This window comes from Pezoporus occidentalis, unplaced genomic scaffold, assembly GCF_034315485.1.
Source record: "Pezoporus occidentalis ecotype Australia unplaced genomic scaffold, CSIRO_AGI_Poc_V1 ctg395, whole genome shotgun sequence".
NCBI lineage: Eukaryota > Metazoa > Chordata > Aves > Psittaciformes > Psittacidae > Pezoporus > Pezoporus occidentalis.
In genome coordinates, this window is record NW_026915719.1 from 2,758 (window position 1) to 142,142 (window position 139,385).

General features: G+C 49.9%; 4 protein-coding genes and 4 long non-coding RNA genes across 18 annotated transcripts in view; 3 read left to right on the top strand and 5 right to left on the bottom strand.

Annotated features, from left to right (window-relative positions):
* The window catches only part of BAP1 (BRCA1 associated protein 1), a 10,865-nt gene extending 820 nt beyond the window's left edge, over window positions 1-10,045 (top strand). Inside the window, exons 2-17 of one of the 4 annotated variants that reach the window (XM_062632718.1) lie at window positions 1,899-1,928; window positions 2,024-2,078; window positions 2,274-2,406; window positions 2,733-2,852; window positions 3,325-3,386; window positions 3,469-3,611; window positions 4,438-4,516; window positions 5,173-5,296; window positions 5,604-5,721; window positions 6,089-6,276; window positions 6,621-6,754; window positions 7,328-7,800; window positions 7,927-8,087; window positions 8,680-8,772; window positions 9,300-9,372; window positions 9,676-10,045. In XM_062632718.1, the coding sequence (XP_062488702.1) occupies window positions 1,899-1,928; window positions 2,024-2,078; window positions 2,274-2,406; window positions 2,733-2,852; window positions 3,325-3,386; window positions 3,469-3,611; window positions 4,438-4,516; window positions 5,173-5,296; window positions 5,604-5,721; window positions 6,089-6,276; window positions 6,621-6,754; window positions 7,328-7,800; window positions 7,927-8,087; window positions 8,680-8,772; window positions 9,300-9,372; window positions 9,676-9,809 (2,120 nt within the window). In that variant the 3' untranslated portion in view covers window positions 9,810-10,045. Of the gene's footprint in view, window positions 1-1,898; window positions 1,929-2,023; window positions 2,079-2,267; window positions 2,407-2,642; window positions 2,853-3,324; window positions 3,387-3,468; window positions 3,612-4,437; window positions 4,517-5,172; window positions 5,297-5,603; window positions 5,722-6,088; window positions 6,277-6,620; window positions 6,755-7,327; window positions 7,801-7,926; window positions 8,773-9,299; window positions 9,373-9,675 lie in introns of those variants that run through there. The other 3 variants (XM_062632719.1, XM_062632717.1, XM_062632720.1) reach the window with 3 other exon arrangements.
* A 2,416-nt stretch (window positions 10,046-12,461) lies between these two features.
* On the bottom strand, window positions 12,462-67,908 carry DNAH1 (dynein axonemal heavy chain 1). Its single transcript, XM_062632732.1, is given in 60 exon segments — window positions 12,462-12,823; window positions 13,920-14,043; window positions 14,549-14,740; window positions 15,045-15,112; window positions 15,115-15,217; window positions 16,017-16,223; window positions 16,714-16,717; window positions 17,376-17,507; window positions 18,342-18,538; window positions 19,900-19,927; window positions 19,929-20,128; window positions 20,967-21,145; window positions 22,240-22,277; window positions 22,647-22,821; window positions 23,398-23,555; window positions 24,190-24,312; window positions 24,314-24,347; window positions 24,813-24,957; window positions 26,298-26,393; window positions 26,677-26,752; window positions 26,754-26,833; window positions 27,481-27,600; window positions 28,272-28,466; window positions 28,729-28,814; window positions 28,817-28,905; window positions 30,517-30,671; window positions 31,138-31,229; window positions 31,332-31,427; window positions 31,430-31,517; window positions 31,623-31,659; window positions 31,661-31,701; window positions 32,189-32,338; window positions 32,666-32,800; window positions 33,826-33,931; window positions 34,994-35,182; window positions 35,743-35,856; window positions 37,745-37,866; window positions 38,568-38,732; window positions 40,303-40,509; window positions 41,362-41,615; window positions 43,442-43,640; window positions 44,611-44,766; window positions 45,876-46,017; window positions 47,464-47,546; window positions 48,343-48,462; window positions 49,114-49,339; window positions 50,651-50,844; window positions 51,405-51,555; window positions 52,560-52,858; window positions 53,980-54,191; window positions 54,996-55,153; window positions 56,407-56,662; window positions 57,185-57,343; window positions 58,782-58,914; window positions 59,457-59,613; window positions 60,108-60,282; window positions 62,663-62,735; window positions 63,295-63,570; window positions 65,408-65,545; window positions 67,891-67,908. Coding segments are annotated over 60 exon segments (8,487 nt in total).
* A 1,690-nt stretch (window positions 67,909-69,598) lies between these two features.
* On the bottom strand, window positions 69,599-77,725 carry LOC134170927 (uncharacterized). The gene is made up of 3 exons (XR_009967414.1): window positions 76,496-77,725; window positions 76,093-76,208; window positions 69,599-72,090 (listed from the first exon to the last, which is right to left on the bottom strand). It is a non-coding gene; the product is annotated as an uncharacterized LOC134170927 (long non-coding RNA).
* On the bottom strand, window positions 73,155-76,034 carry LOC134170926 (uncharacterized). Its single transcript, XR_009967413.1, has 2 exons — window positions 74,679-76,034; window positions 73,155-74,546 (listed from the first exon to the last, which is right to left on the bottom strand). It is a non-coding gene; the product is annotated as an uncharacterized LOC134170926 (long non-coding RNA).
* A 21,350-nt stretch (window positions 77,726-99,075) lies between the features above and the next one.
* On the bottom strand, window positions 99,076-101,263 carry LOC134170932 (uncharacterized). Its single transcript, XR_009967415.1, has 3 exons — window positions 100,160-101,263; window positions 99,970-100,032; window positions 99,076-99,187 (listed from the first exon to the last, which is right to left on the bottom strand). It is a non-coding gene; the product is annotated as an uncharacterized LOC134170932 (long non-coding RNA).
* A 4,640-nt stretch (window positions 101,264-105,903) lies between these two features.
* LOC134170933 (uncharacterized) lies at window positions 105,904-106,559 on the top strand. The gene is made up of 2 exons (XR_009967416.1): window positions 105,904-106,016; window positions 106,392-106,559. It is a non-coding gene; the product is annotated as an uncharacterized LOC134170933 (long non-coding RNA).
* A 5,964-nt stretch (window positions 106,560-112,523) lies between these two features.
* Window positions 112,524-125,538, bottom strand: GLYCTK (glycerate kinase). 8 transcript variants are annotated; one of them, XM_062632721.1, is made up of 8 exons: window positions 125,098-125,538; window positions 124,551-124,647; window positions 122,993-123,039; window positions 119,972-121,866; window positions 117,634-118,033; window positions 117,123-117,274; window positions 115,447-115,622; window positions 112,524-114,832 (listed from the first exon to the last, which is right to left on the bottom strand). In XM_062632721.1, exons 4-8 carry the CDS (start codon window positions 120,174-120,176, stop codon window positions 113,933-113,935), a joined length of 1,833 nt encoding a protein of 610 aa, XP_062488705.1. In that variant the 5' UTR covers window positions 120,177-121,866; window positions 122,993-123,039; window positions 124,551-124,647; window positions 125,098-125,538; the 3' UTR covers window positions 112,524-113,932. The 8 variants fall into 8 exon arrangements, with proteins under 8 accessions (XP_062488705.1, XP_062488711.1, XP_062488712.1 ...); XM_062632727.1 differs by lacking the exon at window positions 119,972-121,866 and having other exon boundaries at window positions 125,098-125,527; XM_062632728.1 differs by lacking the exons at window positions 119,972-121,866; window positions 122,993-123,039 and having other exon boundaries at window positions 125,098-125,527.
* A 1,170-nt stretch (window positions 125,539-126,708) lies between these two features.
* WDR82 (WD repeat domain 82) overlaps window positions 126,709-139,385 on the top strand; it is an 18,497-nt gene continuing 5,820 nt past the window's right edge. The window contains exons 1-6 of the mRNA XM_062632731.1: window positions 126,709-127,141; window positions 132,197-132,294; window positions 135,504-135,570; window positions 135,766-135,865; window positions 138,310-138,426; window positions 139,185-139,340. Coding sequence (XP_062488715.1) covers window positions 126,981-127,141; window positions 132,197-132,294; window positions 135,504-135,570; window positions 135,766-135,865; window positions 138,310-138,426; window positions 139,185-139,340 — 699 coding nt within the window. The 5' untranslated portion in view covers window positions 126,709-126,980. The remainder of the gene's footprint in view (window positions 127,142-132,196; window positions 132,295-135,503; window positions 135,571-135,765; window positions 135,866-138,309; window positions 138,427-139,184; window positions 139,341-139,385) is intronic.

The following is a 139,385-nucleotide window of genomic DNA, read 5'->3' on the forward strand; positions in this document are numbered from 1 at the left end:
CTCCAGGCTGCTGGTGTAGTGCTGCTTGTGCTGGCGAACACCAGAATGTTTCCTCCAGGCAGTCCAGATACTTTGGGATGGGGATTCCGAGTGTTCCAGGAGGGATGGCAGCAGGAGTATGCCTTTTGGGATGCTGAGGTAATACAAAATACTGAAATGAACTGGAGAGAAAACATGGTTGGAAGGGACCCCTGAAGTCTTTGGCCCAAAGCAGAGCTGACTTCAGAGGTAGTTCAGGTGGCTCATGGCTGTGTCTGGTTGGATACACCCAAGAAGATTTCTGCACCGTGGTCTCAGGGCTGACCATGCTGGTGGTGAAGAATTGGGTTTTTCTGGGTGTACGGTGAGAATTTCTCTTGCTGCAGCATGTTCCCATCACTTCTGGTCCCTTCATGGTGCGCTCAGGGAAGTTTGGCTCCCTCCTCTCTGCCCAGTGATGTTGCTCACACTGGAGCGAAACACACAACAGCTGAGTTCCCATACCCTTCGGTGCAGTCCTGCTGGTCAGACACAGTCCTAGAGGACTGCTGTAGAGGTATAGGAGTGCTCCAGGCCACGGTGAGCTTGGAAGTCATGCTTGGTCATCTCCTTCTGGTGGTACCTGCAGGAGCAGCGCTGCTTTTGGCATGTGGTGTTGTTTGTGTCCACAAGGCCTTGGTCTGGTGCAGATCTTCACTGGCTGCGAGGCAGAGCTTGAGGTGTGGTTCACATCTCACATCACACATGTTTTGCTGTCATCAACTGACTGTAACTGTTGGAACTGGAGAGTGACTGAGGCCTTTGACCTTTGCAGAAGCTTTTACACTTGAAAGACTCTTATCTGTAAACAGCTGTGACTCCTGCTTCCAGCTAAAGAGGGAACAAAAGCCGTGGCTGCAGTGAGCATCTGAAGACCCTTGTGGAATGCAAGGACCACTTGCCTGAAGTAGGTTGCTGCACAGAAGGCAGCGGTGCTGCCTGAAGTCTCTGTAGATGTCACCTGTACAACACAGCCTTCCATGGTATCATGAGAGCAAGGAGGCTCTCATCAGTTTGAAGCATGTCATTTCTACAGGGTATTTCTTCCCACTGTCAGTTCTGGTTTTTTGCTCCCAGAAGTGTCCTCCCTGTTTTAGTCATTTTAACTTTGGTGTGGAAGCTCCTCTGGCTCTTCCCTTCTTGGCTGAGCAACTTCCAACAGGTTCCTTAAATCCGTTGCTTACAAGGATGTTTTTCAGGATTGAATCCTTCTTATTGATAATTCCTTAGACTTTCTCCCAGGCTTTCAGCAGCCTTTGTATGGCAGCAAAAGAAGCAGATTTATTATTCCAGTCTTAAGCTCACTAACAGGGGAACTGCCTGGAAACTAGGCTGACTGCCTTTGCATGGCAGTGGAAGCTGCTGCTCAGTTCCTGATGTCTGATCATCCTTCGGTCTCTTTGCTGTTGTGTGTGTATCCTGGTTATGTCCTTTTGTAATGGGAATTTTGTCGTTGCTGGAGGCAGGCTTTTGGTCCCCTGGGAGACGGGGAGATGAGTTAGAACTGTGTGTGTCATTTAGGTGCTCCCTGCTGCTGTTCGTGGTGGGGGGTTATTTCTTGGCAGGTCATCAGTGGGTCAGATGCTGAAGGTGGGTCCAGCTTCCTTGGCCTCTGGCAGGAGAGGGTTTGTTCAGGTCCCCTCGAGGAAGTGGATGATGCATGGGATGGAGGGTTGAAGTGAGCCAGAGCAGCTCTGTGGTGAGCCAGGACTGTGGTGAGTCTGCTCCTGGGGGTTAGCATGATCCTGGTGTTGCTCTGCTGCGTTCTTCTGACTGTACCTTGGCCTGGCACCACATGGGACCTTTGTGGACCAGTAGCAGCAGGTTTCCTTTCTGCTCTCTTCCGTCAGAAGTAACCTATTGGGTTTGTTCCTTTCCAGGTCTCTTCACACTCCTGGTTGAAGATTTTGGTGAGTGCAAGAAACGTTCCTGGGAAGTCAGTTTTGTGTTTAACGGTGTGTCCATTCTGGTGGGTTTTACACTAGCTTCTGCTCTTTGTTTGCAGGGGTCAAGGGAGTGCAGGTTGAAGAGATTTATGATCTGCAGAGCAAATGCCAAGGGTAAGTCACAGGTGTGAAAGCGTGAGTTTTATTAAGCAGAATGTGTCACTGCAGAAAGATGGGGCTGGTGGTTCTCTTTTCCTCTCTGTCTTTGCTCTGCTGTAGTTTGACATCGAAGGTTGCTGGTGCTGGGCAGTGCAGCCCCACTGGTTGTGGTTCATCCAAAACGATACAGCTGCTGACTTCTCTCCACAGCCCTGTCTATGGGTTCATCTTCCTGTTCAAGTGGATTGAGGAGCGCAGGTCACGCCGGAAGGTCTCTACCCTGGTGGATGAGACATCGGTGATCGACGATGACATCGTTAATAACATGTTCTTTGCTCACCAGGTAGGCTGGAGCCAAGGGGAAGCATGTGGGTGTCTCATGCGACACCTCAGGGAAGCGATGTGGTGCTGAGGGCAGCTCCTCTTTCCTGAGAGTCTCTGCCCTGAGCTCTAGGTTGGAGGGACTCCAGGGAGGGCTGCGAGCTCATGGGGCATGGTGAACCCTCTAAACAAGACTACCCTCCTGTCCTTTGAGAGCCCAGGTCAGGTCACTGCTCTCACAAGTGGTACTTGTGCCAGTACTTTTCAGTTGATTATTGTCAACACGGGGGGTTGTTGAAGAGTTGCCTTGTTCCTGCTGGTTAAGAAGGTCCTTGTGTCACCCTCCAGCTGATCCCCAATTCCTGTGCCACCCATGCCCTGCTGAGTGTCCTCCTGAACTGCAACAATGTTGACCTGGGCCCCACGCTGAGCCGCATGAAGGATTTCACCAAAGGATTTAGCCCTGAGGTAGGGGCAGGGATGTGCACGAGGAGCACATGGGAATCTGCCTCTTGCTCCCCTTGGGTTGATGCTCTAATGGACTGGCTCCTTTCCAGCCCTTTGGCTCCTCACTACATCACTATTGCCTCTTCTCTCCCATCTTCCTGCTTTGCCTTGTGCAGGGCCTTGGTCCCCTCACACTGGGCCCAGCTCTGAGCTTTGTGTTGTGTTCTTCCCTAGCCTAGGTGCATTCTCTAAGTCTGGGATCGAAGTTCCTCTCTCCTACCTTCAGACATATCTTGAAGTCTGTGTTTCTGACTCTCATTCCTTTAGCAGAAATTGTCTGTTCTTTTTATCTTGGGTTTCACCTCAGCAGAGCAGAGGGAGTGCCTGAAAGCTGCTCTCCCAGTCCTGGGAGGGAGGGACTGGGGAGCCACTGGGTGAAGCATTTTGTTCATTTCCTATTACTTCTCAGTTGTTTTCCTTGCTGTCGCTGCAGAGCAAAGGCTATGCCATCGGCAATGCCCCAGAGCTGGCCAAGGCCCACAACAGCCATGCCAGGTGAGTGAGGGGGGATCTCCAGCTGACTGCTGCTGAAGGAAGCAGGCTCCCCGCTCACCTCTTGCCTCTCGTGCCCTCGCAGGCCGGAGCCACGGCACTTGCCAGAGAAGCAGAATGGAATCAGCGCTGTGCGAACCATGGAGGCTTTTCACTTTGTCAGTTATGTCCCCATCAAGGGACGGCTGTTTGAGCTGGATGGGCTGAAGGTCTATCCCATTGACCACGGTAAGAGCCTGCCTGTCCCTACAGTTGAACAGACACCCTGGTTTGTCCAGATGTATGTGTTATGGTGTTTGTGGAGAATCACTCCAATGGCTTTGTCCTGAGTTTCTGCAGCTCACTTTGGAGCCTCTGTGCTGGGGACTGTGTCCGGAAAGCAACAATTTCTAAATGCATTGCATTGCGTTTTCCAGCCTTGCCATTATCCTCCCCAGTGGCTCAGGGTCACAGGGTCCTTCTGCAGCTCTGACATAACTCTGTATTGCAAGAATCTGTCTCCTCCTTGTTCGCTTCATGTGCCAAATAACTGCTGTGTGTTGAGGCACAAGGTCCCACTGCAGATCCCAGCAGGCTGCTCTGGATACTTTGTTTATTTACGACTTGGCTACTCAGATCTGTCTTCCAGACACAACTTGTTACTGCTAGGAATTTACTTCTGTCTGTCAGGCCCTTTGGTAAGGTACCCACTTGATGTGCTTGGATTACTTAATCATAGCACCAGATCCAGTGGCAGGTGGATCCCAGCAGGAGCTGGGATCTCCTTGGACTTTGGGAGCCCAAGCATGTGAGCCAGTTGTGGTCGGCAGGGTTCAGAATTTGCTTTTCTGCCCTGCAGATAGCTCGTGTTTCCATTTGGAAGGCAGAGGCAGGAGGTTCCACATATGGGCTGAGAGCGTGGTGCTTCTGCCACCCAGGCTCCTCTTGACTTGCTTGCTGGTACATAAGGGAGCTGTTGGATTGCCTGTGGTGTGGATGGCAAGATCTGCTCTGCGTGTTGGCAGCAGGAGCCTGGCTCTGCCTTGTTGAGTCCAGCTCTTTCTTGTTCTCACAGGGCCGTGGGCTGATGATGAGGAATGGACGGACAAAGCCAGGAGAGTAATCATGGAGCGCATCGGCCTGGCCACTGCAGGGTAAGGTCCCGGGCCATGGTGCACGCACTGGCCCATTTTTCCCTGGATTGTTTCTACTGTGGTCTCTGTGCAACAAGTTGTGCAAATGGGGGTGGAGAGTTTTGCCTGGGAGAGGTGCAGGTGTACTGCCTCTTTGCCTTCTCTTGCTTGCAATTTGACTGCCTTCAGAGTATGTGGAGAAGCTATACGCTTCGTGTGATGCAGAGTCCATGCAAATGGATGCGAGTGGTCAGATGAGGTCCCTGTAAACTAAAGTCTGTAGGAGAAGGAATGGTGCTACTGGTGCTGAGCTGTACCTCTTGGATGCTTGGTCTTGAGGGTAGCCAGGGAGGTTCTAGAGTCTCTGTCCTTGGAGATACTCAAAGGCCATGTGGATGTGGTCATGGACAACCAGCTCCAGCTGGAGCAGGGGTTGGAGCAGATGAATTCCACACGCCACTTCCAACCTGTGAAGGGTGCTTTGTGTTATGGCTGAAGCAACCTTGCTCTGCTTCTTCAGTCAGAGTGAGGTTAACTTAACTTTGGGGGAAAAGCCTCCTGTGTGATGGCATTAGAGGCCAGGGCAGGGGAGGTGCTGCCTGGAAGGAGGTGGCAGGAGCTCTGCAGGGCATCTCCTTGCTGGTAGCCAGACTGATGTCTACTGTCCCTTCCTGCAGGGAGCCCTACCACGACATCCGCTTCAACCTGATGGCCGTGGTGCCTGATCGGAGGATGAAGTACGAGTCCAAACTCCACATCCTGAAGATGAACCGCCAGACTGTGCTGGAGGCCTTGCAGCAGGTAGGACAGCCCAAACCCTAAGGGAGTGTGAGCCTGAGGTGGGAATAGGTTCTGTTTCCAGGGCATCTCCACGTGCTGTGGGGGCCCCTAGATTTTGGTTTGGTTTTTGTCCTTGGGAAATGTCTTCTGGGAAGAGGAGATAGCCAGCCTCAATGCCTGGCCTTTGGCTGCTCACCTGGGAGATTATCCATGGCATTGTCCATCGGTAGTGCACACCCTCATGAGTTCTGCAGAGCTTGAATGGGAGGGATGTGGCTTGGGTCACCCCCGGCCAGTGCTCAGTTTCCATCTGTCATTTGCCTTCAAGCTTATCCGAGTAACTCAGCCTGAGCTGATCCAGACTCAGAAGTCTCAGGACTCTCAGCCTCCTGAAGAGGTGAAGCCAGCCAGCAGCAAGACTGTGACCCTAGAGAGCACCCATACAGGTACAACCCCCGTCAGTGTTGTTGCCAGCCAGCCTGGCCTGCTGTGGTGTGACAGTGGCTGTCTTGACCTGGAGCTTGAGGCAGTTTTATGGTCAGCTTTGCTTTCTTTTCTCCATGCCCAGCTCCATGCACACGGTGCTGGGGTGTGGTAGATGCCTCTGTGCTTGGTAGGAGAATTGTAGGGACGTGGAGTTTGGAAATGGGAGGGCTTAAGATTGGGGACACAGGTGACAGCTGGAAGTGGAATGGGAAGTGGGTCTGATGGAGTATAAGAGCTCTTCTTTGCAGTGGGCAAGGGGTGGCAGAGGACATGGAGTAAAAGGTGATGGTGCTGGTCATGAAAGGCTGTGCTGTGTTTGTGTGGCAGATGGCACCGATGAGCCTGCCACCCAGGGCCACCTTGCGGCCATGCAGAGCCCACCCACCAAATCCAAACCAGTGGCAAAGACATCAGCAAGCAGCATCAATGGGGCACCTCCAGGAAACCCCAACCCCATCGTGCAGAGGTTGCCAGCCTTCCTGGACAACCACAACTATGCCAAGTCCCCCATGCAGGTAGGCTGCAGCTCCAGGCCAATAGCGCCTGACTTGAGCTGAACTTTTTGCTCCCAGTCCCTCACCTCTGGGGGGCTGTGGCTCTTGACTGGTTTAAGCCCTTCCCCTGCCTTGCAGCCTGCCTGCCCTTGCACTAACCCAGACTGGGAAGTGAGAGGGCAAATAAGGACTGACCTGACAGAAGATGTTAATATAAGTGGGGGTCAGCTGAGAAGCAAGGGAAGAGTCCCCTGTCTCCTCTTGAAAAGGGCACGCTCTGGTGTTTGGCTGGACCAAGGACATGTCTGCTGGGCTCTTCCCCCTTCCCCCGCTGCCAGCAGGCCATCAGCAATGGTGTTTTGCAGGAGGAGGAGGACCTTGCAGCAGGAGTGGGTCGCAGCCGGGTCCCAGTCCGACAGCACCAGCAGTACTCTGACGATGAGGATGACTACGATGATGATGACGAGGAGGAAGTTCGTAACACCAACTCAGCCATCAGGTGACTGAGCTGAGGGCAGGGAGCTGACCTTAGCAGAACTGCCAGTGGTGACTCCCAGATCTCTGAGAGCTGATAGTTGTGTAGAGCCTGTGCCTGTGTGTGCAACTGGGGCTGTTCTTTCCACCTGCTGTGTTACTGCTGGATTTTGTGAACCTCTTCTGCAGTTCTTCACTATCAACAGTGAATTTTGGCTGCTCTATCTATAGCTGTTTATTGGCAGCAGGCTTTGAGGAACCTCTGTTCCCCAGTCCAGACTGCCAGATTTGTTCCTGGTGAGTGTTGGTGTGCTTGAACTGCTGTGAAGGTCAGGAAATGGGGTCACAGCGAGGGTGCTTTTGGGGCTTTTGGAGGAAGAGTAGAGGTGTGTTCCAGCTGTGTAGGGGTGCCCACAGCAGAGGGGTTCAGTTTTGAAGTGCTGCCAGAGAAGCAAGCGGCAGTGGGGGCAACCAAGAAATATTTCCTGCCTTGCTTCATGCCAGGAGACAGCGAATACTGATGAGTGTGAAGCTGACAGTGGCTGTGCGGGGCCTCCTTCCACCAGGTACTCACCTTCCCTCCTGTGTTCGTGGGCAGGTACAAAAGGAAAGGGCAGGTGAAGCAGGAGCACATGGCAGGGGCTGTGGATGGCCAGCTCTCCGTCCTCCAGCCCAACACCATCAACGTCCTGGCTGAGAAGCTGAAAGAGTCTCAGAAGGATCTTTCCATTCCCCTGTCCATCAAGACGACCGGCGGGGGTACTGCTGTGGCGGTGGTCACCCACTCCCAGCCCTCTCCGACCCCCAGCAACGAGAGCACAGACACGGCCTCCGAGATCGGCAGCGCCTTCAACTCCCCGCTGCGGTCCCCCATCCGCTCGGCCAACCCCACGCGCCCCTCCAGCCCCGTCACCTCCCACATCTCCAAGGTGCTCTTTGGCGAGGAGGATGGGCTGCTGCGGGTCGACTGCATGCGCTACAACCGCGCCGTCAGAGACCTGGGGCCTGTCATCAGCACTGGGCTGCTGCACCTCACGGAGGACGGCGTGTTCTGCCCGCTGGCTGTCGCAGGTAGGTGCCCGCCAGCTTTGGGGGTGGTGGCATCTCCCCTGGGGTGACTGGACGCTGTCCTTTGACTTCAGGAGTGGATACCGGTCCTTTGCCGTAGCTCCTAACGCTTCCTTCCCCTGTGTGCAGACGGGGGGAAAAGCTCCCCACCTTCCATCAAACCTGGTGATGAGGCCCCGATCACAATCAAACTGGACGAGAAGGAGGGCAGTGAGGCCAGTGACAGCAAAGAGAAGGTGGGACTTGGCAGGACCAGTGATCACCCTGGGGGGGAAAAGTATTCTCCCAAGGTGAGTTTTGTGCTGCGGCAGCCCTGGGGACATGGAGCCGCAGCAACGCTGGCAGTGACTGAACCGCATGTGCACGCTGTCCCGCTCGCGTCGCCGCAGCCGCGCCTCGAGGTGCAGGGCAGAGCAGGTTCTGTGCCTTGTGTCACCATGGGGATGTTTCCCTCAGCAAGTGGGCAGAGCCGCTGCCTCCTGCAGCCGAGATGTCCGGGGTGCTGTGCTCTCCTTCGGGCCAGAGGGACCCTGCACCCCCAGGCCCCAGCCTGCTGGGAACTTCGCTGCTTGTCTGTGCCCTCCAGCTCAGAGCTCGGGTAGCACAAGTGCACCAGGGGCACCCTGGAGGAGAGCTGGCGAGAAACTTTTACTCAAAAGGGAAGTTTGCAGCCTCAGTGCAGGCTGATTGAGCACCCTGACTCAGAAACTCACTACAATGAGCTGGTCTGTGGTTTCTTCCCCTTCCCTCGCAAGTATTTTTTGGTTTTGATGAATTCTCCCTTTCCCAGTGCAGAGAGGAACATCTGCCAGCTCACCCCGCTGGCTCCTGGGCTGCAGCAGGGCTCTGGCTGCTGACATTTGCTCTGCTTGGTCCTGGCAGGAGCTGCTGGCACTGCTGAAGTGTGTGGAGGCAGAGATTGCGAACTATGAGGCCTGCCTGAAGGAAGAGGTGGAGAAGAGGAAGAAGTTCAAGGTGTGTGTCAATGGCCTGTTTGTGTTGCCAGTTTAGCTCCCTGAAGGCTCAATCTGGGTTGTTAAGCCAAAGTGGAAGCAGAGTGTTCAGCTGAGAATGGCCCTGGGGAGCATGTGGGACCCTTTCCTATTACCAAGCCACCCTATGGGGCAGAGCTCCTGCCAGGACAGACTGAAGGCCCTGGTCAGCACTGATGAGCTTGAGGTAGGTGGAGCACTGCAGCTGGGCCACAGCTTGACACAGCATTGGCAGGAGGAAGCAGGGATTGTGCTTCAGGGCCTGGCAGGATTCCTCCCCTGCCCATGGTCACCTCTTCCCAGCTGTCCTTTGTGGAAAATGCTGGCACCTGAACTGGGATGGACACAGTCCCAGCTGTGCATTGGCCTGACCTGGTGGGGAGGTGGTCATCCTCTTCTGGTGTCTTTGGCCTGGGAGGTGGGTCCTGTCACATCCATTCTTTGTCCCCGTTAGCCTTGAGCTCTTCTTCCTCCCTGACACCCATGTGTGGATTTGTCATCTCTTTGTAGATTGATGACCAGAGGAGAACCCACAACTACGATGAGTTCATCTGTACCTTCATCTCCATGCTGGCCCAGGAAGGTGAGCTGTGCTCTGTGCCTGAGGGGATGGAGCATGGGGCTTGCATTCAGCTGAGGGAGCCGTACTGAGCATGGCAAAGTGGCACCTGGGAGCCTGGGGAGCTCATCCTGCCCCGCTCCCTGTTTCTGCCAGGTCTGGGGCATGCGGGAGAGCTCAGTCTGTGGAGCCACGTTTCTCTGCTCAGTGTCCTTTGGTTTGATAGTCCCAGGAGGAGCCTACTGATGGGGCCCGGGTAGGACAGGGAGGGCTGTGCTCCAGCGTGGGCAGTACCGACATGGGCATGTGTGTGCTTATCCCCTGCAGGCATGCTGGCAAGCCTGGTGGAGCAGAACATCTCCGTGCGCCGGCGGCAGGGGGTCAGCATCGGCCGCCTGCACAAGCAGAGGAAGCCGGACCGACGGAAACGCTCTCGCCCCTATAAAGCCAAGCGCCAGTAGCTGGGGAGCCAGGACTGGGAGAAGCAGCAGCTGGGCCTTGTGTCTTTGGGCAGTGGCACTTGGATCTACGTTCCCTCTGCCCAAGGAATGGGACCACAGCGACAAGCCCTCAGCCGAGGTGGAGCCTGGGGCCAGAGAGAAATCGGGTTTTCCTCTGAGCCCGAGTTGTGAAGGGCAGGAAAACACAGTCCTGAGGGGAGGCCCTGCAGCCACCAGCCAGCCAGAGCACGCAGCTCCCACACCCTGGGCCTGCGTCTCGGCACTGTGGCTGAGGTCTGGCAGGAGGGGAAGTGGCTGGTCTGGCATTGTGGGAATGCCAGCAATGCCACTGCTGGCCTGAGCTGGCCACAGGGGCTGTGGCTTGTGTCCTCAGTCCAGGCCTTCAGCTCCCTGCTTCCCCAGGACATTTGTGTCTCTGTTTTCTGACCCTCTCCCTCCCTTCCCCAAAGTTTTGATTCTGACCCCCACTTTTGGCCGTTGCTGAGCAAGGTGGCTCCTGGACAGAGCCCATTCTCCTGCCCCATTCCCAGAGCTGGCCCATGTGCAGCCAGGCTGGTCCTGCTTTGCCCTGTTCCCTCAGCACTCTGGGTACACAGCCCCCCTGCCACTGCAGCCTGGCTCCTTGCGCCCTGGGCAGCTCTGGTGGCAGGTGAGGTGGGGTGGGCTCATCCCTGGAGCTGGGCCTTGGCCCCAGCACTCTGTGTGGCTCTGCTGCCATTGCTGCTCTCCTGGCAACCAGTTCTGTGGGTCACCCAGGATTGCTCCAGGCCCTGTCCTCAGAGAAACCCTGTGAATTATAAACAAACCAAGTTCATGGGGTGGCTTTGGTACTGCTGGGCACAGCGCTGGGGCAGGTGCTGCATGTGGAGTCCCTTGGTGGCCTTGGCAAAGCCTTTGAGCATGGGGAGAGGCAGCTGGTTACTGCAATGCAGAGATTGTGCCAGCCAGAGGTCAGCACCTCTGGAGGTGTCCTGAGGTACAGCTGGGCTGAGGGGAGCTGCCACAGAGAGGACTTAATTTTACAAGTACAGATCTTGACTCTGGAATGAAACAGTTCTTTTGGTATTTGTTGAAGGGAAGAAAATCCTTCTGTCTCTTGCTGTGTCTAATATCGAGTGCTGTAAAAAAAAGGATCTGTCTGAAAGAATAAAGCTATCCTGTAACAGCCACCCAAGGGAGAGGTGCGTCTGTGGCTGGGGGCACTGCTCTTCTGTGTGCTAGAACCTTGAGGTAGTTGTGGGGATTGCAACACTACCAGGTGAATGTGATGCTGATGGAGCTGAGCTCCATTTATTGACAGCTCAGAGGGCAGGAGAGGGGCTGCTGCCTGGCTGTGCTGCCTCCTCTGTGCCGGACAGCGGAGGCCATGACTCAGCCTGAGGTGGTTTCCTGCCTAGAAGTCCAGGGCACAGGTCATTTGATCCAGTGCTTCTGTGGCTTGTCTGTAGGGATCTCCACAGCAGTCGTAGTTGGTGGAGTGGCCTGTTGTTGACAGCGTGCTTGTAATGGGGGAAGCAAGGGTGAGAAGGTGGCACTGCAGCCCTCATGCTGCACATGCACTGGGGAGTCCTGTCCAATTGACCCTCTCTGAGATCCCCTGTCCCATTCCTGTGCTAGGGGGCAGGCGGAGTGGGGCTTCAGGAGCTGAAGAACTAATGCTGTCAGCACAGCAAGCTTGCAGGTTTGGGCAATCAGCCTGCAGTGCAAGCTGAGGTATTTGGACGAGGAGGAGAAAGCAGTGAAGGAAGACATAAGGAAGGCTTAGATGGACCTGGAAGCAGAGATCTTCCAAATCCACGCTATCCTTAGCCAGATCAGGAAGGCTGCAAAGCACCTGGCACAGTGGCATGGGGACATGGGGAAAGGCCTGATGCTGGCACTGCTCTGCGAGGTGAATCTTGCTCCTTATATGAATCTAGAACAACAGGCCACTGACATGTCTGAGAGGTTCATGCAGCAGGTCCTACCAGGGAGTGTCCAGGCTCCAGATGCTCACGGAGCGAGTGCACAGGGAGAGCAGCCTGAAGGAAACACGCTGGAGGCTGGGACACGGATGGACTTAGACTGGGAAACACTGGAAAAAGAGTAAGCCCCTTATCAAGAGTGTGCAAAGACACCATGGGCGGTGCCACCAGCAAGCTGGGGAATACTGGTCCAAGGCTCGAGGGCAGAGCTGCTAGTGGAGGGGAGGAATGGGAGAGAGGTGTTCTGTATGTTTTGTGGGGAATAAAAAGGTCTGTAATTCACAGTTGCAGAGCAATACATAAGCTTGTCCCTGTGTGGTGAACTGTTGTACTTGATGAGTTTGCTCTCTATGCTATGAGCTATGACATTCGTCAGGCTCAGAATCAGCTTCTTTTCTCTATCCTATTCCAAGCCATTATTCCCTGAAGTCAGCCCATGAGCCATGGTCTCTTCCTCTTCTCTGCCTGTAGTTGATCTCCTTTCAAAAGAGCCTGTTGGTTCAGGCAGTCTGCTGCTAGATCTGGCCTTGTGCTCTGCCGCCAGTGTGCAGGGTTGCATTGTGGTACTGCCTGATGCCTGGCACCATGGGGTGAGCCCTCCTCAACAACTTCTCTGGCACAATTGAAATGACACCTAGGAACATCCAAGAGCCAGTTGCTCCCTCTCTGCCCTTCAAAACTCTTTGGTTCAGGAGTGAACCTGAGAAGCTGCACAGGCAGATGCCCACACTGTCAGCCCAGTGAGATGGATGGATGGATGGGTGAATGGATGGATGGATATGTTGGAAAAAGCTGGAGACGCTGCAAGCCTATAGAAGAGGAATAGTTTCAAAGGACCAGACGCAACTCTGCCACCCTCCCCCCTCAACCCACTTACCTCAGTAACATCACTTTTGTTGAGGCTCCTCAGGCTGGCAAGAGCAGTGTCCAGGGCTGGGAGGGCTTCATCCAAGTCCTTCTGAGCATCATCTGCAATGGCTTGGGCTGCCTGAGCTTTCGCTTTGGCCTCCATCTCCTCAGCCTGCACAGCACTCCTTGTCTCTTCCACTCCTTGCTGTGTCCACCTGCAACACCAGAGACAGCCTCAGCAGCATGCTGGAGCCAGAGCACCCTTTGGCTTGGCTCAGCACTGCTAGACAAGGATCGCAGCTACCCTGGTAGATCCCGTGTTGTTCAGCAGAGGCATGGTGGGGCCTAACTGCTGGAGGGGATCCCCTTCCCACATTAAACCAGCAGCAGGTATTTCCTCAGCCTGTAGAGACCATCCAGCAGCTGCAGCTCTAGCTGTGCCTGGTGTGGTGTTAGTCCTCCAGGAATTAGCTGTTCTACCCATTTTCCCTACTGGTGAGGGGAGAGGATGCATAGGGATGCAAATATGTAGGGACATGGAGGAATAAGAAGATATGCTGAGGGTTTTGTTTCTAAACTTGTCATTTCTACCTACCCACAGGGTTAAAACACTACCAAGTGGTGTAAACGGAATGTGGAATATAGCCAGATCTGTATCTGCTATGTGGGAGCATGGGAGATTGCAAGCTCCTTCCCCTTTGCATGCAGAGCTGTATGATGTTAGTGTCTCTGTTCCCTGTGTCTGGCCATCTCATAGTAGGACACAGGCAGGAGCACAAATAGGAGGGAAGGTATGGACAGCCAGCATAGGACATTCTGCAGTGGGATGAGTGACTGTGTGTGGTGACCCCTGAGGTTTGGGCTATCAGGGGCAGGCTGCAGCTGAATCAGCTCCCTGGTGATGGGATGTGGGGGAAGGATCCCTTTCAGCCACAACAATCTGAGCTTAGAGCTTCTCTGGCCACCTGAGGATCGTGTTAGTAGTGCTGCTACTCTGTGTGTGCAAGGATGTAAACCAGTGAGGAAAAGGAGCTGGTGGCTTGGCTGACTGACCCATGGGGAGTGATTTCAGAGAGGGGCACGTGAGCCACCACTTCTGCTAGCGACTGGCCGGTAGGTTGTGACTGGCCCCAGCACCACCAGAGCAGGGACTCCAGCAGAAGGCCGTTCCCACTGGCAGTGCAGCTCTGCTGTGCTGATCCAAGGCCTTTTTCCTGACAGCTCAAATGACCCCTGCAAGGCCGCCCCAGCTCCTGTGTCCGGTCCGAGCAGCCGCACTTGCAGAGCGCAGGGCGGCCCCGCAGCGGTACCTGCGCTGGAGCCACGGATGCCAGCGCGTCCTCGGCGGCCGGCGCCAGGAGGGGGCGGAAGGACTCCAGCTTCTGCTGCAGCTTCGCTACCGCGGCTGCCGCTCGCAGGAGCTCAGGGGGCAGCGAGAGCAAGAGCAGAGGCAGCAGCCCCGACGAGCGCCGGGGAAAGGCTGCGCTGTCCTGGGGGGGTCCTTGCCCAGGGCCACGTTGTACAAAGCAGGTCTGGCCCCGGTCCCTGCTTCAGTAGCAGTCTGTCGCTGTGGTGCACTTGCAAACAGTAGCGCCTAATGGCGCCTGCACACGATGGCCGTTACCTCGCAAGCTCAGGGCAATCAGTCAGCAGAACAATGTGCTGTTATAGGGCTTTAATGAGGAACATCCTGCGAGAAGATGAGCTACAGACAGGTCTGTGTCCCCGAAGAGCGGGGATCATCGCTCTTTTATGGCTGTTAGACCTTCAGAAAGACTGGCTGTGGCAGAAGGCATAGCTCTCATTTGATTTAGCATCAATGTTCTGTTGAACAGGAGATGCGTAGGGCGTATCTCTGCAACTACAAATACACTGCTTAGAGTAGGTAAGGGGGGTCCAAAGTTCCCCTGGGTGCAAGGGACAAACCTTGTCCAGGCTACCTTTCATCCTCTTCTTCGCTGTATTCAGTTCCTGTTTCTTCTTTCCAATCAGGGAAATGAAGATGATGAGGAACTCGAGGTAGCTCTTGGCAGTGACATAATTGTGTCTGGCCAGCTCTCCTAGGTACACCTGGCACTTCTTTGCCATGCTCTGATGAATTTCTACACGTACTTGACTCTACAAGGAGAAAGGAAAGAAACAATCTCATTCAGTACCGAACATGTGGTAGGCAAGTCTATGTGATGTCCATAGAGAGCACAAGGGGCTTACAAAGAGCTTGAATCACAGCATGGCTTATGTATGCGTGAGGCCTTCAGTGCCATGCGCACGTCAAGGCATACAAAAGCTAACCAGTTCTGTGTCTGCATTTCTGCTACAGGGTAGGGGCCTTTCCGCATGTGTGCCCTGCACCCATTGTCTGTGTGGATACAGAGGCATGGCACACTGAGCGCACAGGAGCTGTTTTGAGTGTGGCACCTACCATCCCATTGACATTTTCCATACTGGCACCAAGATGTGGGATCTCAAGCAAGAAGGAGGAGCCCACGACTGCAGGGTCTCAGCAGGCCACTTATTAAACCAGTTGATGGTGCAGCAGTTCACAAGAGAGGGGAACTGTCTCAAGCATGCACGGAAGACTTCTCCAGTAGGGCTGAGGGAAAGACACATGCAGAAATGAGCTGTTATAACTAGGTATACATACAAGGATAAAATAGCTTTTCTACTTCCCTAAAGTCACCCTGGACTCTTACAGAGTAAGAAGGAAGGGAATATACCCAAGGAAGAAGAAGGAGAGAGGCAAATAGGGAATGAAAGTTCAGGCAGTGAGCTGCATGTGCATGTCCAAAGGTGCATGTCATAGCTCACTCCTTGAAAGTCCTGGGTATATTCTGTGAACATTACGATAGTAGTGAGGTGTTGTTTTACAGGTCCTTCCCTAGGGAGTACACTTAAGGGGTAAGAAATACATGTGATCTGAAGTCTATTTCAAGCAGGTGAGCACAGAGATTGCACTGTCAGACCAAAATCATGGCCTTGATTCTTCCACCTGTGCTTGCACCAAGAAGACCACTGTACCTTCTGGCAGCCCTCCTGCAAGCAGGCAAGCTGCTCAGGGACTGTGCTCTAGATACACGAATAAACATGGTACAACTGAGCCCCAAATTCAAGCAAGATATCTTTGTAAGAAACAGCTCAATGGTGCATGAACAAAGAGGAATCTTGCATTTAGTCTGGATCATATGAAATCATACTCTTAAAGTTTTCAAACATCATCTTGAAACCAGCCAAGTGTAAAAAACCATATTCAGTATCCTATGGGAAGATAATACACAAATTGTAGTCCAGCAAAGTCAGGGGCCTGGAAACAAAGGTCCCATGACAAAGTGATGCAAGGCAAAGGACAAGAAAGGAGTAACATTGACAGCATAGAGTCCTCCCCCTGCGCTGTCCTCATGCACACGACTGTGTGGGTACTGCTGCGAACCCGTCCTGTGTATGCAGCCATCAGATTGGCCTTGGTGGGCTGCTGCCCTAGATCCCAAACAATGGGCTTCATCGCTGTCATGATCTGTTCTTTGTCATGGAGGCTGTAAATGCTGGGAATGTCACCCGAGTTGAGCAGGTTGTTGACATCCTCAAGGCAGGATTCATTTTTAATCTAAGTAGATGATAGAGGGAAAAAAAAGGAAAAAAAGCAGTTTCCTAGGACAATCCTGTCTCCACACACCATGGAGATGACTTCTGGATAAATACAGCCATGGGCCTCTGGTGAAAGAAATCCTTTCTGTGATCATCCAGCTCCAGTAAGGCATCCTCTGAGCTTTGTTTCCCATAGAAAGCCATGTTCAGCCACCTCAGGGGCGAGGGGTCTGAGAACAAACCTTCTACTTCCCCTTTAGTGTTTCTATACAGACAAACTGAGCTCAGGGCCTTGCCCCTTGCCTCGCCAGTGACTGCAATCAGACCCCAGGTCCCATGGTGCCCTGGATCTTTGCTCCTCCAGCAGAGAACACTTCACAGTTAGTGAAGCTATTGATGTGGGAGACAGTAATTGTAGGGATGTGTCACAGTCTGTGGGACTATCTTCCTCCAGAGCTACACTCACTTCTCCACTTTTGCTAAATCAGAAATACACAGCATCCTTCTACTTGACTAAATGCACCCTCTCGTGCCCTTCTTCTCCCATACATGCTTCTCACTGCAGGGAAAAGGATGCAAGAATAAGCAGCATTTGACAGATGCTCATCTATCTCGCTGTTTAGGGCACTGCCAGAAGGGACTTGGTTCCAATAACAATGAAGGCAGTAAAAAACCCTATGAGGAACATAACCATGAATTCCAGAACTTGGCCTAGTCATTAGCAAGTTACAGTTTACAGTAACAAGCTAATGTTATCCTGTGGAACCAGCAGGTTTAAGGCCCTGAATTTACTGCTATCTTTGAAAAGAAAGAGAATGATGTTACTTAGGACTTCTAGTATCAATGGTCAGAATAGTGCTTAGCTTCAGGCAGCTGGCTCTAAAATCTTTGATCCTATCAAACCCTTGGATGGAGCTGAAGGAAGCTTCCTTGAGCAACAGAAGAATCAGCCCGCTCCCACACAGCTCTGCAGTACCTCTAGCAACATATGCACCACCTTCAGTTTCCCTGGGGCTTTTCTGTAAGATGATGAAGGTGGGCTACTGAAGAAAAACAAGTTGTGCTTGGTTTGTATCAGGCTCCTCAATCCTTTTTAGGGGGATTTATTGAGCTTCAAGATGTGTTTCCGACTCCTGTTGAGGTGGAGTCCACCATGCTAATACTCCTGTACCTGTCTACGAACAGGAAGGGCTTGGGTAGATTCTCAGTGCCTGCCTTCATCATGATCTTCTTCACATCACCTCGCCATTCAGTCATGCCATCATTTTTGGTCAGTTCAATCTGGAAACACTCATAATCTGCCCTAAAGGAAAGAGAAGCCTGTGGAGTTACAGCAAATTAAAATCTCCTCTTGTCACTCTTGAGCATGCCTTGTGGATTCAGGGGGAGCAGACTCAAGCAAATTGTTCTCCTGCAACATCCTGAGCACACGCCTGTCCCTGTGCATGTTGAGCCACCAACTCGAGAGCATGTTTCACTCAAGCCAGAGATACCCAAGCTAGCTAGAAACCAGGAGAAGTACAACTCCATGACCTAAGAGTCACGCTGCTTCTTGTGCCCAGTGCCTCAGAGTAGAGAGGGCACAACTCAACATGGCTGGCTTTTTTGGGGGATGCTTCCCTCAGAGGCTGGTGCACCTGGGAACTGTGGTTGCATTCCTCTAGGATCACACCCTGTCTACAGAGCTGGAAGAATTTTCTTCCTCAGCCTCATTCCCTTTTCCACTTAAGGCCCCTTGACTCCCAAGACTCACCAGTCCTACTTGACAAGCTGCCAGTACCACTTGGTCACTAGTAGCTCCTGTCTTTGTCTTTCTACTGCTCAGCTCCCAGGAAGAAGCCCCTGTCTATCCCCCTGAGTGCTGCACAGACCAGTGAGCTGACATGGACCGTGCTGCTTTTGCTCATTCACTGCATGCCTGCAACAACAACCCAAGCTACTAGGAGGCAAAAGAGTCCAGTTTTTCTGTTGTGGATATGGCATGTTAACTGAGCCCTAGCTCTTAAGTGTTAAATCTGAAAAGTCAGCAACCAGAAAAATGTGTAACCGGTAGCAGGAAGGGCAGGAAAAAGAGATTCTCCAGAGGCAGCCCTGACAGAGCTGCTCCACATTATGTGCATAGGAACGCATTACTTACATGTGAGATGCCAGCCTGGTGAGAGACTGTCTCCCACTTCCTCCAAAACCCAGGAGGAGAGCATCCCCTGGAACCTGCTGCAGAATCCGGCTGATCTGGCAGATGTGCTGTATCGCATCCATGAAGAGCACAAGCTTCAGCTCTGGGGTGTTGACTTGATTGTACTCCTCCAGGTAAGCCTCAATCACAGCTTTCAGCTGTGGGCAGAAAGAGTCAATTGTGGCTACCAGATAAAACCAGTGGAGATGGGATGGGTGGTCGTGAGCACAGACAGGCCTCTGGGAGAGCGGATCCTGGTGCTCAGCAGGGTCTGTGAGTAGCTGCCTGTGGGGAGGTGATGGCTCTCTTTGCTTCATGCTCCTATAGCAACTGCCATTGGGCTGAGCTGAATTTAGCCAGAGGTGGTGGCAGCAGCTGCTGAAAGGTGACCTTAAACTAACTCAGGCAGGTGACTGAGGGCTGCTGTTCCCAACAGTGCCCTTTGCTTGGAGAAACAGCAAGGCAGAGTTCAAAATAAAATAGCTTATGGCTGCCTGACTCGTGCTGTTCCAGGGCCTCCCTATGGGAGAGCTTCCCCACTCGATAGCTGACCACTGCCTGCTGCTGCATCCTGTGGTTTGGATCCTAGATGGAAAGGGCAAGTGCTGGAAGAAAACACTACTGGGTACAGGTGAGTAGAGAAGCACACTCCTCTCCTGGTCCTGCCATTGCACAGAAATAGCTGCAGGATCAGTCTCTCCTGACCTTCCCAGGGCTCTCTTCAACAACAGCCTCAAGCCAGAACAGGCGATGAAGCATGAAGACATCTGGGATTTGGTCCTACCCCTTCAGCAGGCTCACTGTGAACCTGGGCAAGTGACATCAGCTGGAATTCAGACAGTGCTGAGATCCCTGCCTAGATGCCAGTCTTACACCTGTGAGTGGAATGTGCAGCAGCTTGGTAAGTCTGGCTGTCTCAGCTGCGCTCACCTCAGTGGGGGACAGACCTAGCTACTTTGCAAAAGAGATTGGAAAGCTCAGTTGATTACCAGTGCCTGTCACACAGCTATCACAAGAGCAGAGACAACAGGATAATCATGTTTCTGCTAATGAGTGCAAAACGCACTGCTCATTGCTTTTGCTTAATTATTATTACCAAAGTACTCACAGTATCTTCTCCAAGAGGGAATCTGGCAGTAACAGTAATTATTTGTAAAGGTCAATTGTGAAGTCTTTAATTGCAAAAGTAGTATTGTTTGGGAGTAATGTGCCATCTCTTTCCAGCAAATTTCACTTTTCAGTCCCAAGTGCAGGTCATTTGGGAGACCTGGCACAGCAGGCTGCCCCCAGGATGGCAATGCAGAGACAACTTGTTCCACCTCAAGTTCCCATCACACCAAATGCAGCCACTATACGTATCTGGGGTAGGATTTCACAGGAGAGCCCTGGGAGCCTTTGTGGTTCCAGACACCTCCAATTCAAGCAGCCCCGTGGTTACTATTAACTGTTTTCATTTGTTTGCAGAAGACATGGAAGATGCAAACATAGATCACATCATAATGATTCCCACGGTTCCTACCTTTTCCTGGCCATCAATTGCTTTGTAGTTTGATATGGGCATCTGGATCCATGAAGTCCCCAAACAGAACTGGCTGGGAGGGGATGACCTCCTCAAAAGTGGTGCCTAACTCCTCCATCATACTCTTCACCAGGTGGTTGAACCACGTGCGGTCCTCCTTGCTGACCTGGTGATCACAGAACACCAGGCAGCTCTCAGGGTACCACAGTTTCAGCAGCTGCAGTTTGTCCTGGTAGGAAACCCCAGCAAACAGCCCGATGGGAGAAGCAGAGAAGTATTAAGAGCCTCACTGTCAGGAAAGCTGGTTCCTGCTTGGCACGTGGCCATCTCCACTCCTGCTAGAAGGCAGCTGGAGTGGAGACAGAACTAGGCAGAGGAAGCTGCATTCCCTTCTCCTCTCAAAATCAGCTCTTGTCAAAACAGCTGCTTTGCAGGGAGCTCGTTACAGCTTCAGCTAATCCCCCCTCTATTTGTCCATGTCAGGCTTTCTCTCAGATTAAAATTTCATGTTGTTTGTCCTTATCTTTCCCTCAGTTTGATTTAATTTTTACTGTTTTCAGAAGTGCCTGTGGGGCTTTTTGGGTTTGGTTTTTTTTGGTTGGTTTTAAAGATCTTTTTTTCAGCTGTAGCACAGAACCAGGGTCCCAAGAACTTCCTGTCATAAGTCACCTCTACTGACCAGGCTGGAGCCAGAGCAAGGTCCTAGGAGAGCTGAAGGGGCAGAAGCCTCCATTGCTACGGGCTGGTAACAGGACAAACCTCTGCCCCTGTCTGGTCCGCTATGGCTCCATCCAGCCCTGAATGGCCAAGCTATATCATACCGACTCCCTGTGGCCACTCACCTGCTTCCATGCCAAGGAGGGGCTGCGGCGGTGGGGGGGATGTCTGTGTACTACTGGTGCTAGGCAATATAGCCAAAGGGAAGGTTACCACATTCGTTGAACAGTAACAAACACAGTTCCAGCAGGAAACTGAGGCCTCTTTGTAGGCTCACCAATGAGTTCCTTACACTGGAACATTTCTGGTATTCCCCTGGGTGGCATGACTACGCTGATGGGAGGGCTCACCTGGATGGTGCTGGGCTCAGCCATGAGCATGGCCTGGAACACCTTGGAGAGGTCTCTCAGGTTGAAAGTGTAAAGTGACTTGGCTGGTGTGGGCAGGAGCTGGGATGTGCCAGTCAAATACATGCCAGTAGTTGCATCAACCAAGGGCTTGTTCAGGTCTTTCACTGCAAGTGCTCCTGCTGCAGAGACGGATGAAGGTGGAGAGGATATAAAGGTGGTGACTATGGGTTGAGAAGGTCCTGGCAGTGCAGACAGGTGGGACTGGGTTGCAGAGGTGTTGCTGGGACTTTGCCAGGAGCACACTTTTCTGCTTTCTTATGCAGAGACTATGGGGGGACCTGACTAAGCACCTGCTCACGGCAGTGGACAGTTTGCCAATGAGTTTTCTGACCAAAAAGAATCAGATTTGGAGAGGGAAGAATGCATCACAACAGTTCTGTGGGGTTAAGACTTCATGCACCCCAGGGAGAGAGGAGGCACTGCCAGACCGGTAATTGGTGCTTACCTGAACCACTCCTGAGAGGTTTTCCTTCTCTCTCTTTATACTCCCAGAGTGGAGACTCAGCTACTTTTAAGCTAGAAGGGCTGAGTGCCCTCTTACTAAAGTGCCTGGCAATTTACTGAGATCAGCAAATGCAGAGCCACTGAGGAATAATTTCTTATGCAACGGTCTGGCAAGATTTAAGCACAGCTGCCAGTTTTAGTGCATAAAATACTGTTTTTTGCTTTTCTCTCCCAGTTAAGTTTATTACAAGCAGAGGGGGGAAGCAGAGGTCTGTGACACCCCAGCACTTTGCACTTTCCAACTCTTTCCAAAAGTCTTTAATTTATTTTTAAATCACAGTTAGGTGCTTCAGTGTGCCCCAAGCTCACAGTCAGGTACTGATGCTTGTAAATATTGCAAGCACACAGAAAGCCTTGCTTTGCTTCTTCCATAGCTCACTATTCTTGCTCCTTCCTATGGGCATATTTGCAGGTGAGGGCACATTTGCAAAGATGATCCTAAATTCCACCCTGTCAAATATACGAGGACTCGCTACGCTCCAAAGGAGCCCTTTTTTTTCTGGGTGGCTGTAGCACCATGCTTGGATCCACCCTGCCCAGCTCTCCGCAGGCTGCAGCAGATGGAAAGTAACAGAAGGCTCTGCTTCCACAGAGGGCTGTTGTCTGGGTGAGTGTCTGTCTGCTGAAAGCACAGGTAAGCTATGCCATGCTGTGCCCATCAGCTTGTTCTGTTCACAGTCTCCCTCTCTCTCTGTCTTCTCTTACTTATGCACTGGATCTTTGTAACTTTTTTCTCCTAGGAGTCCATCTAGAAAAAGACAGAATACACGAGTCACAGCTTTACCTGCTGAGGTGAAGGATATCTCCATCATCCATCACAGAATCCTAGCTGAAAGGCCTAGACCATAAGATTTCTTATGAACCTGCGAAAGACAAAGCCGAAGTTTGCTGATTGGCACCAGCAGAGTTTGACCCTGAGACTAAACTGTATGAGCTTCTCTGCTCGCTAAGATTCAAACACCACTTTCTCAAAAGCATCTTCAAGCAATGAATGCAAGTTCCAGCTTCCAACACTTTGATCAGATCACCAATACCAATTCCCCCCCTTCCAACCTCCATTATTATCAGACTGACTTGCAACATGAGGAGAAGGTGGCAGCTGCTGGCAGAACTTACCCAATCCAGCTGCCAAGGGTGGTGGAGAAGATGGCCTTCTTGCTGCTGTCCTCCATTCCAGTGAAGGAGAGGTAGCTGAAACGGGGAGTGAGGCGTGGAGTGACAGCATTCCTTCCACCTCCAGGAGGCCCCATGGCACAGACCAAATTAATATCTACCAGCTTCTTAAAAGCACCTTGAAGAGTGCAAAATTAGAAATGAATGTGAAGTTGTAGCCCAAAACCCTCACCACAAATCTCCAGAGTGGGTACGCACAGAATCATAGAATAGTTAGGGTTGGAAAGGACCTTTAGATCATCCAGTTCCAAGCCCCCTGCCATGGGCAGGGACACCTCACACTAAACCATCTCACCCAAGTCTCTGTCCAACCTGGCCTTGAACACTGCCAGGGATGGAGCATTCACAACCTCCCTGGGCAACCCATTCCAGTGCCTCACCACCCTTACAGTAAAGAATTTCCTCCTTATATGCAATCTAAACTTCCCCTGTTTCAGTTTGAACCCGTTACCCCTTGTCCTGTCACTACAGTCCCTAATGAAGAGTCCCTCCCCAGCATCCCTATAGGCCCCCTTCAGATACTGGAAGGCTGCTATGAGGTCTCCATGCAGCCTTCTCTTCTCCAGGCTGAGCAGCCCAACTTTCTCAGCCTGTCTTCATACAGGAGGTGCTCCAGTCCCCTGACCATCTTATCTATCAGCATATCCATCAACAGGCCAACTTCTGCCAAGATGGCAAAGGATCTGGGTCATACTGATCTGATTCCCGTCATACCAGCCCCGGTGCTCCTTCCACTGCCGCAGCAGCTCGATGGGTGCCTCAGCACCGTATGTGTCCAGCACGGCCATGTTCAAGTCATCAATAAAAAATATGAAGTACCGCCCAACTGGAGGCCCAAACACACCCTTGTGCCTGCAAGGACAAAACTGGGTAAGGACACAGGACTATTCCTATTGCAAAGGTACTTTTAGCTTGACCCAAAAGCAGTTTTTTCTTCAGAGGCTTCCTGGGGCAGTAGTTGCAGCTCTCTACACTTTCACTCCATATAACTCTTTATATGGGTGCATGCACAGAAAAGGTCTGGTGCAAGAGTTGGGGCATTGGCTTTTTTCCAAACATGAGTGAAATTTTGCCTGCTTATGCACAGTGTCAATGAATGTCAGTGCTGTTGGAAACTTCAAACCAGTGGCTGACCATGGAGGAAAAAGGGAAGCTGTTTGCCATGGGGAGTGGGATTGGGGTCAGCAACCAAGTGTTCTCATCTCATCAGTTCCTATAAATATCCCACACCAAGGTTTGCAAACACCTGTGCTGTGAAATGGAGTATTTCTGGAATACCCAGAATTGGAGCAATTTTTCCAGACCCTCACTAATCCTTCTCACTTCATTGCAAATGTATCGAGTTATTAGGGGCTCTCACAATCCCAGCTCAGATTTGCTGTGTGCTTGGGGCCCCTTCAGGTCTCAGGATGAAACTAAATGGCTAAGTTGATAGAAACACTGAGCTCAGGGATGCTGCCTTTGCAAACACAGGAAGGAAACCTGCCTTTTATCCAGTTTGCTGTCAATGAGATCTCGAGTTTGGTTAGCAGAGGTATGTGGCAAAAACATCGGGCAGTGGGTAATGTATCTGAGAGGCAAGTTCTTCAAAAGCTTGTCTGTAATTGTGAGTCTTCCCTGTGCCAGTGGGACCAATGCAGAGAACTTAGAAACACAATCAGCAGCATAACTACAGCTATACAGACTGTGTTTCTCAGCTCTCTGGCATTTGCTGGAGGAAACGCAGTTACTGCTCCCTTAGGCATTCAAAGGCTGGGAGAAGACAGAAGGCTTGCTCCTGACAGCTGTTCAACAGATCTCCTGGTGTGGAAGGAATCCAACCAGAGAAGTAGGAAATGGAACTCTAGGAAACAGGTAGAATTTGATGGGCTAGAATTTGATGGGGAGCAATCTAGCAATTGCTGCATTTTGATTGAACGCCTGAGTGTTGACATTCCTTTGCAGTGCTGGCATGGTGCCTGGGGGCTCAATGGAGAGCTCTTGTTGCTTAGGCACAGCTTTTGAGCAGAGAAACACAAATCCATGGGAGCGGGAAATAATCTCCAAAGTATGAGGTAGCTGTTGATGAGAACAAGGATAACTCTAAAAATCAAAGATAAGGCTGGGCACATACTGGCTTATAGTTGATGAGCAACAGCTCCAGCAGATGGGCCGTTCGGCCTGTGTTCGTTATGGGCACAATAATGTCACAGAAGTTGGTATCAGGAACCATGGTGAACTCTGCTGTTGGGTCCAGCCACTTCTCCCAGCACACCTGAAAGGTATGGGTGCGTTCAGAGGGGGCCATTGCATTTATCCTCTATAGGAAAACTGTATCTGCTGTGTTTTTCCTGTCACAGCTCCTTGCGTAGTAGCTCAGATTCTGATGAGGAATCCAGGCTTCCGGTCCCTCTGTCTAGTCTTGTCACCCTCACCTTTCTGTATGGCAGTGCTGTGAGGCTCTGACTCCTTTCATGTGGGAGGGAGGTAGCCCAAAGGTCAGAGGTTATTGCCCCAGCAATAATATACTTGCTCTCCCTTCTGAAAACTGGGATCAAAGGAGGACGGAGCACTTGCAGTACTTGCACAAATTGCAGTTCTGTCCTAAGCTGACCCACCCTGTAAGTGCCCCGTGGCAGAGTGCCACCGAGGGCTCAGCTGGGATCCCAGCTTCACATTCGGTGCCATCATCCATGTTGCATTCAAAGGCACATGGAAGTTTTGTACTTGCACAAGACATGTGCTAGAGTCGAGCCACAGGCAAACCAAGTGAGACAGAGGTTTTGTCAGGGATGTGCTGGAGAACACTGAGAAATCGCGCATTCCTGACACCCATGTGGCTTTCCACAGTGACGACACTGACAGCTTCTGCTACACATCTGATACTCATGTAAGGCTCTTTGCTTTGCTTTGATTTCAGGAGGGGGAAGCATTTTTCCTCCCTTATTTTTCCTGTGGGTTTTTTTTCCAGCCCAGAGGGTGGTGACTGTCACAGTATCACAGTATCACAGTATGCTGGAGATTGGAAGGGACCTCAAAAGATCATCTAGTCCAATCCCCCTGCCAGAGCAGGAACAGCTAGATAACGTTACACAGGAATGTGTCCAGGCGGGCTTTGAATGTCTCCAGGGAAGGAGACTCCACAACCTCCAATCAGATGGGCCCTGCATGCCCCGCTCCTCTGCTGCCTCCGGTCAAAAAGATGGCATGTGGGTCTGCCTTGCTCCTCCTCCAGACCCACCGCACACAGCTTTTCTGCTGTTGTGCACTGCTTTCTAACACCAACCAACCTCTTCATCTGAGCTTCTCCTTGTCCTCCTCCAGTGGCCACACTTGCAGAGCCCTCACGCTTTCCTGACCACTGGCAGAGACACTCAGGTCTGAACTGATCAGTGCTTGGCTCAAATCTCACAACCCTGAGGGCAAGAAATTGCCTTCTTCCTTTAATGAAAAGCTTGATTTAACTTTAAACACTCCCACTTGGTTCCTATAGGCCTTCCTTGTTTGCCCTTGATGAGCAATCCCACCAAATCCTGCAGGACTGTGTCACTTTCTAGTCCCTCCCTCACAATTTCTTGGTTTGAAGTTGTAAGTGAAATATTTGCCCTCCCTAACGACCTCCTCATCCAGATCATCTTCAGGACTGCTGAGCCCCGCATCGTTCAGTTTATAGTCGTAAACCAGTCCTTCTTCTGGGAAAAGTAACTGGATCTGTGAGAGTAAAGCTGCTGGTGAACGTGGCTGAGTTCAGAGAAGGATCTGCACTACTGCAAGGAACACTTTACTAATGGGATGCTGCCCAGACCAGTGTGGCTCAGGCCTCTCTCCCAGATCTTCAAGCTCCAAGGATCCCTTGAAGTTTGAGGCAGATGTGGTACACCAGATCCCAAGAGCAAGTCCATACAAAGCCTCTGGGCACTCAACAAGCTCTGACCCCCATTCCTCATGACCAGTTTCTCTATAATGAGAGAGGATCTGTTTTTCCTTTACTCACCTTTTCCTTTGCCATCTTCTCCCTCAGCCACAAGCTGAAGGCCATGTAACCTTGGGAATCTCCAGTAGCACCCACTCCAGATCAAGGCAAATAGAAACCAGGGTTCAATCAGCTCTTTGATATGAGCTGTCTTCTCCTGGGGAGTTGTCCTAAGTCCCTGAGGATCAGAGAAGAGCAAAAGTAAAATTCTCAGGCCCGGTTAAGTTACACAAACCCCAGCCTCCTCTTAAAGTGCTTGTAATTCTTCCAGCTTCTATGTAAGTTTTGCTAGCCAGTTTTTCACAGGCCTTGTTAATGTATTCTGTGGATTAGAACTTGCTGTTTCATTAGTGTACTTGAGAGACTCCCCTTGCTGAACTAATGTCACTCAACAGGAGCTAGGAGAAGAATTTAGTCTTTGGGTTTTAATTTGAAAATCATCCAGCCTTCTGCAATACTAATTCTCCAAAGATCTGCAGTCTGAAGTGCATCACTGCTTAGCTCTGATCTCTGCTTTCCACTCCTTCTCCAATTCCCTCTGCTATATATAAAAGTGAACGTCTTCCCTCCAGCCTGGTAGGCATGGAGCTTATCTTTTGCTCTTTCAGTGGACAAAGCATAATCCTTCCAGGTTTACCTGTGTTTTGCAGGATGTTGTATTACCTTCTGCCATGTACGTGAGCCACAGCATGACCTTTCTGCACCAACACCTCATTCTCTGGTGTAATAACCAACACTTCATTCTCTGGTGACTAACTCTGTGCATGGCACGATGCCCTGAAGACTGACAGGCATAATATGGTGATAGAGGTAGCAAAATCCTGCCTCAATGGGAATGAAAGGCTGAAAGAAACATTCCAAGAGCAGGAGGAGGCTCCTTGTGAGGTTACTGTCTGTTGAGGCAATTACCTCCTTCACAAACCTCCAGCCAAAGCCAATGCCTTCCTGTAAGGAGAAAGAGGAACAACTCGGTGTCACTATCCAACACGTTTGACTTCGTGTTTACCTCCTTAGGATGCTAGTTTCTCCTCATCTGCCTGCAGGCTATATTTAACAGAGAAGGTATGACTGAGAACGCTGCCATTTCCTACCGTGTCCCAGATGCCACCATTTTGACTGGAGAGAAGCGAGTCAAACCCCTTCAGTTCAGTCTTAACCCCAAGAAACCTCTGGGCCTGCCTGCTGGTTCTGTGCAACAATGATGTGCATCTTGTTCCATCACTGCTCTTAAATCATTTGCTCCCTTCAGAGCTTTCCTTTGCAGCTCCATGTTATTCAATAAAATAGGAGCAGAGTAGAAAGAACAAGACTTGTTCTTATAACTTTCTCACTGGAGTTCTCATAACTTATTCCACTGTAAGCAATGGTGCTGCACCACTGACAATTTTGTCCAGGAGATAATTTTACAATTAAATAAAACCATAATGACCAAAAAGACTAAGTCAAATCTATAGGGGTCAGCAAATAACCCATATTAAACCCAGGAAATTTACATATCAGTTTGTATACTGGTAGTATGAAGTGTTTAAATCCAGGCCTTGACAAGTCTGGGCTGATTGATAACTGAGCTGACAACCTCCAAGCCATGGAAAGGCTGGAACAGTAGCGTTGCTCACCTTGAGGAATCTCTTGAAGAGAGATGATAGCTGCTGTGAGAAGGGCTTCATGATGCCTGGAAGTTTTTGCAGCCAGCTCTCAATGAATGGCTCCAGCCCCAGGATGCTGGGTTCAAGGTAAACCATGCCTCAGTGAGACACTGTGGCAGGGGAAGCAACAGCCAGATCCTGCACTTCAAACATCATGGTCATACACTGGGAACTGCAAAAAGAAAGCAAGGAGGATAAGGACTTGATCGCTTCCAAGATATGTTTCAGCATAATTTGGCAAAGATGAAATCTTTTCCTTTGTTGCAGAGGCCCTTTTTGTTGTTTCTGGGCAGCTCAGGGCTACTACTGAGACACCAATTTCATACAAGTCCACCACAGACATCAAATGGAAAGTAAAAGGCAAACCTGTTCCAAGAGAGAGGAAGGAAAACAGACAACAGGCAGAAAAGCATAAGAGATGAGTTACCTCTGACAGCTTGATGATTTCCCCTGAGCTCAGGCACAACTTCTTATTGTCATCTAGCACTGTGTTCATGTGCTCAATCCACAAGCATCAACCGGGCCGTCAAACATGTACCACTTCTTGATGGTGTCAGTGGCCACAGCTCCCTGCTGGATGAGTGAGGAAAGGATCCCATCTGTCCTGAAAGGTGGGAGGAAGGCAGGGCTTGGCCCATTCTGGTTTTGCTGAAATCCGTGGCAAAGCTTTCACAACCTAAGGCAACAGAGCTAGAATCTTACCCTGGCTCCTGTGCCCAAGGATATCTGTGCCTCACTTGATGAGCTGCCTAAAGGTCCATTTTGTTATTTCTTTTACTGAGACATACATCTCAGTCTGAGTGACACCATGAAACAATTTCTATGGGCATTAGGATCTGTATTTCATGTCATCTAACTGTAAAATGTCAAGTTTCCCTTTAACATCTCCACCCTCAGTGAAAAACAAAGAGGCTTTGCTAGCATCCATTTCAGGTCATAGGTGGGTTATCAGCTCTCTGTGCCTCTTCTCCACCAGGTGTTTCCGTTGGGTAACTACAGGTTATGAGGATGAATCCAGGCTAAAGAGCATGACTCTACCCTCTCTACAACTGAAATTCCGCATCCTCAGCATCCATCACCAGGTGATGCTGGAGATGGTGAACAGGGGAGCAGACACAAGGAATGCTGGCTGTTTGCAGCAAGAACTTAATCTGTACATGGAAACCTGGAGTGCAATTTCCATTCAGGCCCTGGACTTTACTCCCATTATTAATTATTTGTTATTTTTATAGTGCTTGTCAGTTCTGGGGTATTGTTACTGAGATCAAGGGAAAACAGTCTGTTCAAAAGCTCAGCTGATCAAACCAGATGGATTTGTCTGTAAATATGTTTTACACGGCTGCTGTATTTTTCTTTTTGTCATGCTGACATGTCTGTGTGCTGCCCTTGGGTACAGTCACATCATAAATAAACTGTTGAGCTTAACTGGAACATCCTAGAGAATGCCCCTCAGTAAAGAAGCACCAGAGCCCAGGGTAGGAAGCTCTGAGTCTCAGCATCAGCAGTGCTTATTTACTTGCATTTTTCCTAGAGGTAGTTAGTTTCACATTTATTTAGTTTCCCGTTTCACAGACCAGAGTCTTTAGCTTTGCCCCTAAGCAAGTGGTGGGTAACAGGGCTAAAGGGAGATTCACACTGCTTCCCACACCTTAGTTTCTGGATAAAGCGAGCTGCAAATTCAACCCGAGGTCACACACGGAAACATAAGCAGTAAGACCTGGCTATCAAGAGGGCAAACAGGCTATTGGTTCTTGCTTCTAAAGTGTGTAAGCAAGCAGGAGCCCTGGTAACAGCAATGAAATGCCTCTTTATGTCTGAAAGTCATTCCTCCTCATTCAAGGCCACCAGTGTATTTATACAGAACAATTCAAGCGCTTTTTTCAGAAGTAAAGCAAGTGTTTTTAAGTTGCTGCATCTTAGAGCAGGGCTATGTGCTTCAGAGCAATTTAATTCTTCCTTGTTATGCAGTTAATGCTGCTTACTGAGCTGCAGTAACTGTCTGGGCATGTGCTGGCAGCCAAGCCAAGCACACAATAGAAGATGTCAGCTTAAATAGCTGTGACTGGCTATTGCAGCTTGGTGAGGATAAGGACTTGATTGCTTCTGGTTTCATGCCACTACCCTAAACAGTTCTCAGCCTTGAAGAGAAGATGCTCAAGACAAGAAGAAAACTGTTTCCAGTCTGGAAAGAAGGAAAGCAGGTTTTGTACTTTACCACTCATGCGTTAGCAAGCTGAACTCTCCATAAAGCTGGCCCATTGTGATGGATTTGGGATTCAGTACAAAGTATCTGACTGCCTCGTAATTCCCACCACTTGCTGCAGGTTGACCTTTCAGTGATGTCACTGCAGCTGCCAGGACTTGGTAACTCTGCAAAAGCAGGAGAGCAACAGATTTAACTGCCATGGCTCCTCTGGCTCTCACAGCAGTTGCATTCAAAAAGCAGTGAAAAAGGAGATACAGTGAAGGATAATATGACAGTAAGGAGATGCCTGGCTGTATTCACAGAAAGCAAGCATTCTAGATGAAGAGGGGAGGAAGTTAGATCTCCTGTCCAAAAGGCCTGAAGCATCTCAAGATGTCAAAGCATGTCTCAGCCTTAGAAATCTGCAGCAGAGCTAATAAGCCTCAGTCTAATCTCCCAACTTGAAAGAGTGAGCTAGTAATATACTTCCCCATGGCTATAAATCAGTACCAAAAGGCATCATCTTGGTGCCCTGACTTTTATCTGAGAGAAGCTGGAAATGTTGGAGAGTGAGTCTTCTGTGAAGCTTAACCCTCTGCATCCATAGCTAGGCGATGGTTTACTGGTGCCAGCAGAGTCTCACAACCATACCTTTGTCTTACCAGAACCCGTTGGTCCCACCAGCATAAGGCCATGTCAAACCATAGTAGCTTCATAGAGCTGGATGCACTTAGTCACAAAACCTGCAGAGGAAGACAATGTGGAGCGGGTCTGGAACCTGCTGTCTCTTTTCCTAGGGCAGAGGACTAAAAGCCCAGGCGCACAGGGAGCTTTTTTCCCCTCACCATCAGTATCCTCCAGGTTCTCTTTGATGCAGAATTTGTGAATGGCTTCTTCCAGGAGGCCGTAAGCAACAAGCTCTTCTTTGATCTTGGGAAATAATCTGAGACAATACCACTGAAGAGCATGAGGTCATCCTTCAGGAATTTGGGTACATTGGCATTCCTGATAGCCCGCAGGCAGATCAGCTCCTGCAAAGATTTAAGAACTCAGAACTTCAGAGATCTCACCTCTCTTAGGAGGCTGCAGAAAAGGCCTAATAGGTCTGTGACAACGTGAAGTCTTAGCACATTTACCTCATCCACAGTAGGATTCTCTCTTTTTAGGTTGCCAGATGACAGTTTTCACAGCTCTCATCCCAAAGTCATTGTGGTCCTGGGAAAGGTACAGAGAAAATGACATCAGATACAGGAGCACCACCTAAAATAGAGCGAACCTATGCATGCACTCAGTTAGCAGGTAAGAAAAGAAAAATGAGTTATGCCTTCAGAACAACTGCTTCCTATCACAGTTTGCCCTCAGTATCCTTCAAACAACTAACTAGTCCTGAGCTGTACAGACTACAGGTGAGGAAGACAAGAATATCTGGATGATAAAAAATCCTAGATGGAAGGAGAAGTAGGCAGGGCTGCTTAGCTCAACTGTCCTGCCATTGTAATTCTAACTAGCACTGCAGCTGAATGCAAGTCAAGCCACAGGAGGAAAAATGAAAACCAGAAAGGAGGGAGGTAGATGAAGAATGGGTACTGTGACCTTTTTGTGATATGCAGTTACAAGGCACTGGGAGAACCACCCAGGTACTTTGTGCCTAGGCTGAAAATCTCACATTTAAAAAGACATTTATGGGCATTAAGGCATCTACCTGGGAGTTGAGCTGCTCTGACAATAGTTTGAATGTTGTGGTGATCTTCTTTGCAAGGATTTTGGCTTCATCAAACCCAAAGGCGTAGAGTGACATCTCAGCAATCATGGAGTAATCTGGGACCATCATAGCCACAGGAAGAAAGAGAGCCTGAAACATATGATTCCAACACAAGATTAACACACTTGTTTCCTGCTTTTTCCAGCAAACTGAGAAGGCTGGGTATCTATCCCAGGCTGTTTAGAGGACACAGCCCGAGCGTGCCTGACACCTGTGAGGATAGCATCCCTGCAGACTGCTATCTGAGGAGCGTCATTTGCTTACAGATGTGATTCAAATCTCAAAATGATCCTAGAAACCTTCCAAAAGCATCACTTCCTAATCCTTGCCATGGACACACCAGTGGTCTGGGTAGCATCCAGCACTTCTACTGCCTGCTCTTCTTTTCTTTCTGTCTATGCAGTCTGTCCTCCTTACCTTCGGGTTATCGGGCAGTTCAGTACGCCCAGCATACCCTGGGTTCATTGTGATGAAGAGTGCACAGGATGGGACCAGTGGGATCTCTGCACCTTCAACATGAAGCAATTCACCTAGAAAATTAAAAATATCATCCTCCTTGAAGAGCAGAGCCTGACCTGAAAATCAAGTAATATAGCAGAATCTTCCAAGAGGAAAACAATGGCTTCCAGTAGTTAAATGATGAAGCACGGACACACAGAGGTGCCCACAACTGTAGTGACTCAATGTGGGCCCACTGCAGGAATCTAGTATTACCAGCAATATTTTTCACTGTTTAAGAAACTGGGCTCATGGAAGATTTACTGATAGGCTTTTTCTTTTTTTTTTTTCTCTTGAACAGACTTTTATCCCTCCAGCTGTAAACAAACATCTTTTCATTTATTCTGCAGTAGAGTTTGGACCTGAATTAATTTGTGGAAGAGAGGGTAAAGAGAAACGTAAATCCTTTTCAAAGCTGTGTAGGTAGTAATTTCAGATGGGGGATAAGGTAATGCAGAAGAATTCATGGAGAGCAAGTTTCTAATTCCAAGCCAAAGTAAAGGAGATTCAGGTCTTAACCCCTCTGAGCCCCCTGACAACAAAGCAGAGGATGGCTGTTAGACTGGCTGACAGCCGAGTCTCCATGGAAAGCCGAAAATTCACTTTACATTGCAACTCTGGGCATGCCCAAGTATGCATTTTCCTGAACACATTGGGTTTTGAGAATCCACTAAGGCTTTGGTAACTCATTTAGACAAATGTGGTGCTGAGCAATTCATGGCAGAACACGGACTGTCTTTATCTCAGCTCCAATTTGTACCAGTGGATCTGTATTGGAGTGTCTCCCACACCAAAGTCTGCTGGCACTGCAGCTCAGGCTGAGATGTACGTGAGCCTGTGCAAGCATGGGCAACTACGGTAGCACAGACTAGGGTGAAGTTACAAAACCCAGCCAAGGTACTAACTGTGTAATGGCCTGATGTGATGCTGCCAGCTAGGGCATTGCTCATGCTTCTCCAAGCTCAAGTTTGCCTGAGCTGCCCCTAAGCAGTGAAGCTAGTCTGAAGACAAGGACTTGCCTAGACTAGCTCAAGTCGAGATTTTTTGTCTGCCCTTGCATCTACCAGTTCATTACATACCCTCTGCTGCTGTGCTTTCTGAATGGTTGTAATCTGCTGCACCACCACAGACAGCACCTCGATACCAATGAGGTTGAACTCATCAAAGCAAGCCCATGTCTCAGAGCTAGGCGAGGAAGGAAAAACGAGGGGAGTCAGGAACATCTTACAGAAGAGGACTTGCAGTCAAATGTTCAGCTAGATCTAGAAATTGTAAATTCACATACTGGGGAGGCAGCACAGAGACAAGAAATGAACCTAAAAGGCCCCTAATGCCCCACAGCTACAGTGTACTGGCACAGTGGAAGGGCCTTTAGCCCTCACCCCAACTATGCATCCCAGGCCATGGGTGAGTAAGAAGGCGCATGGCCCCTGCAAGTCCATGGCAATGACTGCTCCTACAGCCTAGGACAAATTCTGCATGTTAGAGATTTGGGCTTGAAAGAGGTGTCATGTTGAATTCCTGTTTTATACCTGAGCTGTAAGTGTAGCAGACAATTTAGACATCTCTTAAGTCCATTTTTCAGAGCTTGGATCACTGGGTATAAAGCTGGAAGCATGTATATGAGGAAGATGATCTTTCCACAAGGCACAGTTTGAGAAAGAAGTTAAATTACTGGCAAAGAAAACATCTGAGAAGAGTATCAGCTTTTGTTGGAATAACATTCAGATTCACCAGTGTGCAACAGACTAATTGGACCAGCTCTGTTTGAAAGGTAGCGAAGAGAGAAACTTCTCTGAGAGGATCCCTCAGGGCTTAGAGCAGTCTCTCTTGGCTGCTCAATTTTGGATACACTCAGCAGATTCTCTCTTTCTTAAGATTAAGCAGCTTGTAGGCTGAATCCCAGTCCAACATGTATGATATTAAAACAAAGGCCAGAGCTGCAAACACTTGCACAGGTGGATTAGTGCGTAGTGGATTGGCACATTTTAAGGCATTTTAATTTTGCCTTAAATAAACAGGATCTCTTTTTATCCCCCTGCCCCCTTTTTGTTTTGTTTTAATTGGCTCAACTGTCACAAAATTCCTGCCAGAAGGAACTTTGCTCATTCTGGAACACAGTAACCCCCTTACTGCTGCTTTGCTTATTCTTCTGGGTTGCTGTGAATAATACCCACCACTTCCCAGTGGCCGGCACCCCTGTACCCGACCCACTCCTCAATAATGACACTCAGCATTTCATCCTACCTGGCTAGTCCCTTGAAAAACTTTCCCATTGCCAGAAAGTCAAGCTGGTCAGAGCAGTTGAACACTACAGCTGGGATTGCTAGTGCTTTGCCCAGGTCTTTTGTTGTTTCTGTTTTGCCTGGTCCTGCTGGTCCTGCAGGTGCTCCTCCAAATTTCAGGTGCAGAGCTCCTGTGTGTGTCAGGTAACACCTACGACAAAGAAGAGACCAGATGATGAAAAGCATTTCTGCTACTGGTTTCAGTAAGGGAGACACATGATCCATGCAGCTGGAGACAAGCAAGAATCCATCCTTTATTACTGGAACTGCTTAGATATACAGCATTCTGCAAAGCAGTTAGCTGCGTGGCCTCGATTAGTATTCATCTGGGTCTGAATGGATAAGTCCTTCTGCCACCAGCTACAGAGAAAAAGGACAGTTACAAACAGGTAAAACTGTTATTGCTGCTGCATATTCTAGGGTATGAGATGTCCATATCTACTGGTTTGTAGAAGAGCTCCTTGGCTACCAAGAAGACATTTTATGAGAGTCAGAGCACTACAATGAGGGGAATGAAAGCAATCAGTCTGAGCACTGATCATGAGGAATACAGCAGAACCAATGCCAGGGTGTTCCTGTGCCCTAATCTCAGTTAGTCCTTTACTGTACAAATGGTTTCTATTTACACGCATTAAGCATGGTCAGATTCCCAGTGAGGCTTGTTCATCCAGGAAAAAGATCTACTTATTACATAGAAAATAGTCTCCTTACCTGTCAGCAAGGGGTATAATAACCAGATGGCCAGTGTTCCCCAGGTGCTCGTAGCCATAGAGAAATTCAGCATTGACTGCTCTCATGTACAGGTCGCCCTTTGTCCAGTAGTATCTAATGATGAGTGAACATGACATCAGAAAGATAAAACACTGGCTGGCAGACAGTACAGCAGCTCTCAAGACTACAGCCTGTAGGTTTAGAGACCTCCTCTCAAGGAGGAAATCCCTTGATATGCAGAAAGGATAAAATAACACACTAAGATGGACAGGAGTTCTCACAGGACCTGAAATTAGGTATTTGTCCTGGGTTCAGCAGTAGCAGTCATTTTCCTCCTTCTCAGTAGCTGGTGCAGTGCTGTGTTTTTGACTTCCGGCTTGGGAACAGCGCTGATAACACCGATGGTTTTAGTTACTGCTCAACTGTTTGGTCTGACCAAGGACTTTGTGAGCCTCATGCTCTGTCAGGGAGGAGAGGAAGCCAGGAGGAAGCAGAGACAGGACACCTGACTCAAGCTAGCCAAAGAGGTATTCCATACCACAGCACGTCATGCCCACTATAGAAACTGGGGGCAGTTACCCAGAAGCGTTAGATCACTGCTCGGTCAGGCTGGGTATCGGTCGGCAGGTGGTGAGCGGTTGTGTTCTCTTCCCTTGTTATTTCCCTTCTCATTATTATCACTGGTGGCAGCAGCAGTGGTTTGTGTTATACCTCAGTTACTGGACTGCTCTTATCTCAACCCGTGGGAGGTACATTCTTTCAATTCTCCTCCCCATCCCTCTGGGAGCAGAGGGGAGGAAGTGGGGGGAGTGAGCGAGCGACTGCGTGGCTGAGTTGCCAACTGGGCTTAAACCACTACAGTATTATATCAAGCATCGCACTCCTTGGGCAAGAGCATGCCCTTTCACAGTGAGGCTGTGAAACACCGTGGTATAGATTAATCCATATTGCCAAAGTGGGTGCCATCAAAACCAGGTCTGTCTCAGATGCCTTACAACCAGCATCCTTAGCTGACCTGAATCCCACTCCTCACAGGGATGTTAGAGGTGACTCAGGAATACTGCTTACAGACCATGCAAACTCTTGTTTGCATTTGTCACGGACATGGCTGATAGGTAAGGAGAATGAAGACTGGTCAGGAAGGCCAGGTAAAGTTCAACAGCTATGCTCTTTACCTGAGTTGAGAGATCTAGTGCAGTTCTGGTGTCCTCAACATAAAAAGGACATGGAACTGTTGGAACAAGTCCAGAGGAGGCCACGAGGATGATCAGGGGCTGGAGCACTTTCTGTATGAAGACAGGCTGAGAAAGTTGGGGCTGCTCAGCCTGGAGAAGAGAAGGCTGCGTGGAGACCTCAGAGCAGCTTCCAGTATCTGAAGGGGGCCTGTAGGGATGCTGGGGAGAGACTCTTCATTAGGGACTGCAGTGATAGGACAAGGGGTAACGGGTTCAAACTTAAACAGGGGAAGTTTAGATTGGATCTAAGGAGGAAATTCTTTTCCTGTGAGGGTGGTGAGACACTGGAATGGGTTGCCCAGGGAGGTTGTGAATGCTCCATCCCTGGCGGTGTTCGAGGCCAGGTTGGACAGAGCCTTGGGTGAGATGGTTTAGTGTGAGGTGTCCCTGCCCATGGCAGGGGGCTTGGAACTGGATGATCTAAAGGTCCTTTCCAGCCCTAACTATTCTAATCATAGATTCTATGATTCTGAAGTGGGTTTAAATGCATATCAAAGAATAGCATTCCTTCATTTCACCCCATCCTTTCTAGACAAATCATGAGGCACAGATATGCAAAGAAGAAATGCCAACATTTGTGTCTCTCTGTTTTATCCCCATCAGATGGCAGCATTGAAAGGTACAGCCTTGCTTATGTTTACATTCTCATTACAATATCCTAAACTTAGATTGTTTTGCTCTTTCTTCAGAGAGAACTGGAGTGAGCCTCTCCTTTCCCATTTCCTGAACCAGGGAGTGTGATCCAGTCCACTGACATTTCAGGTTACTTAGGAAAAGCAAATCTCTTCGTCTCCAGATATTCACTTAGCCCTTTCTGAACCAGTTCCAGTAGCTGGTTACATTTTTGGAGCTTCTGTAGTAGCACAGGATCAGGGCACAGAGAAATCACCTACAGACAGAATGGAGAACAGAGGAAGCATCAGTATTCTGAGCAAGTGAGAGATAAGGAAATGGAGACAATTGGGCTGCCCAGTGATGTTACTGGTAGGATTTGAATGACTCATTCACAGGAGTACTTTCACAGGGATCTGGAGAGGTGTGAGCTTTGTGGGCAAGGAGGGGAAACAGCACTTATGGATGTGACAAGCACATTTCTGGGTTCCCCTAAATACCAACATTTGTAATATGGAATACAAGTGGTGGTGGAGACCTGGGAAGCGAAGCCTGGAGAACAGAAGAGTGCAGAGCACTGCTACCAGGACACAGAAATGGGTGAAAACAATGGCTCTAAATTTAAAGGATCAGGCCTGAGAAGGAATCAAATGAGACGTATCTTATGGGTTATGATTATAGCAGAGCTGGATACAAGAGCTGTAGGAGGTAGCGAGTGTGTGCTAAGGGGAAGATAACTGGTGTGGTGGACAACTTGGTGCAAGGCATCACAGGGAATTACTCTGTTTGGGCACCAGAAATAAAGGCCAAGTTCCAGGAGGAGAAACCTAGCACACAGCCCTGGACAAGGCCTCATGGTTTAAACAGTGCTGCTCAAGCCCACACCATTACTAAAACAACAATTCAAAGGCAGCCCTCGTATGAGCACAGCTCCAAGGAGTTTGTGATACCTGCACTGGCTTTCACCAAGGTACACACCTCAGGGTTTTCATTAGCACTCTTCATGATGTCCCTCCAGTCCTTATCCACTTCCTGGTAGAGCTGGCTTTCCAATGGGAGCTGTCTTTTGATGTCCTCTGAACTCAAGACTGGCTCCAAGTAGAGCCAAGAGAGCTGGCACTTCAGCCATTCCTCTAGGACAGCCTTGTGGGAAGCAAGAAGAGCAGCATAACAGGACACCATGCTAGGAACCTGCTGACAAAACCATGCAAACTGCACACCAGAACGGGTCTGGAAAAAACCACAACACCCACTACTTCAACGGGGGTAGCTGGGACACGTGTAAGCCAGTACGAACACTCAAAGGGACTTTTCGGTTCTAGATCAAAATTCTGTGGCTGGTGTTTCTGTATTTACAGAACATAGCACAGTGCAATCCTACAGTAAGATGGGGATTTTATTTTGTGAGAAGAGCTTTTTGGGGAAGAAGAATGACAATAAAATATGACACAATCGCAGATGCAGAATCCTCTCTCCTGCCTGATGTACCTCAGCCCCAGCCTTGCCTACAGAATAAACCAGGAAAAGTTCTCTAAACAACACTCCAAATGAGTGAGAGAACGAATGAAAAGCTGAACATTCAAGCTAGACATCAGGCAGGAAACCCTGTTTGTTAGCCAAGGAGCAAGAGAACTAGGTTGAAAAAACCACCTTCCTCCATTTTAAGGCACAGGAGATTGGAAGGTATGGGGAACCTGCCCAACACTGCAAAGCAGCTCAAGTGTTTGCCTCCCTTTCAGACTTCCTTAGTCACAGGGCACTACCTCCCACCCCCTGAACACAGGCAAGCTACCTGACTTAGCAACAGGTGGGGTTCTCCAGTAATACAGGCAATGGTGTTTGCTGTACTCCATCAGCTAACCCTGATAAGCCACTTCCCAGAAGCAGATTAGTGGGCCTTTAGTGACAGGAATGAATGCAATCAAAAGAAGGGGTAGGAAAAGCAGGGTGTAAACATGGACAACACCACAGCCAAAACCACACAGTAACTAACTGAATTTTCCCACATCATCTACTGCCTTAGGTCTTATAATAGCATTTCTGTATCTTCATGAGACAAAGCAGCTCATGGCCCAAGCACACCCAGATGGTAAGCAACAATAAACAAAATAAGATAGCTATGAGTAACAGGTAACAATGCTGCTATGCATCAAAGACCAGCATTTACACAGAGTTCTTCAGGCAGATCTGCACTGGCATTTTTCTCATGCAGCAAGATGCTATTTTGCTAGCTGAGTCCTGCTGGGTGCCGAGCATTCAGGTTCTGGTTTGATGAAGAAGTGCTGGCATGGTGTGACAGATCCTGCTCTAAGCAGCAGTCTTCCTTGTGATTTCCTACACTGAGATGTGAATGCTCAGCATGGATCTCACAGGGCCTACAAGAATCTGTAAGGTCCACTTACTGTAATATAGTGTAATAGTGTAAAATAGTGTAATAGAGATGCCAGTAGGACTATTCGCAGCAATGGAACAGTCCTGACCCCACCCAAAAGTGTTACAATAGGCAGAAAAAAAGCTGGAATTTCATCACTGCTGTTTGGAGAATAAGGCTGAGTTTATCCCCTCTTTTACTACAGTCCTCCCTTAAGACTGACTTTCTCCTGATGGTCTTCCTCCCAATTCCCTAGTAGCAACTGCAGTGCCCATGTTTAAGCACTGCAGCCCAGCCCAGCTGCCTGCCTCTCCCAAGTGTGTGCAGGTAAGAAAGCAATACCTGTGTAATCTTCAGCTTATTTTCCCATGCGTTCATCCTTTCCTCAAAAGGTTTCTTGAATGGTGAGAAGGACATGCTCTGAAGCAAGACAATGTGATCATCTAGGAGCCCAGAAACTTCCTCGGTGTTTTTCAGAATAAACGTTCCCGTGTAAGGGTCCACAGCAAAAAATACGGAGTTCCATTCACGCTCCATCTTGTTGAGTGCCTGAAACAGAGGGACATGCAATTGAATTTTCAGATACAATGTGCAGTGGTTATCCCAGCTTCTAGAACTCTCTTAATGCCCCTCTCTAGCAAGTGAGAGAATTTTGCTCTTGGATTCCACTGGAAACTGCAGCTGTGTATTTAATGCGTGACATACTCAGCAACAGCACACTTCATCTGCATTGCCCACGGACTCAACACTTCAGTGCTGTCCCAAAAGAAACACCTTGAGGGGAAAAAAGTGCAATTTCATCTCCAGGCCCACTTATGCTACTAGATGCAGAGAGGCAGCCAGCAAAGTGCCTATTAATGATTATGGTTAATGGTAGCTTTGTGAAAGGGGCAGCTATTCATTGGGAACTTGCCTGAGATTTCAGAGAACAAAAGCTGCCAGAAGGTAATGACTTTCAATCAAGACCTTAGGTCACATCAGAACTGGTGAACTGAAAGACTAACCTATGAATCTCTAGAGTCAGCAAGTCTTCCCTGGACATTTACTGTGTTAAAGGATTTGCCACCTCCATTTCCAGCCACAACTAATCTCCCTGATGTAATGTTTGACTGGCAGAATGGCATTCAATTTATTTTAACAGTCACTAATCTCATAGTGAGGCGTCAGACCCAACCAGCAGATCATCAGGCGGCGCCGTTATGCTACAACTGAAACTGTGCAAGGTGAACTCAACTGTGTGACCATTGCTCCCCTCTTGAAGCACAGCAGTCTTTTTACTGTTGCTGCAGAATGTGTCTCATGCTCTGGGACAACAAGAATATCACCCAAGACAACAACTACTTGCTCAACAGAAACGTATTTGAGAAGCCACCAAAGACTCAGCAGCCCCTCTCTCCTCACATTCTCAATGGCGTATTCCTTGCCAGCTGCCTCAGCTACTTTGCTGATGCTCTTGATATGGTCCAGCAGGTTCATTTCCAAGCAGCGAGAAACTGTCAGACTGGGATCTATCTTGATATCCATCTTAATAGATTCTGACAGCATATCCCAGTGCCGCTCTCTCATACCAGGATTGCAGAGCCCTTGAATTAAGGGGACGTATAGCTTGAATTCGTCAATCTTGTCTCGAAATTCCATTGCCACACCCTGGCAGGCTTTCAGGGAGAAAAACAGAACATCATCAGCAACAATCGTGTGTGAAGACGTTGCCTTAAGGAAGTTCCTAGAAGTTGTCTAAAGCCTGATGTGCTTGTAGATACACGGTAGGTAAGCAGCATGGGAGAACACTGAAAAATGCAGGTTGAAGTAACGAGGACACAAAGGTGCTCTCTAAGCACGGCTACTAAGCAAGGATTCAAGCCCACTCCCAGAAGCCAGAAGTCTGTTACAGACAAGTTCATGCTAAGCAGAACTGTTCCTTAGCCTAGAGCCTACCAGAAGATGAGAAGCAAACCAATTTAGTTCCTTAATATGGGCCCCAAGCATGACAGAGTCCCCTCTAACAACTGGTATTTCAGAAGCTCTGGTCATCATTCCAAAATCTTAACTCTCAACCCAAACTTGTTAATAAACTGATAGCACACTCCCCTAAGTAGAGGATGGACACTATGTCTCAGAGATAGAAGTAAACTAGGATCAGAGCCAGCTATGGACATGGAAAGCAGGCAGGAGAGGCTCTGCTACCCTATGGCCACGTTAAAGTCAAAGGTACTTCTGGCTCACAGAAAGGACACAGTCAAGGAAAAGGATTTGATCTCTGGGGGCATTCTGGAAGCCCACGTCTCTACACTGTTCACATCCTGCCCTTTTTCAGCTTGTGCTATTGTGAATAAAGCAACGGACAGGCAAAGAGCACAGGACTTGATTCCCTTCCAAAACCTGGCTACAGTATGTGCCTCCTTTTATTGCACCCTGTGTGGTTGCACCACACAAACACAGCAAGGATTTGAGCACCTCACAGTCCCCGCTGGGTGGTATGCAAAGAAAAGGCAGCCTCAAGGATGAAGCTCATATTTAACCAGGTGCCAGGGAATAATGAAATGAATATAAGCAGGTATTCTTAGTATTTCTGTTTACCATAATGATTCATAGTTACTCATGCATCCACTCATCACCTCCTCCATTGGGGCTGATTCATGGCATTGTTTAAGAGCAAGTTCAAGTTAAAAAGGATGAATCAAAACTCTCCCACTGCAAAATATATTTCAATCTAAGCCATCTGGCAGGAGATTTTAGAATTAGCTCTAGAGAATGACCAGCACATCTCTGAGAATCGTGGAATGGGAAGTTAAGCTACAACTGAAGTCTCCATTCCAGCTTTACTAAGAGGCATGATTAAAAGACCTTCACGTGAATAGCAAGGGCTGGATGTGATCATCTAAACTTCACACACATTCAGACAGGCAGGAAAACAGTTATTACATTCCAAAGATCATTTCCAGATTTTGCAGTCTCATTTTATTCATAACGAAATCAAGAGCTCCTCTGGCTTTCCTCTAAATTCATTGGCCAATAGAGAAAATAAGATTGGCCAAGAAGATGGCACCCAGAAGACCCAGAGTCAAGCTCCTTTGCTGCCTGACTTGCGTAAGGGCTTAAACCCACATGTCTAGCCAGTGGGCTACATAGTGATTCTCTATGACTAATCTGGATTCTTTTACTTCATATAAATAAGTAAATATTAACTGCAAAGTAAGAGGGTGGCTTTTATTTCAGTACTGTCTGGGGAATTGGGTATAAAAGGGATTTGCAGCCTGATTGTTTCCATGTCAAACTGGTACTTCAAGCAGCAAGCTAACATCTAGATGTGCATCACCATAGCTCCAGACAAAAAGTGGAAAATGACTGCTAGCATTTTCTCAACTGACTCTAATACACACAACACATCTATGCAACACCCTGACAATCCCTGTCCAGAACACTCTGTGACATGCCTCACAAAAAATGCTGATATGCCCCAACTTCCAGACCATTTGTCTACCTGGTGAATCCTTGAACTGCCTCACGCATCTCTGCATTGTCTTAAAAGAGTCATTGACAATCTTTTCTATCTGCTCAGAATCAATTTCCATGAGAGGATCACTCATCCATTTCTCATGCTGATGCATCCAGTCTGACACTGTTGTCCAGAGGTCATGGTATGGCTGGAAGTCCTTAACCATCCTGGACAGCCCACTGTACTTTGGAAAGAGAGAAAAAGCAAGCATAAGCGACAAGTGTATTCTGCTCAGGATGACAGCTTTTATGTCAAAAGGCAAAAAAAGGCACAATTGTTTTCTGGATCTCCAACAAGCAATGAGAAAATGTGCACTTCAAGAGACTGGCCTATACTACATTTTCCTGGGACCACAATGCAGATTCCAAGGGAGAGCAACTAGCAGAGCTGGGCTTCACAGTCAGGCCAAAATGTATGTGGTGGAACTGTGCCTGCACCATTTGTCAGGCATGACAAGCACTCTCTTGCTTCTGCACATGCTCTGCTGCCGAATGAGATTTTGATGGGCAGTTCACACACAATCAGTGACAGCACACATGCTTTCACTGCGCATCATATAGAAATCATATAGAAATCTGGCTCCTTACAGTGAGGAGAAGAAACCACAGACTGAAGGGTAGAGGAAAGGATCATGTGAACTATACTTCTACTCTGCAGCCAGCCTGGGCTGAAGGTAGATGATAATGATTCATTGGCAGCTGAACAGCTACTGGCAAAATGAGTGTTTGCAACTATGTGAACTGCTGCCTTAGGAGAACACTCCACACTGGGAGCCCAACCAGCTGCCTGCACCTCTATGTAACAGCAGTAATAGCCTCACAGAAATCGATGCATCTCAACCGCTGTTTCAAGACAACCCCAATGCAATTTCTCCTCATTAACATCACTCAGATCTAAGCATGGCCACACAAAGTCTCTCACGGTGGCAGTATCAGGCACATATGCAGCTTTCCACATTTGTCTGGCATCAGATCTTCTGTGCCACAGTGGAGTGACGGAGCACTGTGGTCACCCTACACTCTACAGAGCACCTAATCAGATAAATCAGCAAAGCATGAAGGATTCCTTCCTGAGGAACTGTCTCATGATTTGCTCTACCACCTAGAAAACCCAACAAAGATTAGAGTCCTGTAGGTACAGGACCTGACACTTACATTAGTAACTTTGATCCCAAAGATTCTTTCCCTGTTGTTGTAGACAGCTGCCAAATTCTGAAGCTCCTGCAGCTGCTTCCTGACCTCCCTTGCTTTGTTAGCCAACTCATTAGCTTGGCTAGCATCTGCCTGGATGGAAAATCCACCTACAGTCAGCTGGAAGAGAAAAGGCAGGCATGAGATGAGGGTCTGAAGCTGAGTACTGCCTCTGGAGATCTCAGCTTCCTGGTGTGCTTCATGGAATCATAGATGCTCTTTGTTACATTCAAAGGCAAGATTTTTATGCTCAGAATTTCAGCTCCCCAACCCAATTCCACTTCTGTTTAGACCACCACGTAAGCAGTGAGAAGCTATAACCACTGCTCAGGTGGTTGAAAGTGCAGATGTGATGACCAGATGCTTTCGTCTTTGTGACAATAGTTAATCCCTGAGGAACCGGAGCAATAAGTCTGTGCCCAGATTTCTTGCCACAGCGTTTATGCTGTCATTAGTTACAGAATCAGTGAAGTGAAAGCAATAGCTCCGCTAGGTCCCTGGGTTTGTTTCCAAGAACTGTTTAACAACACATACTCAGAGCTCCTCTAATGACTTCCCTGTTCTGTTTTGGTTCCTTGGTTTTGTTTGTTTGTTCAGGGGATTTTTGTTTGTTTCTTTTTTTCAAGCCAGTGTTGTGGTATTATCATGCTGGGAGGCTATTTCCAAGATAATCTATGTCACTGACTAAAGCCTTCCCAAGACAACGTTTTTTCTCTGCATTTAAGAATTTCTAGTGAAAAAAAAAATAAAACTTGAACCGTTTCAGCAGAAACCAGAAACCAGCTCAAAACTCTGCCTCTGTTTCAGGGTCTTTCACATGAGTTCCCTGACCAAATGCTGTATTCTCCCCCTTGATGGCAGCACATCATGGGAGATGCTCTGCAGGGAACGGATTACAGTGGTAAGAAAAAGGAGGTGTATGTGTTGCCCAAGCACGGGGAACTGGAGTATTGTATCTTCATGAACACTTTCCCAGTGAAAACTCAGTATTTCTGCAAACAGTATTGCTTTTTCCACAAAAATGAAACTCAATCAAAAGCCCAACTTCTGATAAATTACAATGGGTGTGTGTGAGGGGGTGTGTGTGCGTGTAATAACTTTTGGTCCAACAGTATATTGACCTAAAACCTAATCTGACTTAAATATCATCTGAAAGTTTCCCACCTGGCCGACCACAAGAGCTTCAGGGCGCCCTTCTCTGGACAGTTTCTTGTCAGGGGCTTATTTACCTTCATCTCCTCCAGTTTTTTGTGAAAGCTGCTCTGATCCAGGACATGTTTTTTATGAAACCTCTTTGCATCCTTCTGCTGCTGCTGCCCAAGGCACTCAGCTTGCTTGCTTATTTTCAATGGCCAGTAACTTGCAGCCCACCTGCATTCACATGGTGTAACAAAACAAACAGCAAAACCAGCGAGGGAGAGAGGGAGAGAAGCTTTTAGAGCATATGTTTGAAATGCTGCAAATAACAGAATGAGAAAGCCAAATCCCACCAAACAAGGCAGCCTTACAACAACAGCAACACATGTGGTTTCAACAAAACATTTTTTCCAGCTTGTCTTGTTGATATGCAGTCCTTGTGACTAGGCTATTCAATTGGAGAGGGCTGCGGAGAAGTGGAGGGGCCTTTCTAAAAGGAACAAATCCACTATGTTGCTGAAAAGCTAGGAGACTGCAAAATAACAGTTGGCATCCAGAGGGAATGTCTGGTTTTGAATGTATTCACAAGGAACTGAAAAAAATGAGGTCACAGTCTTGGCTTATGGCTTTTCAGGGCTACTGAAAAAGCCAGTCTCCTGTTGAGCAGGGCAGTGAGGGGCCAGGGTAACCCAGATACAGCAAAGTCCTGGCTAGGCTCCTGCACAGTGCCCTGGGGAGTGCTGTACAGATACAGGAAAGGCTGCACAGAGTGGCTGCTCATTCCAAGGCAGGCTCCTTGGCTCTTGCTCAGCCATAGCTCATCCATTACTTCGGAGCTATATGTCTATCAAGGGCTCTGCATTGCCATTTGGACTTGTTAGCTTGCGTGCAATGCCAGATGCAAGCTTTGCAGCATTACACTCGAGCTCACACCCTTTGCAGTGCCTGGGAATGCAGCAATCTCCTACTAATTCTACATGTGCCAGGCCTGGTCAGTGGCCATACAGTCACATCCATGCTAAGGTGTCCTAGAGCTGAGCTGCTCTCCTGGCTATTTTGCACTGTGTATCCCATGTTTCCAGTTTCAGGCGCGCTCTGCAGAAACTCACTCAAGTTGCAGACACGTGGGACCAAGTCCATGCTATATCAGAGTCACATCCAGGGCTGAGCTGACTTCAGAAGCTGTGTTGCTGTGTTTGTGAGCTGCCTCTGCTATTGGGGCACATGTAACATAACCAAAGATAAAACTAAGGGGAGACTGCATGGGAAAGAAATGCAGTAATAATACAGGGTTCATGTTCCCTTCTAGTCCTAAGAAAACTCTGGGAGTGTTCCTACCTTGGAAGTATTCATTCACTTTCAGACACAGACTAAACTCTGCATTTCGAGACCTTACAGATGTCTCAAAAAAAAACCAACCAAACCAAAGCCCAAGAGAAAATATCTTTAATACATTTAACAGGTTAATAGCTACCAGTTTGCCTTGCCCCAGGCCGGAAGGCAGCATGAACCCACACTTCTCTATAAACTTCATTTCAAGAATTCAGTGCTCACATAGCCTGAGAGACATTTAAAAGTTCTGCTGGAGCTCTTGCTAGACCCATAGCCCCTAAAGCACTAAGAATGGTAACTGCTGCAAAGTGTCCCACTTTGACAATGGGAGAAATGCCTTGTGCTCACCTGTCACTGAAATCTTCGTCCGTAAGGTTGTAAAAGAATTCCTCCATGATCTCGTAATCTTTCACGACTTCACAAATCAGCTTCTGCACAGGGTGAGAGAAAGAGACAAAAAACAGACACCTGTAGACTCTACTGATTCCAACCCTCTTGTGTGTACCCCATTTTCATGAGATGCCTTTGAAGAGCTTTAGTCGCACAAGCTTAATGTGATGCAGGCTACTTCTCTGCTGTGTGAACAGTGGGAAGGGATTTATAACCCCTTGCTCTGCGAATGGTCACACCATCATCACCCTCTGTTCTATATGGATGAAAAGAAATATGACCCAGTGGATAAAGTGCTGGACAGAAATTGAGTGTTTTGGGTTATCTACCAGGTCCTTCCTTTGGTATGGACAAGTGAGTTTACAGCTTGAAGCCTTTGGTTCCCATTTGTTCAGCTGGGAGAAGACCTACACTTCAAATAAATTTGAAATAGCTCAGCACTAGACTGTCCTATTAGAAGAAGTACGTTACCAGCAAAATGAGCATTTGGTAGCAGACGTATTTTCTTGAAAACAACATTAATTTTTTGAAGGCAGCTATTCAATACACAATGTGGAATGGATCATGAAGGTAGCAAAAAGCATACATAAGTCTTCTAGGCAAGATTTTTAACTGCTCTTTTGTTTTGAATAGATGTTTAAATTCATGATGTGTTATTTAAATATACAAATCCTACGAATTATGAAAATACAAAGCCAGAAATCTTATGGCATTGCATGCAAAGACATCCAAGTAAAAAAAAAAATCAGAGTTCTGCTTCTGAGACACCACACACTGCATTAACAAATTCCCTCCTCACTTCCCTTGGTGCTCCTTGCCCAGAAGAGCAAGCCCTACCTCCTGCACAGCCAGCTGCTTGGGGATGTTCTTCATCCACTCCTGCAGCTCAGTCAGCTCCTCAATATTGTTTGGTTTCTCATGCATTCTGCAGCTGGTGGCTTCATACGTGTTGCAGATCTGCAGGAGGTCACAGCAGAGAAAAGACCATCAAAAAGTCATTAACTGCAAATGGGCAGACGGGAAAACCTGCCATGATCTACCTGGTTCCCATTACAAACTTGGTCTAAAGTGATGAGTACACAGCCCTGTTCTGTCTTTTTCTTTTCTTGCTGCTCTTTGTCTTTCTCCATCTATCTCATTTGGCCTCAAACAAAATGAGGACAAAAAAAGAGGAAGAGGAACAGCAGGTATGTAGTTGAAACTATGACAATAACAGATTCAGGCAACCCTCTAGCAGATGCAATTGTCTACATTCCAGTTACCCTCAGAGCAAGCAGAAGGACCTTGCAGTTGTCTACTAGGCAGATCTTTTCAATCCACCAACACATTTTTATAAGATGTCAAGGTGTTGAAGAATTTTGTCTCAAGAGATCCAGCTTTCAGGCCCACAATTTAGTAAGTATATTAAATAATTTTATTTGGTTGAGTCTCTGTATCTTCCCCCGGTTGTTTTTTTTTTTCTTAAATATTCACTTTGATGCAGTCTTTAAAATGTCTTCATTAATGTGGCCTCAGTTGCTGTCTTTTGGCCATTGCACAAACACAGCAACTCCAAAAGCAGGACAAGACAAGACACTGACATATAACCTGTTGAACCAGGTAACTTACACTCTCCACCTGCAAATGGAGGTTTTTAGCCAGTATATCCAACATGGAAGTGGCAAGCGCTTTGTATTTTGCGGTCAGATTTTGCTTAACAGCTTCTGTGCTGACATGGAAGGGACCAATGACAATAGAAACAGGTAGAGTGCTGTTCAGGTTCTCCTTTTCTGACAAGTACATGTTCACTATATTCCTCACCTCCTGGGCAGATGGACATTGCTCTTCGTAGTCTCTGTAAATCAAACCACCAACAAAAAAGGTAAGGTAGAGCCATAAGATTACTTGAGCATCCAGGATGTTCAGAGGATGTCCAGACATGTCTGCCCAAAGGATCAAGACAGTAAAGTAATGATATGTTCACTGTTATTAAAACATGCATCTATTTGAAGGTATACAACTTTCTGTAAACACAGACTGAGAAGGTACCAATGCCTTACAGACTCTGCAACCAAAGATACACTTCCTATGTAGGCGTATCTGTCAAGTACATGAGCTCTACCTTTAACAGAGCATGAAAAGCTACAGTAGTAAAGACATTCCATGTAAAGTCCACCCATTTAGGTGACCAGCCTGCACTGAAGGCTTTGCTTCAGTGTCTCCACTGCTACAGTTACCAATGCTGACCAGAGGAATCCAAGCTACCTGTGCCTACCTGAACTGCAGCTACACCCATGCAGCAGCACAGGCAAGTCCCCAGTTCCAGAAGATGTGTATACAAGATGACATGGAACTGGTATGTAGCAGAGAAACACTATTAGGGTGCAAGGGAAGGGACAGACTCAAATCTACAACAGGTTTTAAAGCACAATAGGTTTGGAGCGGAGCAAGAGCACAAAATATTTTAGCTGCAGAAAAACAACAGAAGAGATGAAAAAGGTAGTAAGACAAGAGGAAGGGGAGAGACAAAATGAAAGCATGGGTATAAACAGGGCAAGATCAGGAGGCATCTTGGTGGAAGGCAGGCACTTCTGTGTGCTCTGGGAAGAGACAGGAATTTATCAGATAGGACTCCTAAAATAAGCCCAAATAACAAAAAAGGGCTTAATTTCCCCTGTTTGTAGAAAACAAGAGGCCTAAAAAGAAGACCATTCAAGTAACAGAGGCAGCATAGGTGCAGAGAGTTTTGGCAGTGAAAACAATGAGGCTGAAACAAAAGAAAACATTACTTTCCACAGAATGTTGTCAGCCTGAACAGACGCTATTTGAAGGAGGCCAGAGTCAAGTATGCCAACTGTATTTTCAAACAGGATGAGTCATTTTTAGGGCCATTAATATCTCCAATTACACTTGCAAACATGACAGGAATGTGACTGCTGTCAGAAGCAGGAAGAAATTCTCACTGCCATCACCAATGTCCCCTAAAAGCATGGACCACTGCCCATGGCTGAAGTCTGCCTCTCATAGATGCCTCATCTCGTATCTGAGGCACGTCACACACATTCATGGTCTCAGAACAAGTCCCACATTCTCATGCCCATTCACACAACAGCTTCTGAAAAGGCTTCCATTTGGATTAGAGGTACCTTTGTCAGAAGCCGCTTACCTTAGCAAGTACTGGATGTCATTGTTATTTAGCTCCAAGAACTTCTCGTATCTCTTGGCATAGGCATGGAGAGGGATCATTGCCATCTGAATGGCAGAGCGCATAGTCTCACGTAGTTTTTCCACTTCTGGTTCGTGCAAGCCCACTGAGTCAAGCAAAGGTGTGCCTGTGATAGCTACGTTCTCCAGCACATACTGGAAGAGGAAGGAGAGAGATCTTTCATGACCAGGAGAGATAACCATGCCTGCAAGGGGTGAGGCAATCACCCGTGGCACCTTTGGGAGCTCATGCAGTCTTTCTGCACTGTGTCAGGAATTTTATTAGCTTTAAGTTGCCCCCACTAAAAAAGGAGGCTCTAGGGAGATGGGTCTTCCACGGTAACAGGCAGGATGCACATGCAGAAGAGATCTGCACCAGACTGACAGCATTGGAAAAAGTGCTATTTCCTTTATGAATCTGCTTTTACCAGCTGCCATTCATTAGGGTAACCAGGCTACTTAGAACATGCCTCCACAGAACCTGCAGCACCAAAACAGAGATTGCAACCACTTAAAATAGCTACAGGGCTGGGGAGCTTGCAGAAATCCTGTCAGAAGAGAACAGCATTAGCACAGTGCTGAACCCAAATTAACTTAACTGGATTTCCAACTATCTACTTCTACAACTCCCTCCTTCAGTACAAGCTCAGGGGTGTCTATGCCAAACTGCAATGCACTGAAGCTTGCACAACTGTATCACTGGGGATGCTGTTCACCTTCTCCAGCTGTGGGACAGTGTGTGTTGCCAGGATTCCCTCATCAAACAGAGAAATGAGGGACTTCTCAAAGCTCTCCGCAGGGGGGCTGAAGTGAATGCCACTGGTGTCTAGCACAAGGTCTGTTAGAAAAAGTGGGTACCTCAGAGGCCTGCAGTGGGAAGAGACAAGGAAGAAGAAGGATGTTTTGTGAGACAATGGCACACAATTATATTGCTCTGGTGCTGATACTAAAATGCCTACTGGACAGGAAAGCAGAGAAGAGGTAGACTGTCCCACGCAGATTAAGGCATGAAGCACTGCATTCTGAATTTACCAGCAAAGACATTTAGAACTTTTGTCTCTGAAAGGCAAAGGAAGTGTCAATCATGACATACTAAGACCCCCAAAAGTCATAGCCTTATCCTGAGAATTGGAGCTGCTTTATAAAAAAAAAATGCAGATGCTCTTCAAACCAAGCATCCAGCATTTCAAATCTACTCCTAAAATGTACCTTCTAGAAGTTAGACACAGTATCTCCCAATCCGGTACATTACCAGTGTGGCTCAGCATCAGCTGAAGTCAGTGTCAAGACTTCCACAGATTTCAAGGTAAGAGCTCTCGTGTGAGTGGCAGCTTTTTACCTATTCTTCCTGTTTTCAATTTCTACACCTTCCTTTTTTCATACCCTAAAGAACAGAAATCTTAAATCGATACTCAGTGGAACAGAATTCTAGGTATTGTGACAACCCAAATCTGGTATTCTTTAGAGATGTCAGGCTAGATCCTACTCCTGAAACAGGCTAGATGCTACTCCTGAAAGCAGCAGCAATGCCTCCTGGTATTTTTCCTGGCCTCCAGGAAAAAAAAAAGCTACTAGTAATTATTTGCTCCTCTGCAAAAGCTGGAAGTGGCTGATCTTCAACACACTATGTCAAAGTAGCAGACCTTGGTTCCGAGGGGCTGCCTGTATCACTAACAGCAACTTGCGATCTGTACTAACAGAGCAGCCAGCTCAGTGCCATCTTCCACACTCAACCAAATGTGTCAGGTTGAGAACTGGAGGAAAGAGCCCAGCCTAAGGTCCCCTCACAGTAGAAAGCTTGCTTGTACAAACAATAGTCAGAAAGACAACGGCTCTGTTCTTTCCACCCCTTTTTTCTCTCCCTTCCTTACCTGTAGGGACTATTGATGAGGTCATCTCCCCATTTCATGTCCTGTGAGCAATTCAGGACAGCATGGCAAGCATCCAGCACAAGCTGGGTGAAGCTGATCAGTGAGTTCTGGACCAGAGACCTCAGAGAGTCCTGAAGCATGAATCTGATGCGGTTCATCAGCTTACGCAGTTTGGACAGCAGGTAGACATCCCAGTTGGTCTGTTCCAGTTTGTACCAGTCTGTGCCTGCTTCCTTCAAGTTGCTCGTTATTGCAGTCGTTAGAGTATCAATCCAAGTATCCTTGAGAAACATCTGAACCTAGGGCAGAGAAAAAAGCAAGCTGTGTAATCCCCCAGGGATGATGGGAAAGCAGTATCGTAAGGTTAGCTGCTAGCTGGGGCTGCTGGACCTTTCTCTGCTCTGAAAGGCAACCGTTCTTTCAGAGCTGGGGCAGCTAAACAGTAGCTTTCAAATCCATGCACACAAATGTGGCACCTGAACCTGAGCACGCAACTCCTCCACTGACAAAAGACCTACAAAAAAAGCACCTGATATTAAAAAGCAGGAGTGCTCTATTCTTTCTTTTTATGCACAGTGTTTCCTTTTTGTTCTCTTTTCTACAGAGCAGTATCCCCGGAGCTGCCTGTGTCAGGGTCCCTTTACAAAAGGTGGGCAGACAGTACGATGAGCAAGGAAAGGACAGAATATGGTCTTCTCTTGACAAGTGAGGAGAAAGAGGGGGAGAAGCCAAGGGCAGCAGCAGTCTGCAGTGTTTTAATTTATAAAAATACCACTTCTGCTCCACAGGCAGCTGCTGTTTGTGGCTAATAGGACAACCTCAGTCACCAAGCGGATGACAGCACTGCCCAGCTATAGCAGCATGGGACTGGGAAGGACCAGTTCATGACCTCTGCCACTAATTTAGTGTGCAACCCTGTGCAAGCTCCTCTGCGTGGCCACCTCCAGGGTGCAATGGACTGTCCTCATCCAGAGAGCAGAAAGATCTGCTGAGATTTAGCACAAAGTTGCAGAGTTTTGTTCTAGTCTGCCTGCTGTCATTGCAAGCGGAGTAACTAAACACATAAAGAACACGGTGTAGAAATGCATTACCCCCGTGAGTGCTTCAGGGGAGATAAAAGCTCTTGTGACTTGCAGCTGGACAGAGAGAGAAATAAACAAAACCAAAAAGGAAACTTTTGAGTGCTCACCAGGACTGTGAGCTGCATGGAAACAGGAGGAGGAAAGCCCATTACTGCCCACATCCCAATGAATTTGACACACATATGCAAAGTTCTCGCTGCTCCACCCACTGTATCTCATTTGAAAGCTCATCCATTTCCATCCAGGGAATTGCTCTGCAGCTGCTACATCTGTCTAATACACACTGATGGCCCTGCTGGCTGCTCCATGTGCTCACCCCCCACGCTTCCTCTGCTCACCTCAGTGAAGGTCTGGGTCTGGATCTGTTCAAATTCCTCCAAGCAAACACACTTGGCCAAGGCTGTGTTAAACAGAGACATGATGGCTACCTTGTTGCACTCATCTTGCACCTCTGGAAGGAGAAGGATGACTTCTGGCCTCTTCAAGAGTGAGACAAAGTTGAAGTCTTCCTTTTGTTTCTTAAAAGGATAGTCTGGGATACAGACGAGCCCTGGCACCGAGAAAGAACATTACTGCCTGCAACAGCCATCCCAGCTTCTGTTTAGGTGGAAGAGTACAGCTCCCTTTGGGACAGTGCTTGGGAAAAGGGCTCTCCTTTGATGCATAGGCCTTATCAGGTAGCAGCTTCAGCAGATAGCTGAGGGAAAGAGAGTCTCTGCTCTGCAGCAGACACTTTCTGCAGGCTCCCATGGGGGCTGAGGGACTGCCTTGGGTCCTGACCTTCCTACGGCTTTGGCCATGAAAAAGATCACAGGATTTGAAGAATCATTCCACCGAGGCTTCAAGGCAGAGCCGAGCCATCTCAGCTGTGAGAGGCTTCCTGGGGACCGCCTCAAGGCTATCCAACCTTGGGGGTCGTGAAGTGCACAAAATACCACCCCAACCCCTCACCTTTTACTGTGGCCATTATCCTCCAGTTTGAGACTCTGGAAAAGCCTGAGCTCTCTTCCACATCTGAGGTATGGCACAGCTGAGCCAGCCCAAGCACAGTGCAGAGCAGAAGGCAGTTAAGCTAATTACACTGCCTGCATTTGGTGCCATTAAGGGCACACCTGCAGAGTTACTGCAGATTTGCTGACGGATGATGTGTTATACTGAGGTAACACAAACATGTAAATATACCCTAAAAAAGAGCAGACATACTCAAGTCTCATCTAATCACCTGACACGGCCCCTTATGAGCCCTAGCCATTAACATGAACCTAAAAGTTTCTAGAACAAAGTGTGAATCCTATCAAAGACAAGAGGTCCCCATAGCCATGCTGAATTCCAGCTGCTTCACTGTGTTCCATACCTTTCTCTGGTGCTTTTTCCTCCTCTTTGTCTGGCAAGGTGACATAAGAAAACATCTCAGGTTTGGAAGCGACAGTTTTGTCAAAACTAATCTTGTTCAGTGTACGTTCATAGTCTAATGTCACTTCTTTCTCCAGGCAACACATATGGTCTAATACCCTATTACAAGACATGGAAACAATGATAACTCAAGGTGTCTGAGCAGAAGTACGTCTGCAGCTTTACTGCAAACCCCATCCTTCACTCCCTCCCTCCTGGATCTGCTAACCCTGAAGCTTACCTACTACTGAATGCATTAGGAGAGCTATGCAGACGATGAAGCAGCCAGCAAAGCTATCAACTAGACATGTAATGGCAGAGGCGAGTGGGAACCTGAGAACTATGACTGCAGCCTTCTCAAGTGCCTTTTCTACTCAAAGCAAAATCTCCACTGGGGAGAAGTATTACAATGGCAAGGGGAAATTAGCAAGAACTGGGGAAGCTAGCTGGTAGTTCTCGAAAAGCTGGGCTACCCAAACTGTCCTCCCAACTGCCTCTTGCTGAACACCCCTTGACATTGGTTTCGTCAGCCAGAACACGTGTGTAAGTGCTGAAAACCTGCTTTATTTGTAGGAAAAGCAAATAAAGGAAATCATCATACTCCGCCTCAAGCACACTACTCTTCTCTAAGCCTATATTTCTGCTCAGAGACTGATTACTCTCCTAGTCTCTAGCTTAGGCTGGCAGACCATTCAGCCCTTCACACCTTCCTGTCTCTGAGCAGGGCAATCAGTCATGGCTGATTCCCAGTGACACCACCAACGGCTCATGATTCATCAGTGCAGAGACTCTTAAAACATCTTCCTGATACGAACTGCATCTTAAAGAGACGCTCGATTATATCCAGGTGGAAATATCCTATTCTATCTGCTTCACCCTGTGCAGATCATCTTTTGATTTGTTTTAGCAGCTATTAATAGACAGAAGAGTCACCACAGCCAACTCTCTGGGGACAGCTGGTGGTCTGCAGATCAATCCAGCAATGACTGATCTGTTCCCTGGAAGCACAGGGAGACAGCAAGGTCAACTATGCCATTTCTGTCCAACCTTCCTGCTGTTGAATGCCACTTAATTGCAGGTCTAAGCACGGCTCGTGGATCTTCATCTGAAAAATACATCTACTTCACCTGGGAATACTGACAGATCACCCCCGTGTACATGTGTTCCTGGAGCTCTTGTCATACCTACTTCTGATGACACTCTGGGCAAGAGGGTGGTGTGCATGTGCACAGGCTGGAAGGCAGATGAGATCCACGGTCTATGAGCTGGACCCTCAAGATTTGCCTCCACTGCCACTTGTTTGTGGCCCTATAAAGTCCTACAGTGTTAATGGACTGAAGGCTGAGATTCCAGACGTGTACTTGATACCTTACCTCTTCCCTGCTTTCCTCAGTTCGGGAGTGTTCATAGCCAAAAACTTCATTCTCTGCAGACTCTCCTCACTGATGCTATTTAGACCATCCGCGGGCATGCAGTCCACATACAAGTTATAGAGAAGCAGTGCCTGCGTCTTCTTACGCAAGTTGTCAGCAGAAACTACTCTCTGTGCAAACACCCGGGGATCTTCAGCCAGAAACAACAGGCAAACACGTGGCACCCAGTACTGACATGGCAACAGCGGGGCTCTTCCTGGGAAATGAACGCAAACCTTACAGGAGTCTACAGGGAAAACAAAACTCAGAATGGCTTGGATTTCAGACAGCAGCTTTTTGATGGGCAATGTAATTGGGCTGGCCTACTGGAGATCAAACTGAAGGGCCAAAGTTGAAGACAGCAAGAGGCAAGGAGCACAGAATTAGCAGTACCTCCAAACATTTCAAGGGGGTACTTCATCTTAATCTGTCCACGTTCCCCTTCAAGATGGTATTGGCCTAGAAAGACCATCATTTAACTGTTCTTGCAGGCAGAAAAGATGGGAGACAGAGAAAAAAGAAAGATACCTCCAAAGGGAAGACCTCAAATAGGTTGTCAAATTAGGGTGTGGAGTTCTCTCCCCTGGAGGCTTTTTCTGGACAGGTTGAGCAGACACGTATCAAGAGTGGTAACAGGGAAAGGAAATAAAATGAGGTCTTGATGTCCCTCCCATCCCCACCTAAGATGGTGCACTTCAGAGTATATGCCAGGTCCCAAAGGGCCCTACTCAAAACACACCTTCTGAAGTTACTTCTCCATTGAGGCTGGGTCTCCCTTCCTCATTCCACACCACTCCATTCTTGGTTTTACGGACCAAGTAGAGCTCTGTCTTCTTGTCGTAATCCAGAACACCAACATCAATCCACTGGTAGACTAATTTTGGGTTTTTAGGGTCCTCTGAGAGAATCAAGGATTAAAACAGGCTTAGTCCATTCTCCTAGGGGGCTACAGCAAAAGGACTTCCCTGATCAGAGTGGTGATGCTACATTTACTAGTTTGAATCTCGGTCAATCTCTCGTGATTTCTGCTGCGATCAAGTAAAGAACAAACTCAGATCCTACAGCTTACTGTTTCCAACTGTTTGCACACACCAGAGCCCTTTGTTTTCCTCCTCTTATCTCTGGGGGCTCCTTGTGGACCACCTTCCCACCTCCTGCTTCAGGCACTCCCACTCACTCTTTCCAGCTATAGCCTCATATTTGGGTCCTGTGTGCCCCTAACATCTTCTTTCAGCCATACTTGGGGACTTCTCTGCTTCCCAATTCCTTCAACCCTTGATCCAGGACCCCTTATGACCCACATGGGCTCTGTGGTGATCCCATTCCCCTTCCCCATGGGTGGTCTAGCCCTGTGTCTCCACAAGCTCTCATTGGGAGTGGGTGTAAAACCCTGTATGTTCTCCTCCAATCTATTACTTCTCCAGGTCATTCCCAGGGCATCTAATTCTTGAATATTCAGATCCTCTTAAAAGTTGGGAGGCGGAGGCGCTAACCTGACAGATATATATCGAGATCAATATAGATACAGGTCAGGACAGTGTTACATTGAGGTTGAGAAGGGATGCTATTAACCACTGGACTACAGGAATTTGCAACAGCACTGGCACTATACAGACATCAGCGGTCTCACCTTCCTCCGGGCCCAGGGGTCTGACTACAGCTGCAAGCTGCACTCAGCCATCACATGCTGGCTGGCTGAGATTCCACACAGCTTCTGTTTTACGCTTAGATTTTGCGGACAGCCCTGCCTCTGGAGGTTGCTCCAGAGCTGTAGTCAATATGCATGCCAGTTCCTATGCTTTAAAGCTAGTGCATTTGTGATGGTATCAGCTGCAGCCATAACTGGACATTAGTACAGCTGTACCTAGTGATGCCTTCTCATTGGGAAGGCTCTGAATGACAGGAAAACAATGTCCACATCACTTAATTTGCCTCAGATTTACTACTTGGATTTTCACTGCTGTCTGAACTTGACTTCTGATCCTGCCCTTGCAGTGAATCCAGGCAGAACACACTGCATGTAAGTTAACCAACTTTATGATGATACCTACACATCAGTAAAGTGAAATTTTGACTGTACTGATTTCCAGGCACAGAAGCAGGAGGGCAAAAGGCAGAAGCTAGTACTAAAAATATGGAAGCAGTCAGTCCTGGGAAGGACTGAGAGTTGATGAGACCTCTGATCCCTTGCTCTGACTGCCTGAGCCTGGTCAAGATGAAGTATTGCTTTCTGCTATTCAGAGCTAAATGCATCAGAACCTAAGTGCTCCCTTTCCTGAACAGGCCTGAAACCGTTAACATTGTCTCACTTGAGCACCAAGTCATTCAAGCTTTACCGTGTCCAAGAACATCATCTGTAGGTAAAAGTGCTTGTCCAGGCACTGGCTTTCTATCATGAGATCCTGGTTCCAGTCCTAGTGAGATCCACTCTTCTGGAGTTCGACAGTCATACTCCTCATCATCAAATATCTAAAAAGCCAGGACACGAGTGAAATTAAGTCTTACTTCAGAGAGAAGAAAATACCCCATACAAAATGTTCTGAGAGGAAAATTAACACCCAGGTCCTAAATGGCTACAAAAATGGGAAAGAGTCCCAGTGCAAAAGCTGTGCTCATCTCAGTCTTCTCCTAGGCAACAATACCTGTACCTCTAGCCCTTTCCTAGGAAGCACAGATCCTAGGAAAGACCCTCACCACCTGCAGAGATCTCATGCAATAATACTGCTGACTACTGCATTGAGAAGGAAGCATGAAACACCACCTTTTCTTCGGACACACAAATGACAGTGAGGAGCACCCTCAAGAATTATCAGTTCTGATGGAAGTCGCGGGCCCCATGCAGAAGACGCTCAGCATCTTGTGGAGATTCTTCAGGGCACAAGCCTGCTCTAAAGCATTTCCTTGTTGTATTGCCTGTTGTATCAATAAAGGCCAAGCGTCCTGCAACTGTATGAACCATCCTCTGGTATCAGCAATGAGATAGATCACAAGTGCCAAATGCGCTCTCTTACCTTTAACGGGAGGTAGATGGGAAAGAGAGGATCTTTCTTATCCTCAATTGTTGGCATATTGTCAGGATCATGGTGCCTTGGCATGAGCTGATTGGAGTCTATCCCCTTGCTGGATAAAAGCTGTGCAATATCGAAGCTGAGATATAGCCGTCTCCTCCTGTTTTGAATCGGAATGGGAAATAACCACTTAATGCACCCAGAAGGGCTCACAAGCTACAACTCCACTTTCAGATCATGTATCCCTACCAGTAAAGAAGTTTTTGAACACATGGAGCTGCATACACGGCTATTTCTACCTTCATTTATAGAATAAATACCTATAATGAACATCTAGTCCAATTTATAAATTCTATACACATATATACACTATGCCAGTATTTATAATCTAGAGCATACAGCAAAACAGAAATTAAAAACTATGAGAAAAGGATAAAATAAACACTCTTTAAAAATATATTTCCTTCCTGCATCCCAATGAATTGTCTTGTGCACCCCCTGCAATGCACATCCCCCACTTCGGAGACCACTGCCTTGCAGGACAGTATTTTCCTAAAGATTTTTGACATGTCAAGTCTTGAAAGCAGAAATTAACATCCTAATCTGCTCTGTTCATTCCATAAAGATGTCTCCGGCTACTTTCTGGTTACCTACCTCTCTATGTAAATGCTCCGAGGGCACTGCCCTGGAAGCACTTGGTAAGGAACCTGCACTTTGGGGTTATATGATTGTACTGGGAAATCTGAGTTGGTGAGGTTCTCAGTGGTTGGTCCCATCACTTGCTTATCCAGCACACTTCCAAGATCCTCAGGCATCCTGAAGGTTGTGACTAAGAGACAGAGAAACACACATGTGAAACCACTAACCCTGCTTTACATTCACACACACAAGAGAACTGTGCTGTCTCCTGGGTTGTCTGCAGAAGTCATTTCACCAAGTTTATGACAGAAGTCAAGTAGATATCAAAGGGGAAACAGAAAGGAAGACCTTTTTTCCCCACTACAACATGTCCTTACAGTTTTCCAGTATCAAAGTGATGGCATAGAAAAAGCCTCCACTGAGAATTACTGTGATGCACCTTCTTAGGAGGTAGGGCACTGACCTGGCTCTAAGGAGCTCTGTTCTGGTCCCAGCTTTGCTACAGACTCTCTACAAGATCGTGGGCAAGTTACTGTCTACAGTGCATGGCTTCCCTCCCTCTCAGAAAGGGGTGGGATTCCCCCTGTGCTCTGGGGGGCCCTGAGACCAAGAGTCAATTCTAGCTGGGAGGAACTCATTTAAAACGGTGGTAAAGGAATGCTGCAGGAGAGAACAAGCTGCTCAGGTCATTTTTAGGTGCTGAAGTCCCTATTCACACCTTACTTGGGACTAACCTCCCCTCAGTTTCTGCTCAAGCAAACCTCCCACTCACATCTGCAGTGGTGTGAGAAAAAACTGAGTTGAACAGCCACCAATCTCACGATTCGGCCAAATGTTTTCAATGGAAATTGGACTAAGCAGAAAGTATACATTTCCAAGAGTTGGCTGAAACCAAACCATGTCATTTACCCCATAAATAAACCAAACTGTTCATATTGCTAAACAAGCTGCAAATAATAGAACAGCAGCAAACTGGGAATTTGAAGCTTAACCTAAATTAAGTAATTGCATGCAAGCTTTAAAAAGCACTATTCCCTAGACAGAGCTAAGCATTGACCTAAAAATAGATTTTAGTGGGGAGCTTTCCATTTGATGAACTTTCACACTCTACTGAGGATAAACTTAAGACTCTAGCTCGTAAGCAGGTTTTCTGGAGGTCAAGCTTTGGACCAGGTCCTTCACTCTGCTCCATGTGCTTCTGCTTGCATGGTGCAACCCCTTGATTTCAAAGCAGTTGTGCAGAGCAGCCAATTATACTGAAGCCAGATACATTTCAGGATGATCAGGTACAGAAAGGGTCCTCTAAGAGGTCATTCCCTTTACCCTTCTAAATGGTCCCTGACTCAACCCTTGTAGCTGTACTTTGTCTGCTTAGGGAGTAATGGAAATGGCCTCTGAACTGGCTCCTCTCTACTCATCCCTCTTAGAAAGGGTGCCTAGCTTGCAACAAATATGATCCAAACACTTGCATTGTCCATCCCAATATGTACCATTTACAACAAGGTCAAGGAATTCCTAAAATGCAGGTCCTTGGCTTCATACATATCTCTTGCTTAGGGTCTTCACAGAATGACCCTGATTAATATTTGTTGTCAGGGAGCACAGCTGTTTCGATTTTGTCACCTCCATCCATTATGGCTCTTTGTGCACTATCAACTATTTATGTCAATACTTAGTGTTTCATTTGCATTTACATTTCAGCTTGATAGCTTCTTCCCCCTTGAAGGAGCAGCAGATCATAAATAGAGATCTGTCTCCACTTGTTAGGGATGAGTCTAGCTTGTCAAGATTCACTTGAGGATGCAGTCATTTGTCCTCACTCATGAAAACAAATGTCACTTCCATGCACAGGAAGGTGGTAAATATAGTTACCATCTTTCTCAAAGACTAAAATCCTCTCACATGTATGCTTTCTCCCCACCTGCTGCCAGCTTATGATCCATATACCCAAGAATGTTCAAGGGGCCAGGAGAATGCTGGCAAACTTTTGTTTTCCTATTTTTGAGCATCCATGATACAAGCTCTCGTAAGCAGGTGGGACCAGCAGCTCTGTATACACAGAAACCCCTTGCATCTAGAGAGACTCAGCTGTTGCAGGGTGCAATTGGAAGGAGAATGAATAAATGAGAGAGCACCATGATTTTGGCTATGGGCACCTAGACTCCGAATATAACTCTCACATGCAGGTCCCAATTTAACAGGAAAGGGCACTGATGGCTCCATATGCAATGACACCACATAGAACTGGAGTGCTCTCCTGGCATACAGCCCGTAAGACCATAACGCCCGTAGGCAGCAACATGGTCCACCCTGAAGCCTGGGGGAAGTGCATATATGCAGGAAAAATGCAAGCATGGTTTTACCACCCAATCAGATCACTTTGCTCCGCCTCTAAATTCACTTTTCAGAGACATTCACGCAGCTAAGTACCATTCCTGGGCACCGAGAGGAGAAGGAAAGCAAAGCACTAATTTAGTCATCAGCCTAGCTCCCAGCATACTCATTATGGCCAGCCTTAAGAGTTATGGCTCCGTTTCCTGCCACATCACATCTCCTCTCAGGATATTTACCTTTAGGGGTGTGCTGCTCGAGGTCCGCCTCTTTTAGCAAAGCATGGTGTATTTGGGGGCCAGCACAAACATCCTGAAATGCAGCCTGTAAGGGAAGTGTCAAAGGTAACAAAGCACAGACAGAGGGTGCGTTAAAGAGGTCCAGAGAGACAGTGAGACTATAAAATTGACTTTACCAGAGCTTTAGGGATAATTGAGACTGTGAGTAATGGTCAGAAAAGTCTCAAAGAGACACAAACAGCTGAAACTTCAGCCCAACACACCAAGAGGCAGGGGTTTTGTCAGCAGAGATATCAGCTTAAGATGTGGACTGGGGCAGGCAGTCATTAGGGTTTTACTTCCAAATATCATCTGCAGTCATAACCACATGCCTGCCCTGCCATGCTGGCATCCTAAACCTGGGTAACATCATGACAGCAATAGCATGGGCCACTGAGGAAGGCAGCACAACTACCGTCAGGAATGGACTTATGGCTTCACTTTGCAAGAGTCAAGGTCTTGCACAAAGGCCTCTGACCAAAACGAAGGGCCAGGACCTCGGGTGAAAACTGTATTTCTCTATACCAGGTGTGCTATAGGTCTTTCCACTTTAGAAGGACAATGGTAGGAAAAGAATTGCTCTTTGCACTTACCCTTGAGATGCTGGAGGCTGCTGGAGTGAGGACTTCAGCAGAATACCTCTTTTGTCTAAATGCTAAGTATTTCCTTGGCCCGGGTTTGCAGCTATCAGAAACCAACAAACTTGTTCCTGCACTGCAGTCTAGGCATGAAGCCTCCCTCTTGGTATCCGGAGGCCTGGGGCTCCCACCCAGAGAACTCATCAAATCCTTCTTTGCTTTATCCATCTTCTTTGGAGAACAATGCTGTGATGCAGCCCTGAGCTTGCTAGAGTGGAAAACATTAAAAGCCTGTTAAATACTGTAACTTTGGCACTCCTCCACACCCTCCCACCACACTGGGGATGGGTGACTTGCTAAGATGAGTGGGTAACAAGGCAAGTTCAATCCCCTGCTTCAACACCAAGCTTTGCTTTCATGACCTGGGGTCCGCTGGTCTCACGTCACTGACTCAGTGATTCACTAACCCTGGGGAGTGTTTTGCTGCTCCAGATGGATTTTGGAGGGGATAAACCAGCAGTATACACATGAAAAGCTACTTTTCTGAAGCAGCAGGGGCTTCCTGGATCTGTGGCAGCATTCAAAAGGCTGCCAGGAGAATCTGAGTAAACTGGGACTACAAGAGAAATGCTTCTGCTGCACCCAAATCCCTTAAAAATCTTGTCACGCTTGACTCCAGTGGGAGTAGGCTACAGCCTAAATACCAACACAGCTACTCCCAGCTTTGAGTCTGACTCTTTCATTTAAATAATTCAGGAGAGATGTTTAAGTATTGCCTAACAAGTATCAAAATACAGGAAGAAGGTCCCCTCTCTCCTCCTGCAGGGGGCATTTTTGCTGGTGATCTCAGCACTTCCACCATGGGAGAAGCAAGTCCAGGCAAATACCACAGCTCTATGGCTTGATTTTAGAAAAGCCTTCACGTGCTGAGAGAAACTAATGAGGAGCAGCCCTCGCACTTCTGGCACGACAATAGTGCAACCCCTGATTTTAGGCTTGTCTAAACAGAGAGACGACTACTCTAAGTAATGAGTACATTGTGGCTCAAGTACCACAAGCCCCTCCAGCCTCCACGCACGCGCGCCAACATAATGATGGACACATACCTGCCCAGCTTAGTCCTATACATTATGAGTCAAAGCTCTCCTTGGGATCTCTCAAGGCTACTCCAGGTGTGACACAATTTATTCATCAATTCCTGCTCAGGGCTAGACCCAGGCTCCTCATCTAGCCCTGCCTAACGGTTTGTGTCTTCCACCCTTGCTGGGACCCACACATCCTCTTCACTTACTTCTGGAGGCCAACCCCTGCAGCAGGCTGCCACGTGGGGGTCCTCCCGCTTGCCACAGCAAAGCACTAGAAAGACCTTGCCTGGTCCTGCAGGCTACAGGTGGCACAGTACCTGTCTGGAGTCTCATCCGATGTGGAGACACTACCACAGTGTCCCTTCCTGCCATGCCCTCTCTGCTCCTGAATGGAGTCAAAACTCTGCCTGCTCTATACTCTTGGTCAAAGAGGGCAATTCTTTCTCAATTTCACCTTGTTGCCTGTCTGTGAGAATGAATCAGGTACACACAGCAGAGAAAGCATTACATGGATGCTGAAGATAAGAGGGAATAACTGTGCTGGTTTATTGCTGCAGGTTCAAGCCAGCACACAATTTTGAGAGGTTGAATCAAAAAAGAAATCCGATAATAAATCACAGTTACCATGATGCGAATCCTTTAAGTGAAACGGAGAAACGAACAGACTGGAAAGACCTGGGAGACAAGATCAATAATACCCCCTCCCCTGCTTCAAGCTAGAAAATCTCAACTCATTCTCCTCTCAGCTTCTCTTTGGCATGGCAACTGGAACCTTATACCCTGAAGAATGAATTTTCCATGGAGGATTTTGTTTTTATTAGCTATTTTATGCTCTGGCCATATCTATTTTAGCAGCCCAGCAGGGTTGATTGGTATCAGCCAAGATCCAAGGATTCCTGATGAATCACTGCTGGACTCTTTTGTGCCTGCTGCATCAGCACAGAGAACAGCAGCAAGGCAGAACAGCCCTGCAGTGGCTCTCCTGATATGTCACCTGAGCATCCTCTTCCTGGGAGCAGGGCTGAGGTGGCAATGGGACCTACCTGTACTTTTATCTCCTGGACCAGAATCTGAACCCCATCCATGTCAAAAAAGCTACCTCCAGGACTCAAAGACCCTGAACCTTTAGTAGGGCGAGTGATGGAGCCCACTTCCAATTCAGCAGCACCGGCAGTCTCTGCCTAGAACCAAAATAACGCGGCTTCTGCTGCCGCTGACGGCCGAGTGTCTGTGATGGGGGAAGTGTGTACCCAGCCTGCCCACAGCAGGCCTAATTCTTCAATGCTCTGCTCCCTGTGTGCTCGCTCACACCTCCGTAAAGTCCTTCCTGAGCATTTATCTCAAAATAAAACAAACCCCTACTCAGTGTCCAGCTCAAAAACTTCCATCTGTCACGATCTCCCAGCTGCACAGAGGGAAGGTCTGGTGTTTGTAACTGCAAAAAGCTTGACACACACCACCTAAAATAAAGAAAGAAAACAGGCCTCCAAAGTTTCCCCAGCAATTCCCCAGGCAGACAAGCAAAGCAGCTTGTCTGAGCATGCTAAAGCCAATGTAGAGATGGAAGAACTGCTAAATACAAAGGGAATCCTACTCTCCTGCCACCCCAGCTGCTGGGCTGTGGCCAGGGCTTCCAGCGAGGAGATTTCCCAAAGCATGGTGAGAAGCACGCTCTGGTGCCAGGTGGGTGCTCTCATCCAGCCCTCAGGAACAGCCTCCAGGTTGGTTTAAATGATGAGAAGAGAGACTTTCTCTCTTTTACTCACCTAGCTACTGAGCCTAGGAGTTTACTGCACAGCAATTCACTCTTCCCCAGGCTTAAACTCCACCACCACCACCTTCTGCCTTCCCACTCGCCCCAAATGATCAGCAGTGTGTAGACTCCAGGGCTGTCCTCCCCATCCTCCATTGAGGATGACCCCAGACCCTCATCCATGGGCAGCAAAGCCTGGTGTGGATTGCCAAGGCTGTCGCTACCTGGGGAAGGGAACACCTCCCATATTGCAGTGAACACACAACAGCAGCTTTCAGCCAGCTCTACTAGAGCAACTGCCGACAGTGTGGAGCAGCTCATGCTTGAGGATTTCTTCACTGCCTGAAGAAAAGCAGAGAAACTGCCCAGTGCCCTGTTAGTGCCACACTCTGGGCAGGAAGCTGGCTGTATGCCATCGAATCATAGAATAGTCAGGGTTGGAAAGGACCTTAAGATCATCCAGTTCCAACCCCCTGCCATGGGCAGGGACACCTCACATTAGACTGTATCACCCAAGGCTCTGTCCAACCTGGCCTTGAACACTGCCAGGGACGGAGCATTCACCACTTCTTTGGGCAGCTTCTTCCAGTGCCTCACCACCTTCAAAGTGAGTAACTTCTTCCATATATCTAACCTGAACTTCCCCTGTTTAAGTTTAAACCATGTTTGCAGTCTTCAATCCCTTCCTATTCAGAGCACTTTCCTCAGGGTAGGAGCTCCCCTTTGACAAGCTGAGGTTTAAAGGTGGGGAAAAAAGGAGTTCAGCTCATTGCAAGCAGACAAGATGTCTCCCTGAAAGCAGATCCTCTGCCCACCTCAATAACCCTTTGCCCTACGCTGCCCCTGTGCATCTGGGAGCATCTCCCCCCCTTCAACATCTGCCTGGCACCAGCCATCTCGGTTTTAGCTATAATAATCTTTGAAGATCTCTTCCTGATTGCTGAAGCACCTGTCTTTCCAGCAGTTCAGACATGCTCTCTCACACCTGAAAAGCATGTTTCCTAGATATGCCAGGTATGTTGTACTACACTAAACTGAACTACTCAAAATGAAAGCACATTGTAATGGCACTGCTGACACATTAGGTACAGCGTCTGTGTGTCATCGTGGCAAGGCTATAATTACAATTTCTTGGTAAATTCAGGCTTTACATACCCAAGAAGTCAAACTCCCACGTGTCTTGCTCAATGTCTGCTATGAGCTTCTTGATCTGCTGCCTGTACTTCAGTTCTTTGATGCAAAGCTAACAAAATGGGCTCTTTTCTTTCAAATAAGGTTCAAAAAGGCTAAAATTGCAACAGAAAAAAAAAAGTACTTTAAGAATAATCTAACCCCTAAACAAAACTGCAGGTTGAAATCTAGTAGTCATTCATCTGAAATTATTTACCTGCCGATAGCCAAAAACCCAACTACCACACTACCTGGCCACCAACACGCAGAAATTCCTTCTTCCTACCGTTTAAGCCATATAAGCTCAAACAAGGTGATGTGCTCTCCACAAAGCCCTTTAAACATTATCCTGTACTTCAGATCTCTTCTACTTTAAAAAGGGAGTTGAAAGGAACTTTGAGTTTTACAGCAGCCCCTTCCCTCCAAGGATCTGGGTGGTTCCAAACCCGATTTGCCTCTGCGTTTTTAAATGCATTCCTTCCTCCATGGGAAAGCACCACAAAGCCTCCACTCGAACCTGAGGAGGCAGGGGGGAGCAGCAAGACTGACGGCGAGCGGCCCTGCTCATTACACAGAGCACCCAGCGACACGGATCCACCGCACCTTTCGGGTTACAGCCATGGCGGGTGTTACGAGACACCACACAAAGCATTTAGACCGTGACTCCAGCAACGTTTGTTCCATTTACGAAGCACAACAGCCTCCGTCTCTATAGCACGCAGCCCAAGGGCAGCCGCACGCTAACCCCAGAGATGGGATAGCGCGAGGCACCCGCGTCCACGTCTCACGCTCTCAGGAATCCAACCCCTGCCCACTTCCACCGTCTCGCACAGCACGAGGGGGGCTCACACCCCCGTCACCCACAGCAGCGCGGCCGCCCCCCGCATCCTTCCACACCTCCTGCCCCCCACCACGGCGAGGCCCGCGCCCACACCCCCCAGCGCCCGAAGCCCCGGCACCACTCCTGGCCGGGCGGGACTCTGCGGCTCCCCCGGCCCGGCTCAGCCCTCCCTGGCGGGCGGCCCGCACCGGCCGGCTCGATGCGCCCCGGCGCCCGGCTCCGCGCTCACCGCTAACGGACGGAGGGGCGGGCCCAACGCGCGGGGCGGGGGGGCTCGGCTGGCCCCAGGGAGGTGCCGGGCAGCGCGGGCCGGGCGCGGCCACCGCGAGGTCGCTGCCGGGCTCTCCGCTGCCGCCGCCACAGGGACGGCACCAAGAGCGCGCAGCCCCAGAGCCACCACTGAGCATCGCCACCGGGCCGGCACAGGGCCGCCATCAGCCCTCCCCTTGCAGGGGCTCCGCCACCCCATCACCGAGCACCTCCGGGGACACCCCCTGTGCGAGGGGCTGGGCTGCTCTGGTGCCACCTTCCATGCCGGCTGGCCACCAACCTCACCGGTGGCTGTCTCCGAAGGTCTGGCAGATCCCTCCTTTACACCATCCCCAAACCCACTGTGGTCAGGCAGGCTGCAGAGATACACAGCGGCTGGTCTCTGACCGAGCTTATGTACCCATGAAAGCCTTGATCAGTTACACCTGGGAGGTTGTGTCAGCTGGGGATGTGTGACTTACCACCACTTGATATCGTCATGAAGAACACATGGTGCCCTACAGACACAAAGGTGGCACAAAACCCTGTTGGGAAGGATGGGGCCGAAGGGACAAGGATTTTTTAAAAAATAAAATAAATCCATCCACCCCTCCCACCAAAAAAAAAAAACCAAAACACAAAAAACCAAACCCCACAAAAAAGCAAACAAACAAATCACCAACCAACCACACACCAAACAAACAAACTCAACATAAAAGCGCCATAAAAGTTAGAGATACAGTGTGGGAGAGAGCTAAGGGCAGAGAAGGAAGAGGAAAGAATGAAGCAGACCGGAGTGGAGGCTCCTGCAGGAGGGGAGCCATGGGCAGGAGCTGCTCCATAGCCCCTTTGCCCCCCCATGCCTGTCAGCCCTGTCCAGGCAAGCAGAGAGCTGAGAACAAGCCCTGCTGCTGCACAGCTTTGCCCCGGGGCAGGTTCAAGTCCTAGAGAGCAGGGCCGGAGGAGTAGAGCTGAGCACAAACCAGGCAGCTGAGCCAAGGCCATGGCCTTGCACAGGGCCAGAGGGTCAGGCGGGGGGGCAGGGAGCATGCCATGAGGAGGCAGCAGAGCCCAGGCAATGAGCTCCTCTCCCTGCCTGCCTGGCACTGGGTGCAAAGGGCTTGCGAGTCAAGGGTGGTGGAGGCACTTGTGCCATGCAAAAACGTGCGAGCCAGGGGATGCGAGGTTTGAGCAGGGGGAGGTGGAGGCCGTGGAAAGAAACACAAATCCTCCAAATAACACGGCTTCCTTGCAGCAACGCTCAGCCCTTGCCAAGGTGCTCTCCAGCCCAGCCCTGCGCAGGAGGGGGGGGCTCTTTGCAGATTTGCACCTCGTGCTGGACTGCCCCTGGCCCTGCTCAAAGCAGCGGCTGCTGGAGGAATTCCCAAGTGTAGGCTCCCTGTCGTACTGCTGGCCTCATTGCTTTACTTTAGACAGGAGCGCGTGCTGACTTGCCTTGATTAGGTTTGATAGAAGCGCAGCTCTCACTGAAGTCCCCTTGAGTCGCATGCCAGATGCTCTGGCTGGGAGGAAGCGATGGTGAAGCCCCTTTGCCCTCTGCACGGGAATAATACCCATCTGTTTCACGCCAGCTCCGTCTCCCCTGCAGCAGGTTGGGATTCACAGCAGGTCTTGCTCTCCCTGCAGTTAGTTGTGCTTCATTTTTGGCCAGGCTTTCAAAGCTCAACACAGAATGCTTCAGCGAGTCAGGAGATGAAAGCTGAGCGGTTTCAACTGGCTGGGCCTTCACAAACCCGCCAGAACAGAAAGCAGACAGGTGTGAGAGCCACCCTGCTCCCCAGCCGTGGGCTGCCACGACTGGCTGATATCCTGACCTGCCTTCAAAAGGGCTTTCTGGTTCCCCAGAAACTCTCTCCCAGGGCTTGCAGCCTCCACTGACACCATGCCCTGCTTCCACGGCTGCTCCTTTAGGCCAGGATGGCCAGGCAGGGGAGTGTGAGCCCTAATCACTTCCAAAAACCAGGTGGCAGTTGGCACAGCTGAGCACCTCCATGCTCTCTCCTTCTCATACCAGTCTGAGCTGAGATGCTGTCCCCAGTAGGGCCAGAATGAAAGGTCTTTCTCCTGACAGCTCTCCTTCCTGCTCCTTTTCTGCTGTGGGCTCTTTCAAGGCCACAGATCTGCCTGTAACTGCAGGCGATGCTTAGTTCCCCAGAAAACACTTGTTCAAGAAGAGGCTCCCAAGTACCTGCCGAAACAGGCAGATCAGTGACTTAACATAGGATTTTTCCTTACTGCAAGGCTGTTTTGGGAGAAGAAAAGCAGAGCTCGCCACTGTTTCAGCTGTGATAGAGCTAATTTTCTTCTTAGTTAAACAATTATGCCCATCCAGTCAGCCAGATCACTGGTGCAGTGAAAGCATGCACAGGGGTTAGCAGAGTCTGGACTCATAGTGAGGGCTCCCATCTCACCCACTTATCAAACATGAGAATCAAAACAGTTTCAGTAGGTGTTATGATGTGAGCTGGCACTGGGAAATATGTGACATGTGCTAATGGTTCATTCCTGGCTGAAGAGCCCAGCATCCCTCTTCTATTGTCCATGAGCTGTTGCAGCCACCTTTCGTGCCATCCACTTGCACTCCTTTAGATCTCATGCATCTATCCCAAACCAATAGCTCAGGAAACACCACTGCCAGGGCAGTTAATCACACCAAAGCTCGCTTCTACAGAGAACAGCCTTACCCTGGTTATGGGAGGAATAAGAAAATATCAAAAATTCCCGACTTTGTGGACCTCAGAGATGATGCACGGGTTGTTTTGTTTCATCACTTGCACCTACCCCATGTGGGTGGCAGGCCCTTCAGATTTAGCAGTGTTTCCATACCCACCCCACACACATTTTGCTGAAGGTGCAAATGATCCTCCAAGCACAAGGCCACTGAAGAATAAGGCCCCAGATTTCTGTCTCCACACCTACATGTGTTCCCACACACGAGATACAGCATTAATCTAGAGTAAAACACCACATGTTGACAATGCGAACAGTACGTTTGACAGAAACTCCTTAGACTTGAACCTCAGAAAGCAAACCCACGAGAAAGTCACAATGCAGGGAGAGTCAGGACAAGGTCTGTCTTTATGCTGCCTGCTCCCTTCTCCTGAAGAGGCAGTTTCATTCTGGGAAGGGGAAGCCAGGTTCACCTTATATTCCTGCTCCTTTCAACAGCGCACTCAGCACAAGGCTGTTACCTTGAATTCAGTCAGGCTGGGACTGGAAGAGCAGTTCATACCAGCCAGCAGCAAATTCTGTCCTTTGCAAGCAGTTTTCACTGCAGCCTCAAAACCAAAGGAGACTGACCCAGGTAGTGACATTGTTGTTGATGAGCTTTCACCACTGTGCCACAGCAAATCATCTCCCCAGGGCGCGTTCTTCCACACCTGGGATCACACCATCAATACGGCCAGAAGGCTTCCCCAAGGAATTTGCAGGCAGAGGCTGCTTCTCCGAGGAAGGTGTGCAGAAAGCATGGGGCTGGCCAGAAGCGGGAAGACGACAGTGAGGATTACCAAGGCCAAGCCTGAGCAGGCAGGGAGTGGTGGTGGTGATGATGAAAAAGCTAAGCAAGCCTCAGTGAGGAGATCTCAACAGTGGTGGGCAGAGAAGCTGGCAGCAGGCATTTCTTACACAACTGATTCAGCGGAATTGGCCAGAATGGTCTCCAATGCAACTCTGGCATCTTCTGCGTAGGGCTGCAGGTGGAAAGAACCTGTCACCCATCGGCAGGCTGGGAGATTTTTCCAAGAAGAGTCTTCTTCTTTAGAGGGACCTTGATTTTAGAAAAGGTGAGTGGCAGAGATGCTCCCAAATCCCCTGGGAATAGACCCTTAGATACCTCAGAAGCCTCAGGCAGGTAAATGACCAGATTTCATGCAGCCGGAGATGACATGCTGACAGGAGGCTTTGACCTCCGTAGCTCCCCCAGCAAATATGGTACAGGCACTTCCCCATCTTCCTAGGTGAAAGCATCAAAATGGAGCTATCAGTCTAACCACTGGTACTCAGGAGCATAAGGGCAGGCTGCTGTAGCCTTGCTCTTGCTGAGAGGGGGCTGTTGCCCTCTGGAACACGAGTCATCCCACGTAAGAGGGCCAGGGCCAGCCTCACAAGGAAGCCAGTATACCCCCAGTCTGCACTGGGTAGGAGGACATTTCCTGGCACACTTCCAAAATTACAGATTCACACATAAACACTCTTCAAGCATGCAAAACACTCAGGAGGCTATAGATAGAGCCTGCTCTCTTCCAGGGAATTTGTCACCCAGCCCTGGTGAAAACAATCCTCAAAGAACTGCAAAACATCTCTGAAGAGCTACGAGCAGTCTTGCAACTCAGACATTCCCAGACAACATACAGGGAGCTGAGGTCCTCAGCCAGTTAATACTGCACGCTTCCGGGAGTTCAGGGGAGCGTTTGGGGGTTTGCTTTAATAGGAACAGGAGAAATTACTTGCCCCTTCTTAGAAAGGCTGGAAATTTTCCCTGAAGCTTCCAGATGAACATCAAGCTTTTCATGAGGAAGCCAGCAACACCTCGGCTCCCTTCATAAGGGCGCTTGCTGGGGGGCATAGGGAGCTCTGCTTCAAATTTGTCATACAGAACAGACCATTAGGCTTAATGGTTTATGCCCTTTCAGCAGGTAAGCATCAAAGTAATCTAGTTTGAGGGAAAAATAAATAAATAAATCAATCTGCCCTTTGCTGACAAACAGTAACAGATTCCTGCAAAAAGCCTTTCTTCCAACCGACTGGCATTCCATCAAGGAATCCCTAACCTGTCCCGATTTTTTCCCCACTAGAAAGCATATGCCAAAAGCTGGGCTAGACCCTCACCTGAACCCCACCATTTCAGAAGCTGTGCAGAGCAGTGTCTGAGCTGGTTGGCCGAACAGAGTAACAAAATCAAAGCATATCTTTGTGCCAGGCCTTAGGAAAAGCATGCACCACCAGAAGCAGAGGGTCAAGCATGCGGATATGACAGAGCAACATCTTTCTGGATAAGAGGACAACTCAACATTTTTGGATTTAGAACAGCTTCAAAACATGCCTTCTTGACATTTGTTCATGAGCTGATGTATTGCACCAGGTGCCGCTCTGACTTCCTGCCATCAGTAACACAGCACCATCAATATCTGGGCATTTATATCATTTGTCTGGCTGGTTCATCTACTCTTGAAGTACCTTCTCACTTAGCAGTGAGTATTCCCCATAAAGAGCCCTCTCAAACACAGAGAAACCATTAAAAACTATCTGTTGAAAGCAAAAAAAACCCAAGTGGTTTTTTGCTGTTTTCCGTCTGATTTTTGTATGCAGCTGATTATTGCAGCAGTGTAAACATGAAGGTGAATACAAATGTGCAGCCTAGAAAATAAGAGCTGAGTTTGGGTGTGACCTTGTGTTGCAAGTCAGACTGCTCACCTCACACTCAATGTAAAGGGAATTACTGGTGTCTTTGTCTCCCAAAACAAGGCAACATTCCTGGGGATCTCAGCAGGAAGGAGATTCCTGAAGCTTAAGACTGAGCTTCCTCTCCCCAACAGAAATGTCTCCCATTTAATGATTACCAAATCTTTTGTCTCTTTGCTGGGAGCAGAGCTCCGAGGAAGCAAAATCCAAAGGAAGCCATGGTTGTAGCGTAGACAACCGAGAGAAACTGGACAATCAAGTCAGAAGAATTATAGATTCAAATGTGTATCGTCATCCTGCTAATTCCCGGCTCTCCCCCTACTCCCTCCTCTGCTGACACTCCAGTCCCCACTTCAATACCTGCCAGGTCCTTTTAGAAAGCTGACATTTCCATTCCTGACATTTTCTGCAGCTCCATCTGGGAATTAATGGCCGGATATTAGCAGCGATGGGGCCGTTTATCATAATTAGTCTCATGAAGCTACTAAGCATCCAACTATTTTTCATCAGTGCTGAGGAAATAAACTGCAGAATCCAGCAGACGAGACGGACGATTTATTTATTGATTGATTTATTCTGGTCTGTCAGGATGCAGCTTTAAAGTTTGCCGAGATGAGCAATCTCAGAGGCAATGACGACGGCAGGGCTGGCCCACCTTGGGTGCACAAGCAGCAGAGAAGCAGCTCCCAAACCCCCTGGGACAGTGAGGAGGCTTTTGTTATCCTACGTCTGCTCTAGCCTCCTGCTGATAGGAAACAAGTTGTGACAGGTTGTGGACAAGCTCAGGAAGAGACAGCCACCAGCCACACGATGGCATCATGAATAAAAGCCATCTCCAGGCATGCCTTTTCTTCCCCATCAGGAGGGTGCTGTTTACCTTACAGGAGGTGGCACCTGGACCAGCAGCAACAGGACTGTCATTTGGCTTGGGTGTGCCAGATTGTCCTTGGACCTTAATGCTGAAATGAGGATGCTGCAGACAGCACATGTCTGTCACCTTCCAGAGGTGCCTGGGAGCGGGTAAAGCTGTTCTCTTCCTTGTCATCCTATGTGGAGCAGTGTGAAGTACTAGATAGTTATTTCCTTCCCCAAAGGATCAAAAGAGAATTCTGAGGGGGCAAAGTTTCATAAGCAAAATATCAGACTGGGTCCCCTGCAGGCAGGGGAGGGCCCCTTGGAATGGCCGGGGCTCACCACCAGCCACCTTCTCTGCAGAGATAAGATCCACCCTGTCACAGCTAGTGCTTGCTGTGCTCTCAGACTTACTTTTTAGGGGCTAATGCAGTACATTGTCTGTGTTTCTGGGTGCTTGGGTACTCAAGGAATGTGCCAGAGCTTCCACTCCTCTGGGGTTAGCTGGACAGTGAGCTGCTGAGATCCACCAGACGTTGTTTCCTATCCTGGCGGCTACTGCTCTGGGCAAGGAGCCTGTGCTGATTTCAGTGACTTCTCTATCATCCTGCAAGTACCACTCTGCATGGCTTGTAGGCCGGTTAGAGCACCTCTGACTGCAGCTCCTCTCTATACAAGTAAGAAATGAGGATTACAAGGCTGTGTGGAGCTTCTGCCTGGAATGAGCCATGAAGGCATTCTGGGCTGTGCTGCTTTTCCTTCTATCCCCAGGAAAAGCCACAAATCTTGCTACAAGCCATAAACCTCAGTGCTCACCTGCAGCAGACCCACCTCCTCTCCTGCAAGGCTGATTATCAAGGGCTTTCCATCCTGAGGTTTGCTGTGCAAACATTAAACATTTGTGTTTAAATATTACACATCTTCTACTGATGTGAAGCTAGTAATTACAGCCAGATGGGACCTGGCTCACAGGCAGACACAGGGCTCACACACTGCTGGATGGTGGCTTTTGTTTTTTGCAAAGCCATGTGGCCGACCACCACCAGGAGTATCAGAAAAGCTGGGTGTAATTAAAAACAGTAATAAAAGAAGTCTTCTAAATATATCTTGCAACATATTCCAGGTGAGCACTAAGTGTTCCTGGCTGCAGTGCCTGGCAGCCCCAACACTCTACCTGGGACATGATCCAAGCCAGTGTGCTTGCGCCATACATCCCTCCAGGTACAGCAATGACATACACTCATTTGATACTAGCACCTCCTACAGCACCAACACGGTCTGATCCCACAGAGCCTTCCTCAGCTGAGTGAGACCTCTTTTTGCACAAGAGTCTAAGCCAGCCTGTACTCCACTCCATCAAAGTAGCCCCTACAAGTGTGTTGCAGTCACAGGGCCGCCACGCCACCAGCACAAGTTCACAACTGCTGCTGCCTCCTCACCTGCTTAGTTGAGAGATCATCTTCATTTCAGATGCCTGCACACATTTCTGCTTGCCTGAGCTCCCAGAGTAGGAAATTCTGCACTTCCTGCTGCCTGCAAGATTCCAGGTTTGATTCTGTTCAAGGCAAAACAAAAGCATGGCAGTGAATAGTGGATTTATTTCCCCTGAAAAATAACCCATATTCACATTCAACATCTAAATCTTGTTTTAGTATATAATCCTCTTCCCCATCGCCTCTCCCCTACACAGCAGACCCAAAAGGTAAGCAGGAGCATACCAGTTTGAGCAAATAGCCGAATGCTTGTCTTACTCATCACCTGTGTTGCATTTATATATATATAGACACACACAGAGAGAGCAGCAAACATCCAGGAAGCAATACCTATCCTTACTCCACAAACCTAATTGAGCACTTGTGTTCTAGCAGCTACAGTGATACACACAACAACCAGCATTTGATGCCTGGAAAAAAACTAGAGCTAGCATCTCATGCACAGTTTAAGTAGCCCCGGTAAAGGAGCTGCAGGTAATGGCACTGAGGGGAAACGAGCTATAAAGGCTACAACCCTTTCCCTGCAAATCAGTCTAGCCCTGTTTAATATTTATGTTCTTATGAGCTGTTGATTCCTCCTCTTTGTTATGAATATTCTGGCATACTTTCAGGATGTTCCCAAGGTAAGTGTTAGACAGTCAGAGCTTGGTCTCCTGCCTAAGCAACCAGTTATGTTTAATTCTCTCGGACAGCTGCTGAGGTGTATTCTCTGTATTGTAACAGTCAGCATTGTATCTCTACCTGCTCATCATCCAGGTGTAAGAGGTGTCTTACAGCCAGCCTGACTGATAGGAGCCAGTGTCTCTGGTTTCAAGGGGAAGAAAGAGGGAAAGGAGCAAACACAGGGAACAAAAAAGAGAGGCTGTCTAGGAGATGTAATAGAAATCATTGTTTTGTGAGACACGGCAGAGCCAGAGCAAGCATATGCTGTAATCTGAGACAAGTGCCAAGCCCTGATAGGTTTCCCTATCGAGGAAATCAGGATCAGCCTTGGTGAGAGGCTGAGAAGGGGAGCAGGTAACACACATGGAGAGACAGGAAGCTCTGATACAGCCATCTAGGAGCCTGTGCCAAAGCTCTTGAGCCCCATTCTCTGAGCTTCGGCTCTTCCTCTGGCTAACCAGAGCCTTGTGGCTGCATGGTTTGCATTCATGTTTCATTCGCTTCTCTGCTACCCTGGTCTCACTTGTCTGCCATCTCTCTTGCTACTCCCTCTTCCTGTGCTTTATGGGCTTCTAACTTCCTAAGTCTTCCAGGGACCATAGGTAGAGCTTCCAAAGAAGCTTATTTCTGCTGTCATATGCATCAGGAGAGTGTTATGGGAAGGGAAAGACAGGACTCAATGCCTCTCTGCTTTCTGCACCCAAGAAGCAGAGCTTTGGCATACCATTACCAACCCTTGTTTCTGCAGTAACCTTATCCAACGCTGCATGGGTCTGTGGAGGCCGTGTTGTACTACTGTTGCCTTCATGAATAATGGATTCCCTTCCACTTTCCCTCTCCTCTTCCCTGTTAGATCCCGTTTCATGTTGGGCATGCCTGGTATGTTTGCTGCGTCCCCTGGGAACACTCTGATTCCCAGCTCCTCTTCCCAAGATGCAAGCAATATGCAAGAGGACACCGAGGATAATTCAGGTGGTTATTAGCAGAGGCATGAGCAGGATCTACCTGCTGGGTTTTGTTTAAGGTATTTCCATTGCTTCCAATGAGGCTGTGCAGCTCATATTGTCAAGGCCTGAGGGCTTTAGCGGCCCCTGACCAGGGGCTGTCCTTGCAACACACTCTGCTCCAGCCGCACCAGTTTAACTCAGCCCTGGACTCCCTGCTCTTGCCCGAGCTACATTATAGGCGCATCCATCTCCAGCTGTGTTTCTGGCCCTGCCTTCTGCAGGGACTTAAGACCCATGCGTAGCCTTCTCTCCAGTTCTGTCTCTGGCCCTTGTGCTCCTAACAGGGCTCTGTGGATGGACTCTGGAGCTGGTTCAACAAGAAGCTCTTGTTCTTCCCAGCTCTTCCTGTCCCTGTGAAATATACTTGAATCTGGCCAAAACAAAACCAACAGTATAGGTGCCTGTTACAGAGCAAAACATGCCTGGAAATTACCCAAAGGCCGGTCTGGTTGCAGCGTGAGAAATGCTATTTCAAAGTCATTTGCACAGACCTTAGTTTTTTTATGACACCTGATTTTTATTTTAATGTGAATGACAGAGTTGAGCTGCTTTCCTGAGGACCCCCGTTCATCCCACGCTCAGGACAGACATTGCATGGTTAGCACAAAGTCCTGCACTGCTCCGTTTCCATTGTGTTGTTCAGTGCATGAAGCCCTAGGCAGGATTTACTGCACATTATTCAATCTCTGCTAGGGAGGTAAGATTATTAGTCTCCTAAAAAGCTTTTCAATTGAGTTCACTAAAATAGCTGAACGTTCTGAAACTGTTAATGATTTTAGCTTCGGAGCTCTGCTGCCTGAGGACGGGTCTGTGCTGGGGCTGTTTTACTGAGGACAAAACTGCAGCCCGGAAGGGCTAAAGGAATGGGATCTCTGGGGCCCTGCATGGACACAGCTCAGGTGGGATGTTACAGAGCACTTAGACAAGTGTAGCAGCTTCCCTTCAAGACAGGGGTCTTTCCGAAAGCCCCGTGGCAGTCACCTGGAAAATGAAGATCACACCAGTGTGGTACGAGCTGCATAACGAAGCTACTGCATGAGGAGCAGCTCTGAGCCCGGGTGGTAGCAGAGGGCTCTGAAGCCAGCCACCACACCACCTTTATGTGCTCACTGGTCATTTCCTTCAGCCCGGAACAAAAGAGGGTATCAGTCTTCCCAAATCAAAAGAGATTGTCCAAACCTGGAGCTAGGCACTTTGGTGGGGGGAGCAGAAAATAAAACACCTCAAGGCTCAAGCTTGGGCAGAAAGGTAGCACAGAGCATCTGGCATTTGTCCTCCTGGCCCTGGGACTGGAGACATGTCGCCTTCATCCCACAGGTGGTGGCTAATCCCTGCTGTCCACAGCTGTTTCTGTAATCCATGGTGGCACTAACCTGCTTCTCTGTACCCAAGGAACCTTTTGTCATTGGAGCAGAGACCGCTGCAGTGACTCTCTTCCTGATTACCCCTAGGAGGGGGATTTGGCTTTTGTCTGGGCAAATGCTTTACTGATTCAGCATGGGAGTGGGGGAACGTGACACACGTCTCAGGAATTAAATCCATTGCTGGAACTGAAAAGATCCTAGTCCCCAAGATGCTGATCCACGGTGTCAAACAGGGTGGGGGGAGGAAGAAAGGAGGGTGGACAAAAAGGGTTTGCTGAGCAGCCCAAAGGCAGGTCTGAGTTTCACCCGGCACAGATGACAGTGGAGCCTCCCTCCCTGTCTGCTTCCCTCCCTCCGTCTCTCCCCCTGTCTCCCAGCCCTTCTCTCTTCTGAACACAAGCTGCAAGTCCCTGGGAGGCCCCTAATCTGCTTTGCTGTACAAAAGGCCCAGTCTACTGGCTTTCCTTTTCTTCCTCCCTCTTCAAAGTTGAAGTGGGGATCGGTTTCCAGACACGAAGGTAGGGAGGGGAAAGGAGCAGGGCACAAGCGATTCCTCTGCAAAAGAGATTCTTTGGAAGGCAAGGGCACAGGTGTCTTCAGGTGGGATGGAAGCACAGGGTCTTCGGGCTGTCAGGATCCTTGCTTCCTAATTACTTTTTCTGGTGTGCTTTGGTATCACTTATTCTCGTGCCAACATCACCCATCATTTTATACGCCTTTTCTTCCTCCCACCCTGATTAATAAACCAGCTCCTTCCAGCCTTTGTTTTACTTGTGAAATAGGATCTCCATTCTCCTGATCACACTCAGAGAATTTTTCTGCATTGCTTCTGGTGTGAATTCAGCCTACCTGCCCAGGACTGCTACCGATGCTCGACCAGGTCTTGTCAGGACTGTGCAAACACTATTAATAATCTTCTTCTTCTTGGAAATATCCCAAACCCCTTGGGTCTCGTTCGCCTTTTTTGTGCCTTTAGCTCATTGGTGGTTTATAATCACCCATGACTGCTACAACCAAGTTCACCTCCTCCTCAGTCATGTCCAGCTGACACACTGCCTGTCTAGCATGAAAAATCCCCAACCCTGTGATTAGTCTTGCATTTCGTGCTGGTGAATTTCAACTCCTTCCTGCGCCTCCATGCTCAAGGTTGTCTGCTGCTTTCTGTTTGATCTCCCATCTCCTCTGCATTCACGATGCCTCCCCGTTCTGCGTCATGAGCTGGCTTAACCTAAGCGCTTCCACTTCTTATGACAACATCATTCATGGGGAGAATAAACAAGATCGATCCCAGGATTGATCTGGGAGAAACTCCAGTGGTGAGCTCTGTTCACCCTGCTACTGCCTCTGTCCAGAGGAACAGCTTCTGCCCCCAACTTCTATTTCCTCCACCGGTGCCATCGTCTTCAGTTTAATTAGTAATTTCCCTGTTACTCCATTGAGCACAGCTTGCTGCATGTGTCTAGAAATTTGTCTAGATAAATTGAGATGAGCAGGCTGACTCGGTTGAATGCTTTCCATGGCATGCTGAGATGGGTTTCCTCCAGCCATCTAACCATGCTGGTCTGCAGGTTTTGTTCCAGGTCTTTGCATGCTACTGACCTATCCTGCAAACTTCCCAAGCCCACAAACAACAAAGGAAGAATGGGTATTAGGTTCACAATCTTCAGTGCGGTTCTTTCTCTCCTGCGAGAGGTTTAGGTTTTGCCTCTGGAAACCTTGCCACTACACCAGCAGTTTGGCACATTATTTTGTTTGGAACCCACAAATATGTGCTTGCCCTGGCTGCAGTGCATCGGTGCATCTGACTGTTGTCTTTTATTATGTTATACCATTCCGTCTTTATGCTGTCATCCTCTTATCTTGCATGTTGACCCTACCTACCCCAAGCACTGTCATCTCCTTCACATTGGTTGGGAGCCACATCATAAACATCCTTGACACTCAATAAACCTACCGTGTTGAGCTGATGCCTGAATAGTATTTTCCCCTGTGTCATAGTATCCTTTATAAGGTTTATCTCAGTTCAGCTTGCCATGTTATCTTTGCTGCTTCCAGGTGTCTAAAGTAGCATCCCTCTTGTCACCAAAACTGGTAGAGGAGTACATAGATCCAGTTAGAACTGGATTTCCCATAGCTAAACTCTTCCTTGTCAGTGTGAGGCAAGCACATCTCAGATCTAGTCCTCAATTAGGGGCTCAGACAGATTTAAGGTCTTACATTCACTTTGCTAAGTGACATGGCAAGAGGACCTGGCAGTCCTGCTTCTTCTGACTCTCAGGCTTTGGGTCCCAGATGTTCCTACTGCAATCCAGGCCTGTCACAGGCAACTTTAATGCAATCTGGGGATGGACCAGGTCCTCTCTAGTGGGGGCAATGCTAGACCTGGGAGTCTGCAGCCTTCACTGGGAAGGAAAATAACAAAGTGTGTTCTGATTAAATTGTAAAACCTTCTCCATCAGGCTACTGAAAACCAGCTTTCCCCAGTTTAGTTCTACCTGCTGGGGCACTGGGATCCCTGAGCAGGAAGAAGGGGGTAAATCCGTCCTCAGTGAACAGAGGAGTGAGCAGGCTTTGTGTTGCAGCAGAGGCTGGGACAGAGTCCATGTCCTGTAATGGGCAGGTGGGATGGACCCGCTGGAGGGTTACCGCTGTGTTAACCTTTGCAGGAGAGCCCCTCGGCACCGCTTTGCTCCCTGCATCTCCCGGGATGCTGCCGGCTGTCTGGGTACGTGGCTTCCCTGGAGACCGTGTCAGTTGCTCCCAACTCACCTGCCCTGCTGCGAAGAGCAAAGGCGAAGCCGGAGCCTCACCACCCTGCTCTCTAAAGCCTCTGTCTTGTGGTGGAAATAAATTGCCTCAGATTCCTGTAACTCAGGCAGAAAACCCAGGCCCCTTGCTGATAAAACCAGGCGGCCTGGACAGCGTTGCCCTGGCAACCTGCACTTTCTTCCCCATCCTTTTGTTCGGCCTCGGACCCAGACTTTTGTACCCAGCCATAATGGGGCCAGACTCTCGGGATGTTTACGGGGTGAGGTGAGAGGAATTTCATTCAGCTGCGTCTTGCTTGGCCCGTCTCCTTCCGCAGGGCGAGGGAGGAATGTTATTGACCAAGGCCCCATGCAGCGACATAGGCACTAAAGAAAAGCACTTTAGACTTTCGGGCAAAGAAAAGAAATTCCTGCCCTCCCCCATGCAAACATACCCCCTCTGCCCCAGCGCGCCTTTTGTTTCCTTATTTCTCTTTTTGTAACTCCCCTGCTCACCCACTCCTGCCTACAGCTGCTCTCACCGGGCACAAACAAAACCCTTTAGCATGCCCTGTGTGCCTGCCAGCTCTGAGCTGTGAGACATTCAGTCCTCCTGGATCGCCATCCTCCGAGGCTCCTGGCCGATAAAATGAGGCTGTGGGCGCCCCGAGTCTGCAGGAGCAGAGGTGCTGTGCAGCTGAGGCAGGGGCATGGAGCAGCCAACGCAGCAGGGCGCTGGAGCAGGACCTGCAGCCCACTCGGAGACCCTGCCATGCTCAGTCCTGTGCCCTCTAGTTCAGGCTGGAAAGGGTTAAGCACATCAGGTCCAACTGCCTGCTGAGAAGACAAAAGACTGCCTTGACATCCAATATTGAAGCTCCCAGGGACACCACTGAGGAATTCCCATTAGCTGGTGTTTGTGGAAAGCTTTATATCAAATGCAGAGGACAGCCAGTTTGCTTTCCTCGTGCCAGTCACTGGGAGAGCAGCAGCACCTTCTCAGTGCTACGTTGCAGGGCAGAAGCAATGAAGGTGCAGTGACTTGTGCCTTTGTGAAGGAAAGGAATGTCTTTTGCCTTGTCCCCCTGCACTGATGAGCAGCCCCAATAGCAGCCAAAACCCATAGAGAAATTTGCCTGACTTGACCTAATCTGTGCCTGGGTTTAGGTAGCTCCTTTCAGAGGTGGACCCCATAGCATCACTCTTTTCCTCACCTTCAGACCTTGTATTGTCGTAGGAGAAGGCAAATAAGTTCATGGTTTGGGCAGAAGACTTTGAGGACCTGTTACTGGCAAAGCAGTGTTGTTTTCAGTGTACTCTGCCCCACACTGCTCTGTTTTTAGGGCAACTGTGCAAAGCAAAAGGCACAGGCAGAGATGGGATGCTGGGCAGAATGGGCCCTGGGTTTTCTTCAGTTCTGCTGTGGGCATAAACAGGAAATAAAGCCCAAGTCAGTGTTGTTTGGCTGAGCAAGGATGCATTGGGAAGTGAGTAGCTCCTGCTGTGGGCAGCATCCCGCAACTGTCCTCCTTCAGTACTCAGCCGTTCTGGGGGACTCTCCCCTACCTGATCTAGCATCGGAGAAGAGCCTTCAACTCTTGGCGGAGACACCGAGTGTCTTGCAGGTGATGAGAGACACTGCTGGAAGCTTATCTTTAGCCCCAAATGGATTTATATGCTATTGCTCTCTCCTAGATGGAATATCTGAAGTCTAATTAAAAGTGAGCTCAGGCATTGTAGCCTGTCACTTCAGTTGGAGGAAAGCAAGAAGTTGGAGGAAAAGGACCTGGACACCTGTTTTCATAGCACTTGTCTTTGAGACTCCTACTCTTCCGTCACATCTAGTTGAATACAAGGAGTCAGCTAGTAGAGCTAAAAAGTGATTAGTGAGCTGGGCAGGGGAGAGAAGAGGCAACAGAGACAATTGAAGACCACAGACACCTTGTTCTGGGACTAGTGCCAACAAAAACCAAAGCCCAGAGCATGCCCACTTGGCTCTTGGCAAAGGACTGTCGCACTGGCACCGTTTCAATATGGCTTGCCTTGAAGGAATGAAACCCCAGCTATAAAGTAAGCTGGGAACCAAGTGGAAGAAAATGCACACCAGCCATGAATAATGGGACAAGTGGGTCAGTGCAAACAGAAACACACAGCAGCCCTTCCTTCCCATCATCCAGTCTTGGCAAGGTCTTTCCAAAAGCTGCTGCTAAGGCAAGGCTTCCTGCATCAACCAGAGTATGCCCGCAGGCGTGATCCCTGAGCTGGGTTCGACATATGTGCTTCAGGGGTTAATGATTCTGCTGCAGTGAGGGATCATGCACAGGCCTGGAGGCACTCTCGCATGGCTCTTCCCTCACCTGCACCTCTGCTGACCCCTCAGTTTTGGATGGGTTACCTGAGCAGTGATTCACCTTTTCCAAAGGTGCAGAGCTGCAGATTTCACCATGTGATTTGAAGTGTTTGAAAACTGCTTCTGAGCAAGCCCTGAGACACGAAGCCACGCTGAAGAAGTCCATTCTCTTGCATTTTAAAGCACTAGCATTCATGTTTCTTATGTTTCCTCCTTGTGGGACTGAGTAGGGCTCAGGGCAGGTAGGAGGAAGCAGGCTCAGGTATACTCACAAATAGATCTCTATTAGGAAGTGCAGCAGAAGAAAACTGCTTCTGGACAAGAAGAAGGAATGAGAACTGAAGTTCTCACCGCTGGTGGGAACAGAGTTCTTGGAAGAGGCAAGAAAAGCTGAGGAGGAAGAGCAAAGGCTGAGACAGGGATCCTTAAAGCGCAAGAGGGAGGGAAAGAAAGCAGTTCTGTTAGGGAAGGTTTTAAGGCACAGGAAGAAGTGACATAGTGTGAAATCTGGTAAGTGGCCCTGTGAGCTTTCCTCTACTTACCCAGTAATAGCACAGGGGCCAGGACAATGGTAGGGAGAAGGATGTCAGCTTCCCGCTGCCCCTTTTCTTCCATGTGCCACGCAGCCCAGCAGAATGGCTCTCCAGTAATGATCTAGAGACATCCAGAGAGGTGACTCCTCTTCAGAAATGTGGGCTGTTTCATCTGAGGCTTTGTCTGAAAGAGATGTGTTTGAGCAAGCCTCTGTGTTGTAGCAGCCTCTCCCTCCCTTCTGATGATATGAAGAGCCTAACTGATGAGTTCAGCAGTAGGCTCCTAATCCTTTCAACAGCAGAATTAATTTCACCCAGAGTTACTGGTCAAAAGTTACTTGCTCCTGTACCTGGAAATACAGCAGAGGGGTTGATCCTAGATCGTCCAGACCAGGTTACAGCCCAGGCCACTCTGGGAAAGAACACGATGTAGTAGCTGGTCTTGGGACCTGCAGCATCAAGGCAAGACCATCACTGCCCTATAGAAAATACTCCCTCCAGACCCCATCCCCGCTCTTTCAGGTACCTTGTGGGCTGCTTCTCACCTTCACAAGGAAGGTCTGTGAAGCAGGGATGCCCTGCGGAGGAGGGGGTGCTGCAGGGACCTCTGTGCATGGAGGGACCTGGGCAGCAAATCTCTGCTTAGGTGACCCTGCATCCCCCACACGTGCTGCCTTGGTCACTCACTGCACCCAGCCTCATCTCATAGAAATATGTTTGTTTGTACCTAGTTCACAACCTGCAGAGCACTGCCTTGGAGCTCTCAGTGAGGAGGTGGGCTGCAGCGACTTCAAATGCTGCATCCAACAGCAGCTGAGCACCGGACACCTGAACTGAGGAGTGAGAATTGCGGCAGGCTGGCACAGGGGAATTTCTGCCGCTAATGTCTTGTCAAGTCATGTGGGCTTAACCTGTCAGGCAGAGCAAGAAGCGGTAGAGACAGAGTACCAGTTAATAGGCATTAGGACATACAAATCAGCGGGAAACCCATTTATCTGCAACCACCCACAACCCATACTGATGTAGCCCTGGGTATTTTTTGTTTTCAGCTGTGTGTTGGTGCAAACAAAAGCATGTCCCTTCTGAACCATTTGAGGAAGAAGAATGAGGTACAGTAGAGGCTCCTGGGGAGGCTTCTTTTATCAGAGATGCTGGCGTCAAGGAGGTAGAAAAGACACCAATAAGGCATAAATTAAATTAATAAATTAAATTTTGGGCTGTCAGGGATGCCTCAGATGGGACAGGAATGTCGCTGAATTCCCTCTTGCCTTGGTGCAGGTAGGCTTGTCCTGTCAGTGCCATGGAGGGTTGACAAGGTGTTAGCTGTAATGCAGCTCCCCTTTTTAGTGGCAAATGAAGGACAGCTTGCCACAGCAGCAGTCTTTCTGCATCCAGCCACACTCAGGGGTCACCAAAAGAGGCTTAGGTGCAGGTGTACAAGATCTTCTCCATGGGGCCTGTGGCAGATGTTCAGCGCTGCCAAAGCTTTTACAAATTTGATGAAGTCAAATGGGGTTTTATCTCCTGTTTCAATATTAGGTACTTTGATGCACATAAACCACCTTGGATTATCTGTACGTAAGAGACTTTTGTATGGAAATATTTCCTTGGGATCATTTCTAGCAAGAAAGACAGAGATCTTTCATCTGAAGCTCCCTTTTAAATACCAATCCATAGCCTCAGTTTTCAGATCAATGTAAAAAAAGGGGGAAAAAAAGAAAAGATGTTAAAAAATCTATCAAATGATTTTCTTCCTGCTTTCTTCTGACAGTGCTTTTCTCAGCACTCTCCTCCTCCCAGCCCGTTAGCTGGAGGAGCAGTACCGGGTGCTCCAAGGTGACAGGAGACAATTTGATTACAGCGGTGCTGAGCTCTGAGCGCCGTCGGTTCCTGCCTCAACCTGCATGGCAGCTGTGTGTCCCCCCCAAAGGTGGACATGCATTGCTTTGGTGGGTGGTAGGAGATGGAGGTGCTTTTGGAGTAAAAGGCTAATTGTCTGTGTCATTATTAATGGGCTTGAGTTGTGTCACTGCAGCAACAGAAGAAACAGGGACGAAAAGAAAAACCAGCTGAATAAATTCCTAGATTTGCTTTTTCTTTCTGAAGAAAGGAGATAAAAATATAAAGGGGCTCAAACAAATGGAAAACACATCAAGACAAAGCAGAAACAGTGTCAGCTTTCCAGCAAATTACACACTTGGCGTTTAGAGACCACAACTTTGATTTCCAGTCCTCGGGGATATTCCAGTGCATCATCTTCAAGCTGGCTTCCTTGTTCAGCCGTGGTTGGGTCTGACGGCTGGTGTGGGCTCTAAAATCATGAGGGATTAGTGTTAATAAAGGCAACATCCCCCCACCCCCTTGCTTTATTTTAGGAGTGGCCTTGTGCTGGAGATGGCACATTGTTTCCCTTCTACAACCATCCATCAAGGACAGTTCATCTCAGTCTCCGATGAATCCTATTATTTCAGCTGCGCATTTCCACTGCCTCCAAATCAGCAGCTGATGATATGCAGAGTGTTGCAATAAATGTTTATGACTCTGCTTCTCCTCAGCCTTTAATTTCAATGGTTTGATGTTGATCAGCCCGTTGAACGGAACCCGTTCACATCATTACTGGTGTGTGCAAACAGCTTGCTCTGGGAACCAGCGCCAGCTCAGCCGCCGCACTGATGTTGGCTTGTTAGAGGTGTTTCCAGATATGATCTTAACTCATGAAAACGAATTATTTCCTCCAGCCTTGAGCTAGCATTCTGCTGTACAAAAAGCGCATGCTACGGCTATATTTATGCATGGATGAATGCCCTGGGTGTATACATAACTTGGGATTTTATTAAAACATATACCCACCTCGGTGCTTGTGGGCAAATTCACAGCTGAAGTGCACCATCGGTTTAGGAGCTGCATGCAGGCTGTGAAAGCCAGTAATTAAACATTCCCCTAACCCAGTGAGCTGACGTTTCCCTGCCAGCCACCTGCCCTTGCCCATGGAGCAGGCAGATGCAGGGGAGGATGTCACCACTGTCCCCAGCCTGAAGCATTGCAAAGGCCAGAGGATGCTGCCATGGAGCTCAGGACCCGCTGGTGTGAGGTGATGCACAAACACCTATTTTTAGCCACATTTTGGACCTAATAGGTGTGGCTTGGAAGCCTCGATGCAGATCTGGGGCAAACAGGAGCGCAGGGAGTCCACAGCAGAACTGAGCCTGCATCCCTCAGATCGTTATCCAGGGCAACCATCCTTCTACACATCCGGGGTGGACTGAGATCCCTTTACTGACCTCGCCTTGTGTCCCACTATGGACTAAGCCACACTTTCTCAGCCAGACATCCTACCAGGGTACACAAGCCAAACTACTAGGCCATGTTGGTAGCCAAGTTGAAGGACAGCATTTCACAGTTCCATGGTGGATCTTCCATGTGAATTTGCTCCCTGCAGGAGCAAGAGGAAGGCTCAGGGCAGGAATACCTGCTGGCCCAAGGCTCAGGAAGGGGGTGAGGAAGATGAGCTGGGGCTCTGCTTGCCAGAAAAATGAAGTTCACAGCTCGCTTGTCAACGCAGATACAGGAAGGGGGGGCTTCCTGGGAGAGGGATAGAGCTGGGGAGAGTGGGTCGTTAGCCTTCTGCTCACATCGGCGGGGGAAAGCAGTTTCATTTGCTGGCCTGATTGGACTGATGAGATTTCCATATTCTTCATTAAGGGGCTGCCAGCAAGCGCGGCTGGGCTGCCATTTCCCATTACTCACAGCCTATCCATTATGCAAAAGGCAAAGGGGAGAGGGACGAGCCAGTGGGCCCAGATAGGAGCTGTAATGATCCTGTCAGCCTCCACGCTCAGCTCCAGGGAGAGGGCAGCCTGAGCTGCCTCTGAGCATGTTGCCTGCTGCTTCCTCGCCTGCTCCCTCCTGCACAGGCACATGCTCACCCCTGCAGGTGCCAGTTTGGTTCCATCACACGCCATGTCTCATCCTGGCATCTCTGTGCCAAATGTGCAGCTCTCCTAGGGGCACAGATGAGTAAAGCCTCACTGCAGAGGTGGGAAATGAAGCCCTTGCCAGCCCTGGGATGTGCCCACCAGCCTCTCAGCCATATAAAAGGCCTGCAGGGCACCCCCTCCCCAGCCTCTTCGCCATAGCAGATGAAGCGGGGCGGCCTGATGCTCCTTGCATCCCTGGTGCACTAGGATGGGGTGGCAGGGGGTGGGAGGAGGAAAGTAGAAAAGCCTCCTTTGGTCATGGGCATAAAGGGCAGGAGCGGGTCTGTATGTGCCCCACTGACCTCCAGGTGGGCACAGCTTCTGCCTGGGTGTGCTAACTGCATCCCATGAGAGCTCCAGGGCTTCAAGCTTGCTACTCTATTACTCCCCATCCTTCCCCGTGGGTCACAGCCTGTGTGTAGAGCTTTTGGATGGGGCTGCATGGAGTTTGAAGGCAGGGATGCCCAAAGGATCACTGCCTGGACCCTGATCCATCCAGAAAGAGCCTGCACTGGAGAAGATGGGGAAAATTGCCTCTCAACCATAGTATTGAATGAGGCTGCTACAAGGAGGCCTCAGAGCTGGGAGCTCTTCCCAAGGTATCCGTCATGCCTGACCTCAGCTGTCACCGGCAGGCAATTATCTCGGTGCTGAGAGACCGCGGCGGGGCTGCAAGGACCCAGCTCTCCTCCTGCCTCCCCTTCAGCCCCCTTTTTCCCATCATACTTGCCATAGCAGCACAGGCAGCAGTCGGTGCTGGCTGGAGGGCGCAGGCAAGGCAGCCCCCGGGATGCCTCTGTGCTCCACAGCATCCATCCCAGGTTATGGATGGGGCTCTCTGCCCTGCTCCTGCTCACTGGGGGCTGAGTCATGGCGTGGGGAGAGGGATGGAGGAGAGCTGCCGGTGCCTGTGCGGCCTCTCCGTCCCCTCTGTGCCGTATTTCATGGCATTGTTTATGAGTCTCGCTGCTCCAGAGGGAGCGCAGGTCAGCTCCGAGCGAGGATGCTACCGGGGGGGCTGCGCTCAGAGGACGATGCCAATGTCCAGATGCTGGAAGGAACAGGGACATGTGGCAAGGGACAGTCTCCATTTATTAGTGACAGTAACCTTAGCAAAAAATAGCCTGGTCTTTGTCACATCTTCATCCCTCCAGTGTCTCTGCAGGGCACAAGCAAGTAGCTCTAATTGCTCCCGGCTGCGGAGAGCGGAGATCAGAGCCTGCAGCTCTCTCCTCACCATCTCATGCTTTCTTCTCGCCCTTCTCTCATCCTCTCCACCCTTTCCTCTGCCATCCCTCTTTCATTTGCCAGTGCTGATACAACCAATGCACTCAGCTGTCTTTGCTCCTTCATTCCTGCCTGTATTTCCCTTCAAATACCTTCAGAGATCTCAGTCCTGGTGACCCTGCTGAGCCCTAAGGAGATGTTTTCTGCTGCTATCCCTGGCCTTTCTGGCTGCTTTTGGGGACCACTGCGGCAAGTGCTGTCATCCCTCCCTGCATGCAGGCAGGTGGAACACACTGAGAGGGACAGGAAGGCGCTGTGCATGTTGCCCCGTAGCCGAGCCTTGGTTTTGGGGTTGGAGACCCACCGGGGCGGACGGGGAGAGAAGGGTTAATTGCCCATGGTGTGGTGCCATCATTCGGTGCCCATCAGGGCTGTGTTGCACCAACACAAGGCACTGAATACCTTCCTTGTTGGCCGTGCTCCAGCCTGGCAGAGGAAGCTGCTGAGAAAATGCAATTACAGCAAACAACAGCCACACGCGCAAGCGCTGCAATCCACACCTGGCACTAATTAACTTAATTAGCCCTTAATGAGCTACACTGGTCGGAAGGCCTATTTTTACTTAATTATCCCCTAATGCGCTTGGCAGAAAGTGGGGGCCCTGATGGATGGAGAGGTTTACCTGGCTTCCTCTGCTCTGGCAGGATACTCCATCATCCCGGCATCCCTAACGAGCTGAGCTGCCCAGCAGTGGAGTGCTATGAGCCTGGGAGGGATGGGAGCCTGGCATTTGGTGGGCATCTGCCTGACAAATCTGGCTGTGCTCATGGGGGACTGTGCATCCGCCTCCCCCAGGTCTGGGTGTCAGTTAGGAGGGCCAGTGGCACTGCACCAGGTGCGTGAAATCTTGGTGCCAGTGCAAAAGGCTTTCCTGGGGGCATAATGGACTGGAGGTTGCACCATGCAGTGCCTGGATCCAGCACCCCAGGTGGCTGAGAAGAGAGGTGATGGCCAAGGTCCAGTGCATCATCTCCCATAGAAGGGAGCCCTGTGTGAGGAAACACTCCATGCACAACACAGGTGAGGTGGGACAGGGTGCCCCTGCCCGCCTGGGGAAGGTAGGACTGGAGCAGGCTGGGGACAGGGACAGCTCAATGCCACCAGAATCACTTTCCTGTATCCTACGCTCTTCAGCCACAAACTGAGCGAGAGGAGCTGGTCCCGGGTGCAGGGAGGATGCTGCGGTCCCTGGATCCGGCCCTGCTGTTTCCACAGCAACCGGCATCATCCAGCCCAGCCCTGGTAGATGTGACATCTCTCTGGGGGCTTCCTAAGAAAATGTGTCCTGATGGCCTGAGTTAAAGATGGAGGAACCAGCACCTCTGAGCCGTGCCCAGGGAGGCAAAAAGTGGGATGTGAGGACCTGCTGCAGCAAGCCAGGGGGGTGGGGGTGGCAGGGGAGGGAGGTGATGGCACCTGACCCTTATCCATTCCATGCATCCATGTAAAGGTGTTTTAAAGGAAAAGAAGAGCGAGAGCCGAGAGGGCAGCGCTGCTCTCCCCGGCTGCCGGAGCCGCTCCCCAGACAGACGTGTCTGTAAATTATAGATCAAATTCGCTGCGCTTCCCAGCAGCAGCCGAGCTCGTGATGTGCGTGTGAATGGAGTGGCTGCTCCCCACGGCACGGCACGGCACGGCTGGACACCGCCAGCTGCTGCTCCTCTCTCACCTGCCCTGCTGCTACTGGCACCGCACAGCCGAGCCTGGCCTGGCCTTACCAGCAAGCGGCACTGGGCTGCGCCAAGGCGGTCGGGCAGCCCTTCCTCCTCACCCTTCTCCTCTTCACCCAAGCAGGTTCAATGAATGGTGCCATGTCAGGTACTGCTTTCTCTTGGATTTTGTCCCTACACTTTCTATTGCTCCTCATCCCGTCACTTTGGTGGGCTGATGTCCTAATGTTATTTTAATGAACTTTTCTGATTTCTTCCTTGCCAAGTTATCACTGCCCAGACCTCAGAAAAAACCTTGCCTGTTGCTTTCCCATTACAGGCTGCAGTGTGGAGCCATGGCGGTCCCTGGCTGCTGGGGCCAACTCTCCCTGCTCCCAGTCCCGCAGGACCTCCTGCCCACCTCCCTCAGTTCTCTCTGGGCTGATGGATGCTTTTGTGCCTCTGAATTGTTTGTTTAACAGGTTTAGAGCCAACAAATTGGTCTTTACCACCCTTTCTGGTCCTAGAGCATTTTGCTGGATATGAGGAAGGTGCACAGGCTTTGGGGAGGTGTCTCCTGATCTGGACCTTGGTTTATTCACTGTGTTCTCCCTGATGACTCAAATCATAAGCGTGAGGCCCTTTATTCACGCATTAAAGTGTGTTGGGTGTTTAAAGGAGGATTTAGAAGCAGGTGATGGGAGCGGGGTGGGCTCCTGCATCCTCAACCCTGCTCTGTTGAGTGTTTTCCACCCTGCTTGCACCATGGCACAACTGGGCACCCATGGGCACCCAGCCTCCCCTGAGGGACCCAGCCTTGTCCCCCACAACACCTCCCGGCACGCTTGTAACAACACTTTGCTCAGGAAAAGGGCTCTCGGGTCGCTCAGAGGAGCCCAGTGGGGGGCTGGCAGCCATTTCCAAAACCAGGGCTGTTATTTTGTTGTTGTAGAGAGAAAATAGGGCACTGAAGTGCATTTGAAGGTGAGCTGATGCAGATTTATTGGTGGCCAGGTCTCTTTGTGAGAGGCATTTAAGTAGCACCAAGAGGATGCTAGAAAAGCGTTTCCAGCAGTGAAATGTGTCATTTGGCCCTAAACGAGAGGGGGGCTCCAGCCATACAGCCCACCTGAAAAGTACCCAAGGTGGCTGTTCTAACCACGGAATGAAGCCTTCCCATCTCCTTCTGCTCATCTTCAGGTTGTCAGGTCCAGCACCCCTGCCTTTGACCCCCGCCTCCCCCACCAAACAGCTTTTTGGCGTCTAAATCCAACAGAAAGAAGCTCTTTCTTCCCAAAGACACCTTGCTCCTGGTGGCCCAGAGGTGCTCCCTGGGGATGGCTCCCATCTCACCTGGGCACTGTCTCCCCAGGGAGGGAAAACCTCATGGTGGGGCACAGGCATCACCCCCCACTTGCGCTTTATAGTTGTTATCTTTGAAATCTCTCATCTGTACTGGCTACAAGGTGGGGAGGGGGAGATAAATTAGTCCCATTCATCTGGGAAGAATGAAGTGACCCTGCGAGGCGAGGGACGGTGGTGATGCTGGCCCCAGAGGCCGAGGCACAAATGCTAATTTCTCCTTCCCTCCACCAAACCCGGAGCGAAAAATGCTAATGGGGCTGACGGCGGGCTGAAGATAAAAGTCTGTGTGTCTGCTGCGCGCACGCAGATGGGTTTGAGCGCCGCGATAAGCTGGCAAACAAGGTAATTAAAATAATTAAAATGCTAAACAAAGAGGAGGATGGAGGCGAGCGGGACAAAGGGCTGGGAGGGACGAGCGGCTCCCGGGAAATGGCAACGGGGTGCGAGTGAGGACGAGGAGGGCAGAGGGATGGAGATGGGTGGTGGGGTGGGCTGGGTGTCCTGTGCGAGTGGAAGGGCTGGGGGGTGCATCAGGGAACCCAGCCCATTGCAAAGCCCCATCCCTGGGCTGCAGTGGGCTCTGGACACGGGGACGTCTGCCTTTTACCCATCCACTGCCAGCCCCCGCCTGCCACAGTGGCCCCTGCAATGCGGCTGGGGGTCCTTGTCCCAGGCACGCACCTCTCAGCCAGGGGGGAACCTGTGCAAAGGGAGCACAGGTAAATTCCTACTGGGTTGGCAAATTTCTCTGGTTTAAAACTAACTACCCCCAAACCAGGCATGTTCTGCTGCTGGAATGGCTATCTCAGAGTCTCCCTTTTATTAACAACAGCCATTACAATTAAAATAGAAAAAAAAAAAAAGAAGCTTGAAATTAGAATTATTTTTTGTTTCAGGCCAAGGCAAACATTTGGTTTGAGCAAAGCAAAGTTTTATTTAAAGCAAAGTCCTCAGGTGCCGGGTGGCTTTCCTGCATGAAGAGTGCCAGGGGCTGGAGCTGCTCTAGACACCTCTGTGCCATGCCCAAGCCAAATCCCTGCAAGTCCGCGGTGGTGCAGCATTTGGTGGTGGCCAAGGTTATGCTTGATAGGAGGGTTTAACCTTGCTCGGGTCGGTGGCAGCTCCTCCCTGCTCAGTGCAGTATCAGCCTTTACTTTTGCCTAGTGCTGTCCCCAGGCCTGGCCCAAGGGACAGTGCCACCCAAGGAGCTCTCACCCTGTGATGTGTCCCTCTTTCCCAGCTGCACAGATCCACTGTGCAACATGCAAAGGGAATGTGTGATGTGCAGCAGGGGTGGCCCCGGTGGGCTGCCACCACTGTGCCACGTGCAAGTGAAACATGCAGCGTGCAATGGGGACATCCCTGATGGGCTGCCCTCACCGTGCAACCTGCAGCATAAACCAGGGGGGTCTGTGCCAGGCTGCGCTGCCCCGCGCCAGGTTTCTGGGTGCCCTGGAGGAGTGTGCTGCTCCTTCCCCAGGGCTGTGCATCCATCCCTGTTGCTTGCCCAGTGGCCGTGCCCTCTGGACACCCCTTTCTGGCGAATCAAGGAGCCTGCGAGATGGTTTCAACAGAAGCCGTGGAGGGTGTGGAAAAAGCAGAAGCCCTGTGAGATGCAGGAGGGGAAAAGGGGGGTAGGGACTGAGATTCCCCCCCCCCCCCGCCGAGCTTCCTGCTGCAGAGGAGCTGTAGCCAAAAAGCGGGCCGGCGGCTGGCAGCCTGCCCGCCGCGAGCTGAATCTCCGGCTGCAGTTTGAAGCTCGCAGACAGCTATTTAACACAAACAGCCAAGCTGTTATCGTCTCCCTTAGGGCCACCATGCCTTTCGCTTCTCAAATGCCAAATTACAGCCTACATTTAATTTCAATGCCACGGGGAGATGCATGTCAAGGGAGGGCAGCTTCGTTTAAAATTAGCCACATTAGCTTAGTGGTGATACAGCTGGGGAGGAGGGTTTTGGAGAGAGAGGCTGCATCCCCATGAACTTTGGGGGAATTCCTCTGAGCACATCGAGGATTTGGGGTCTGGCAGAGCCAGGTCTGTCGCATCTGCTGCATCCCTGGCTCCGCAGGGTTGCTGGTTCCAGCTGGGGATGTCTCACATCACACAGGGCTAGGGAAGGGATATAGGGCATGGGAGACGTGATGCAGAGCTGCTGCAGAGAGATGTGGGTCATGAAGCAATGTTTCCAGCCACCAGCTGCTATTTAGTTGACCAAGGGAAATTTATAAGGCTCTCTAATGAAAATAACATATCCCACCCCCCAAGCAGCACTGATAGGAGCAGGGCACAAGGTGATGGTGGCTTTCCAGGTGCAGTGTTGGCATTGGTGGGATTCCCACAAGCTTTTTGTGGGCAGGTATACAGGAAATGAGAGGGAGAAGAGCCACGAGCCCCTGCTAGTGCACAGCTACATATGGCTCCAGGAGCCCCCACAATGGTGTTCTTTGGTGGGGGAAACAGTCAGAGGAGTTTGAAACCAGCCATGTGCATGTGAAAAGTGTCGGCCCAAGTCTCATAATTATTTTTTCCTTCATGCTGAAAGGCAGAAATGCTAAAATTGTGGGCAATGCATTCACGGGGAATAGTAGTGACAGCCGGAAAAAAAAGGGAGCCTGTAATTGCAGGCTTTCACTGACAGCAAAACAACCCTTTAATAATAACTAAATACAAGGAGTGTGCAGAGAGCAATCTTCTCCAAAAGAAACAAACACTCATTTCTCTTTTTTTCTCCTCCTTACCAGAAGCATCTCTGCTACAACAGAGCTGGCCTCCTCTGGCCCTGTGGTCCTAGTTAGCCCCACCAAGGACTTCCAGCCTCGCTGGTGTGTGGCAGGGGAGGATGAGCCCCAGCGATGCTCCTGCTTCTCCAGGCTGGTACCCAGCCATGCTGGCCCAGCCACTTGCAGGGGGTGTGATGGGTTCACAGCCAGGGTTCAACATTCCCCATGCTGCAGGAATCAACCTGGATAGTAAAACTACTGCAGCCTCAAAATCCCCTGGGGTAGGGCTACAGTAGAGGGAAAACAGGAGCAGGACACGGAGTGAATCAGAATACGGACAAGGTGTGCAGGGAGGTCCCTGATGGGGCTATGGGCAGCAGTGCCATGGGGCAGTGCCACCCCTGCTCTGCTCCATGCTTCAAGCAGAGCCCTACAGGCAGCCTGCAGCAGAAATCCGGGCAGGCACATGGAATCCCATGGCACAGAGATGCTGCTGCATATCACTGTCACAGGGATGCTCTTGCACATCCCCCACTGCGGAGGTGCTTCTTCATGTCCCCATCACACACTTGCTTCTACACAACTCCATCATGGGGATGATCCTGCACAGCAATGCCTCTGGCTGGCCACATCCCTCCAGGCACTTGCCCCAGCTCACCCCAGGTGATATGGGAACCACTGTGGCTCTAGCAGGGCAGAGGAGATGCTGATGGGGCTGTAACCAGTCCAACAGGGATTTCATCAGCCCCTCTCTCACAGCACACCAGGACCGTCCAACACTCCCACTTTCAATGGACCATGCAGTCTGGCCCTGCCCCACACAGCAGATCCAAGCCCCTCACTGTGGGCAGCTCTTCCCCACCACAGGACCACACAAAATACGGTTTGCCATGCAACCAGACAGCTATTTTTACGGCAGGTGAGAAAGCGGCGGCAGAGGAAGTGGGGAGCGGGGGCCGGCAGAGCAGCATCAACATGCGGAGCAGCGTGCCAGCTCGACGGTGCTGGACGGCGTCTAGCTCATCCAGACAAACACCGCAGAGAAAGGTGGCAAATTCAGCCCCAAAAATAACAGTGGAGAAGGAGCTCGCTCACCTCGAGCTAGGGACAGCAGGCTGAATCCCTCCGTGGGACCTGCTGGCAGGAGCTCCTCGTGGCCCCATCTGTAATTATTCTGTAAGTTAGGTGCTAGCTCCAATTAGACAAGCAAGGCCATATCCTCAGCTTGCATAAATCAGCTGCATAACCCCGGAGCTGAAGCCACCCTGCCTGTTCCCTCCTGCTCCCTGGGGGTGGCATTTGGAGTGGGATGCCGCTGCGCCCAGTCCAGGCTGACCAAGCTACTGATGGCAGCCCTGGTGCTCGGGAATCTGCTGCCTCGTGGGGCTTCAACTAATGTGACTTGCATCTGTAATTTATTTTTAAAAGGGGATTCTTGCTTTCCGTCTCTCCAAGCCGCCTGCTGCCTGCTCCTGGATTTTCCAGGCAAAGGGAAGGGGAAGAGGGGTATGAATAAAATATCATCATGACAGCTTTTATATATATACATGAACCCACTCCACCAGGCTGCAAGCTTCATTTTTAAATAAGAAGCTTGACTCTGTTCCCAAGAGGCCGGGAAAACGCAGCGGGCTTTTAAGAGAAGGGACCGAAACAGAAGAGCATTTTCCTCTTCCATCAGATCAGACTGGAGCTGGGTTAATTACGCTTCTCTGTCCTGATTTAAGCACGGGAGCTTTTTCAGTACAACTGTTCCTTTATTAATGAATTGCAACCCAATTTTAACCAGAGGAAGCTGGTGAGGAAGGGAAAAGAAAAAATTGGAAACCTTTTGCCAGCATGCTCTGTTTGCCACTGCCTTTCATTTACATAACTTCAAAGCGATGCATTTTTTAAACCAACCTATTTTCGGGTTGGTCTGGACTGCATGAGTGCATGGACATCCGTGCGGATGTGCCACCCAGCATCTCTCCTCTCTGTGGGCGCCTGTTGCTGCCACAGGGTGCAGCATCTCATGGGCACGGAAAGGACCTGGGCTGGGATGCGGCTCTCCCAGCGCTGCTGGCTCACTCGGGCATGCATCGCTGTGAGCTCATGACTGGTGCCAGCCGGTCCCTACATCAGCATCCCAGCGCCCCAATCCTGCTCCAGCCCATCCTCCCTGGGCTGGACCAAGGGGTTCATGGAGGGTGCCCCAGTGATCCGGCGGACACTCTGCCCCTGTGCCAGTCCCACAGGGCCCTGCTGGCACCTCGGGGTCCTGCTCTGCCTCCCTGCAGCCCCGGGGGAGCCGCGGGCATCGCCGCCAGCCGCCGCGCTGCGGAGCCGGGACATATGCTGCTTGTTCACACCGCGGAAACAACACCTGCTCGGCTTCCTGCTCAGCCCCAGGCAGGCGGGAGGGGAGCCTCTCCCCCCGGTGCCCCTCAGGGCATCCCCACCAGCCCTCTGCCCCCAGCGGGGCTTCTCCACCCGCTTCCAGCCAGCTCATGGGGCCTCGCGGAACAGCGCAGCCGCTTCCCGGTGCCATGTGAGCGGAGAGCCGGGGGCAGCTCCCCAGCCCCGCCGGGTGCCAGGACCCGGCCCAGAGCTGGCACCCGGCTGCGGCTCACTCTGCACACGGGAGAGGTGCCGGGCTGGGGGGAGCTCATGGATATTCATGAGCAGAGAGTTCGCCGATCAAAAGGCGCAGTCCTGTTTTCCTTTATAATATATCTGGTTAATACGGACTTAATGAACGAATGAATAATAAATTAGTCCAATTTTGTTTTCTTTCTTCTTAGAAAGGCAGGCGCGAAGGGGGACTCAGTGCGGGTTTGATTGATAGCAGGGGCTTGCTGGGAGATCTGCTCCTCGAGCCCTTATTAAATATGAAACAAATAACGGAGCAATTGGTTTAATCTTGCTGCAGCCGCAGATGCCGGCTGGGTAGGGGGAGAGGAGGAGGAGGATGATGGGGAAGAAGAGAGATCCAGCATTGCCTTTGCCCCATGCTGAGGCAGGGCATGGGGTCCTCGGGCAGGGTGCTGGGCAGTTCAGCATGGTGGGGTGCTCCATGCTCCAGCACTGCATGGCGCCAGCACAGCACGTGGCCTGGGGTGATGTAAAAGGCATCACGAGAGGATGGATGGAGTTTGTGTGACAGCAGTTGGATCAAAGCAGGGTTTGGTGGGGTGATACCTGAGGAGAGTTCAGCAGAACAACAAGGTGATGGGCTCCATCAGGGAGATGAGTTGTGGCCACCCCCCTGTCGTGGCCACAACCCTGGGACGGTGAGGGGCCATGGGTCCCTGCACAGCAGCACAGCTCACTGAGCTGGCACTGCCTCCACCGGCACGGCTCATTACAACCCTTGGGTTCATTTCACATCCCACCTGCTGATGCGAAGCAGCAGGAGAAGGTGTTGAGTCACGGGCTGCCGGCACATCCTCCACACAGCCAGATCATGAGAAGGCGGCTGCCCAGGTCAAAGCCCATCCTGGTCTGGGGTGTTTCACTGGGAGGATTGGAGTTGGCGTGCGAGCCTCCAGGGACACGGATCCCTTCAGAGACACCCTCCTGGCCACTAACGGGCTTCAAGGTCTGGCCTCCATCCTGGTGCATCCCAAAATTATCCCACCAAGATGCCCGAATCACCCGGGAATGGGAACATCTTCCTGTCTGTGGTCTTTCCCCATGACTTGGGTGTCATCAGTGGCTTTCCCACTCCCAGCACCTCTCTGCCCTGCTAGGAGAGGCCAGGCAATGAGAGCCGCGCAAAGCAGCAGCCTGGCCCCGCTTACACCACAGGGTCACCACTCTGCCTGCCCTGATGCTGAGGATGCCCCAGTCCCCCCAGCCTTTCCAGGCAGGAGAAGGTGGTGGATGTACCCTGCTCCCTCCCTCCAGGCGGGTGCCAGCACCCCGACCACCCCGGGGTGCCTTACAGCACCGAGCCTCCGCCGGTGCAGCAGGGGTTTGGTGTGGAAGCTGCTCATCCCCAGGTAGCTTTCTGCTGCCATCCCTTCGATCAAAGACCCCAAGCGATTCACAGCTGCTGCAAGCTTAGCGCAGCTCCAGCTGCCTCAGCCCAGCCTCACCACTTCCCTTTGAGGCTCAAAGCCCCTCGCTGGAGTTCGTCGTGGTAGGAAGCTGGGCTGGGGATGAAAGCGCCGCTTACCTGCTTACTTCTGCTCCAGTGCTCAACGAGCAGCAACGCACGGATTACCCAAAATAATTCCCCCTAGAAAAGAAGAGGGGAAAAAAAGAAAGAAGGGGAAAAAAAAAAAACAACAAAAGAAAGAAAGAAAGAAAAAGACTAAAGAAGCCTGTGCTGTGGGAATGGCCAGCTAACCTCAAAAGCCTCTTACCTGGCTAGATTTAACTGCCTTTGTTGCTGCATCAGCCTGAAAGATTCCCTCTTGCATGGTGTCGGTGTTGCTGCCAGCTCCGAGATGCTTCCTGGCCCTTTGTAATGAAAAGCTGCTCTGTGCAGCCTGCGGCCGGGCTCCTCTGCTCCCGTTTGGGCTTTTCTCCTGGGAAACCCAGCTCATCTGTCGCGTTGTTTCTTCTGTGCAGGCCTGTGCTCAGCGTGCGCGGGCTTCAGGAGCGACCCGAGGAGGGTTTGCCTGTATTAAACAGCCGCCCTGGCATTAAAATATCTTCTGCCTCCTCGAGCCCGCTTACCACCGTGATCCAAACTGAGGCACTTGCAAAGTGGTATTTCTATTAGTTAATTAGTGGCAATCTATTAGTTAATTAATGGCTTTATTAATGCTAGAGGAATGGCATGGGTTGCACCCTGGTGCTCTGGACACAAGGGGCTGGGGAGCTTGGGTGAATGCTCGGTGTGAAGGCAAAGCCTGGAGCTGTCCTGGAGGAGCTGTCACTGGTGGGATGCAGCTCCCACACATTCCCATCCCCATCCTTCTCCAGGGCCACCTCTGCCACTGCGGCTCAGAGCCCAGCGGTGGTGACGTGCTCCAGCCAGCAGTGATGTGGTGCTGGGAGCGGGCAGGACACTGTGAAAGGGACCGAGCCTGGGTGCCACCTGCACGTTCTCTTTGATTTTTCTGCTGGCTTGTCCTTGGAGGTGAAGTGAGACACGAATTGGTTGTGAGACTTCAAAGGGGGAGGCGTGCATGTGGGTGGGTTACAACACCAGCTCCCTCTGAGCTGGCATCACCCAGGGGTTATGTGGCAGCCACCTTGCCCAGGAGCACCCGGCAGAGGTGGCCATATCTGTCTTGAGGATACAGGGGAGTGCTCGTGCGTGCGTGGTTTTGGGGGCCTGTCTGTGCCCCAGCACTCAGGGCTGTGGCAGCGGTGTGGGATGCACCCGCAGCACCCCACTGCCATGTGTCTGAGGGCAGCTGCAGCCACTTCCCTGAACCTGCGGTGGCTCAGCGCAAATTAAGGCCGGTGACGATGCTGGGTCCTGGCTGAGGCGGTTTTGGTCTCTCTCCCAGAGCGGGCATCCCCGTCCCAGGCTGTGCCCCCCACCCCGGGCTGTTCCCCTCTTTGCCCCCAGTCTGGGCTGTGCCTCCCTGTGCCCGGCCCCGGTGCGGCCCCCGGATGGGGGGTCACGGGGGGGCGCAGGGCAGGGCCGGGCCGGGGGAGCTGCGGAGGGGCGGGAGCTGCTGCCGGCGCTGCAGGGGCTGGGGGCCGGGACCGGGGCGGGCCGGGCGGACCGGCGGGGCCGGGGGAAGGCCGGGGGCGGGGAGGGGGCGCTGCCCCCCCCCCCGCTTTCCCGCTGCCCGCCCCCGCGGCAGCGCGGCTCGGCGGCGGCGGCGGCTGCAGACGGGGACGGCGGCGGCGCCGCGCAGGTAGGGACCGGCACCGGCAGCGCGGCCGGGCGGTGCGGACCTGGCGGCGGGGCAGCAGCGCTGCGCGGGGCGGGTGCAGGGGAGGGCTGCGAGCGGGGCCGGATCCTGCCCGCTGGGACCGGCCCTGGCGGGAGCATCCCCTGCGATAGGGAGCGGAGGAGCCCGGAGCCCCGCTGCTCCCCGCCCCAGGAGCCGCTGGCCGGTGGCGCTGGGCAGGACCCGGGGACGGATCCTGCTGGCGGGAGGGTGCTGCAGCCGGGGGCAAGAAGGCGGTTGCGTGGCCGGCCGGGGAGGAGGGCTGGTGGTCCCGGGAGCTGCTCGGCGTGATGAGGGGGAGCCCACGGAAAGCGGGTTCGTGGGATGCCGGGGTCTGGCACGGGCGTGGGCTCGGTCGCCGCCTGCCTAATGGCAGGTGGATCCGCGGGAGAGCGCGGTGGGATCCCCCGGCCGCCAGCCGTGTTCCCCCGGCTTCAGCGGTCACTGCTCTGGCCTCCGCGGTGGGGACGTGGGTCCTGGTGGAGAGCGCACCCGGGGGAGCGCTGTGGGGAAGCAGGAGCAGAGCCGGGGGGGGGTGGGGGGGTGGGCATGATCCCTCGTGTCCTCTCAGCCGCCACGAGGGCCTGAGTCCCCGTGGGTCACGGCATCGCGCCGGGTGGCCTCGGAGGGGTGGCCGGTGGCTCCGCGGAGGTGCGGTACGTGTGACACGGCCGAGCTCCCCGCGCAGCTCCCGGCTGCCGCCTCTTCCCTCTGCAATTTTTTGCCCTCCCATCTCCACGTCTACCTCTGCAGCCTCCGGTTTCTTTTTTATCCTTCCCTCCTGTTTCAAGGGCCGTGGGTTTGTGTGGGTTTTCTTCCAGTCCCCCCCCCCCCCTCCCCGCCTGTTTTCTCATCCGTGCTCTCACTCGCTGTAGCCCTCGTCTTTGTTTCAGATGGGGAGGAAAAAAAAAGAGAAGAAATAATTGCTTCCCTTGTAAAGTTGGCCCTGTCAGAGCGAGCCCCTGGAGATCGATGCTGCCTGGGTTGCGCGGGAGCCAATGGCAGCCGCGGTCCCCAGCGCGGGGGGATAGCCGCTCACCCCCATAAATACCTGTCACCTCCCAGGGCAGCGGCACTGGGGTGCCCCGTGATCGGGGGACAGCGTCGGTGTGGCTGGGGATCGCAAAGGTACCTCCCGGCGCTGCCTCCCCCTGGGTGGGCTTTTCTCCCAGCATGATTTTCATCATGGGCCCCATGTCTTGGTTTGGGCATCGCTGCCACTCAGGTCTGTGTGTGGGGCTGGTCCCCAGGGGTGCCATAGGGCTAGGGGAGCCTGGGCCAGCCTGGGGTCTTGGTGTGGTTTGTGTTTCACGTGTGCCCAGGTTTGCCTTTGTCTGGAGCAGGGATGGGGATGAGGGGACGGAAGGGTTGGTCTTTTATTTTCCCTTTTGCATGTGTCTTTGATACTGTCCCCAGGAGGGGATCCTGTTTCCCCAAGCCGCCCTCACTTCACGTCGCTCCTCCTGCACCACTGGGATTCACGCTGGCCTCAGGTAAAAGGAGAAGCCGGAACTGATCCGCACTTCCCGCTCCCCACACCGCGGGCAGGCTGCTGGATCCTGGTTGTGATCCCTGCACGGAGCTGCTTTGTGGCCAGGTTTGGCCTCGCTGGCTCTGGTACCGCCTGCCGGATGCTGGCAGGAGAATCTGTCCCCTTGTTTGTAAGCAGAGGAGTAGTTTTGTCCTTATCTCCATCCAGCACGGAGCATGGAGCTAGAATTTCAACTGATTGCTGCGGATTGCCCTGGGTGGCAGCCAGTGTGGGTGCCTGTGCGAAGGTGTGGGCACCCCACGTGGGGCAGAGGAGCGAGGAGGTCTGAGCTCAGAGCTGGGGTGTTAAGGATCTTGGGTTTTATTGTCTGGTGTCTCTGTGTCCCCTCTGCCCCATCTGGTTCCTTCTCTTTCTCAGGGCTGGCTCCAAAAGGCAGCAGAGAGGTACTCAGGGTGGGTGGCACACAGAGGCCATGCAGAGTGTTTCAGGGGGTACATGCATACAGGGGTCTGTAAAATGCCTGCAGAGATACCTCATCCCCAGAAGTTTCTTTGGGGGATGCTGTTGTGGTGTTGGGCCCCTGATGCTTTTGATCAACCAAATAAACCTGGGCAGTGTGGGAGCAGAGCACGAAGGCACCGAGCCCCATTCCATGGGGTGCAGTGGCCGGCTCCCCGGTGTCGGCAATGCCGACTACGTGGGCTGTGTTCGGAGGAATGACGTGTGCGGTGACAGGAGGAAGGGGATGAGCAGGAGCCGGAGCCCGGCTGTGACCCAAGGCTGGCGTGGGCAGCCACAGCGCGGATGGAGAGCAGGGGACAGCGGTGCACACGGGAAAGCATCTCCCTCCGATCGGCCCCTCTGCCTGCTGAGCATCAGCACATGGTGCTGTGAGCCCCTGCCTGCCCCTGCCTGCCCTCTTGAACCGTTTGAACTCGGCCATGGGGAAAGAAGGCCGGGCATAGGGCTTCCTCCCACCTCCCCCCTTCTCTTTTTTTGTGCTGTTAGACATGAGACATTCCTGAGCGGATATTCGTTGCCGGGGCTGGGACGCCTCCTGCCAGACAGAACTAATGGGAAGAGGGGGAATTGGTTTGGGGTTGGTTTTTTTTTCTCCCGTGTGTTGACCCTTTGAGTTATTGAAAAGCCAGCTGCAGCTCAGCCCCATACAGCGATTCCCACGTGTCTCCAGCCAGTCATTTCAGGTCTGAAGGTGGCTTGCAGAGAAATCATTGTGAGTATGGGAGAGGCAGCTCGTACTGTCGTTGTTCCTGCGGTGGGTGACATGGGTTTGTCTCTATTCCCCCCCCCCCCGCCTCGGATCAGATGTGTAATTATCAGAGCCAGTGAAGTGTGAATTATGAAGCAAAAAGCCCCCGTGAAATATTCATAACTCTGCCTCAGTGAAGGGTCAGCCTTCGGCGCTGGGGAGCTGCTGCTGTCCCATTGCCCGGCCACCATCCCATCGCCCACCCAGCTGGTGGCAGGGCAAGGAGAGGGGAGATGCAGCGAGGCAGGCAGGGAGTGGGTGACCTTGTGACGTCCCTCGTGTCCCGCTCTGCTCCACCACCTCTCATTTTTGTCCAGGCACTGTAGACATCTCTGAAAGCTGTAATCTGCAAAGCCCGGGGGGGGGCTCCACACTGCGCTGTGTGCTATTATCCCTGAGACAAAGAGGGACAGGCAGGCAGATTACCTTGGCCTTTATTTTTACATCTGGGAGCAAAGAAAAGCCTTAAACGAGCTTGCTGCCGGGGAGGGATCGAACCAGCAGATCCCCAGCTCACCCTCGCGCTCCTTCTCCTCCCCAGAAGCTGCAGGACCCGATCCCTCATGCCAGCAACAGCTTCCGTTACCCCATTGCTCCCTGCCCCACCTCAAAGCCTCAGGGCCAGGCTCAGGGCTGGGGCTCCCCTGTGTACCCTTGTTTTCTCACGGCAAGTAGCAGCTGGGGCTGAGGTGGCCAGGAGCAACCTGATGCTTGTACCCATCTTGTACCATCACCTCTGTGCCTGGTGGTTGCATGTCTGGGCTGGACTGGCAACGGGCAGAGGCAGGGCTTGCATGGCCCATCCTGCACGGCTCAGCACCAGGCTCCTGGCTATGCCAGGGGCTGTTTCCAGACGGGCCACATGCTGAGAGGTACCACCGCAGCCAGGGGCAGGGCCCCTCCATATGGTGCCCCTGGCCGGCTCCCAGCCCTGGGGCAGGTGCTCTCGGCTGGGCTATGCAGAACCTCATTGTCAGCACTCTCAGGATCTCCCTCCCCAGGCAGGGACCCCCCCTCCAGCCCCTGCTGCTCCCCTCACCCCAGCACCACCGGGGAGATGGCTTATCCTGACCAAGTCCCCAGGGCTCCCTGCACGGGATGCGCTCCCTGCAGCCCCTTCCTGGGCAGCCCCACTGCTGACAGCCATAGGGCTGGGTGGGCTTTGTCAGCCGGCCACTGAAGCGCTGACGGGTTTATGCCTGGCACTTAATTACTCCCCCGATTGCCACCACCATGCGCTGGCGAGCGGCGCTGGCTGTGACCCCGGCGAGCCCGGCTCCACTGCTGCAGCCTGGGGAGCTAATGGCAGAAGCACGCCCCACGTGGAGTTTAATTATTGGCTTTCTTCCTTAACAGAGTACATTGGCTGACCTTAATGCAATTAATTAGGGCTTAATCAACTTCTGGTGGCTCAGCAGAGCACACAGCGATTCCTGCCTTTCCAGGAGGGCTTATAAGAGGTTAAAGCGGCTGAGGATGGTTGGGATGTAGTCTGCAGGCTGAGTGGGGCTGTGCTGGCAAGTACAACTCAGCTAGGCACTGGGACAAAGCTCGCATGTCTTCCCAGGCTGGGCTTGTTGCTGGAGATGCTGGTACAGGCAGAGGTGAGCTGGACCCTGATCTGTGCCTCTGTGCAGGATTGTCTCTGCTCATAGGGCATCACCCTAAGTTTGTGTGTGGCTTTCCACAAGGCTTATCTCTGTAGCCTGTGCTGGGCCAGGACTGCCACACTCTTTGAGTGCTCTCTACTAGTGATGGGGCTGTGGATGGGTTGTACATCCAGCAGCAGCTGCTGGTGGGTGGCTCCCAGGGTGCTGGGGGTCAGTTGTGGGGAGCCCTTTCACCCTTTCCTTAGGAGGTGTTTGTTTAGAGACAAGAAGGGAGCTGTCAGTCACTGGCCCTCCCTGGACAAGAGGGAGGCTGCTTTCCCTCCCTCCCCGGCAGCAGCTAGTAACTAACAGTTCTGACTAATATTGCAGGGTGTTCCCAGCATCCCTGGCATGGGACCCTGGCTCTGCACCCGTGGCTCTTCTTGGCGTATTTGTTGGATGCCCGAAGGGATTTTGGAGACCTTCACTAGGTGTAGGTGTCCACTGTAAGGACTTATTTGCACACCTTGTGTCTCCAGCTGCTGGCTCTTAGGCTTCTGATCCAGTGGGCATCCATCAGCAATGCTGGTGACGGGGTGCCCCATCCCTGAGCTGTCGGCTTCATGTGGGGACAAAGTGACTCAGCCTTACTCTTGCCACTGGCAAGGTGGGTGTCCTTGTGCAAGCAATGGCATCTCCCAGCGAGAGCTGTGGTGATGGGGACCAGGACAGTGGCATGCCCTGCCATGTGCACTAGCATCCTGGGTGCATTGCATCGTCTCTGGTCCATTGTGCTTAAGTAGCTCCTTTCCCACAGTAGTGTGTGTGTCCCTCTGTTCCTTTGGATCCCCATGTCCCAGGCTGCCCCCAGCTGAGGGGATGCGCTACCAAGCCCCTTGTGCAGGCAGCCCTGTGCTGGGACTGGGAGGTGGCAGCAGAAGCTGTGCCAGCCGCTGTTGCCAGCTTGTTTTCTTCAGTGCCAATTCATTAATATCAAAAAGCTAATTAGGATTCCGCAGCCCTTCCCACCCCCTCGGAGGCTGGAGGATACTTGTTGTCTGTGGGATTTTGCTTAGTCCTCTGTTAAAAGAATTCAGCCCTGGTCTGTCCCAGCCTGGTGGTTTGTGTCCCTCTCTGTGCCCCCAGTTCATCCACGTGGCTAAAGCCCCTTGAAGCCTGTCAAATGGGAAGTGATATTTGCCAATAATCCCTCTGTTCTCCCGGGCAGGCTCTTCATATTCCAGCTCATTAAAAACCCCCAAACCCAGGCAGCAATAACGGTGGCTCGGGGAGAGCCCAAGCACAGATTGCTCCTGGTCAAACCCCACCAGCAGAAGAGCTGCCGGCATGACATGGCACAGCCGGATCTCACGGAGCATCGTAGGCAGAGCCCAGTCCTTCTTGCAAGCGGAAGAGGGACAAGCCCCAGTCCTCGTGCTTCCTGGGAAGCGACTGGGGATTCCCTTGAGTCACAGAGTAAATCCTGTTTCTCCCTGTGGAGGCTGTGGGGAGACCTGGAGGAGGCGGGATAAACCCTGCTATAGCTCACCTGGGCTCCCTGCCCCAGCCTCAGCCCCTTCACCACCAGCGCACTGGGCAGCAGCAGCTCCTGTGCTGGGGACAGCACAGAGCCAGCACCACTCACCTGCCCCCCCCAGGCACAACCAGCCTCTGCGCCAGGTTTTTGCTTTGCTTTGCAGGGCTTTAGAGAAAATGTGCCCCAGAGCGGGGATGCTGCTTCCTCCGGGCCCGGCAGTGGTGCTGCTCCATCCTTTCCTCTGTAGATCTGGCCTGGATGGAAGCCAGAAGGAAGCCTCGCTTCCCTGAGGACAGGTTTGTCCCATGGGAAATTCAATATGCAGAACTTCTGTAATTACTTGCCATTTTGCTGTGGTGTTTTTTTTTTTGTTTTACTGCAAAAATACCAGTTTCCGTGCAAGGAGTCTCACTGCAGCTCAAAGCGCTTCATTGCATGGGCTGGGGGTTTCCTTCTGCTTTCAAGTCAACATTTCCTCTTAAAATATCACTCAGGGAAGGCTTCTTTTTAATGCAAAAGTCTGTGATGACATTTTAAGTGGAGAAGAAAATTGCTGCTTCCTTTCAAAATGTCAGCTTTGAGTGGGGTGCATTTGGTTTTTATTTTCTCACTCCAGTGCTTCCCAGGGGAAAGCCAAACTGGTTTTGTAACCGTTGCCCCCTTGTCACCCCTAAAGTAAATCCCTTTTCTTAACCTGATGGCATTTTTGTGTCAGGGAAACTTTTGCCAGGAGCAGCTGTGCTCCGGTGGGATGCTGCCTTGGGAAGGGACAGCCCTGTTGTAGCCAAACCTGAGTTCCCTATGGCTAATCCTCTGCCACTGAACTCCAGTGGGGACCTGTGGGCGAGCTTCCACCGCTGCTTGTGGCTTCCATTGCTGCGAGGGGGGTGAACAGCATGACCAGGGTTTGAAGCTCCCCACTTTCTGCTTTCCCTCCGCCTTGTGCTCCTGGTTTATTTCACACAGCTCGCCCTGGAAATCACTTGTGTTAGATTAGGTGAGAGACTGCCGTTATCTTCCTTTTATTTATCAGGGTAATTATACCTAATGATTCACATGCTCGTGGAGAGCAATTAGTCCCAGATACAGCACCGGCAGTGTTCTTACCCAGCCTGGGCACAGTGATTCACAAGCGCGTCTTTTCGCACAGTTCATCAGATGATGATCCCTTGATGTCTGATCTGGTTTGGAGGCAGTTAAGAGGTGACCGAGCACCCGGTGGCACCATCACTGAACCCAGCTCACTCTGGTGCCGTCACTGCCACTGGCTCGCCTCCTGCGTGGGGTTTGCTGGGGACTTTGGTTGGCTCGAGCCCCTGGAGCTGTGAGATTTGTGCTGTTTGAGGAGCCACGGGGTCTCATCTGGCAATGGCTGTGGCACAGCCTGGACAAGGGAGAGCCAGGCTAGGGATGACCCCTCCATCCTCCCAAACCATGGCAGTGCCATGGCTTGACCTTCGCCTCTTCACATCTCTTGGAGCAGGTGGGTGAGGGCTGATGTGGGCAGGAAACCCTCCAGGTTTCACACGGCGCCAAGGCTCCTCAGTGAGTGTTCCTTGGGCAATAGCTCCTTGGCCCCATTCCACCCACATCCCTCTTCCAGCTGAGGGTCCCTGCTCATGCCAGTGCCTGGCCCCTGTCAAGAGCTCCTGCAGGCAGCTGGGAGCTGCTCTACTGGGCTGCCAGGGGGCTTGTGCTCTGACAGCTCCTGCAGCCCTCTAGGCTCTCTTTGGTCAGGCAGCAGAGGATGCTCTGACCACCATGGGGAGGGGGATGGCCCCTTTTCAACCCCCCCCACCAGGCGTTTCTGATGGTGCTGGGGGTTGCCCTGGTGGAGCTGATACAGCTCTGGGGACAATGGTGTTGGCAAGCAGAGAGCCCCCAAGCCGGAGGAGCCCCTGGAGGGTGATGTTTTGGGATGGGCAGAAGGGGGAGGTGTGGGTGTACCACAGGGTAAGTCTTGTCTCAGCTCCAGTGGGAGGCCCCTGTTAGCTGACAGCAAGTTCTGACACCCCACAGGGATCCTTCTCCAGTGGCTCTGGGGCCTCCCCTGCTTCCTGCTGCCTGAAGCATCGCCTCTCCTCTCTGTTTGATGCAGGGCTCCTGTCTCCCCATGGACCCTGCACAGGGGCTGGGGGGTGGGCTCCCCAGGGCACAGCCACATCCCAGCAGGGTCTGTGGCAGCCACTGCAGAGGGACTGGCCAGCACAGGGCGACTCGCAGCCTGCTGTCTTGTATGGCTTTTTATTCCTATGTGATTAAACATCCCACTTCATATAGGGATTGAAGCCGTGCAATACGCCGGGGTCCTACAGCGGAGAACAGCCCCTGTGCCATGGAGCCAGCCTCGGGGGAGCCACCAAAGCTGTATCCTGGGGTGCTGGAGGAGCGCTGCCGGCCTCAGCGCGGGCTCTGTCCTGCACCCCAGCTCTCATGGGGGGCAGGTGAGGGGTCCCAAGCTGCTTTGGCGTGAGGCCAGCACAAGCCCACTCCTCGCATTGCACCACCTTGCAAGGACAGGTGTGATTCTGCACCAGAATTATCCCAGGAGATGGGTGACGGCGTCTGGGTGCAGACACTGGAAGGAGGCGATGCCAGCAGGACATGGTAAGAGGAGGAGGAAGAAAAGGAGGAGAAAGGAGCCTGGGAATGGCCACGGCAGCAAGTGTTGTCCCAAGCGTGATGCTCTTCCAAGTTTCTCAAGAGGCCCCAGCCGCTCCTCCAAGGTTTGCATTAAATCTGTCACATTAGTGGAAGTGGTGAGAACTGTGGCTCTGGAGATAAAAGGCAGCCCCCTTCCAGCCCTCCATAAAGGAGGGAACCCCTTAACACCTACTGAAATATTGGCCATTAATCAGGCTCGTGAAAATAAAACCATCCACATCTATCATTATTGGATCCTTAATGAAGTGATAATGGGAATGCTGGGGAGCTGTGATATTAATGCCTCCTAAGAGGCAAGAGCAGAGCCAAGGGCTGCAGCCAGGATTTTTAATTTACTGCCAAAAGCCCACGCTGTTAATAACGCCCTTACTTCTCCTGGCCATTAGCACTGTTTGGCTGTAAGCAGCCCACTAAGGAGAGCGAATCAACCCCAAACACACCTGTGATTCACTCCCCTGCTCCCTGCCCAGCTGTGGGGTGTGCTTTTCCTCAATGGCAGTCCCTGTGTCCCCTGCCAGGGAGCTGTTGGCCATGCCCACCCACCTCCCTCCTTCCTGGAAGCTGGCTGCTGTAGAATGTTGCCCTTACATTAAAGAGGGAGGGGACTGAGAGCATCCAAACCAAGCAGCTCTTATTGTCTTCACTGTGTCTGTGACTTGTCTCCCTAGGCACAAGCACATCGGAGCAGGGATGGCGTGGAGCTGGTTCCAGCATGGCCTGCATGCTGGATCCCCTCATTGTGTGTAACCGTGGCTGCACTCCGGATTTCATCATTTGCCCGGGTATGCTCACACGATGCCAATAACCCATCCGGGACAGTGCAGCAAGCCCAAAGCCCTGCTCAGCTGCTGTGACTCACTCAAGTTCCCAATGGGAAGCTCATTGCTGCTCCAGGCTCTGACAGCCCACTGTCACTTGGCAGGTGAGCGATGCTGTTGTGTCTTTAGATGCAACTGTTACCTCGCAAATCCTTGCCAGTCCTGACCACTGCAGGCCAAATGTGTGCTGGGTCACGCATGGGGTGTTCTGCTGTCAGCAAAGGGACTGCAGGGCAGAGGGAGCTGGCTCTGGGCTGGAGCAGTAACAGGCAATTCTGTGCTAAGCATTGACCATAGGAATAAACCTGTGCCTTGTTTATGGGGGCTGCATGCAGTTCAAAGCTCCTTTCCTCCCTAGGTAGAAGATGCACAGGGTTCACCTAAGGAATCCCTCAGAAATGGAGTTTTGATCTGTTTAGGTAGAAGCATCAGAAGAGGAGAAGTGTTTTGGTAAGCTGGGTGTTCTTGGTCAACCTCCCCTTGCCCTGTTATCTTCTCATTAGAAAAGGGGACAAGAACAAAAGCTGTATACGGAGGCCAGGCAAATGTAGATGTGAAGTGCACTTCAAACAGCTCCATCCTTTCAGCAAACCTCTTATTAGCCTGCCTTCCTCCCCAGCACAAACTCCTTTTAATCACTAGTGAAAAGCCACTGTTCTGAAGGGAAGGACAGGGTACATGTGGTAGGCATTTCCCAGGAGAAGCCAGCAAATGGGAGCCCAAGGTCTTATGGACTTGACAAGAGATGCAGCACAAGCAGCAGCTCCAAGGACTAGCACAGTGCTCAGCAATGAGGCAGGGTGCAGAGCACAGGGTATGGTGCCCCTGTGGCAGCGTACCTAGGCTGGCTGGAGATGCCAGGCATGCCAGCCCAAAACTGGAGTCACACTGGACTTCACTGGAGCAGAACTGGACAGGAAGCATTAACAACATTTTGGAGCCAGCTTTAGCCTGGCTGCAGCTAGTGTTTTTTTGCTGTATCAGTGCACATGTTAGTGCCCCACAGTGCTGGCATGCTGGGCATGGAGGAGGTGACCTGCCAGCAACCTCTGGACTAAAACACACAGCACAAAGCACCTTCTCCTGTGCAACCACCACCTGACATCGCAGGGGCACTGTGAGCTCTATAACACTTGGCAGGCTTTCCCCAGCAGATCTCAAAGCTGTTTGCCAGCATGAGCAAGTTCAGGCATGTTACAGAAGACCTGCAGACTCACAGGACAAATGAGACGTGTGGATGAGTTTAACCCACCGGGATAAGACCGGGGTTTTGAAATCTCCAGGCCTGTGCCTTGACACTGCCTCTGGGCTGTGGCCCAGACAGTCCAGCTGCCAGCCTGGCATTGATACCAGGCCCCATGGTGGTCCTGCTGATATCCCTACTTGTTGGAGACTGGCTTCAAAACCAAAGCAGGAGGTGTTGCATCCTTCCCAAATCCACCCTCTGATCCATCTTGGAGCAGGGCGCAGAACGACTGCAGTGAGACACCACGACTCACGGTGTTGGTGCAACAGTGTTTTTATGTCACGAGATGAGATCAGCCACAGAGAGTCTGGAAAGAGTCTGAGTCAAGCGTGTCCTATTAAATTAGGGCTGGATTTTCAAAGGAGCTCAGCTTCTACTTAGGCTCTGTAACAATCAGGCAGACATTCAGTCGGACATGTTGGGTCATACCGGCTGCTGGGCTGAAGTCCTTTGAATATCCAGCCAAAACCATCCCCGTGCCTGTTGCTACAGGCAGAACCCTTCTGAAATCCCGTCCCACTGCAGGCTCCATGTCCTGGGAAACCCAGCTCATCTCTGCTCTCCCACATATGTGCTGCAGTAGGTGATGGAACTGTGATAAACACCTCATCCTCATACATGCGGGGGAGCGGCTCCCTGTCAGAGCACAGCTCCAGCAGCTTTGCCCTTTGATCAGCTCAGCAGCATGGGTCAGGAGAGCTGAGCATGAAGGTTTCCTTGCCTTTTGTTCTGTGGAATTAGCAGAGTTAATCAGAGTGACAGCGACTTCTGCCTCGGCACAGGAGAAAGGTCAGTGGCTCAGACTGGGTGCATGACTGTTTTCTAGGCAGTTGGAAAACAACACCGTGGAAGCTCACAGCACACACGCTGCTGGCACGGAAACTCCCACCAGGGATGATGTTCCTGCAGAGGGAAGGAGGCTGGAAGAGGAGGACCCCACTCAGCTGGCTTGCTGCTGCAAATCAGCCATCCCCATCCTTATGCTGCACAGTGAAGGTAGACCACCCTCTGTCACTGTCCTGGGCACTGCTTGTGTCATGGGTCCGGCACCAAGCACTTCTCTGCCAATGTGCCCCTTAGCTACGCTGGTGTGCATCATGCTGGGCTTGAGGTCTCTGCTGAGGTATGCTGGTGTGGGAGAAGCTGCAGCGCACTGGAGTGGGTGCTGGGTGTCCCCTTCCCACCATGTTCCCCAGCACCTCCTTGCCTTGAGCTGGGCAGGCTTTGCCACTGCTTTTACATCTTTTGGTCTCTGTAACGCACTTCTGTGAAACTGCATAAGCCCGCTGCTGAGCTGCTCTTGAGGTGCAACAGCCGCTGTGAGGGCTCTCCCTGGCAGCCCTACCATGGCCTTCATTTCCTCGCATCATTTAACTACAGTTGAAGCAGTCACAAGTGTGGTGGCTCTCAGCAGTAGTGTTAAATCCGGCCTCTACGTCTGTAATGTGACCTCTTATCTCCCTCTGATTCTAATTACAAGTGCTTGCTTTTGCTGTGGATGTCCACTCCTGTGTCTAATTAGTGGACTATTTCTGTCAAAGACAGTAGCACCCTCAAAAGCAAGCCCTAATTTAAGTAGTTTACATTTGTCTGCAGTGTTGATGCCTTCCTTTACCCCGGGTCCTAATTAAATGCATCTGGATAGCTGCAGAGGGACCTCTCAGGATCATTCCATGGCCCTAATTAAAATGGCCTGGATGTCCATGACATTGGTGCCTGTCAATCCTGTCACCAGGAGGTGATGTCCACCTTGGAACTGGCTGAAGAAGGCATAGGAGTCGTTGCTGCTAAGGAAAGCCTCCACATCAAGGCCCTCCTGCAATGCCTCAGTCACCAGCTCTGGGCTGCAGAAAGCTCCGGCTGCCTCCGTCGGCCCGTCCTGCCCGTCCGTTCCACCGCTGAGGAAGAAGATCTCACAGCTCCCTGGGGAGCTCCTGGCTTCCACGGCCCGTGCCTTGTGCAGCCCCAGCCCCACGCGCAGGACCAGCTCCTGGTTCCTCCCTCCCTTGCCGGTTCCTTGGAGCTGGACTGTGGTTTCTCCGCCGGCCAGGATGCACACTGGTGTTTTAGACCCTAATCCTCGCAGGGCCTGTAGAAATTCAGCAAGGTTCAGACCTGGGATCTGGAGCTCTGCCACCAGCTGCAGGAGATCCCTCCTCACCTCATCACTCTGGGGCCCTTCTCCGAGGCCGGCAAAGCGCAGGCAGAGCAGCCGGATGAGCTGGCAGTACAGCGTGGCAACGCGGCCAACGTCCCCACAGACTGCTGCGCTCAGAACCAGCGTGGTGTAGCCCAGGCCCTCAGCTTGGCGCTTGGCCTCGTCTAGAGCCAGCCTGTTTGACCCGATGATGAAGTTACAAACGTGGGAGAAGTCTTCTGGAGCAGCGGGCTTGGTGGGAGAGCTGGACAGGACCGCTTCCACTGACCTGGGCAGACTGTGCAGCACGTTGTATTTGGTGAGTATCTGAAGGCAGTCTTGGACAGTGTGGGAGCTGGCAGCAGTGGGGCCGCTTGCTATGATGTCCAGGGGGTCACCAATCACATCAGAAAGGATGAGGCTCACCACCTACAAAAAGAAATGCCCACAGATTATTGTGGGAGGCAGAGCATGCAAGAGCCCTGGCATAAGCACTGCTCTGAGCTATACTTGTACCACCCTCATGTCAAAGGAGATGGAAATGGGTAGATGTTGGACCATTTTTGGTTTAGGGTCCTGTGAGTGTCACCTTGCCCTTGAACCCACAACTCTACAACATCCTTTGATGCTGGACCATCGCTTTGGAAGATGTAACCCGTGACACTGCACTTGTCAGCGCACTTACAGCCTAGTGTGGGTTCAGCAATGGCGTGTGCTGAGAACAGCCCCTAGGGAGTGCCATGTTGGACTCTGTGGTGGAGCACCAGCACACTGGAAGTGCCTGCTGCATGAGGGCTGGCGTCTGCTGAGTGGTGTGATGGGACAGCCAACACACACCAAGTCTGACATTTGCCTCTTTCATCTCTGTCTCCCTGAGAGTTTTGGGTCCTTGGTGAAATCTGAGCCACAGTACTCAAACGGTGTGTAAAGGCTGCTCACTGAGTGAGGAGAAAATCCTCCAAATGCTTAGGTCAGTTGATTAAACCCCTATTTCAGGGGCCGGTGGGTGATCTCTGGGCAAGCAGGGGCTTCTTCTCCATTACCTGTGCAGGATATGAGAGCCGGGCAAGTCCTCCACCCTTCAGCAAGGACAGAGTCTTCCGGACAATGTTCAGCTCTTGTATGGCAGCTCCTCGGGAAGCCAGCATCTTTGTGAGTTTCTCCTTCTCTTTGAGGAGGATGGGAGGGATGGGAGCAGGCAGTAGGGCTGACCCACCCCCTAGGATGCAGAAAAGATGGCAAGGACATCAGGAGAGCAGGAACACGACAGAATGAAAGCAAGGCTGTTCAAAACTTGTGCCTTTCCTCTTCCCTCATGAGTGCATAGAGAGAAGGCAAAGGTCAGTGGGGACTATGCTAACATCTCTGCATAATTCAGTCTTCGCTGATGGGTTTTAGTCACAGTTGTCCTGCACTGCCTGCACTCAGCTACACCTCATCTGGGCAGTGTAAACCTCGCTGCACACCTGCAGTGGTGTGGGGACAACAAAGAAGGGCAACCAATTACTATCCCCACTACCCCATATATAGTGAATCATCTGATAGATGCGGGCATTGGAAATGCAGAAAGAAGGCAGGTTCCAAAGGAAAAGTGGAATGGATGGAAAATACGGAGTAGAAAGGAGCAAGATCTGAGCAGAGAATGAACATGCACAGAAGTACAGCTGAAAGCTACTGTCAAAAGGCAAAGCCTGCTCAGAGGTTTGAGACAAACCAGCATCAATAAAACATGATGAGCAAGAAAAACAAATGCAAATGCCTATGTTTCAGTCAATAGCCAGGGATCTAGCTGAGAGGCAGGAGCAGTTGGGGACCGGCTGCTGTGTGGGAGTGCACATGCATAGGGAGTCGCAGCCACGGGGAGATCCTGTACAGGCTCCCTGAAGGGCTGAGGAGTCTCTTGGGGATTCCTGCAGCCAAAGAACAGGAGGAAGCCCAGCGAGTGCAGCTAGATTCCAGTCACTTGGGTGTTTGCCTAATGCCACTACTCTCTCTGCACCAGATCAGGCTCCAGCATCCATAGAGGAACAGTCACTGAGCAGAGACCATGGCGTTTCTCCAGAGCTGCTCCAAGCCCCTGCATGCTTTTGACCTGTGACACTTGCTCACCCAGCTGAGCTCAGGCTGGGGTGATGTCACTGCATCCCTCTGATGCACAATATCTGCCTTCCTTACACCAGCCCTCGACCCAGCAGCCAGGGCCTGGGTGTGTTCAGGTCTGTAGCTCATTGTGTTGGAATGTGGGGGCCTTGTTTCCACTGGCCAGGAAGCAGCAAAGCCCTATGGAGGGTCAGTCCCAAATCTCAGCTTACAGACTTGCACCCCTGTACAAGTTTGGAGCACGTAAGTACACCAAGTGCTTGCTTCTCCAAGTCTGTATCCCCAGATATAAGGAGGGGGCAGGAGGAAAGCATCTTCTTGCCAAGGGGTGAGAGCAGCTGGCAGGCTGTGCCCAGAGGTGTCATCTCACAGTGGTGGCATGACCTCAGCACCCAACCTGTGCAGCCAGTGCTGGGAGGCAGCATGTCCACTGCAGTAGCAGGTAGCTCCATGCCCTCCCTTGCTGCATCCCTAGAGAAAGGCTACACAGGAGAAGGGAGAGGTGAAATGACAGGTGCAAGTGTCAGTGCTGAAAGGGCTGGCACAGCACAGTGCTCCCACATGGGCAGGCAGCTGGAGGGCCCCCAGCAGAGCCCATTCCCTGGGATCCCCATGCTACCTGAGATGAGCACAAGGAGCAGGTCATCTGCAGCCAGACCCTCTGCCAGTTCCTGGATGGCAAGTGCTCCCTTCAGAGCCTCGGCGTCCGGGAGGTTGTTCTTGGCACCTTCGATGACCTGGATTTTGCTGTGTGGCTTCAGCAGCATCTCCCTGGTGAGGTAAGAGAGGCAATCACACCACTGACACGTGCACCTTCACAGGGCTGTCACTCAGCAGAGAAATGGGCCTGCTGTGCCAGAGGTGCACAATGAGAGACCAAGACAGGGAGGTGGCCTTTGCTGAATGTCTCCTGCCCAGGCCTGCAGAGGCAGTGCATCCAGCACAAGAGCCGGGCTGTGTCATCGGTGACACTGGGACGTGATGATGGTTGAAGACCGATGTGGTGTGGTGGATGGGGTGAGCACCAGAGCGAGGGTAGTTGGAACGGACTGAATGGGCCACAGCAACATTGCACAGAGGATAAATCTGTCAGCCTCCCCCCAGAAAATGCCCAGGTATGGTCCCCTTACTGCATTCCTGCTCGCTGCAGACTCTCCTGGATGCCCAGTGGCACATTGATGATCCCCCGAACGAGGTGATCTCCCAGGATCTCTTCTGCTGCCGCAGCCATCCCCAGCACAGCTTTGCCAAAACCTACCAGGTACAGGTTCCTCTTCACTGGGAAGGCCCTGCCCTTTACCAGCAGCTGAGGGCACCCATCTTGCTGGAGCTTCAGAGCCCTCTTCAGCATCGGAGCCGGCCGGACAGTGCCCACTGCACTGCAGAAGAGGGTCAGTGCATGCTCACGGAGGGACATGGTGCACAGGTGGCCAGGGTGAGTCAATCTGCTCAGTGAGGTGGGCTTGGACACGACACGTTCTGCCAATGCTGGCGAGGCTTTAAGAGCTGGGGCCGCTGACACCCTCCAACCTGCAAAAGAATGTGAACAGTTTTGCTAGTAGAAGAGCCAGGGCTGACACAGAGAGCAGGGAGGGCAAAACACCAACCATGGAGCTCTAGCTCCTCTTTCCTCTAGGTTAAGGTGCTATATCAACAGCACTTTCAAACCTCTCTTCAGTCAGGTGGGAGGCAAAGGCAGTGTCACATTCAGACTACTTGTCAGCTTGTGGTTCGCTGCAATCCCATCACCTCCCACAGAGAAGGTGAGTCCTGCCAGCCAGCTTCTCCATCACTGTACATTTGCCACTGGCAAGCCATCATTTCTATTAGTTCAGTGTTTGATGCCTTTCCAAACTGTGGAAGATGCTCTCTGTCGTGGAGAGAGCAGGGCATCTGGGTGGAACAGCTTTCGCTACGTTAACTCCCTGCTTGTGCCAGCCAAATGCTGATGTCATTCTCTGGCTGCACATTGCCCCATGTGTCCCTGCAGCATCAGGCATGGACTTGAGAGAAACAACAGGCTTGCTGGCTGCCTGATCCCTTACTGCTGGTGGCCACAGAGAAACAACAAATAATGAGGTTTCCCAGCTGTCCAGCAAATTAACACAAGGCTTCATTTGCCTTTACTTTTTAGTCCTTTATTATCCATTAAAATCACATTTAAAGCCCAAGTAAGGCCTCAGGTCCTGCAAAGTTGCCAGCTGTGTCTGCAAAAGCCCATTTGAGCTAGTCTCCTCTATTAGCATTACACGCAACAGATCTTCATGTGGACAGAAAGATCTCAACTGCTGGAGGGCAGGCACTTGTCTTGACAGAGGAAAGGCAGCCCCTGCCAGTACACATGCATCTATTCCCTCCCAGCATTTCTCCTTCTGTCTGTTAACTGGCAGGAAGTTCAGTGCTGCTTTCTCAGGATCAAAGATCCTTGTGATCTGTGTCTCTTCTGCTCATGGTAATTATGGTGCTGGCAATTAAGACAGGGTGCCAGGAGGCTGAAGCAGCCTAGCAACACAAAGGATCGCAGACCCATTCGAATTACCTGAGAGAGTTAATCTTCCCTCTAGTAAATGGATGTGTTTCAGTGCAAGACCAGTGGCTGGCTTCTTCCGGGAGAGCTCATGAGTCCAGAGGTCTCTTTGTCCTAATACTCTCATAGCACTGCAAGGTGTTAATCATTAAGCCAGGCAAGCTTCCCAACAGCTCCTCTGGATCTAAATCTGCCTTATTTTGCTGCAAGGACCCAAAGGTTCTGTGCAAACCTCTATGCAAGCACCTTCTCAGACAGCGAAACCTGGACACACTCTGAAATCTAAAAGACAAAGGACCTACAGGTAAAACCATATGGAGAAGCACAGGTTTGCCAGAGAAAAAAAAGAAAAAAAATCCAAGAATCATTTAAGTTGTAAAAGACCCTTAAGATCAAGTCTAATTGTAAATGATTCAATGCTTAGGAGATTTTAAAGGTAAAACCCCAAAGCACATAAACTACCTGACTATACTCCCTTTAGGTACTGGCCAGAAGGACTGGCTTTTCAGTCACAAAGAATAGAGTTCCTGACCAATTCTGTGACTAGACTCTTAAACTTCATAGCAGCTGATGCTGCCAGCAGGTCAAAGCGCAGATCCTCAGCCCTCTTACAGTGAGGGCCAGAGTAACTGTGCTAACACCAGTGACTCCAGCTGTGCACCTCTCAGGAACTGAGATTAGCATCTCCATTCCCAGCAGGTCTCTGATTCACCTGGCAGCACAGTGCAAGCAGGAAGGTGTTACAAAACAGAGGTGCATCGCACCCCAGGTTGCCTCGTCCGAGCTGCGGGACAGGGTTTGCAGAAGTGGTTGGAGAAAAGGGCTTAAATGGAGCCAGGGGAGTTTTAAAAAATAATCTTTTATTAGATTAGGCTCTGTCTCTGCCTTGATGCTTCTGTGTGGGGCTGACCCTGAAGAGCAGGGGATTGAGCACAACAGACCTGCAACTGCGGCTCCTGTCACACGTGCCCTGCCGGTGGCTCCGCTCAGCTCCGACTCCAGACACGACACAGCAGGCGTGAGTTGTTTAAAAGCAATCCTCCCCTCTGGAGCTGAGAAAAAGAAATGCCAGCTTAATTCATCTGGCACTCGTGTGCGTACTGCTAATGCTTGCTCTGGAAAGCGTTTCACTACAATAGCAGGCATGTAATTTCTTTTCTGCACTCTGAACTCAGATTATATTTTAACCATCAAGGCCTGATCCAGAGCCTGTTGAAGTCAGCATGCGTCTTTCTATTGCTCTTAAGGATTTTACAGCATGCTGCCTGATGCTGATCATGGTGCACGGGTGTAAACATAGAGTAAACCTGGTGTAAAACCCCCTTGCAGTCAGAAGTTACCCGACTTTACACCAACACAACAGGGAGCTGAATCTGGCACAGGCCCATTAGCTCTGGAGGTCTCAGTGTGCAACTCTGCTCCTTGTCAGCTTTGATTAGACACGCAGGCTCACTGGAGGCTCCCCTTGGAATGGGGGTGCTGCTAATGATGCCACAAATCCATTTTTATGTAATTTATTTATACAGTCTCAGGCACTGGGTACTGAACATCACCAGGGACCAGCTATAAATCAGTGCTATGAAATCCACTGTAGATATTAACAAAAATTAAAACTCCTAGTCATTTCTCTAGGGCTTTAAAAACAAAAATCAAGAGAACTGAACATCACCCCACGCCAAAGCACAGGCAGCCTTGGAAAGAAAGATAATCCAAGTGGCAGCTCTTGAGCTACCTCCAGGATAGTGAGTCTAGAATTTATGTTATTGCTGGTTAGCTGCTCTGTATTGCACATGAAGAAATTACATCCTCACCTCCCTGCATTTTCCTCTTCCCACTGCTGGATGGGAAGAATCTGGGCTGGGAGAAGGGGCTGATGATGTGGCTCATGTTGCTTCACGCACTAATATTTGTTCCCTGGTTTCTCAGGGAAATCACATAGGGATGAATGAGTACTCTTCTATATGGATAGAACGTGGCATACTATAGGCACCAGTGGCACTCAGGTTTATACCTTCCCTTTGTCCCTGCTCAGAATAATTTGGAGTTTGGGTATAGATAGTCTTTTGAAAAGTTGGGAGAAAAATGATGCTGAGAATTGCCTGTTCCAAAGAGAGCAGGAATACTATAAGGGATTTAGATTAATCCCCTTTAAATGGAAACTTCTTCAGCTTTCATTGATGAATAATGTTCTCCATCTACATACTTGCTTGCATGCATTACCATTAGAAATCGTTCTTCATAGGGCTCCTCCTAAGCCTGCACTGTTAACTCACCACAAAAAGCAGCAAACCCCCAGCTCCTCATTTTCACTTTCTCTGGGAAAGAGGGAGGGAGAGGAGCTGGACTCTGATAAAATACAGGCAAAGTGCTCGTTTGCATTACCTTTCATTAACTTTTTAATTAAAGCAATTCTGCAGGCAAGGAGCCAAAGCCAGAAGGAGACAGAAACAATCAGCACTGGGGGCAGAAATGTGGTAAGCTGCCAGGTAAATTGGATGGTGGCATGAGACCAAAAGCATGGACACAGGGGGGTGCAGTCTGAGCCATAAACTTGGAGTCACACTGGGGAAAGAAAACGGTGAACAAATGAGCTGGCCATGCCCATGCAGTGAGAAAAATGAACCAGCACCTTGCTCCATGGCATGTATCTGAAAGCCAGAAAAATATTCCCTTCTAGGAGCCAGCCGGCCATCGCTGGGCAGAGCTGAGCCATTCCAGGTGCTGTGGTTAGAGGGTTGTTCAAGGGTTTGCATCATGGGCTTGTGGTTTTCTTGAAGCTGGAGCAATTGCGCTTGCTGCAGGCCAACACAATCACACATCCCAAGCGTTTCAGGTGCTGCAAGATCAGAGGATGCTGTACATTTAATGCTCCAGGATGTCTAATTGAACTGAGATCTTCAGGGGCCTAAATTAGCTTCTCCTTAATGTCATCAGGTCTTCTCTGGATTTCCCCCCGTGTGGCAGTGGTTGGTGGCTGGCCCACTGTGCACAGGGTCAACTCCAAAATCCCTCAGGGGCTTGGAAAGTACTTGCTATGTCACTGGATCCCAAGTGTTCCAGGATAATTTTGAGCTCAAGCTCTAAAGACAGATTACATCTTTGTTACAGCAGTAAACTACCAGACACAGCAAGTTTTAGCAGTGTCTCTTGCTACTCATTTTTCTTGTTGCATGACTTTCTTCTGGCCTCTCAGTATGTAAATTACTGCTAGGCTCACCAAGGCTCACAGCTTCCATCTTTCATGCCTCACCATGGGAGTTTACCCACGAAGTACAACAGAGTGGAGATTGTACTGCCTTAAACTCCCCTGTTCCCACTTACTGACACATCTTTTCTATCATTTGATATATCAACTTCAATTTGCCTGGTGAGCCCTGCTCAAACTCAAACTTGCTGCTCCAGATGGTCCCAAAAGCATTATGAGAAAATTTTCCAGGAGATGCACTGAACCCAGGAGGAAAGCAAAGCAGTGAAGGTTTGTTCCAACTGACTATTCTGGGAGGATTAGCAGGGGAATTTTTGAGACTAATCTCTTTAAATGAAAATTTTAGAATTTGATTAATTTTTTAATCTGCACATGGATTTGCATAAAATTACTGCACTGCCTCATTCATTGTGTGAAAGAGAAAATGTCTGCAGCCAGGATGGACTGGTCAGCTATGAAGTGTCCAGCACACACGTGGGTGTGCAATGACAGGGTGAAAGGTCCTTTTGCTCCCACTCCCTGTGGTGCTCCTGCATCCATAACTGGGAAAGAAGATGAGGGTAGACAGTAGCAAAATGATGAGACCAGAGAGCTGCCCTTGCAGGCAGGCAAGGGAGAAAGTAGAACGGAGTTCGAATACCTTTGTTTCAAGAACATGCTGAGCTCTGGAAAACCCAGGAGTCCTAATTTCCAATACGTGGCCTTCTATATGTTTCTTGGAAAAGAAATATGCCGCACTCATGACTGATTTACTCACCAGGAAGGTGTCAACAGCATCTCTTTGCCTTTGATGGGGAATGTAGCCTAAGGCCAAACACAGGGATGATAAGTGTTCTGTTCAGCATTTTATATATATAGATCACTATCATTAGTAAAAAAAAAATAACTGGATTTGACATATGCATCTTACTAGCTTTTCTAGGTCATACTCCCTTCACTCCCTATATACCTTTTGGAAATGATTTTCCCAGGCACTAGGGATTGCAGGGAGGAAATATTTTTCAGTAAAAAAATCATTCTGTAGCTCAATGCAGACCAGCACTACCCTGAAGCCAAGTCCATGCCAAGTCTACTTCCTTTCATGCTGTAATTTCTCAAACTCCCTGAGTGAACTTGCAATCAAAGTTGAGAGCCATTTAAAGTACAGGGAAGGATCAGAGTATCCTAGAGAAGATGAAAAGATGCCAGCCTTGAGAACTGGAATAACAGAAAGGGGTCGAAATTCAGTACTGCAAAATACAAGGTCATGCTCTCTGGGATTAATAGCAAAAAATTATGAGCTCTTCAGTTGGAAATAACATAAGAGGAGGAAGAGCCAGGAATATTAATCAGTCACAGGATGACAATTACAGCTGCCCTCTAGGCTACGGGAAACGCAGAAAGCAGCAGATGTAATCTACCTTGACTCTAGTGAGGTTTTTGACACCATTTTCATGAGCAGACTGAAGAAGTGTGGGCTGGGCATACGTACTGTTGGATTCATTGAAAAACAGCTGGAGCACTGGGCTCAGAGGGTAGAAATCAGTGGCTCGCAGCCCAGTTGACAGCTGATAATCAACAAGGGCTCTGCTGCGGTTCATGTCGCCCTACGGCTTCAATACAGAGGGCAGCCCAAAGTGCTTGATTTGGGAGAGGTGCTGCTGGAGCCACCTTCCAGAGGAATTGTGATAAACTCAAAGTCAGGGCCAACAGAAACCTCGTGTCATAAGCAAGGAGAAGTATGAAGTTTTGCTGCTGGGGCAGGATCCCCCTGTGCATCAGGGCACTCTGGGAATCAAGTGGTGCAACCAGCTATGGAGCAACCCAACAGCAGCTACAACAGCTTGAAGGGTGGCTATAAAGACAGCAGCTATGAACCCTTCTTAGTAGTGGCAGAAAGTATAAGTAAGGAACAACGGCCAGAATTTGCAAGTGAGGACATTCACATTGGACATGACTGAAGAGTTCTTTACAGGGAGGGTTGCACAGTACTGGATCAGGCCGCGCAGAGAAGCTGTGCTCTCCGCGCTAGGTGGTTTTCAGGGTTTGGCTAGACAAAGCCATGGCCAAGCTGATCTTGTGCTGGTGGCCATCCTTCACTGAGCAGAGCGTGGAGCAGGTAGCTCCAGGGGTCCCTTCTCCCCACACTTCTGCGATTCCATGTGGTAACAGCAGGGTCAGAGTTCAATGGTCCTGAGCATCACGCTTAGTTTCAAGAGCCCATAAAGAGAAGCCAAGTTGTAAGATGCAAGCCCCTCTCCACACAAGTGTTAAGTCATAATTGCTACCCACAGAGAACCATCACCCCCACTGGAGTTCAGCAGAAATATATTCACCTGAGCAGTGTTGTTTCCAGAAGCATCTCTCTAAAATTCACGAGCACTCATCTGAGCAAGCACAGGTCTGTTTGTATTGTGCAGGTTATGGTGGTATCTAATATGGAAATGCACAGGTAGAATGACTGCATTTGATCAATATTATTCAAGCAGCAGTTAAGCATTTTTTTCCATTAACTAGGGCCATTATCTATAATGCCTACTTAATATGACAGTTTGCTAGGAGATCCAATTATCCCGCCACATAAATTCCAGCTGGGTATAAACTGACAAATGAAGTTCCAGCCATCAGGAACAAAGGCAGAAGAAAGAATAAGGGAGTGACAAAATATCAAATCAACAACCCACAGTGTTATACAACTGTAAAACTAACCTAAGTATTGTAGGTGTTTTGAAGTAAATTGCCTTATGATGGTATCAGTGAGTCACCTTCAGGGCCCACATCAGATAATCCAGGCTTTGATCATGCAAGTCACAGTGTGCAAGAATTCTGTGCTTCTCTACAACCCCCCATCACACAGAGATCAGTTGTGGGTTTTGCACTGACCTGCAATCGTGCAGCTGACCCCGAGGCCTCAGAAGCAACAAAGGTGTCTTGTGTTGAGAGTCCCCAGACACCGGTGTGAAAATCCTGCCTCCGTATCAAAGTAACATGGGTGAATCATCCCGATGAGCCGATCCCATCACAGCATGAAGGGGTGAATCAGGTTAGACGGCTAAACCTGTAACGGTGAACAGTGGGAGCAAGTAATCTGAGAGAAGACTTGTGTTTCACTGAATTGTATCTGCACATAAAGTAAGCCAGCATGTTTGAAGGACGAGCATGCAGACCTCTGGCAATAGTTCCCGGAGTTACTGTTGTTTGACCACAGGAGGGCAATATTATTCTAAAAGCAAAATCGAACTCTATTCTGGAGACTGAAAGGAGAATACCATTAGCATTTATGAAGGCATCTATCTACGTTTTGTTGGGGTTTTTGATTCCGAGGTCCTGAGAGGTAGAAATGACAAAGGAGCTGGCGGCGTTCTAAAATGAAACTAGTGGGGCACTGGCAATCTTTGGGGGTGGGGGAGATTCTCACAGCTGCTATTATACCCCAGGAATAACTTTTTAAGGTAAGAGATGTACAAAAACATGACTACAGAGCCTGACATCGGGATTCACGAGAGAAAAGAGTAGCAGTTCCAACGTGTCTGTGTTGGAGCACCAGCCTCAAACGCCAAGGTGCCTTTCTCACAGGCTGTGCGGTGCTCATCTGTACCTGACATGTTACAGGACGCGAGCTGTGGTGTTCCTGTAGCACTGCTCGGGGCCCAGGGTTTGGAAGAATAAATAATACTGAGAAACAAAGATGTGTAATAAGGGCTGGGGGAGGCCTGGGTGCGGGATCGGGAAAACGTCTCCACCAAAAGGGTGAGGCACCGGAACAAGTCTTCCCAGGGAGGTGAAGCGGTGAAGTCACCGTCCCTGGTGGCGTTTCAAAGGCCTGTAGATGCCGCACTTGGGGACACGGCTTAGTGGGGGGCAGCGGGGTGGTTCTGGGGTAGCGCTCGGGCTTGATGATCTCAAAGGTCTTTTCCAAGCCGAACACTTGCGTGGTCCTATGAAGGCAGGGGCACAAAGCGAGGCGGCCGGACCTGTGCCTGAAGGAGGGGGACACGGCTCAAACACCCGCGAGACGCGCTCCCGGGGCGGATCCCTGGGGACGCCCCGGCCCCCCCGACCAGACGAGCCCGCGTTCCGCCGCTTCCCCCCGGCTCCCTCGGAAGCTGCCGCGGGGAACGCGTTCCGCCGGCGGCGGGGGCGCGCCCGCACCTCACGTGCTGCAGCGGCGCGGCTCCAGCGTTGCCCGGCACCGGAAGTGACGCGCTCCCGCGCAGCCCAGCGGCTCGAAGCCGTTGCCCGCCCTTCGGGATGATGTCACGCCCTCAGCGCGGCTTCCCCCGCCCCGCCCGGCCCGGTGGGTGCCGCCAGCCCCGGGCTGCCCCTTCCCGACCCCGACCCCGACCCCCATCCGTCCGCGGCCCGGGAGGACCTTCCCGCCGCACTCAACATGGCTGCCGGGCACGGGCCACCCCCACCGCGGCCTTCTCCCCTATCCCAGCAGGCAGTGCTCGCCGCCCGCTCTCCCCCTTCCCCTTCCCGTGGTGCCCAGCGCGCCGCTCGCTGCCGTTCCCCGAGCAGCAAGATGGCGGACACAATGAGGAGCAGCCGCGTCCCTGCGGCCTGAGTGGGCCGAGCTCAGCCGGAGGGTGCCGCCCGGCCCCGCCGATCCCTCCTGCCCCCTTCTGCTGCCCCCTGCCTGGTCCCCGGCGCCCCGCGAGGCCCTGCCCGCCCGCTCCCGCAGCCGCCGCCACCGCTAGGAGCCCCGCCCGGCTCCTCCTCAGCGCCGCCGCCCTCGGCGCGGCGCGGCCCGGCCCGGCGGCGGAATGAAGCTGACGGACAACGTGCTGCGGAGCTTCCGTGTGGCCAAGGTGTTCCGCGAGAACTCGGATAAGATCAACTGCTTCGACTTCAGCCCCAACGGCGAGACCGTCATCTCTAGCAGCGACGACGACTCCATCGTTCTCTACGACTGCCAGGAGGGCAAGTGAGTGGCGGGGGCCCGGCCTGCCCCACTCGGCCGCCGCGGGAGGGGTGCCTGCGGGAGCTCCTGGGGCGGGGCAGTGAGGGGCGCCGGTTGCGGTCGGCTGTGCCCGTTGCCGCCTTCGGGGAGAAGCTGTGGCTGGCTCCGCAGCGGTGCGGCCCCCCCGGCCCGTGAGCGGTGCGGGTTGCAGCTTTTCTTGTGTGGATTTTTAGTGCAGGTTTCAGAGTGGGACTGCAGCGACGTCTGACGCGGCGGGGCCGGAGGGGAGGGTATAAAGGGTTAAATTGGGGCGCAGGGATGGGAGCAGCATGGTTTTGTCTGCGGTGTGGGTTTCTGTGCCTGTTATCTCTGATAGGCTGGATCCAGTGGTGTGGCTGGAGCCAGCGATGGTAAATTTCCCAAGAGGTCACTGCCGTGAGAACCGAATAGTGGTTTAGCTGAAGGGGCTGAGACTGTTCACGTTTCCAGGCTTCGGGGGGGGGGGGTTAGAGACAGACTGACATCCCGGGCTTCTCTGGGCTGAAGCCTTACTAATTAAAATTGAAGCAGTTGCTCTGAGCAGTCTACAGATGTGCCTTTTTAAATAACCTAATTAGACTGTAACTTCTTGGATAAATGCTTTAAGCCAAAAGGTGAAGATGGTGTGGTGTGTGTTTAGTGTAACTTTGAAAAACTCGGTGGTGTTTTACTTCAAACTGTGTCTGGCAATGTTGCAGATAAAGGTGGTCCTTTGTGCTTTTCTCTAGTTGTTTTCATCCGTAAAGCACAGCTAAAATACCTGTGTGATTTGCATGTGTCTTCAGAGGTTGTCTTAACTTATATTTAATCCATCAAGGTGTATATTGGTTTCGCTTACTTGAGGGCAATGAATTAAGGTATGTGTGTTTCTCACTGATCAGAGTTGTCCAGTTTATCTTTCTTCTTTCGTTGATCGCAAGATGCTCATCCTGTTCTGCAGATAAGCCCCCAGAAACTTGCACAGCACTTGAGGTGTGGTGTTCTTGTTCAGAGGAGAAAAACATGCAGATAAGGCCACTAGTAACACTTGCAGTTGATGTCTTGGAAACTATGCAAGAGGCATTTGTATTCTATGAGAGTTGGAACAAACTGAGCCAAATGATGTCATTATTCTATTAAAATCTTTCTCAGTTGGTACAGGTATGCGTTTGGCTGCTTTAAATTCTTTTAAGTCTTAATTTTCTTGTGCTGCTTGGTCAAGAGATGTAACTCTGAGGTTTTTGTTTGTTTTGCTTTATTTAAAATTAGGCCATATACATACAGAAAGTGAAAGAAAACCAAGCATGTGGATTGCAGGAGAGAGAATAAAGTGGATAGGATAGTGCAGGAATGAAAAAGAAATGGCTTGGGAGTGCCAGGTGGTAGATGTGTCAGTGTCACTATATTTTTTAGTAAACCAGGTATTCTTAATTCTGCTTTTTCAAGCAGGCTGAGACATCATGCTTGCTGTGTTTGAAAGATTGCATCCTGCATGCTCTCCTAATTTTGTAGACCACTTATAATATGTTATTTTGCACATCTATTTGGTTTACTTGCTTTACACATTAAAGTTGTTTGTCTTCCCCGTCTGATAAGAGTAAACTCATTTGAAATGATTCAGACTAGGTAACTTTATACATATGGTGTCTGCAACGGATTGTATTCTAGAGCCTAATCATATACGATAGTAGAAGGGCTGAGTGATGTTAATGCAGATGGTATTGATTACTTTTCCTCTTTCAAACTCTTAAAGAACAGTTTGATGGGTTGAGAGGCATTTGGTGCTTTCATCCCTATCTCTGTCTAGACCTGCTGTATACTTTGCAGGCAGAGGGTTTGCTTTAATTAAGTTAAATGGCAGAAGATCGATGGTTGATGCTGCAGTGCTACAGGGCAACGAGAGTAGTTTCATCAAGGTAACCCCTGCTGCAAAGAGGCATTTCTCTAGTGGTTCTAAAATTAATTTGAAGGTTTCTCACGTACTGTCAGTTGACTTAAAAGTGTAGCTGTAATTTTTAGAGGACCTGCTTTTTCACTCACCTGGAAAGTTTTAGCTGTGTGTTGTCACTGGATATTCATGTAGAGACAAAGAATCAAATATGAGAATGAGCTTTGTAACATAGTGGGATTTGGCAGTTCTAGGCCTATAGTTTATGACTGTGGGGTGCTGTTTTTTTTTTTTCTTAAATCACCATTTCAAGGGCCTTAAACTCACTTTCAGTATGCGATTTGCTAACGAATACAGTGGCCAGGAGGAAATATCCTGCTTGCTGGGTCTCAGTACAAGATGCCCTGCTTCATCAAATGATCTGAATGTTGACACTTTCCCCATGTGAAAGTGGCAAGATTTCCTCGGTTTGTTTGTTTTCCTGTTAACGAGCAGCTCTGCAGGTAGAATTAAAATGCAACTGTTTGGTTATGCTTTAGGTACACGCTCTCGTTTGCTTTGCTTTGCTGTACCAAAATGAGCCATACAGCTACACCAGTCATTACCAGCATGGCCAAGCCCCATCTCAATGAACTTCAGTTTCTGAAAGTGTTAGAACAGTTTAAACAGTGATGCGTAGCCACGGGCTGACAGAACAAGGTGATCTTGAAACACAGATTACCTTATCATGATATTCTGAGTTTCGGCAACAAGCTTGAAAAAATAGTCCTGCTTCTTCATGAGCATACTGTAATTTTAGACCCGCGATTGCATGTCTAGTTCAAAATGTGTAAACAACTAAATTGCTATTATTTTTAACCCATTCTGCTTCACTGACTACCTCCATCGTAGGCTGGCTCTAAAGCGTAATGGAAGAGGCTCACCTGGGACTGTTGTGCTCGGGAGTGAACTCTGAAAGCTTTTAGAATGGAGTTATGCTCTGGGATGTACAGCAGTCCTTGAGTCTCGGAGCAGGAAGCTCCTTGCTGCAAATTTCCCACCCTGGAATGATATAATGGTGGACTGGCAAAGGCTTAGCTTGTATTTTAGTATATTATCTATCTATCTATATCTATATATTTATATTTAGTATATTACACAAATAAAGAGGTGGTGAATCTGTACTCCCACCAAGCTGTGGTGTTTACTATACATCCCAGTGAGCCTGGTTTTGTATGATGGGTTTTTACCTGCAGTAGTAGTGATTCAAACCAAGTCACTGATAATGTTACAGACCTCTCCTGTGTTTTGTTTCGTCTGCATAGCATTTCTGTCTGTGATCTTAGGAAGTACTTTTTGGCAGTATTGTTTGGCTTCAGGTGTGCTGACTACATTAACCTTAAACTTCGAGTTGCGTTTTGCAATTTGCTTAAAAATATGTAAAGCTTGGTCTTCTTGTTTGTGTGTTTAAGTAGTGGATTGGGAACAGGCAGTCAGTCGTGTGTGAAGTAACATGCTTCTGCTTGTATCAGCTTACATGAAAACTTCACCTTTCTTAAAACACGAAAGTTCTTTCTTTTCTCCTTTTTGGTAAATGTGCTTTTGTCCATCTGTCAGTCTTTATTTTCTGAGCTTCTCCACTTTAAATTTCTCTTAGATAAAGAAGAGCCAGACTAGACATGAGAGTCTTGGTATGTTTTGAGGTTGGTGGGTTTTTTAATTGTTTGAGGTTTTTTCTGCAATATGGTCAACGGCATAGTTGAGGTAACTACAGAGAGCAGCATTGGGAAGTGTGTCAGGCATAATGTTACAGAACTTTAGTGTCTACGTTTACATTTGGTGTGTTGCTTTCAGTTTGTAGCATGTTTGCATCTCAAAATTGATTTAAGAATCTACTTAAATGGGGAAAGACCTATTGAGATTTGGTCTGAGTGGTACAGGTGGTCTGTGGGGTTTTGTTACATGTGCTGTGTTGGCTTTCAGCTAATGGGAGCTTGTCCCCAGCAAGTTTGCTTGAAGTCAAAGCACTGTGGCTTCTGCTGGTTGAGAATTAATCTTTAAGAATTAATGCCTTTTTCTGTTCTGATGTGAGAAGTCTCCAACTCATGCTCTTATTTGGGTGTGTCAGTTTGAGGCTAATGAAAACAAGAGAGAGTTGAGCATTTTAGAAATACCTTGTCTGAGGGTGTAGTCTGAAACTTTTCTCTTGGCAGCAGTGTTGGTTTAAACCGCTCCTGCTGTTTGTTTCCATTCTGATGCAGTTGTCTTTGGTTTGTGTTGGTAGAATATTCTGTGGGCTGGTGTAATAACCAGAGTTACGAATTTCTGGATTAAAAATAACTCCTGGACGAGATTGTATGTTTTCTGGTGTTGATCGTTACCCCTCTTGGTTCATTGCCCAGCTTTGGAACCTCTCTGCTTAGCTCAGTTAAGAAGAAAGGGGAAGGAGGCTGCTAGAGACCTTACAATGCTTTAACAGGCACTGCTGCAAGGTATTCTTATTAACCAGCTGCCTCTAAGTTTATTTGCAGTTTAAATTTCTAGTACCTGCTTAGCAGACCCCCAAAATTGAGCCCTATGTTGTCTTCACTCTCACTAGAATGTCTTTAATGCTGTTGCAAAATGTTACATATCAGTTTCATGATTTAATTAAGGTTGGATATGAGTATAATTCTCCAGCAGTCTGAGAGTCCCTGTGTTGCTGTTGCTTTTATAGACTACTGGTATATACGTGTGTGTTTGTGTTAATGCTGAGAAGCCCTAGTCTGAATGAGACCTGCTGTTCTAGGTTTTGAAGTAACACAGAACAAAAAGACAAATTATTCACATCTAAAATAAGTAGCAGATAAATGAGAGATTTGGGTGGGCAAGGGAATGATGAGACAGTGCTGCCTGACATGCTTCCTCCTTGTAATCTTTTTACAGTAGACATCATGGGGAAAAGAATTTTTGGAGGAGGCACAGAAGTGCATTTTGCAGGTGTTAGAGGAAACCTCAAGCCCGGGGATAGTCTTGGAGAAAGCACCAAGGTGCTTGTTTGAGAATCAAATACAAAAGCTTTTCTTTCTTTGTATAAAAACATCTGACTACTTGAAACAGTCTTGTAATAGCTCACTGAAGGCAGGCCTTGTTAATGTGGTGAGTTTGAGCTTTTTGTTGCAGTGAGTACAATTATTTCTCCTTCCTTCTGACAGACCGAAGAGAACATTGTACAGTAAGAAGTATGGAGTGGACCTCATCAGGTACACACATGCTGCCAACACTGTTGTGTACAGCTCCAACAAAATAGATGGTAAGTGATCCACTGGAGTTGAGTCTTTTTAATCTCCTTTCGCTTAAAACTACATGCCTGGATAAGTAGCTCTAAAAAGCTGGGAAAAAAGCCCCAACAACTTATTAGTGATAAACGCGCTGTCAGAAACAGGGGAATTAATGTTCAACTGTAATGCACAGCTCTGCGATATTCCCTCGGGCATGCTGATGTAAGTTTTGTTCATTCCTGCAATAACTAAGGGATTAAACATTATTAGTGTGATATTCTGTTGTTCACTTTGCTGTTTGATACCAGTGCCATCAGCCTTACTTTCTTACATGTGAAATGAGGCAAAAGGGGCATGTGGCAGAAGGTGGACTACACACTGTCGCTGTGGTGCACACACACGTCAACTGCAGAGGAAGGGAGGGCAGGAAGTTCAGGTAGCTCAGCAGATCACCACCAACCCTGGAGGAAGGAGGTCACAGAGCTTTTCTGAGATTGCCTTTGCTTCTATTAATCTGTTTTTTTGCATGTAATAGACAGAACACCCATTTTCATGTTATTTCTACCCAGTCAGTGTCTCTGGTAGCCACGCTCTGTAAATCAGTGACATTGAAGAGCTTGTAGAGCTTGTGACAGGCTCTTTATTAGCCTATTTCTGTTTAAAATACAAATTTAAGAACTGGCACTGTTCACAATGATAGCTACATTAATTCTTCCTAAGGTTGGAAATAGCTAGTGTTCATTTCAAATTCTGTCTCAGTTTTGTTTGTTGTAATCAGTCTTTGAGAGTTTTCCAGTGAACAAATCTCTTAGCACAGCACTTTACAAATGGGTTTTAACACTATTTGTCAACTCTCAATCATTTCTGTAGTAGTGGTTTGGTTTTGGTTTTTCCTTTGCAGAGATAGATGTTGACAGTAGAGATACTGATGCCTTGTGGTGTGTGCTAGGTTACCTGAGGAAGTTAAAGAAATGTGAGTTTAGAGCACATGGAAGTTGAGTTAGGAAGTCAAGTGAAACTAGAACAAGCAGGGCCTGAAACTAGAAGAACAAGAGAGTTTCCAATGGAATTGGATTTAATGGTGTGAAAGGATTAAAAGTGTGATAGGAAACGCTTGCCTTTTTAGTCTGTTTCATAGCCTACTTACTATCTTTTTTAATTAAATCATTACTTTTATGCTACATTTCTGACTTGGCTCTAATTTACAATTAAATAACAACCATTTAATGAAGCATTTTTAATGCCATTTTGAGTTCTTAATTTTTGTTTATAAGCACTGGTAAGCCTTTCAGGAGCTAAAACATAAGAGGATTCATCCTGCAGGGTTGTATTATGATAAATACTTGATGAGAAGAAAAGAAAAAGATAGAATGTGAAAGTATTTGTTGCTGTTATAAACCATAAGCCTAATAAAACCAGCAGTGTGTTCTGTAGGGGTCCACGTACTCTGTGGTCCCTAATGCATGCAGTCTTGGGGAAGATGCATTGTATTCAACATGTTACAGTTATCTGGAGGGAAAATTAACCCAGGAACGTGTTACAGGAGTGCTGGTGCTTGCTGCATGCATTTTATGTGTCGGAGTTTTACTTCTGAAGATTTCCTCAAGATCTTTGAACCCCGTTCCTCTTGCCTGATTCCAGGCTGAGGTAGTAGTTTGTACAGTTTGAGGGTCTATGATACCACCCGGTACAGGAGATAACTGTACAGGCCACTGCCTTGCCTGGGACAGAGCACTGCCAACAAACAGGCTGACAAAGGATCACAGTTCCCCAGTGCTTCCTCTTTATCAAGGAAGACGAAGTTCTGCATGGATGCTCCAGGTAATGACAGTTCTTGCAGGAAAAACTAGAGATATGTTTTAACAGCAGGCTTGAAGTATGTCGGGTCTGGCTGTGATGAGATGTGATGCTGTCTTGGGGGTTTGTGGTTTGGACAGTCACCTCAGGTCACTTAGAGCCTTTCAGAGTGGTGTGTCACCAGCATGTTTTTCCAGTTTGATCAATCACCTTTAGTTTTCTTGTCAGGTACAGGAGAGTGGTCCAGAACTGTGCTGTCAGCTTCGCGTGAAACCTCAGGCAAAAAAAATCAACAGCAACTTGATCTTTTTTTCACAGAAACTAAATATGCTGAATGAGCCTTTCAAAAACTTCTGAACACAGTAGCCTGTATGAGTATGAGAGTGACCATCTTGCATCCTCTTGGTTCTTGTTCTTTCAAGAAAAAGTAAAAATGTCCTTTTCCCTGAGTTTATCTGTGGAGCCTTAGCAGGGCTTGTTCCAGCAGTATGAAGTCAATGTGTAGTGCAGGTACAAAATGCAAATCTCTTCCATCCAGCAACTGCTTAAACCAGTGTCTTCCAACTGGTGTGAGAAGGGATTTTGCTGGTACTACTTTGAGGTTTTAGCTGTGCTCTTAATGTTTCATCACTCAGAGGCCTCTGCACATAAAGATAAAAAAGCGGCTTCTGTGCATTAATTGTTTCCTTTCTTTTAATCTTGGATGAAGGTCTCAACAGCATCTTCTAAAATTGTGGACTACTCTTGGTATGTTCATCTGTACTCAATAAAATTATCCCTTGGGAAATGTGGTGCTGCTCTGATTTACTCGGTTTGTTTTTAAGACTGCTTTAAGTGGACTGAGCTTTAGATTATTCCTCTGTCCTCATCCTAAATCTTAGCTGCTCTAGGTGCCAAGAATGTGTGAAGCTGTTGGTTGTCAGTCTTGACCTGACTTCAAAGTTCATGTTTTATCTTCTCTTCCCCGTAAATGCACATTCACACATTACCTGTGCTTACCGTTTAGTTGGGAGACTTCTTTGCTGGATGTGTACATAGATAAGACAGCTGTATGCAAAAAAAAATGGTGGTAGTATCAACTTCCTAATTTGATACTCCCAGTTTTGTGAGAATGATGGAATAAAATGTGCTGGTACTTAAACTTTAGCACTTTGAAATTAACTTGCATTAATCATCCGACAGTTTACCATTAAGATGTAATACAACTTCAGGCTGTGGGAAGTATCTTTTTCTGGTGCCTGATTTCCATTCCTGCCGTGAAAAACAAGTTGTTTTGTGTCTGTTTCTAACTCGATTCTGTTTGAAAGCTTGACTTGAAATCAGATGACCAGACTTACTCGCTGTGGCAAGATTACTGTGTGGGAAGCAAGTTTACTGTGTGACCACTTTGAGATAATGTTGGATTTGTGGTGTAATGAAGCTTTTGGTTTGTTTCTGGTTTCAGATACAATCCGATACCTTTCCCTGCATGACAACAAATACATTCGCTATTTTCCAGGGCATACAAAAAGGTAAGATGTGGCTTGGAGGCAGTGCAGGAGAAGTTGAAATAGTGATTGTAATGAGCTTGAGTTATGGTACGGTTAGTTCACTCCAGTTTTTGCTTTGTGTTCATGGCAATTACAAGCTTGTACACAGCTGTTGTGTAGGTGTTGTTCTGTTTATTTCTTTTGTGTGTCTAACGCATGTGGTCTTCTGTGTTGCAGAGTTGTTGCTCTTTCAATGTCTCCAGTGGATGACACTTTTATTTCTGGATCCCTTGATAAAACTATTCGACTTTGGGATCTCCGCTCTCCAAATTGCCAGGTAGGATATCAAATTCATGTACGTAGGAAGTTGCCTTTTCAGTTAAAGGTTGAAAAATGGACATGGGCTACTTATAAAACAGAAAAACTGCCAGGAATGTCTGCTGCTGGTTTAGTGTTGACACCTTCCTGGAATGCTGTGGGAGCCTGGATCAGAAATCTGCAGTTGCGTTGTGTAACACCACTCACTTTCACCTATGGCTCTGCTGAAGAGGTGCTGGGAAGAGCAAGAAATAACATCCACAGCTGATGAAACCAGAGGAGAGCTGGGTGTTGTCAGGCTGCTACCGTGTGCAGAGTGTCCTCTCTTTGCTGGCATCTCTCCTGGGTTAGGAATGCATCTTGCCTGAGTGTTATAGTGTGTGTTTAAAATTGAAGACTTGATGCAACGAAATGTGAACAAACTGATGATCTAAGGTAACACAGCAGCCATATGGCCTACCCCTCCTTGCATCACCTTTGTTGTTCATCAGACCTGTTTGTGAGCAGATTGAACTTTCTAGCAAGGCAGAACTTTTGGGTTTATTTCCTTTTTTGATGGAGTATTTTACATTAAGTGGAAGCAGGCTTGTGTGAGCTGAGAGAAGTACCAGAGCTATCAGCAAGGTCGGGAATGAAAGACTAGGGTTAGAATCTGCCTTTTATTGAGCTGCTGACCAGCAGGTTGAAGGAGGTGATCCTACCCCTCTACTCTGCTTTTGTGGGACCCCACTTGGAGTATTGTGATAAAGGAGGGCCATGAGGATCATCAGGGGACTGGAGCACCTCCCGTATGAAGACAGGCTGAGAAAGTTGGAGCTGTTAAGCCTGGAGAAGAGAATGCTGTGTTGAGATCACATAGCAGCCCCCCAGTATCTGAAGGGGGCTACAAGGATGCTGAAGGGGGGACTATAGTGGTAGGACAAGGGGTAACGGGTTCAAACTTAAACAGGGGAATTCAAGTTAGATGTAAGGAAGAAGTTGGGTGGTGAAGCACTGGAAGGGGTTGCCCAAAGAAGTGATAAATGCTCCATCCCTGGCAGTGTTCAAGGCCAGGTTCGACAGAGCCTTGGGTGACATGGTGTAGTGTGTGGTGTCCCTGCCCATGGCAGGGGGGTTGGAACTATACGATCTTAAGGTCCTTGCCAACCCTGACTATTCTATGGTTCTATGTAGCGTTGTGCTCTCATTTTCCTGTCTCACTAGGACCATTTTGCTAATGAAAGAAGACTGTTTACTTATTGCAGGTGATGTAACTGTAAATGCAACATGAAGAAAAGGTTGTATTTCTTACAAAATAGTTTTAACTGTTTTAAAACCACACCAAGGTCTTTATGACATGTTAATTTTGCCTTTCTCTGGGACTTGTGCCTTTAATGCCAGTGTGTAAGTTTCCCTTGGGATGAAACTCGGTCTCAGAGTTGCTACAGATGAGACAAGGTGGTAAATTCAGAAGCAGTTCTGTAGCCTGTAGTTGTAAGAGTGGTAAAACTAGGACTTGTGACAGGAAGCTGTGTCCTGCAAAGTTTGGGAAACCGGTTTAGGAAGCGTCACTTGTAACTTTCAGTTTGCCCATGAGGTGGCAGCCGTACCGCCTGGAAATGTCATCGGCAATCCAGAGATGCCCCACTTGCAAGGCTACCTTACAGCTCAGGCCTCAGACATCACAGGGGAAAGTGGCTTCAATTGGGAAGATAGTAGTAGTAATGTCTCCAAGAAGAATGATATTTCAGAAATGCAGAAGCTTCTTAAATAAGATCAGATCTTTCTTTGAATTGACAATACGTTCATGTGCATACAGTTACATAAAGACATTTGGCCAACACACACAGACCTGCCAGTCAGGATACAAAAATCATGTATCTTGTTGCCTTTACCAAATTTTTCTCAAGTCTTTTCTACGATGTGAGTTAAGGAAAAATTGACATTAAAAATAAGCACTGATAGTAATCTGTCAATTTTAATATGTAAGATGTGTTGGCTTCCAGCAAGTTTGAGTTTTCATTAAGCAGGCAGGGATAGTTAAGCAGTGGTGCTCTCTGGAGCTGTTTGTACTTGCTTTCAAATTACCCTTTTTTCCCCTCCTTCACAACCATCACTGGTAGAGCATTGCTGTCAGTCTCAGCAGCAGTGTTTTGTGATGCTGTCTGGTGTGGTTATTGATACAGCCACATCATCCTCCCTTCTCTGGGAACTTTTTGAGTGGATGTGAGCTCAAATGAGGTCTTTATTTAGTCTAATGTAAACTTCATCATTGCAGCAAACTGGAAGCTCCATATGGTCACCTGAAGTAGTCAGACTTGCTTTTGAGAAGCTGAATTCTGAACCTTAGTGAAACCTCAACGTTTACGATTGAAATCAAGTTGTTCAACACACAGGCTGCTGTCCTGCTCACAGTGGGCTCAAAGGGTGATGATAGAAATGTATCAGTTTCACAAAATAATTTGGACTCCTTCTGGTTTCTAGGGTTTAATGCATCTCCAAGGGAAGCCTGTGTGTTCTTTTGACCCAGAAGGGTTGATTTTTGCTGCTGGAGTCAATTCTGAAATGGTGAAGCTTTATGACCTCCGTTCTTTTGACAAGGTGAGCTACATTAACATCACTTCTTATGCTTTTTAGCCTCCAAGAAGTAGTCTAAACTCTCTGCGCAGAGGCTGGATTTCTTTCCTCCAGCTTACTCTCTGGGGTGCTTGCTTGACAGCACATGTCTTGGACAGAAAAGGATGCATGCTGCCACCAAATCCTGAAACCCATTCTTGAACCAGTGTTAAAGTTTACTTCTGATAACTCTTTAACCTGTTCCAGACCCCTGTTTAGGCTTGTTGTTGTGATGCGGAGTTTTTGTTTTCCTTGCTGCTATTTCTGGAAGAACACTAGCAAAGGTGGAGGGAGAATTGTCAGAAAGAATGGAAATTTCAATGGAGGCTATAATTGGGTGGCAGCTGAACTGGCTGAGCACTAAGCTTAGTTAGTTCCATGGGTTTTAAAAAGTCAGATGACAGTAACACTGGCACAAGCTTTTTCTCTAACCTCACTTAGCACCCGTGTGAGAAAACATCCTACTTTAAATTAATTTCTGCTGTTGAATGTGGTAGAGTATGGAATTGCTGGGTGTTGAAGTGCCCCACTGTGGCTCTTTTTTGCTGTGGAAACTGTGGATTCATACTTTGAATATTACACATGCAGTGACATCTTTTTGCCATGAGACTTTCCTTTGGTATCTTGGAACTAAATACTTTCTTTTGAAAAATCCAACTGTTTCCTCAGCTGAAGGCTAAAATCAGCCTCTCAACAGCAACGCGTGCAGAGTCCACATCATATTTCCCATTTTTCCTTTGAAGGGGCCGTTTGCTACGTTTAAGATGCAGTATGATCGAACATGTGAGTGGACAGGCCTGAAGTTTAGTAACGACGGCAAACTCATCCTCATATCAACTAATGGAGGGTTCATTCGGCTGATTGATGCCTTTAAAGGAGCTGTCCTGCATACATTTGGGGTGAGCATGCTGCCTGGGCTACCTGCTTGAAACTTGGTGTTAGTT

Coding starts and splice junctions, on each gene's coding strand:
- GLYCTK (XM_062632721.1), bottom strand. CDS start 120,176: ATGCCTGCTATTGTAGTGAAACGCTTTCCAGAGCAAGCATTAGCAGTA. Junction 117,275..117,633: donor CTGCAGCGAGCAGGAATGCA/GTAAGGGGACCA, acceptor TTACCTCACCAG/GGAGATGCTGCTGAAGCCAC. Junction 114,833..115,446: donor GGCTCTCATATCCTGCACAG/GTAATGGAGAAG, acceptor TTCTTTTTGTAG/GTGGTGAGCCTCATCCTTTC.